The sequence below is a fragment of the Cyprinodon tularosa genome, unplaced genomic scaffold, assembly GCF_016077235.1.
Source record: "Cyprinodon tularosa strain WSP-4 unplaced genomic scaffold, ASM1607723v1 ctg551, whole genome shotgun sequence".
NCBI lineage: Eukaryota > Metazoa > Chordata > Actinopteri > Cyprinodontiformes > Cyprinodontidae > Cyprinodon > Cyprinodon tularosa.
The window spans coordinates 802,349-946,527 of record NW_024039287.1 but is presented as its reverse complement, the minus strand read 5'-3'; the positions used below and the strand labels follow the sequence as shown (position 1 = coordinate 946,527).

Genomic DNA, 144,179 nt, shown 5'->3' with positions numbered 1-144,179 from the left:
AAAATTGGTAACATTGTGTGCACTAAGGGCTTGTTCTCGATCAGAGCAGATTTTCAAAGAAGGTGGAAACATTTGCATCAGAAAGGGAGTAAAACCTTTTTTTTACATGTTTGGCTACATTAATATGTAATAACATTCCCAAGAACAAACCCTACAAATTCGAGAATGGAAGATATGTAAATGTGAATATTTACTATGTGCAAACTCAACTGCAGCTGCAGTTTTTTTTTTTTTTTTTTTTTACAGTTTTGATACTTCTGAATGTCATGTGGCAACTACAAATAAAAATATTTTGGTATTAGTATAGAGATACTGCGATGGACTGGCGACCTGTCCAGAGTCGCCCATTGACTGCTGGAGATACAGTAGGCACCAGCACCCCTCGCGACCCCAATTGGGACAAGCGTGTCAGATAATGAATGGATGGATGGATGGATAGTATAGAGATATTAGTATAAAGCCAGAAGATATTTGTAGCACAACATATTTGGACTGTCAAAAATAACAGTAGTATAATGTTAATAAAATAAAACACTTTTAAGCGTCAGTGTTACACCGTATTCTATGACCAATTATATAGCCTAACTCACCAGCCATCACCAGTCTGCTATCTACAAACCATAATGTCACAGGATTCATAATTAAACCTAACATGTAGTGCAACCATATGTGATGGGTCCCAGAATATGGTGGAAAAGATGCGGGAGGATGGCACAACATGTTAACAGTTAAACCAAATCTAAAAATAATGAATAAGCCTAAATATTCAGGCATGTTTATTAAAAAAATAGACTTTGAAAGGGCCTGCAGAGATACAGGTTCTGTTGCACATCTCTTCAAAACAGGGATGTTTCTTCACCCTCTAATTAATAAAACATAACTCTAAGTGCTTCACATAATCATTTTGCATGTCATTGACTTAAACCACATGATCTTTCAATAATTGGGTTTGTGACTCAAACGATTTCACTGTAAATTTTCAGAGTAAATCTGTCTACAGTCGCACCTTGTATAAAAGGCTCTGACATTCCTGTATTTTATTTTGTAATATTGGTTTAGTTTACTCTAGGAAGTGACGTAAGCCTCAGTTTAGTGCTGCGCCACCGCTCAGGAAAGTAGTTTTAATATACTTTCAGTTTCAGTTTGCTCGACATGTGAGACCGCATTCTTGGTGAAGTTCTGATAAGTGATGCTCCGAGTGTTAAGTTGATGACAGAACGTAAGTTATCGCACCTAGCTTGCTGTTTGTTTATTCTAGATTCAGTTGTTATATGTGTAAGCTAGGACGGGTATTTGATATTGCGGGGGTCTGAGCGCTGGAAGTAAGTTGAATCAGCTTGGCCCTCATAGGTTTACTATACTTTGGCGCCATCATGTGGCTGAATAAAATCCCTGCATAATGGTGGCAGCTGACAGCGCATGCTCTTAATAATGCTGCAATAACTCAATGAAAATAAAACAGATACAACCGAAATGCAGTTAAATAGTGTTTAAGTACATTTTATGTTCAACTGAGTCGAAGGGCTGTTTGTGTTCGTGTTTTATCATAGAGGCTGCGCCTAATAATGTAACCTTTATGTGAATTGAGTTACTTATATTTCGTGGATTTACATGCAAGTGGATGGTTAAGTTTATTCCTTATTGGATATTTAATTAAGTGTATTAGTTAAACCTCTGGTCTTGTAATATGTTAGCCTCAAGGCAATTTATTTGTTATAACAGACTGCTGGCAACACTGAGCATCACGACAAATAAACCAGCTCACATCCAAAGTGGAGTTTGATCTCGTGTCCTCTTTCCTGTATCCTGACCGATACACCATCCGGTTGGCTACAAAATACCTGAGAACCTATCCTAATTAACATTGGTCCTTCGAGCCGGATAGAAGCTATCAGGATGGAGCCAGACAGAGCGACATTCCCTGATGTGAGACCTAAACGGCAGTCACGCCGACCAAGCCGATTTGATGACTTTGAAGTTGAGTATGCACATCATTCCATCCGGGAAACGCCACGTTGGGAAATTCCCCCGCCTATCCCAAGACACGTGGAACACCAACCTGAGTATAGCAACGCACCACCTTTCTACGGTGATAGTGATGTAACCTGCCCTCCTACTTCTCCTTGGCTGGAGAGAAGTGAACAAGGGAGGAACTATGGGAATCTCACACCTGAACTTTCCCCCTACAACCTGTGGGAGTTCCCCATCCAACCCCCTCACACAAGATTTAGAGCTTTGCAGGCAGAAAAAGAGAAGCTACTTCAATCACAGGAAGTTCTACAGGAGGGCCTGAGAGAACTTAATGAAGCGAGGAGTGATATCAAAGCGCTGATTGAAGCTGCCCACTCACTGAGAAATGATATGGCTCAGCTGGCTGCTTCAAAATATACCATGTATCAGCCCCCTCTGAGTAGCTCAGAAAGGGTGTACACCACCACCACTAACACAGGGCCAATTAAAGATGAAGATGAGGAGGAGTGGCCTGATCCACCTCCATGGCCTGAACCTGGAGAGGAGCTGCTCACAGGATTCTCCAAACTAAAAGTTGAAGAACAGTATTCAGGTTATGGCTTACAGTACTACCCTCCGCCTGATACAGCCTCTTCGCCCCTTAGATCCTTTCTGCCGACACGCATGCCTCAGACTCAGGAGCGTAGAGGAAACGCGTTCTACGCTCCTCCACAAAATCCTGAGCCATCCTCAAAGTGGACACCAAGAAATGCAGGTCTGCTGCAACCAAACCCTGTTCAGGCTAAACCCCCTACATAAGTCACAGGGGCAGCACGTGAGATGCCGAACTGGCATGATTCAGCCCCACCTCTTTCATCTGAGATGGTATATAGGGGGCCTAAACCCACGATCCCCAAGTTTATCCATCCAGATCCTACTGAGTTTGCCAGGCTCCGAATGGCCCTGGAGAACCTACTCCCTCCTAACGCAACCGAACTCTTTAAGTATCAAATCCTTGTGGATCATCTTAAGTTTGATGAAGCTCGACTAATTGCGGACGCTTATCTAAATTCACCAAAGCCTTATACTGATACCATGGCTGCCCTCCATGATAAATTTGGACAACCTCATCAGCTTGCTTTAAGGAAAATTGCAAGTGTCCTAGATGGCCCAGAAATAAGGAGAGGTGATATAGTAGCTTTCCAGAGGTTCTCTCTCCAGGTGCAGTCACTAGTTGGTCTGTTGCAAACATTGGGACCTGAGGGAGAAGTGGAACTGAATTGCGGCTCTCACGTTGCCCGCCTGATAAGCAAGCTCCCTCCAGAGCAAAGAGCTGACTTTCGTCGACATCAGTTCAAACAGCCTGGCACCACCTACACCCTCCATGACTTATCTGAATGGCTTCGTCTAGAGTCATGGTGTCAAGGGTTTGATAGCCAAGCTGGTGGGAAGGGTAACAGAGAGCAGACCTGCAGAAAGGCGGATGCCTACCCCTTCAAACAGACTGTAACGGTCCTGCATTATGTGAAAGGATCCTCAGAACAGACTTCCTTGCTAACAAAGGAGAGTCGAGCTAAAGGGACAACTAAGAGCAAAGCTTATTGTGCCTATTGTGAGAGCACAGAACACTATTTCAGTCAATGTGATGGTGTGGCTAAGCTCTCCAAAGACGAAATAAAGAACTGGATTCAAGTCAACAAACGATGCTGGCGTTGTGCCCGAAATCATCTAGCTGCTCAATGTACACTAAAGAAACCCTGCAGCATTTGCCAGGGAAAACACCTGCTGGCTCTTCATGAGGTAAATGTCAGAACCGAAAGATACGACATGGGCGTCTCTGCAAAGGAAGAAAGTTGCCTTACCAATTCAGCGTCAGGTTCCCTCTACTTAGATCGACATGGGGTCGGCCATCGTGTTCTACTCAAGATTGTACCTGTGGTTCTACGTCATGGACAACACACCCTAAATACCTTTGCAATCCTGGATGACGGTTCCGAGCGAACCATGTTGCTCCCGGCCGCTGCAAAAATCCTTGGTCTTACAGGCATTCCTGAAGATCTTCCATTACGCACTGTCCGTTACGATATCCAGATGTTACATGGACGTAATGTATCTTTCAGTGTCTCTGCAGCGACCAATCCTGGGTTGCAACACAAGATTGAGGGAGCCTTTACAGCTGACAGCCTCAACTTAGCCCATCATACATATCCTGTTGATCAGCTGCAGAGGAAGTATAAACACCTGCAAGGGATCCCAGTGCCGGCGCTGAAGCGAGTCGAACCACTGCTCCTTATTGGTTCAGACCAGCCACACCTGATTACTCCCATAGAACCGGTTCGGCTTGGCCCACCTGGCAGTCCAGCAGCTGTCCATACTCAGTTGGGGTGGACCCTTCAGGGACCAGGTCTTTTGATGGGGCGGCCAACCCAGCCTGTCCTAAGTTTATACACATCCTCCCAATCGGATGAGCTTTTCAAGCATGTAGAGCGACTCTGGAAGATGGATGCAGTGCCTTACACATCTGAAAAGGAAGTGACCAGGTCAAAGCAGGATCTTCAAGCTGTAGCTCTGCTCGAAGCTAAAACAGTTCGCATAATGGTGGATGGTGTGCTGAGGTATGCCACACCTCTCCTCCGACATGCACAGATGCCACAACTGAATGCACCAAAGGAATCTGTCATGGCTATGCTTCGAAGCACAGAGAGACGCTTATTAAAGGATCCCCATCGGGCTGATGCCTACAAAGTAGAAATGGAGAAGCTGATTCATTCTGGAGTAGTAAAGGAAGTAAAACCAAACACCTCATCCAAGGAGAGCTGGTACATTCCCCATCATCTCGTCAGTCATAATGGGAAGAATCGCCTGGTTTTCAACTGCTCTCATAAATACCTTGGACAGTCCCTGAATCAGTTTCTGCTGCCTGGCCCCACTCTTGGAGCCCCTCTACTCGGAGTCCTAGTTAGGTTCCGTGAATACCCAATAGCTGTGAGTGGCGATATCAAGGGTATGTTCCATCAAGTACTTCTCCTCCCAGAGGATCGCCCCCTGTTGAAGTTCCTTTGGCGGGATTTGAAGGTGGATGAACCACCTAAAACCTTTGAGTGGCAGGTCCTGCCCTTTGGGACAACCTCAAGCCCCTGCTGTGCAACCTTCGCCCTACAGCGTCATGTGACAGAACATACACAGCCTGATGACCCCCTGAGATTCTCAATTGAGAAGTGTTTCTATGTAGACAACTGTCTACAGAGTGTTGGTTCACCTCAAGAGGCCAGAATCCTGGTAGACCGACTGAGAGAACTGCTAAAATCAGCCGGCTTCGAGTTACGTCAGTGGGCCTGCAATGATCCGAGTGTTGTGAGTCATTTGCCCCCTGAAGCGGGGTCTCAAAGCCTGGATCTGTGGCTGGCAGAAGACAAATCCAACTCTTCAGAGACAACACTTGGGCTCAGTTGGGACTGGAATACAGACTCCTTGGGCTATAAGCACAGACCTGTGTCCTATGAGACTCCAACTCTTCGAAACATCTATAGAGTTCTGGCGTCACAGTATGACCCTTTAGGCTATTTGCTACCTTTCACTACTCGGGCCAAGCTCCTCCTTAGGCAGTTGTGGGATAAGAAGCATGATTGGGATGACTCAAACCTTCCATCCTCACTCCTTCGAGCTTGGAACGACTGGGAGGAGGAGCTTAAGTTTCTGCCTCAGCTTACATTCCCACGTGCTTACGCTCCTGCTCAAACAAACTTAGAAAAGGACATCCGTGAAGTGCACATCTTCGCAGATGCATCTGAGAAAGCCTATGATGCCGTAGCTTACATGAGGACTGAAGAGTCCAGCGGTCAGGTTCACCTCACCTTCATCCTAGCTCGTTCCCGTGTAGCTCCAAAACGCACCCTCTCTATCCCGCGCCTAGAGCTTTGTGGAGCCTTGGTGGCAGCACAGTTGAGCAGTATCCTGAGGAAAGAACTCACCTCAACTATTACAAGGATAATCCTGTGGTCAGATTCGACTACTGTCCTCAACTGGTTGAGCTCGCAGTCCTGTCACTATAAAATCTTTGTAGGAGCCAGGATAGCTGAGATACAGGAGTTGACAGAAAACTGCACCTGGCGCTATGTAGACTCCGGAAGCAATCCAGCGGATGACCTGACAACGGGGAAGGCCCTGGCAGAACTCAAAGTGCCAAACAGGTGGTCAGATGGACCCTCCTTTCTGCTCCTCAGTCCCGACACATGGCCAGAAAGCCTAACTCTGAACCCTTTAATGAAGAATCAGAGCTCCGGAAGGCTGTCTTCTGTGGAACAGCAACCACCTCCGCACCTATCTGTCAGGGTGAAATGGAGTACAAGACATGGCAGGAGCTCTTGGATGCTTCTGTTAAGGAACTTCCAGGGCAAACGCTCTCAACTTCTCCGCCTAGTGCTGAGGAATATCAGGCAGCAGAACAAGCCATTCTTAGGCGAGCTCAACAGGAGTCATTTCCAGAAGAATGTCGTTTACTTGCTGAAGCAAAATCTGTTTCATCCAGAAGTCGCTTACTCACCTTGGCACCTGAACTGGATACCTCAGTAGGCCTTATTAGAGTAGGAGGTCGATTACGACGTCTAGGAAGTCTTGATGAATCGACACTGCATCCTATTGTCCTGGATTCTTCTCACCCCTTCACACGTCTTCTCATCCAGAAATATGACACTGACCTCCATCATCCAGGCCCTGAACGGGTCTTCGCAGAGCTGCGGAGATCTTACTGGATACTGCGTGGAAGAGAAGCGATACGCAAATACCAGCGTACCTGTCCGGAGTGCCAGCGGTGGAGGGCTCAACCCTCTATTCCGAGAATGGCTGATCTGCCGCCCGCTCGGCTTAGGTTATACAAGCCGGCCTTTTACTCCACTGGGGTGGACTGTTTTGGGCCCATGACTGTTAAAATAGGAAGACGGCTGGAGAAGCGCTGGGGTATCATTTTCAAGTGTCTGACAACAAGGGCAGTACACTTGGATCTCCTAAGCAGCCTGGATGCAGATGCTTTCCTTATGGCCCTGAGACGATTTATTGCCAGAAGAGGAAAGCCTGCAGAGCTATGGTCTGACTGTGGGACCAATTTTAAGGGAGGAGAACGAGAACTCAGAGAAGCCTTTGCCAATATGTCAGAAACGCTACAGGGGCAGCTAGCCTCCCAGAAGATTAAGTTTCAGTTCAACCCCCCTGCAGCCCCACATTTTGGCGGAGCGTGGGAGCGAGAGGTTCGTTCAGCGATGGCAGCTCTCCGAAGCTGTGTGGGTTCCCAACCTCTTCAGGAGGAAGTACTCCTCACAGTTCTTCTGGAGGTGGAATCCATACTGAACTCAAAGCCCTTGGGCTATGTATCAACTGACGTGGCTGACCTTGACCCTGTGACCCCTAATAGTCTCCTTATGGGGCGGCCCGATGGATCCCTACCCCAGGTGGTCTACCCAGAGATAGAAAACCTCAGTCGAAGACGTTGGCGGCATTCACAGATTCTTGCTGATCACTTCTGGGCGAGGTTCATCAGAGAATACCTTCCTGGATTACAGACAAGACACAAATGGCAATCAAACCCTCCTGGACTTCTGCAGAATGCAATCGTTATGATTGTGGATCCCCAGCTGCCTCGTGCCTTATGGCCGATAGGTCATGTGGTCAAGATTCATCGTAGCGATGATGGACTCATCAGATCAGCGGACGTGAAAGTTAATGGACATGTCTACACTAGGCCAGTTGCTCGGTTGGTTGTTTTACCAGCTGTGCCAGCTGAAGGAAAGGACACTGAGAAGATCAGCCCGTCACCCCCCAAAACTTAGTAAAGCCTTTTATGTTTAGCAAATGTGTAACCACATTTGGGGGCGGCTGTATAAAAGGCTCTGACATTCCTGTATTTTATTTTGTAATATTGGTTTAGTTTACTCTAGGAAGTGACGTAAGCCTCAGTTTAGTGCTGGCCACCGCTCAGGCAAGTAGTTTTAATATACTTTCAGTTTCAGTTTGCTCGACATGTGAGACCGCATTCTTGGTGAAGTTCTGATAAGTGATGCTCCGAGTGTTAAGTTGATGACAGAACGTAAGTTATCGCACCTAGCTTGCTGTTTGTTTATTCTAGATTCAGTTGTTATATGTGTAAGCTACGAGAGGACGGGTATTTGATATTGCGGGGGGTCTGAGCGCTGGAAGTAAGTTGAATCAGCTTGGCCCTCATAGGTTTACTATACTTTGGCGCCATCATGTGGCTGAATAAAATCCCTGCATAATGGTGGCAGCTGACAGCGCATGCTCTTAATAATGCTGCAATAACTCAATGAAAATAAAACAGATACAACCGAAATGCAGTTAAATAGTGTTTAAGTACATTTTATGTTCAACTGAGTCGAAGGGCTGTTTGTGTTCGTGTTTTATCATAGAGGCTGCGCCTAATAATGTAACCTTTATGTGAATTGAGTTACTTATATTTCGTGGATTTACATGCAAGTGGATGGTTAAGTTTATTCCTTATTGGATATTCAATTGAGTGTATTAGTTAAACCTCTGGTCTTGTAATATGTTAGCCTCATGGCAATTTATTTGTTATTACAGACTGCTGGCAACACTGAGCATCACGACAAATAAACCAGCTCACATCCAAAGTGGAGTTTGATCTCGTGTCCTCTTTCCTGTATCCTGACCGATACACCATCCGGTTGGCTACAAAATACCTGAGAACCTATCCTAATTAACACACCTTATCGGTCATATCCAACATGCTCACATAAAAAATCAAATCCCAATTTAATCTTTGTATTTTGTTTTGAAATGTCCTGGGAAATACCCCCTTTCTCTGGACATAAATAATAGTTATTTTCCTACCACCTAGGAAGATAATTCTGTGGTACATATTTCCAAAGCATGGTTCTCCCTGACTAGAAGTGAATCAACTAAATTTTATCTATCTTGATTTTGTGTATTTGCATTATTTAAAAAATATTTTTCATAACAGTTGTAGTCATTATATATATATATATATATATATATATATATATATATATATATATATATATATATATATATATATATATATATATATATATATATATATATATATATATATATATATATATATATATATATATATATATATATATATATATGCTTTAACTGTCATCTGGCTTTAAATTATGGTTAAAGAAAAGTTGTGTTGCAGATCTTGTTTCACCAATTCAACACGGGTTTAGACCCTGAAGCCAATTAGAGTATATTCTATGCAGATATAGACAGGAGCTCTAGGTTACAGAAAACTAAATTGTAAAAAAGTTAAGTTTAGTTATTCATCTTTATACACACAGATCTATGGAGCCTAAAATAATCCTCATCTTCCCTGAAAAGAAAATTTTATTAATAAGTCAGAGAAGTCATCTTAACTCACCTCAGTTTTGTTGATAGACAGCTCAATGTCAAATCCATCCCTCTTATTAATCCTCTTAGCATTGCTTTTGCGGAGAAATTGTTTACATTTCGGACAATTCAGTTCAGCAGATGCAGGCTAAGGAATAAAAAAATGTATTGGCATTCAAAATCATGACATTTGCTTTTTTTTTTTATTACCCAAAGAGCTATCTCTCACATTTGTGGAAAAAAAATAATTATTTGTTTAAATTCAGATCATTTTAGTTTCAATTTAAATTTACATAAAAAATCAGTTTGATGATCTTAAAGATTTAATTAGTATAAAAAGGCTAAAACAGCATAGGTGACAATTACGCTCTCATGTAACTCTACAAATAGCTATAATACCCAAGGTTAAACATCACCTTGTTTCCGAGGGTTAACTCATGTGAGGTCAATACAGTGTTGTCACTCCCATTGTACAGACAAATATTGAATTTACATGGGCCGTTTTTCTCCATTGAAAAATTAACAGATGTACCAACATCATTTTTACAGGTTGTACACTTCAATAGGGAATCTTCGGTTTCAACCTCCTTCTTTGATTGTCCTTTGGTATCATTAGCCTGAAAAAAGAAACGTAGTTTGTGTCAGAAACTAAAGATGACAAGCTGGTTTCCTTAAACAAGAGGATAGAAGTTTCTGAATTTCATGCAGCTAGAGAGATAAACGTAAAGACATTTAATCAACTAAATTAAATAAAATCTACTAAAATTACTAGAAATAAAAACAAAAAAAGTTGTGCTAACATCCAAAAAGTTAATTTCTATAAATGTGCAAAATGTTGCTGAAAGACAGAGTTCTAAAATTATTTGACTAACTTGGTTGTTTATCCATTTAATTGTATTGCTTTATTGATTTCTTCTTTCAGACTTGGACATGTTGCAAACAGAAATGTTAGCAAACATAGCTCACAGACAGAAGCTACTGTATGTTGGTTACAGAAGAATAAACTGTGTAAATTTGAGTTTTTTTTTTACAATTCTATATACACAGATCTAACAATTTTTTGAGTTAAACTAGATCTGCTTATCACTAAATAACTCTGACCAAACAAGGCTGAAAAGTCATCATAACTTACACCAGGGGTTTCGATTGAAAACTCAATGTCAAATCCATCTGTCTTAATATTTTTTTTAGCAATCGCTTTGTAAAGAAAACTGTGTTCACAGTTTGGACATTTCACTTCAATATCTGCTGACTGAGGAGAAAACAGAGAAAGCTTGTGTTAAACATTTTTTATGATGAGATTAGAGTAAAACCTACTTTGTTAAAACTATACAAATTAGTCAGTCAAACAAAATAGTAGTGAAATCTAATTTCTAGCTGTGGTCCAGATAAACAAAACAGTTTTGCTCTAAAACAGCTGTTTTTCTGGCGAGGTGGGAGTAAGGATGCCCTGTCATGTACTTCAACAGGCCATTCATGCTTGAATGCTGAAGGGCCATTTCTCAATTCACAAGAACGTGAGTACAGACTCGTGTCCTTGCCGTCCTTGACGTATGGACTTGGGGAAAATGGGAGCACGCAGCATAAATATGTGTCAACTGGAACAGAAGCATACTCGTGCGGTCACCAGATGCTCGGCTTGTCTGTAGCAGCTTTTTACCTCCTGTTATAAATAGCATCTAGATAAAAAGTAATTCTTCTTTTTTTATTTATTGAAGGAATAATAGTTAACTAAGTCAGATAAACATAAGTCAGATGAACATTTTGCTAAATAAAACAAAAAACTCGCCATCGTAGCCAGTGGTCCTTCACACACGGCTATGGCGAGAGAGGGCTGCTACAGACAGGCTAGGATTAGCCCTGGCTGCCATTACCCTCGGAGGTCCGCTGGTTGCTGTGGTCCTCTCAGCTTCTGAAATATTTTCTAAAATTACGCATCAAATCAGTAAATGGGCCATATAGAGATGCTTAAAAGTATAAGGTTCTCGCCTCAAATGATCTTAAAATGTACCTTCACTGAACAACGGCAACAGAAAGGAGAACTTTTAAATTAATACTCTGAGCTTTTAGCGCACCATTGGAAGCTGCTGCTGCCACAGTGCATGATGGTACAGCTATCAATCTCAAGAACAGACAAGTCTGCTCTGATGCATGTCACTACCCGATCCAAACCCGAAAGCATGATCCGACCTGCGCATTCGCCATCAGCTCATTTTCACATGCGCATCCAGATATATATCTAGGTCATCTTTGATTTTATTTTGTTAAAAAGAAATAAATGCTTTTCCCCTCCCCAAAAATAGTAAGCGTACTAAAATATAATGTGTTAAAGGTTCATAATGTATTTCCTGAGAAAATAAATGCCTTAAAATCCTTTCTGTTTTATCATTCGTCTCTGTCCAATCTGCACCGCAAATAAGATCCTTTGAATTTATACTATTAATATATTATTAATATAGTCTTTTTGAGTTTTATGTTCATGTTAACATTATAGTATATAGTAGGGGTGGGTATTGGCAAAGAAGTCATTATTCAATTCGAATCGGGATTCACATGCCATGATGCGATTCTATCACGATGCATCACGATACTTGAAATACTGCGATGCATCTCGATGCATCACAATAGTTCTGAACTCTGTCAGAAAAAGATACAGCCCTTACCAGTGGCTGACTGGCTTGGTATGATCTGGATAGTGTCTTCAATTGATACATAACTGAAAGCAACTGAATTCATACATAGCTGTATTTATTGAAACGACTTTTGGAGGTGTTGCCATGAAAACAAATACTGGACACAAATATTACTATTACTGGCGTGGACATACTGACAAAAAGATCTTAGGATTCATCAAACTTAAAATAACAAAATAAGGATAATCAGAACCGTTTACATGGTCTCAGTGGTCCTTTTGCAAATTACGTGAATCATATCGATTTCATTTTTACCTTCTTTGTTTTTAAAGCCAGAATGCATCCAAGCGTCTGACTTGAAATGTGATGGAGCCGGGGGGCGAATTTTCTCAGTCTCAGTCTCTTAAACCAAATCTAAAAACAATGAATAAGCCTAAATATTCAGGCATGTTTATTAAAAAAATAGACTTTGAAAGGGCCTGCAGAGATACAGGTTCTGTTGCACATCTCTTCAAAACAGTGATGTTTCTTCACCCTCTAATTAATAAAACATAACTCTAAGTGCTTCACATAATCATTTTGCACGTCATTGATTTAAACCGCGTGATCTTTTAATAATTGGGTTTGTGACTCAAACGATTTCACTGTAAATTTTCAGAGTACTTCTGTCTACAGTCGCACCTTATCGGTCATATCCAACATGCTCACATAAACAATCAAATCCCAATTTAATCTTTGTATTTTGTTTTGAAATGTCCTGGGAAATACCCCCTTTCTCTGGACATAAATAATAGTTATTTTCCTACCACCTAGAAAGATAATTCTGTGGTACATATTTCCAAAGCATGGTTCTCCCTGACTAGAAGTGAATCAACTAAATTTTATCTATCTTGATTTTGTGTATTTGCATTATTTAAAAAATATTTTTCATAACAGTTGTAGTCATTATATATATATATATATATATATATATATATATATATATATATATATATATATATATATATATACCTGTCATCTGGCTTTAACCTGGACTAAAATATGGTTAAAGAAAAGTTGTGTTGCAGATCTTGTTTCACCAATTCAACACGGGTTTAGACCCTGAAGCCAATTAGAGTATATTCTATGCAGATACAGACAGGAGCTCTAGGTTACAGAAAACTAAATTGTAAAAAAGTTCGCCGGGGGGCGAATTTTCTCAGTCTCCTCCATATTTTGTTTACGAATGACTCGTCTCAGTATCCCACAGCCGGACATGCTTGTGACACAAAGCAGCGGGCGTCAACACATCTGCTGGACTGGAAGTTGTATTCCACTTGATTTGGCTGATGTGCGCAAACCAACCATGTATTTTATTTGTTCATTTTTTTTTTTTTTTAGAATCGATTCTTGCCTTCAAGAATCGATGCAGTAGATCACAAAAATTAGAATCGCGATTCATCGTCATGACGATTATTTTGCACACCCTTAGTATATAGTGCATAATCTAAAGAAAGAAAAAACTTAAATGCAGATAAACATAGTTTAATCATATTTCCGGGGTGCTCTGAACATGTCCCATGATGACGTCAGAAAAGAAAATGTAAAAAGCATCAAAATTGTCTCACAAATGTCATAAAACATTTTTTAAAGATGTCTTTTAGCATTCTTTAGAGAATTAAGGAAAGAAATACATAATTTTAGTAGCATATTTACATTATTTATAGGTACCCGATTCGCGCATGCGCAGAACGGATCGTGCTTCCGGGAGGGATCAGGTAGTGACAGCATACTCTGTAAATAGGGAGTGACTAGAACAACATCCGGGCATTTTGTCTGTTCTCGGTCTGCTGTTCTTGTGAATTAGGACAGTACTACGGCTTAGGCTGATGACGTTTCACGAGCCCATGAGAACGCACAAATACACATATTGAGAAACAGCCAACTGCCCTGTGCTGTCTTTAGTATTGTGTTTTTCTGTACAGTGTGCCCTTGGGTGTTTTTAAAGGCTTTTAACATAAAATGTATTATCATTATTAATTAAAGCAGTTCTTCCAATATTATTGGCCCTAAATTCCTCCATAATGAAGAGATATGAAAAAAGGATTTGATGATATTAAAAACCATGTTAAGATATCACAAATGGGTGATGGCAGTTGTGTCTGTCAGTTGCAGGAAATTAAACAGTATAAAAAAAAAAAAAACATATTTTCTTTTACTCTGATTTTCTTTGGATGATATTGCAAGTGAGTTTAATCTGAAACATTTCAAAGTAAAACAGAGAAAGACAAATCAGTTATGGTGTAATTGTAGAGAGATCTTTGAACCCTAAGGTTTGACCTCACCTGATTTTTTAATTCTAACTTCTCGTTGGTGCAGTCAGTGTTGTCATTTTTGCTCTCTTTCTGGAGATCAATATTAAATTCACAATGTCTGCCTTTTTCCATAGTGAATTGAAAAGATGGAGAAAAGTTAAGATTACAACTTGGACACTTTATTCGGTAGTTGTCCATTTCTTTGACCTGAGAAAAATAACACAGAAAATAAAACTTAACAATCAATGACAATAAAGAGGTTTTCTTTAAGACTAGAAGAAAAGGTGTTGATTTTCCTGCAATTAGACATATGTGATAAAACCAGGAAGAACTGCAGGTGTATTGACATTTAAAAGGTTTTACAGCTTTTCCATCAAAGTCCTGATTTTGCTGACAAAGACATTCACCTTTATCATTTTATGTATTCATTTTGTTACGTTGTAATTTTTAGGAATTCCTTTCATAATACGTTGCAGAGCGAAACATTTCACATAGAGAAACATTACCAAATTCAGATCTTCATTGTTTTCTTATATATCTCTCTAATCACAAGAACATAAGTAATGGTGTCTCACCTTTGAATTCAGGCGATCTCCTGGTTGATCTTGCTTCTGGTTTTTTTCACCTCCTGGGTGTTCATCTGTATCCATGGCCTCGTCGCTAGCTATGGAGACAGGTGATTGTTAGGTTTAAACTAACACATGTTTTTATTTTTTTGTTGCAGGTGTTATCTTAAATCAAGGAGAAATGTAAAGGCTTGGGATATTTGTCCTAGAGGTAATCGATTTGGATTCAGACCTATAGTTTTTAGAGAGGGTAAGTAGGCAAGGTTTTTGAAAGCATCACATCAAGGCCTTTAGACAGGATTCTTCTAACTAAGTCTCAGAAACTGGTGTCCTGAGATATTTAGATGTATCTATGCTACTTGAATATTTGTTTTTTAGCTTTAAAACTTAAATGGCTGCTGAGCAGGTAACCCACCCATGTATTTAAGGGTTTGCCGACTAAGTTGCAGAAGATAAGGCTTCAAGCACTGAAGTTTGTAACCTTAACTTAAAAGTAGAAATAGTAAAATCTGCTCTAGAAAACAAGACATTCATACAATGGTCAGGAGGTGGGTCTAAAGCAGGTTCTGCTGCCTGGTTTCCTGCTCCTTCATCCATGACATCACCATTAATCATAGTTGAAGCTGTCCAAGGAGTACTGCAGTGAAGAACATAGTAAAAGAGGAGTTATTAGCTCAGGGATTCAGTTTTCGTATGCTGACTTAGAAAGGACTACCTTTTCAGGAAAATCTAAAATAAAATTTATAGAATATAAAAAAAAAAGTTTGGTATAATTTAACAAAAGTGAAACTCATAAAGATTAATAGTGAAATATTTTAAGCCTGGATTTCTTGAATTGCAATACATGTCAGCTTTCTCAAAATAAAACCAAAGATTGCATTTCAGAAAATTTTTATTTTTCATAACGTCATTAAAGAGGTTATTTTTAACAACAGTTTCACTTCTCTGAGAAATAAGTTTATTTTTTTTTATATTCCATACTTGTTTGGCCTTCCTTTTACATATATCACAACATCAGGGTGACATAAAAATGATTAGCCTGTGGTTTTGCTAAGATATAACTGAAGCCCATGTTGCTTTAATAGTGATCTGCAGGTTTACTGCATCGTTGGAGATATCTTATACATATCAGGAACACTAACACCTGGTCAGTGAACTAAAATTTGGTCATTTGGCTGTTTGTGCATGTGTCAACTCCTACTGGAAAATAAATCAGCATCCCCAAAAAGGTTCTCAACAGAAAGAAATAAAGTAAAAGTAATGAAGCTTTTTAGTAGTAGTTGACTGATGATGTCAGAAAACATCACGTCAAGTGACATGGAACCCCATACTAACCATAGAAACTTCAAGGAATTATAAAAAGCTTACTTTGGTTATAAGGAGCTAAAAGGACAATCGGTTGACAATACATTTGTAATATAGAATGTAGCTGGCACAGAAAAAATTTGTTTTATGCTTATTTATTCATGCACTTTTATGATTACTTAAACAAATGTTTCCAAACCTTTATTGACTTGTGTGCCCCTTTGGGCATTTCGTCTTAGCATGAGTCGCCCTCTATGCCAAAAGTATTGATGATTGTCCAAAAGTGGAACGTACAATAACTGATTATAAAATAAAAACAATTTTACTTAATCTTTGAGCATTAAATTCTTCAGCATTTTTTTCTGTCCATCTCAAGTAAAAAAAAAAAAAAAACATAAATATGTTGCCTGGAAGTTAGTAACAAATCAAAATAAATACAAAATAATATCATATTATAAACCTGTATTTATAAAACTGGGGCTCCTCTGAGTAACTCCCCTATAATCATGATCATCATTTAAACTCAATGATTTGGAAACAAATTACAGATCAGAAATTATAATTAGACTGACTTAATTGGTTTTATTTTGTTTTCAACAAGACACATGATCTGCTTTGTTTATTTTATTTTTGTTATAAATGTTATTTAGCTAACACGTGTTTATAATGTTCATTCATTATAGTTTTTCACAGTGTTTGCTGGCAAAAAAAAAGAAGATTTTTCTGCATGACAAAGAAAATAGAAGCTGATTAAGCATCAGTTGGAGCGTGGCTTTATTCTGAACCAGACAATAAGCCTTTGGGAGTAGTTACATAGAACAAACCAGACAGGTAGATAGATATATGCTATAGCATGCACTCTAGGCTTGTTCACTCTTCCTTCAGACTCTGGGACTTTGATTCCGGAAAGAAAACCAAACTTTACTGTCATCTAAAAAGAGGACTATGGACGTGCCGCTCCCCTTCTATTTTGTAGCCCGTATATAGAATTCATTCACTTTCTTCAGGTAGCATATTCTCAGCAGTAAATCAATGTTCAACTAATAAAGCTTTTCTGTTTCAAATGTAAAGTAATCAAGCTTTTTTGCTCCTCTAATTAATTTCCTGATTTTTCAAGATTTACTGACTTCAGTTAAGGAAAGAAAAAAAAAACTTAAGTAAATAAGCTGTGGCTTTTATAGATCATGTTTGTACATTGAGGGATTTTTCTTTATAAAACACTTATGATGATTAAATCTTGGATATTTAATCTTGATGTAGCAGAAGAAATATCAGGTCAAGGATGTCAACTGAGTTAAGTTACACACATAGAGACACAACAAAGACCAGAAAGCTGATGAATATAAGCAAAAGAAGATTACCTGAAGAGCTGACAGTCTTCTGATCACTCTGTCTGTGGTGCTGTGCAGACTGACAGAGGCTGTGTTTTTTTTTTTTTTTTATAAATACCTCATCACGCCCATTGACCATGTGACTTACAGTAAACTCTGCAGTTCTGCTGAACAAGACCAGTTACTTTCACTTTTTTTACTTTCAGTTTCAATATTGCAGTTTGAAAATAAAGAGATAAGAAAAAGTGGTTTCAAAGACGATGTTATTGTTGCAACTTCAAGGTGTTTAATATTTAATAAAATATATTTCAAACACACATGTTCTGCTTTGTAAATATACACCCAACTGGCTTTGTTTTAGAACAAGAATTGAAAGATAATTCAGATTTCATTAATTGTTAAACAGTTAAATCTGTACAAATATGGAATCAATTCACGAAAACCTACTCCAGGTCAAACATATTTAGGTCACAAAACCTTAACAAAGTAGTAAAAAGCTAATAAACTAATCAGCCACTATCTACACATAGGAAGAGACAAATTAAGTTCAGAATGGATTTTATATTTGAAAACAAAAGTTTATCTGGAAGATTTTTTTTTCGAATTGGGTCAATAAAATTAAATTTTGGCAAAATAATATTTGATTAAAAGGTTTGCCTAATCAAAATATTAAGATTTTTGTGATTCTATTGAGTGTTTATGTAGATTTTATATAGTAATTTCTTTTATAATGTTAACTAAGAGTAAGAAAATTATATGAGAAAACAAATATTGGTAAGATAAGGCATTTTTAAATAGTTCTTGGTTTAAAATGTTATTTTTTATCTTCTGTGTATTTTATTTAATATTTTGAAGAAACAGCTGCTTGAGACTGGTTAGTGCAGACAATATTTAACATTTACTATATAGCCGCCTTTACTGGTTAAAATCTTTAGAGTAGACAAGGCAAAAGCATCTGACAAAACAACCCCCTTGAGTGAGCTCCCTATCTGCAGCAAAGATGTCAGCTCTCCTATATTGTCATGAGGATTGGGATACAGCCACAGAACTCCAATCCACTGTGTTGGTGATCCAGATGTCCACTATGCAAGTTGTATTGCCATCATTCTACAAGCACAATCTGGGAATGAATGAGAATTAAAAGAAGGCTGAGTAAGAGTAGTATTCTGTGTTGAGAGACATCGTAGACGATCAAGGAGGCAGAGATCAAAAGAAAGATCCCATCGTTATCAAATCTACTCTGAAAGACAACTGTGAAGTTTAATTCCCACAGTTCATGAAGAAGCTTGGAAGTTATCTTAATAAAGTCATGTTGGTAGCAGAGAAGGATTCAAGGGACGAGCAAAGGTGGCAAACCCACATAAATAACTGAAGAATAAAAGACAAGTTAGCAGAAAGATTCGGGGAGGTGGTCTATAATTTAGTCCACACCAGTGGTAATTTCATCAACCAGGACGGTGATGAAAATATTGTTAACGCCCCTTTTTCCCCTGACGATGATGAGACGATGAAGCTCAAAAATTGTTTGCAGAAAATAAATGACGAGAATAAAAATTTAATGAGACTAAGACCGGACGAAACTTACAAGCAAATGGACAAATGGACATTACAAACTGTAATGGTTTATAATTAATTTGTAATTGTTAATATTAGTGTTTCTTGAGCTCCATAGAGGTACAGCGTTTTTGCCCTGTTTGTCCAGCTGACACTGTGGCCAGTCCCACAGTGTCTCTCGCGCCGGTCAGTCAATAGTAGCACAGGGCTTATACTGGTCACTGGTAGTAGTTAACCGTGGCTAGCTCAACTTCGCAGTCATAGCGTTGGGCTGCAATACCGATGTACGGTTTTTTGGAGGAGTTGGGCGAAAAAACAGCGCCTGGATGTATGGAGCCATTTCATTTACAACACGAAGGACAACAAAACAACCTAAATGATAATGACTGACACCACAGCCCAATCAGACGTTGGGGAAGGAAGGGAAGTCTGTTGACTAAGACTAAAATTGATTTTCCTCATTTAGACTGAGACTAAGACTAAATTGGGAAGGCAATGACTAAATATGACTAAGGCTAAAATTTATTTTGGTCATTGTGACTAAGGCTAAGACTAAATTAAGGAAAGCTGATGAAATTAGCACTGGTCGAATACAAAGGTGAATCCAGCTGTTCTGCAGCAGTTAGATTTGCACAGCTCCCCTGAGAGTTTGTAGAGTAAAATTTAAGTCTTAAGCTGTATTCACACTGAACATGTTTTGGGGTTCAAAGCTTCTGATTTACATGCAAAGTCTAAGGGAACTAAGTTCAGAAAATGTAACTTTTGCCTCAGCAGCTTCAACCAATCAGACACACTGATCCACGAGTATCTTTTGGGACATAGAAACTACATGCAAGCTGTTATCGCTTCTGCACAGCTATCTGCATTTGAACAATAAATATCCAGGGGACAAAGTCTTTGCTGCACTTTGCTTGCATTTTGCTGCACTAAAACATTTTATTATTAACTATGACAAAACACAATGTCGTCATGTTGTCCCGTTGGCCTCATCAACCAGGACCTTCAGTGTGCACTGGGGTGGTTTGCAGCCGAGTGTGAAGTGGCCGGGATGAGGATCAGCACCCCCAAATCCTAGGCCATGGTTCTCCACTGGAGAAAGGTGGACTCCCCTCTTCAGGTGACTGGAGAGTTCTTATCTCAAGTGGAGGAGTTCAAGTATCTCCAAGACTTGTTCACGAGTGAGGGGTGGATGGAGGGTGAAATCGAAAGAGAGATCGGTGCACATCGGCAGTGATGTGGTCACTGTATCGGACTGTCATGGTGAAGAGGGAGCTGAGTAACAGCAGACAGCCGGGCAGCAGCAGACAGTAGGGATTCTCAGCAGGTTATGCTGGAGGTCTGGCGCTTGGAACAACAACTCAAGTAGGATCATAATCCTGATGAACTGACTGCACAGATGATGTTTGGAGCTGGAGCTTAAAAATGTGACAAAACTATTTTTTCCAACTCATCAAAGGACATAAAGCCAAGCTGCTCTCTAGCCTTTAGCTACAGAACAGTGCAGATAAGCAACCAGAGCATCGAGCATCCAGAGCGTCAAAGCAACTTGACTAGCGTTTGACCCTGTATCTAAATTTCAGCGTTTAAGTGTTTTTGACGCCCAAAACACGCTCGGTGTGAATGCAGCTTTTGTTTGTCATTCATTCAAAGTGTTGCGTATGATATACCAAAGGACTAATTCGGCATTTTAGAAATTATATTAAGTATGCTTTACTAATAGGCATTACATTTACACATGGAATTTCTAATTAATTAGAAATTAACTATTTCTAATAAACCTTTGCTCTCTTTGAACTACTTTGTTGCCCGAAAAAACAATATGAATGAGAATGGGGAAAGAAATGAAGGAAGAAAGAAAACAAAAGTACAGCTGATTTATAAAAAGACGTGTGATTAAAGCTTATGGAGGCTATATAAGCAGAGGGAAGGATGCTTTTGGTTTCATTTTGCAGCACAGATATAAGCAGTAGAAGGTTTTAAGAAACCACAGGCAGCTTAGTTGATCATAGTTCAACATCAATATCTTCTTTTCTGTTCTGCTGAGTAAAACATTTTGTAGAGCTGCACTGCCCCGATCATCTTGGTAAGTACAGACTCAAATCTCTGATATTAATTCAGCACCTGCTAAAATTGCATGTCTCTGCCCTAAAAACAGCAAACTGGCTATTTTGAATATTTATTTTCCTGTTATGAATGTGTTAAAATACAAAACGTTTGTTTTGACAATTAGCCTTCCAGCAGTTTGTTAAAGCTATGTTTGAAGAAAATGTTTGATAATTATTTTAATTAAACCCTGAACATATTTCATCTCTATCTTTTTAGATAAGTGAATAATGTCAGCCTCTACACGTAAGTTATTACCTTTTATTTCTAGTTGTCCTTCAGGTTTTCTTTTTTTTTAAATTAAATTTATATGTTTCCATGTAGTTCTGGATAAACCATGGAGGGAGCTACGCTGGGAGTAAGTCTACTTTAAAACATTTATATTTGCTCATTAAGCAGTCTGTTTACACCTGCTGGTTCTTACTCTGCTCCAGTAACTGATGAATTCCTGCACACATACACACACACACACACACACACACACACACACACACACACACACACACACACACACACACATATATATATATATATATATATATATATATATATATATATAGACCATTTACTTGAAAAAGCAGATTTTCCTAACTGCACAAACCTGAATTATAGGTTGATTCACTCCTTTGCACTGCAGCAACACCCATAGCTTCTCAGGTGTTGTGGTTGGTTGTGTCATTACTATAAATTAGAAAGGAAGCTCTTCAATCAACAATCACACTTCAATCAACAAGAAACAGACAGATTTGGAGAAGAGCATAAAACGGCTCAGAAAAAAAAAAAGCATAATGATATGCTCTCAAAATGAAACAGAAAGTAGCACAATGTATGATAAAATCAGCAATCTGATCCAGCTCTAAACGAGAGTCTGCAGTTATACTCATATGAAGAAGAAGTCTGCATTTTGATATGGATTCACCATTAGATAACAATGAAAAGAATAGAATAGAATAGAATAATGCATTTGGCTCACCCATCTGCTCGTTGGGTTAGATAGGAAATTCTCAGGTTAACCCATACACTGCTTATGTGGTGCAGAGTTTTAAAATAAGAATTTCCAAGCCAACCAGTGTCTGGACTCATCCTTGTAGAACGGGCGAGAAGCTCCATTATATAATATTACGGATGAATGGATGAATATAATTCTAAGATAATTTTAGTCTCTTTCACAGCTTAGTTAAGCCTCTCCTCAGTTTCTAAACAATTGGCGGTTTTAAGTTTAAAAAAACATTTAACACATTTTTATTTTGCCTGAGTTTCGCAGAAGCTTTGTTATGGTGGGTTTAGATCTTGTTAGACTTTAGTTTTTGTTATGTTTATTTTACAACAAAGGAGGAGTAACAAACTTCATGATTTACTTTCTATTTCTGTTCTCAGACAGAGACAGAAGGACCTTGTTTATGTGCAGGAGTACCAACCTCTAAAAGAAGACATCAAGTATCTGCGTGTCCTTTTGTATGGTCATGTTGGAGCCGGAAAATCCAGTTTCATTAACTCTGTCAGTAACGTTCTTCGAGGCCGAATGACAATTCCTGCTTTAACCAGTGCGATGACCTCCGACAGAAGCTTCACCATAAAAGTAAAAAAAATATATAAAGATTTTTTTCATCTCACAGTCACTCTCATTGTCAGTATTTTAATTTGAGAATGAACCTCACATATTCATGACACAAAGCTAGATATTAGAGCATTTTCCAAGTAATTCTGATTTTTCAAAGCTTAAAGCTTAAAACTGAGAAAAAAATAATAATAAAATGGTTCAGCTACTATTGCACTTGACAATATTGGCCTACTGGCTTATGATCTAAACTGATGTAAAAGTGCATGCACAGGTGTATAATGCAATCACTGCAGGGCAAACTGAATCCCTGACTTTAACCTACTGATCAGAAACATGGCTTCAATGTGAATTAACTATGCTCTCTGGAATAACATGTTTTTTTTTCTTTGCGTTTCAGTATGCAACTCATAAATTCAGTAAAGGACGGGGAAGTTCAAATAAATTTTACCCTGTGGTTTTCAACGACATCATGGGTCTAGAAGATGGGAACAACAGTGGGATTCATCCTGACGACATCAAGCTGGCTTTAAAAGGACATGTGAGGGAGGGTCACAAGGTAAAATTAGGACCAACTACCAGGACTAGTTAGGATAGTGTATAAGACATTTTGAGCTACAGTTGTTAAAGCTGAAAGAAAATTTAAATTGCCAGGTGGATTACTAAAAGGTTTTACAGGATTAAAGATATGATGTTGGTTCAAAAATGTAGAATTTAGTTCATGGTAACTGATTCTTGAAAGACATTAGCCGTTGTAGAAAAAAGGAACTCAATGAGAGGAAGCTTGGTGTTCAATAAAGTCCTTACACTTACAGGTAATAAAAATTGCACCCATCAACTTATCACTTTAAATCTAATGTGACTATGAATGGATGGTGTTGCTCCTATACGACAGTTATACAATTTAAACACGTATCAAATATATCCTGCCATACCCTACAGCCGTCTAACAAGAAGCAGACTGGAAAAGTCAAACTGAGAATTGGAAGAGGACCTCCTTTAATTCCCAAAGCACTGAAATCTGTGAGGACAAAAACAGTAAATCCTGGTTAGATATACATTTTAAAAGAAAGGTTTTTCCATTTGGCCTCTATGTACTACCTACATTTTTTAAAATTTTGATGGAGGTATGGACTGCTTACTCACACTGTTTGGAAGATAATAGGTGGTTTCTTTAGAAGGAAAGAGTTGCATTACCAACAAGTTCAAAGTTCTGATGGATCTTCAGACGAGAAGGAACACTGCACCATTGTCCTGTGAAATCCTTTACTTTAATGGCTTGAGCCAGGGCAGTTAATTGCTGCATCGACACACCCTGGTCAAAGTTTTTTCTTTATCAGTGATGATTACACACATGGCCATTTGAGCATCAAATGGTAAGACCAGGAAGCAAAATTGCAAAAAGCTAATCTTGTGTGTCTTCATTTCCAAAACTATACAACAGCAGTTTATGGACAGTGAGCCTTTTCAAAAGGTGGAAGTGGCTTTCCTCAATAATTAATGCACACACAGCCTTCTCTTCCTTGCTCCTCTTTTTCCTCTAACTAGCTGGGCTAATGACCAATCCAGTTTATGCAGCACTGACCAGCTTAACCCAGGAGCAAATAAGGGCCATAAGACTGACAAGTTGTTTTAGCTGACCCTGATCCTTTTGAATAATAAATCAGTAGGTCTCAGTAGGTTTACAAATATCCTGGCCTAATTAAACTTAGACTTGGTTTTACAAAAGCAGTAACTCATGAGTCACCATGGTGATTTATTCTTTGCAGCTAGCCTGTTCCAGACCAGGCTAACAGCCTGGCTTTGTTAATCCTGCTCTCTTATTTGCCCAATCAGTGGTAAGAAAAATCAGAAAAACATTAATTTTGTTGCTGATTCTGTTTCATTCTTTGTGCAGTTTCATATCTTTTTTGCAGACCACATAAAAATGCACCAATAAATATTTTTTCTATATAGACAAGCACTGTAATAATAACAGCATCATGGTAGGCTATTATTGACTCAGCAAAGTTAACATGGGTGATTGCCTGGGGACTGGGTTAAGAGACATTGAAGAAAAGGGAACTCTGTTGATTTTAGCTTGTTCATCTGCTGCTTTCTCATTAAGAGATAAAAGAAAAGCTCCCGTTGTCTTTTACTGGTCTTGATTTTCTTATTGCCTTGAAATTGTTAGATGTCTTATATCTCAATATCTGAGATGTTGCTTTATCCATAAACACTGAACAAGAGAAGCACTATTTTTGTTTTATTGTATCTTTGTCGCATGTACAAAAACAACAAATAATTTGTTAGTTATATGTTTAATAAACTGTTGGGGAAAATGTTTTGGATCTAGTGTAAAATGTGTGTAATTAAGTTAGAATTCAATGCTTCATCTTAATGGTTTTTTTTATAGTTCAACCCAGCAGGCAAACTGGAACGTGATGATTTTGGTTACAACCCCTCGCCCTCTACTGATGACAAAGTGCACGTTCTGGCCTGTGTTTTGTCAGCCAACACTCCACAAATTAATGCTTCAGTTCTGCAGAAGATGAAGAATGTCAGAGAAACAGCCAGTGAGCTGGGTAAGTTTAGACCACTGAAGAAAAACAAATCATAAAGAAGTCTGATCAGACTTAATCGAAATCTTTTCATAACTTTCCACCACTGATATCTGCTGGAATGTCCTTCTTTATTATTTTCTGTTTACCCCAAATCAGAAAGACAGTGTACACGTCCCAGTAGGGAATATTTCCCACCTCTAACACTGTGCCTATCCACAGGAATTCCCCAAATCGGCCTGATGACCCACATTGATTCTGCCTGTGGTGAAATTGAAAAAGACCTGAAGAATGTGTACAGGAGCAAACACCTGCAAAAAAAAGTGAGCTTTTTAAAAATCCTTTTCAGTTCTGAGATTTAACACATTTTCAAGTCTAATTGTTAATTGCTTTTACATTCAGATCAAAGACTTCAGTTCAGCAGTGGGACTTCCTCTGAACTGCATCTTTCCTATAAAGAACTACAGCGATGAAATTGACATGAAAGATGACGTTGATACTCTGATCCTGAGTGCCCTGACGAAAATTATTGACTTTGGAGATGACTTCATTGAGAAATGTTAAACTGAACCTGACAGGAAAAACAATGGTTTCTGTAATTTTTTTTGAAGCATGTATTTTAAAAAAAACTATATAATGAGGGATAGAGTTATTATAATATAATCATGGCGAAAACATATATGAAAATATTAAGAGGCAACTGCCAGCTACCTACAGTGGAGTATAAGGGCCATTATAGTGAGAGAAAATGTTAAAGAGTAATTTCACACATAAAGGAAAACATATTTTTTTTCCAAGAATAAAGATATACATTTTTAGTATATAATCATAAAACTCGGAATTTAATCATTGATAATTATGGTCTTCTTTATAGAATTTAAAACTAATAATTTATCAATTCCCTGATATTTTGGCATAAATGTACAGCTTGTTGACCATATGATTTTTTTTCTTGATCTATAGTAGACTTAATGCTCCACTGAGGTAACTCATTGTATAGGGGCTAAAAAGGACAATGTTAAATAAAAAAAAATGAAATAAAAGTGCAATGAAATTAATAAACAAACAATTTTAACGGAATACACAATTTATCTAATGGTTAATCAGATAATTGCCAAAATATGCCATAATATTTAAATGCATGTCATGAAAAAAAATTGTATTTATATATTTTAAGACGTTGGGTTTATCTGGTAATGTATTATTTTAGTGCTGATTTCATCAAAGGAAAGATTTTCTTAATTATTTATTTTTAGCGGCAGTTGTTAATTCCAAAGATATTTGTTGTACATTCTCTAGGTGTTCGGACATTTTCCTTTTGATTACTGTTCATAGGGATATGATCTGATCTGATCTTGGGCACTGAGCTATTCTGTTGGAATCTTACGTGCTGTATCTGTTTTTGATTGATAAATCTATTGTTGACGTGTGTGTTGGGGGGTGGGGGATGACAAATAACTTTCCTTGCTGGTTTAATATGGTATGCAATGCTTAACTGACAAATAAAGGACAATTTTACTTGATGGGTGGCAATCCTTTTCTGTAATAATCTACATTCAGGAAGGGTGCAAGTGTTAGCTTGCCTTGTTAATCCCAATTCAAATGTGAAAGTATAGAACAAATTCAGTATTCAATTAGAATAATGTGCAGGTGTGAGATTGGTTAGTAAAAAGCTCAAACTTAAAGATAAAAGAAGAGTGATGAACATTAATGGAAACTCTTAGTTACTATAGATTGGTGTGTACATAATTTTGTAAAGGTTTTGGTTGTGTGGGTTTTGGGTCATAATTGTATTAATGAAGATTGGTGTATGCAAAATGACTGTAAATGGACTGTGAATGGACTTTTGGAATAGCAGGGAATTGGGATAATTGTCTGTGTTTGGGGCTAGAGGAGGAAGGACTATTAGTGCAACTTTTCAGGCACAAGCACTAAATTATATGTAGAAAATGTATTTATGTATATACCTAATAATACCTAACCTACAAGTCAATTCATATTATTTTTACAGTGCCAATACATAACACATGACTTCTCACAACACGTTACAATTCAATCAGATCGTACTGTCAGATTAATTGAAATGTTATATCTAAGGAAACCCAGCTGATGTAACGTACAGGAACTGGACCCAGAATTCAAATCAGCACAGGTCAGTGATGTTTTAAAAACAAGCTTTATTGAGAAATAAAACTAGCGAGAGCAGATGGGGCATGCTGCTCGCTCCTAGACAGGAAACCTCCTGCGGCACAGACAACAAGTTAGCGATCAGCTGATAGTAACGGCTTGAGTGTGAGAAGCTGGATCACTAACCTTACTGTGGGTCTTTTGTGTCTGAATATCGGCAAACAGGTCTGGTGGTGGAATATTATTTTTGGCTGGGCCTTGGGGAGGAAACTGTTGGGCAGCCGATAGGCAGGCAGATACTCCGTTAGGGGTTTCTACAAGGGCGTTTTCCAGAGGGTTCCGGATCAGACTGCTGAGGGGCTGAATACTCCGTTTGGGGTTTTTCCAGGGGCATAATCCAAATGGGTCTGAGTCCGTTAACAGAGAGGCAAACCTTCCAGCGGCTGTACAGGTAGGGGGATCGTTCGGTCCAGAACTGGTAACAGGCAGGCTCAGATATATTTCATGGGTTAGGAAGAATCCAGTACTCATGGGCAGGCAAGGTCGGATAACCAGGGAGGCAACACTAGGCAGGTCCAAGGACAGATCGGGTCCGGTCTCCAGGCAGACAGGCTTATTCAGAAACTGGCAGGCTTGGTTACAGTCAGCAGAAACAGGTCAAGCAACAGATAGGCAGAATAAGGAATGCTGGAATGCTTGTGCAGGTTGCTTGAGACGATCTAGCACTGGCAGCTGATCGAGTTTTTATCTGAAATACAGTGGGGAGAACAAGTATTTGATACACTGTTGATTTTTCAGGTTTTCACACTTGCAAAGCTTGTAGAAGACTGTATTTTTTATCATAGGTACTCTTCAACTGTGAGTGATGGAATGTAAAACAAAAATCCAGAAAAATACAATGTATGATTTTTAAATAATTAATTCCCATTTTATTGTGTGAAATAAGTATTTGATCATCTATCAAGCAGTAAGAATTTTGGCTCTCAAAGACATGTTAGTTCTTCTTTAAGAGGCCCTCCTGTTCTCCACTCATTACCTGTATTAACTGCACCTGTTTGAACTCGTTACCTGTATAAAATACACCTGTCCACACACTCAATCAATCACACTCCAGCATCTCCACAATGCCCAATAACAGAGAGCTGTATGACCCCTTGCTCACACTGGCTCCGGTGCGGTTACCGAGCCGACAGAGACCGCAACTCCCGCACACCCCCTCTCACACCGCCCTTTTGACTACGGTGCGGTGCGGCTCTGCGGCTCCAGCAACAGGTCCGGAGATTTAACAGAGGTTCACTTGAGTTCACGTAACTTCACGCGATAACACGGCCCAAATAAAGGATTTTTGCGAGAGCTTGTTGCGGAGGGCTCCGGCACGCCGCAAGGATAGCTTTCTTGCGGAATTTTCTGCAGCGCCGGAGTGTCTCGGTAACCGCAGCCGGACAGCTCAGCAGCCGGTGAGAGAGGTTTACGTCTTTTTAATGACTTGGAATCACTGCGGCGCCGCACCCACCGCACCGCAAGGGTAAGACCGGAGTCGGTGTGAGCCTGGGGTGAGGACATCAGGGATAAAATTGTAGACCTGCACAAGGCCGGGATGGGCTACAGGACAATAGGCAAGCAGCTTGGTGAGAAGGCAACAACAGTTGGTGCAATTATTAGAAAATGGAAGAAATACAAAATAACGGAAAATCTCCCTCGGTCTGGGGCGCCATGCAAGATCTCACCTTGTGGAGCATCATTGATCTTGAGGAAGGTGAGGAATGAGCCCAGAACTACATGGCAGGACCTGGTCAATGACCTGAATAGAGCTGGGTCCACAGTCTCAAAGAAAACAATTAGTAACACTCTACGCCGTCAAGGATTAAAATCCTGCAATGCACGCAAGGTGCCCTTCCAAAAGCCAACGCATGTCAAAGCCCGTCTGATGTTTGCAATAGACCATCTGAATGATCCAGAGGAGGAATGGGAGAAGGTCATGTGGTCTGATGAGACAAAAATAGAACTTTTTGGTTTAAACTCCACTCGTCATGTTTGGAGGAAGAAGAATGATGAGTACAACCCCAAGAACACCATCCCAACCGTGAAGCATGGCGGTGGAAACATCATTCTTTGGGGATGCTTTTCTGCAAAGGGGACAGGACGACTGCACCATATTGTGGGAAGGATGGATGGGGCCATGTATCGTGAGATTTTGGCCAACAACCTCCTTCCCTCAGTAAGAGCACTTAAGATGGGTCGTGGCTGGGTCTTCCAGCATGATAACGACCCAAAACACACAGCCAGGGCAACTAAAGAGTGGCTCCGTAGGAAACATCTTAAGGTCCTGGAGTGGCCTAGCCAGTCTCCAGACCTGAATCCAATAGAAAATCTTTGGAGGGAGCTTAAAGTCCGTGTGGCCCAGCGACAGCCCCGAAACCTGAAGGCTCTGGAGGAGATCTGTATGGAGGAGTGGGCCAAAATCCCTGCTGCAATGTGTTTAAACCTGGTCAAGAACTACAGGAAACATCTGATCTCTGTAATTGCAAACAAAGGTTTCTGTACCAAATATTAAGTTTCATTGTTCTGGTGTATCAAATACTTATTTCACACAATATAATGGAAATTAATTATTTAAAAATCATACATTGTATTTTTGGCCAACTTTGAGTTTATTGCTTACGCTTCATTGGAATAATAAATTAATGAACTATGACCTCTGATTGCAGTTATTTTATAAACTCCTAATCAATAAAAATAAAAAAGTAAAATTGCACAACAGTATTTATGCTAAAGCAACACCGTGTCAGAGTGTTTCATGCATGTTTCTATGTTATCTATGTGCAACAGAAAACTGAACCTCAGAATCTTGTTCTAAATGCTCCTCTTTTTTTAAGTACACACACCCTTTAATGACAATCACATTATCACAGTACTGTAAGCTCTAAAGCTTCAAAGACTGATTGAGAAACTCAGCAATAAAAAAATTGGCTCAAGGACATAGACTGCAAAATTATCATCCCTTATCCCATAAACACACAATAGATCTTTCAAAGTTAAAAGTGAAAGTAGCTGCTGTTACTGCAGAGAAGGTGCTGAGTTTACTATAAGTCACGTGAGCGGGATAGGGTGTTGCATCATTTTATAAACCTGAGAGATAAGCAGGAAAAGGAGGGCAGAACGCCTAATTATTGAAAGACTGAGACCTTAAGGTAATATCATTCTGCTCAGCAAAAAAAGAAAACTACTGCTAATATATTGCTGTAAGTATATATATCTTGCAAGTGTTTCTACCGTATCTATGAAAAAAGTTTACAATGCAAAAATAGAAATCTAAATAAGTAATTTTTTTCTTAAAATAAGTGCATTTTTTCTTGAATTGAGGAGGTAAGTGAGACACTTTGCCAATGGAACAAGACAATTTACATTTAATATTGAAATAAAAATTGCTTTGTCTTATGTTGTGATATTTTACCTATAGATAATGAATGTATGTATAACTAACAAGAACTGGAGTTGCAGTTAATGGATAAATCCTTCAAAATCAAGGGTAAAACCGATTTAATTTTCTTGGTTGAATAATTCTAACTAAAGCCTGTTACTCACCAGGATTTTAGACCTCTCACACTCTGGGTGGCTTCTGGACTGGCTGTTAAAATCCACTTATTCCCTAGTTTAGTGACTTAGGCCAGGCTATCAGGAGTTATTAATGACCAACCAAAGAAATATTTGTCTCTGTTTATTCAAATGTCACGTAAAGGAGGGTGAATCTGGCCTAAGTGATAAGCCATTTGCTGTACGAAGCACCAACAACTGCAAGTTAAACAATTATGTCTTAATTTCTAACAATCCAGCATTACAGGAATCCAACACCTATGCAAACACTACACACTACTACAAAGTAAAACCCAAGGTAGACCAATTGAATAATTTGAAAGAGGGTAAAAGGGAGTCTAAGAGTCCATTGAGATGGCTTATAAAGGGAATCCAAGGGAGAACAAATGTCATTAATGTCCATTCAAAAACAGCAGCAGATTTATAAGCAGTAACAAATACCATTAAAACAATGTAACTTCATTCAGCTGATAATGGTTACTGTTAACAAATGCATTAACAATATAGCATTGTAGGACCTCAGTAAAACTACATTCAAATAACTTAATTAGATAAAGGAGAGGAGGGTGCTTTGATGCAGAGTCAACAAGGCAGGATCAAGATGGTCGGTCCCTACCATGTGGTCTGGAGTGGGGGAGCAACAGGCTGGATGTGGTATGAATCACAAAATGGTGGACCTTATCAGATGACCTGGAGGGGAGGGTTGGACCACAAAGGTGGACGTATATTAGCTTGTAGAACTTATAAAATGGCCGCTCCATTCCTATTACAAAGGGGGAGGTTGGACTACAAAACTCCAGACAATAGGTTTAAGGACTCATGGACTTTTATCAGACTGATTCTTCAGCAATGCTGAATCACAACACTCATTTCAAGTACATATGATCTAATTATTTTATTTTAGGAGTACAACTACTCATTCCATTGGTAAATCATTTTTGTACCTACTCAAATTAAAAGTAAATACATTTAAGACTTATTTATTTAGATTGTTTTTTGCAGTATATAAATCCTTTAAGTTTTTGAATAAATATTATTGGAAGAGTGATGACTGAAAGCTTTCAGTCATCATCACCATATGGAACTGTAGCATGCTTACTGTTTTGTCCTCCTAAACAGCATATTCTCTGTCTTCACAGGTATCGTCACCTTTATTTAATTAATTGAGCAATTAAGAGGTAAAACAAAAAAACATGCCCAAGCACCAATATAAAAAATCAGGTCCAGCTACACAGGTAAGTGAACTTTATTTCTAATCATATAATCAGTGCTATTTGGACATGATATTTGAATACAAGAACCAATTATTCCATTAATCAATCAAACACACTTTATCTGACTCTTTTTACTAAAGTCAAATGACACAACTGGGCTGACAATGCAAAGAAATATTCTAAATTCAATTATAGCAGTCACAGACAATTTACAGACAAACAAGATTTTTATTCTTGATCAAATACATAAAGCATAATCCCATTGCATTTATTCCATCCATCCATCCATCCATCCATCCATCCATCCATCCATCCATCCATCCATCCATCCATCCATCCATCCATCCATCCATCCATCCATCCATCCATCCATCTCTTCCGCTTATCCGGGGTCGGGTCTCGGGGGTAGCAGCTTCAGTAGGGAAGCCCAGACGTCCCTCTCCCCAGCCACTTGGGCCAGCTCCTCCGGGGGAATCCCAAGGCGCTCCCAGGCCAGCCGAGAAACATAGTCCCTCCAGTGTGTCCTGGGTCTCCACCTTGTCCTCCTCCCAGTGGGACGTGCCTGGAACACCTTACAAGGGAGACGTCCAGGAGGCATCCTAATCAGATGTCTGAGCCACCTCAACTGGCTCCTCTCGATGTGGAGTCCTCCCCGGATGGTTGAGCTCCTCACCCTATCTCTAAGGGAGAGCCCAGACACATTACGGTGAAAACTAATTTCAGCCGCTTGTATCCGGGACCTCATTCTTTTGGTCATGACCCAAAGCTCATGACCATAGATGAGGGTAAGTTATGCATTAAATCGGTAAATGGACCATATAGTGACGCTTAAATGTATAATGTTCTCGCCTCAAATTATCTTAAATTGTACTATTATTGAACAATAGCAACAGAAAAGATAACTTCTACCTTAGTACTTCATTGAAAGGAGATGGAGGAGACTCATCCACGATCTCTGACACAGAACTTTTCTCCTCTTGCATGTTTCCTCTGTCCATAGCGTTCCTTGACAGTGTGGTTTTTAAGTCACCAATTTAGTGCTGCTTGGTCCCACTGTAATTTCCCATTGGGAACCTACTAGCACTCAGGTTAGAAACGATTCTTCCAAGAAACCGTCCAAAATCAAACTTGCTTGCGAACCTACCACAACAACAATCCCACCCTCTTGATAAATGACCAATAAAATTCAGTTCCACTCTTGTAAAGTCATGTACCACTCGGGAGCCGTTTCCCTATGATTTTAAGGTGACATCAAATAAAAGACTGTCTGAAGTTGGTGTAATAATTAAGAAAATCAGAAGAGTGGTTTGGAAAAAAATTATTAATTCTTAAAAAAAATAAAATCAAAGATCAAAACACTGGTAGTCTAAGCAGAAACTGTTTTTTTGGTTTTTTTGTTGTGCTTGGTTCCTGGTCAGCTCGTGTCTCTGAACTTGAGAAAGAAAGAGATGTTCAAACTATATAATTTTCTTTAGAAAGTAAAATGCATGCTTGATATTTATTTTCTTTTTTTCCACTTACATAGATGTTTTTCCACTTGCAAAGTCATTATGTTGAACAAATTTTCAGAGTAAGAAGACTAGCTTAGCGGTTACTTTTAGAATTTGTTGTACTGTATTGTGTGTAAAAGTATGTTAGAGTAGTATGTCCTGCTCTTCCACATATGTGAAAAAGCAGCACAGCAGGTCTTACTTGCCAGATCAAAAAATCATCCTTCGAAAACATTTTTTGTAATCAATCTGTTTGATATATCATCGGGTTTCTTCTGTTTCGAGAGTAAAAGTTGTATGATCTAAAATATCTGAGTATGACACAGCAGCAAAACAGAAAAAATAAATAATTAAGAATTAGTTTGCAAAATTCTGATGTTCTCAACATTTAATTTCGTCATTTTTAGCTTAAGCCTTCATGTTAGAGTGCCCATGGTCATTTTCTCTATAATTTAACACAATCTGTTTCTCTGTTTTCAGGATCTAGACAGCAACTTAAGGTGTGAAATATGTCAATTCCTTTTTTTTTCTGCTTTAAAATTTGACATGAAGTCAAATGGCAATTGTGAATGCCATGTGTATCTGTTTAAAAAGAGGGATGATAAGACCTCCTACTGGAGCTCAAGCTTCACTTTCACAGGAGAGGTAAGGTCAAAATTCAGGGTTTTAATCAATCTATTTCCTTTTTTCAACATCTATCTTATCGTAAGATTAGTAAGAACGCCATCGTGGGTAGGAAAATAATTCCAGGCTGCTGTTTTAAATATCCAGATAGCCTTCAGTCAAAACCTAAATGCACACGGATAACGCTAGTCAGAGTGGGACTAAAGCTTTCCAAAAAAAAAACAATCTCAAAAAACAAATGTTATACAGATATAGCGAATGTCTCAAGCGCTTCATTATGTGACCCAATGCATATGAAGGAGTGTACATTTGCACAGGTCAAACATACTGCACATGAATTGATAATAACTTAATGAGCTAGACAATATACTGTACTGTCATGCAAAGGATTATGGGCATCAATATAGGTTTCATGTGGTAAATAGGAATGTCAGGAGGTCTACATGGTAAAAGAACTATCGATAGGCCATATCCTGCTTCCTTTTCCTACCTCCATCCAGAACTCTTCGGAATATTCCGAATGATTTTGTGACATAATCATATTAAAGAAAAAATCTGAATTTTGCATTACGACTTTCAGTGGGAATATACCCTATGCAGCTTTACAGCCATTGAAGTGGCTCCTTATCCTCTTCATTTTGTAGTTTTAGGTCTCATAACACATAACGTAGGATTCTGCAGAGTGCCAGAAAACGGGTAAAACATTTATCAGGAGATATCTAAATAAATCCACCATATTTAAAGTACAGCAGGTCATAGTGCTGAAGTTATGTTCAGTGTGCATAAAAAAAAAATCATCCTTTAAATCTGTTTATCTTTGATGTATCATCAGGTTTTTTGTGTAAACTGAAATAGTTGAGTATAACATAGAAGCAAATAGAAGAAATCTGTAAAAGAGAAATTGTTTTGTTAAACCACATAATGCTTCATTTGATTGTCCTTAAAACATTTTACTAAGTAGTCTATATTCTTAACTGTTTTGGTTATTTGTTTTTACGCTGGTGACTCAATGATTGCTTAGGAAAATATTATTTTGATAATTATTTGTCATGTCTTTCATATTCAAATACAAATCTTTTTTGTTGTTTCTGCAGGATGACTTGAAAGAGGAGAGTGCAGTGAAGTGCCCAAAATGTAAAAATACCCTTTGGTTAATCATTAACCTTTTAAAAGTTATTGATGGGACACAATTAAAAATTAAATTGTCCATCACAACTCATGGGATGAGTGGAGTGAGTGTTTCTGCACCTCACCATTAATTTTGGGATTAATGAACGGATGGATACACTGAGTTGGAGGGTTTCAGCACAGACAGTGTTGTCTGGGTTTCTTTCCTTCACATGTGTTATGCAAAAAGCCATGATATTAAATTTGGAAACTGAGGAACAATGTCCAGGCTAATTTTGTTTGAGCATTGGTTGAGCAAAAATGTTTGCCTTTCTTTCCAAACTGCTCCAAGATACCCTCATGCAATCCAGCCTCCTACTATACTTAAGGATGAAGGCATCACCTCCCAGACTTTCATCCTTTTTTGCCTGGACTGTCTCCTCCAGGAGATTTTTTTTAATAATGGCAGGCAAAAAATCTTCGCTTTTCGCTTTTCAACCTCAACACGTTAAGAGAGCCTGTTGTGAATTGGTTTATAAACAACCCAAATAATCTAAATTGTTTAAAAGTTAATTTCACCGCATTCCAAACTCTCAAATGAACTCTTTTTTTAAAACATAGAATTACATACATTCCTGGACTGTACCATTTTAATGTCTTCTTTTTTGTGTACATAGTAGCTGTGTTTAGTTGTGTTTCACTGGTCTAAATGGTTTTAACTGAAAGATGTTTGACATGGGGTTGAAAGATTTCTGCAAATAAACTTTTATTTTGAAAGAAACATTTTTTGAATTTACTCCATATTTGTGAAAAGTTGTTTTATCATGATTTGATTCACACTTTTGTTTGTTGTCCTAACACAGAGTCAGTAAGGCTTGTTTCACAGACAGTCTGAAAATGATTTTGAATGTCAATATATAACAGAAAAGGGCATTTGTGTATAAATGGCCACCGAGATGGGCATGTTTATGCAAAGTTATTGCATAACTCATATTCCCTCCGCAATCTAAGAAGACAATGAGTCAATGGATGTTGTTATCTATGCATCTAACTTATAACTTTATATAAAAAAAGTAAAACAGTCATTAAGTAATATTTGTGAATTAATTTGATTTGCTACATTCTAAAAATGTATAAAAATAAAATTGACATTTCTATAATTAAAACCAGCTTGGGTCGAATTCTTTTACCGTCTATTATTACGTAAGTTGATAATTTAACAAAAAAAAATCTTCTTTTTAACCTTGTCTTCAATTTTAGTGACTTTATTGAGTAGACCAGCCACCTTGGTTCTAATATATTATAGCAAAAACATCAGTTATCCAACTGCAGGAACGATCTGGTCCTAGATGTTTAAAAATGTTGCACTTCATTGTGATGGTCTATATAATGAGATTTAATCAGGATAGTCAAATGAAAACGCAAATTAAGAGGGTAAATGAACACAAAAGACATTATTTGGAGGTGTTTTGGCTTTAAACAACTAGTTTAGTATATTTATTGTTCACCTCAGTCAAGAAACGAAAAAGTGACTTATGTAGATTGAAGTTTATAAAGGCGTTTGAAGCCACTGAATGGATCACTCAACAATTAAACCACTTGAAATTGGTTAATGTTAATATTTTAGATTTTTTTTCATAAGACTGCATCCCTGTATGTATGTATGTTAATACATCCGTGGAAAGATAAGTTTTAAATCCCTTTGCCGGTTTTTAAAAAATATTTAGATAATCCAGATTACAGGATGCATTTTGACCATAAAAGATTAATGCTATCGCATCTCATATCCAGTGCAGCATATGAGATGCTATGATCAAGAAGAAAAATGCATTGTAAGTTGAATATAGACAAATTAAAATAGTGCAAAGTTGTATAGCAGTTCATGCGATGAAAATGTTAATAATTAGATTTTTTTGTTTTTACTTAAATAATCATAATTTAAATAATACCCAGTATAAAGTTGTGGAGTATTAATGATAAAATAAAAAAGGGGTAGAATACAGTGATGTGTTTTGTAAATATAATTTCAAAAAGTATGTTTGCCTTTGTGAGAAGATCCTTTTGAATCGTAATATTACAGAATTTAACATACGTGTATTTCTAAAAAATATGCAAACATTACAGTATATGTTTTACATATACTGTAATGTTTGCATTTTGTAAACATGCATTATTTATGCATTTCCTATCATAAGTAAAAAAAATAATGCTCTGGAATTTCAGGTTTTGTTTTTTTGTTCTTTTACATCAAATGTGCCAGACGAAGGAGAGGATGGATGGATGGATGGATGGATGGATGGATGGATGGATGGATGGATGGATGGATGGATGGATGGATGGATGGATGGATGGATGGATGGATGGATGGATGGACGCTTTAGAGTCTGTATATCCCATTTAAGGATTTGATTCAAAGTAGAAAAATTTATGGAGAACTAGTTTGCCAGATGATTAAGAACAATCAATTAATTATTTTTTTAGCCCTAATTCAGACCTTCACTAGACCTTAGAAGATTCTTCCCTTAAGCACACTTTACACATTACATCGTCAAGACAAGGAAAAGGTTTTATAAATACAGACTTATGAGAACATCATGTCATGGGAACAGAAAGGAAAAGTATTAACCCCCACCACTCAGACACAAAACTGCTCTGTCAGAGGTGAAAGTGAAACTAACTGCTGATATTTCAGAGAAGCTGCAAAGCTTATTGTAAGTCACATGACCAAGGTGGGGTTTGGTTTTATAAAGACGGAGAGATAAGAAGGAAGAGAGCAGCAAAACACTTCGCTGGAAGCATAAGACCTCAAGGTAATAATTTTTCTGTTTATCCTTCTATGCTACCTATTCTGTTCCTATATTTTTTTCCATCTGAAGCACTAAATGTAATTATGTGCTTTTAAGAATCTGCAAAAATGATCTAGAAATAAGAAAAACAATTCTTAAAATAAGAGTAATTACCCGTAATTTCAGTAGGTAAATAAAACGAGTTGATTTCAAAATAGATTTGCTTACTCTTAAAATAAGATAATCAGATAATTTGCTATTGAAATAAGACATTGCGATTGTTTTTTTCTTATTTTAAATGCAAATTGCCCTGGTCCATTCACAAAGTGTCCACTTGCTTCCTCAATTCAAGAATAAATGCACTTATTTTAAGAAAAAAATTGTGTATTATTTTATCATTTCATTGTAACATGCTGTTTTTTTTTCTGGAAACTGAATCAAAACTGAAAGTTTGCAGTCATCACCTGCAGGTGGCGCTATGGCCAGTTTCATCTGACCCTGAAAAATAAGACTAAGATATCAGTAATATAAATGGCTTTAACATTATTTTATATCTTACTAAACATATAAATGATATGCTAGGCTTAAAATAATTTAAAAAAATAAACACTGAACTGCTCTTCATCTGCCCCTATAGGTACTGTCCACCTTAATTGAAGAAACTAAATAAAAATGTCTAGAAACAATTCAACACAATCAAATCATATCTCCAAGGTAAGTTATTTTCATTTTTATTCATGTAATGAGAGTGTTTTGAGATTACAGTTTGTTTTCTACCTATGAAAACAAAACAAAAAATCAATAATTTAAACAAATTTATATAGCATTAAAAAAACAAAACATCACATCTAAGCTAATTTAATACAGATTATCAACTGAGCTACAAAGGCTATTGAAAAATCAAGATCGTAAGACAAATATATACATAATTACAAAATATGTCACATTTTAAAATAAATCAAATGAACATATTGCTAAAATCAAGGGCTAGGTATTGGTAATAATAATACTATTAACATTAAATAAATATGCAACAAAACAGACAAAAGATGAACATAACATTTTAAAGACAGACAAAAAAGATAAGACACAATATGAAAAATGTTGGCTATGCAAGGCTCAAAATATATTATGTTACTTGCTTTTAAAAACATAAATACTTAACTGCTCTTAGGGCTGTTCTATAGGTGAAGAAGTGAAGGTAAATTCCAATCCAATCCAATTTTATCTGTTAAGGACTAAAAACACAACCACAGCTGAGCAAAGGGCTGTACAGACTAAAAAATAAATAAATAAAACAGTGTAGATAAAAAAAAAAACAGCCAATACATGGGTAAAAATAACATTTGCACAATCAAATCAATAAAATTGGGTAAAAGATAAAAGGAATAAAAGATGCAAAATATAAAAAAAGATAAATTAAACTCCACTCTCTATGAAAGAGTTCTCATTGAGTTTTAGGATTTAAGAGAAGACATTGAATTTGTAACTAAAGCACATGAAATAGAGACTTTAAAGCAAATTAGAATATTAGTTGGATCACTAGCATTTACCCCTTTTCAGGGGTTTTCTACTTAAGTGTGGCACTAGATCATCCATGTCATCTGACCTAACAGGGCACAGTTTTACCTGTTTCATCACATTTCTTTTTCTTCAGCGGATCTTCTGTCTGTATAAAATCAGATATTAACAAATACCTGAGGCCTCATAAGGTCAGTTTTGTCCGTCTAAGCAGCTGTTAATCTGTCTCTATAGCTATCCTCAATTTAAAAAAGTGAGCAGCCAAGAGGTAAAAAAATAAAAATAAAAAAATAGAATATTCCACATACAATTCTAAACAATGAGACCAAACTTTCCAGGTAGATTACCTTCACCTGTATTTCTGTGATGAGTGAGTGAGCGTAGTATAGTGATATATTGTTATGATTTATTTATACCTAAAAGCACAAAAGTAAATCAGTATAACAAGAATTTAATAGTGTCTTTGGAAAAGCACATCACATCTAAACTTATCGCATCTAAAATTTTCTAAAGTTCTGAATGTTTTCATCTTCTCATCTTTTTGTTGGAATGGACATGGCCATGATTTTTATACAGTATATTAACACAACTTCCTTTCTTTTTTCAGGATACAGACAACTGTATATCCTGTCAAAGTTGTCAATTCAAGTTCTTCCCTTCGACTACATTTGACATTAAAGCAAATGGCATTTGTAACTTCGAAATGTCTGTGTTTAAAAATAAGGGGGACAAGACCCCCTTCTGGAGCACGAGCTTTACTCGCACAGAAGAGGTGAGATCAAATCTCAGGCTTTTAACTGATATGTTCTGTTTTATTTCCATAAATCTAGGTTCTTCTAAAGTATCTGTGCTGGTAATAGAATGTGTTAAAACAACTCAAGGAACTTCAAGACACTCAAGAAGAAGAAATAAATAAATTTCAGTAATAACAGTCAAATATGCACAAAATGTATACATTGATTTTTCTTAAACTTGTTTGCACAGCGGCCTTAAATCTTCTTAATTATTGATTTTGGGGAAAAGAAAGCTCATTATCATTGTTGTTGTTGTTACAATTATAGAAGATAAAATCTTCCATAACTTTTATATTTTAACACTAATCTTCTCTGTGGCTTTGGCAGAATGATATGAAGGAAAAATCTACAATGAAGTGTCCAAATTGCAAAAAAACGTTTTGGTTATTTATTAACCTTTGTGTGAATACTGACACAACACAACTCAAAATTAAGTTGTCCATCAAAACTGGTGAGGTGAGTGAAGGTTTCTCTAAGAGTTTCATCTTTACAAAGCTGTGAGTTTAAACCCAAATGTTGCTTAACATGTATGTATGAGGCTGTTGTTTGACTCAGTCAAAAGTTGGGGTAAAGTCAGTGAGAGGTTTTTCACTAGAGTAGATCCAGGTCTGACCCAGAGCTCCTGTTCAACCCTGTTCCTAATGTGTTAACAAAAAAAAAAGAAAAGCCTAAAACTAGTTTGATTTTTAACTGCCAAAGAGTTAGTGAAGTTATTTTGAAAACAAAACTTTATATCCAAGAAAATGTCTTATCCTTCTGTAAAAGTTTTTGTAAAGAATCAGTTAAGAGAGGTTTTTTATCAAGTGTGAACATTATGTCAAAATACAACTACAAACTCCAAATGTCTTAACAAGACCAACAGAAAATAGCAGATAGCATAAAATTAAGAGGAAATTAAAATTTTAATTACTAAAATTAAATTCCATATTATCCTCACTTCCTATTATTTAACACCCAATATCACAGAGATGTGCATTTAGATATGTTGGAAAGTGAACTAATGAATAAATCAAGTATATATCTTTAACTTGTTGAACCCTTTTTAAAAAAAAACATTAGTGAACAAATATCTTTCTTAAAAAAAAGGAAAGCAGCACTACAATAAGGATATTTTGAAGTTTAAAGCTCAACAAGGGTTTTTTTTTTTTTGCAGTTATTGAGACCTTAGTAAAGAATCCTATATCCAATTTATCAAACTTTATCGTTTTGCATTGCTATCAAAATATTAAAACATTGCTGTCCACCTAAACTGACTAACTGAGAAAAAGTAGCTGTATTGTAGCTTGTTATGACTGGTGTAGATGTTTTGGTCAAAAAAAAAAAAAAAAAAAAAAAAAAAAAAACTAGAACATAAAATTCCCTCCTTTTAACATGGTGGTGGAATCTGACTGTGGGGATGGTTTTGCTCAGTAAATAATCATCATATATGTATAACATTATTTCAATAATATTTTTTTGTGTTTTATTTAATTGGGTTTTATTAAAAAGTAGGGATGCCGGAAAGCTCTATAAGCTGAGACTGGATCCTGTGATGCCCCTGTTGAAGACTAAGGCCTTTTCTCTTGAGCCACAAACACATCCATAATTAAACTAATGCAGTTCACTGTAGTTATTTACATATTTACCTCCAGTGCACTCAGCACAGTTGTAAAAAATGTACTGTAATTCATAAAATTAAATTGCTAGACAGTATTTATAAACAGGTTAACCAACACTATTTACATCCTTACTCAAAAAACAGTCACTGCAAACAAAGCAGGCAGTGTACAGACATCTGTCACAAATCTGACTTCATTTCTTGGTCTTAAGTCAAATAAAACACATTTTTTTTTCTGTTTTGATTTTTGATGGAATTCTGTTAATTGTCTCATTTTTTCATTATATTTTTTAATTTTTGTTTGCAGAGTGAAAACCAGCAAGACAAACAAGAGGGTTTGTAAAGTTCTTTACTGTTGATCAGTTTAAAAATGACCAATGTGATTATGACATCTAATTCAAAGAGTGAGGATGATAGGCGGGATGTTGGTAAAAAAAGAGCAGTGCCATGGTCATCATATTTAAAGGAACCTTAAATTTATTGTTTTTATTAAGGATGCCATCAACCTGAAAAGAATGAGAACTTTCAAGTAATTCAAAAGCAAAGCCTTGATGCTGAAATACAGGGAGACCTTTTATGAAATCCTGAGGACTACTCACATCATCTCTCAAACACTCAACTTTCCTTTATGCATAAAGGAAAATGTTGCCTTTTATTTGCTTTAGCAGAGCAAATTCTATTTTAAAACTCCCCAAAATATATTTTGGGGAGTTTTAAGTAAGGTCACTCCACCTTACTTAGCCCTAAGTAGAAAAAAGCAAAAGAAAACTGTTAGTAAGGAATAGGAAGTCTGACCATGCTGGGTGCTGCAATTGTTAAATTAAATAGTTCTTTAAACCATGATGATAGAAGTAAGCAAGGTCCAGTTGAATCACTGAGGAGCATTTTTGAAAAGAACAGGACATTTTCCACAAAAAAAGATAAAAACATTTAAACTAAAAAGTAGAAAGAAATATTGTGAGTTACCTTATAGCCACCATTGTCCCCACAAGTGCAATATACATAAAGCAACGAGACCAAGAGCAACTGTATGACTTTCAGGCTTTAACTGTAGCTTGGTCAAAATGGAAGACAGATAGAAAAGGTAAACAATAATTTACTGAGAAAGATTGATGCAGTCTTTTCAACATGAAGTAAAGACTTTTTTTTTTTTTTTTTGCCAAAAAGTATTAGTTCATGTTGTTGATCTCAGAACGACCCAAAAGTGCGGTTTGGAAGTCTTTTAAAATCAAATTTTATGAAACCATTCTCCGGAAAATTATTACTTAACATTCAACATTCATTGTCTGAGTCCTTTTTTTAAGCTGGGCCCCTGCTCAAAATATTCCTAAAGTTATGAATATACACCTCACATATTTAGGAATACAACCTACAAACTTACTTTTGTCAGCTAAATATTCTTCCCCTGTCTTAAATGTAACATTTTTTTTCCTAGGCACTTCATCTGTAAAGAGGCAATGTCGCAGAGTGAAGGTTTTTTGCATGAGGACTGGTGAAACGTTTGGTGGTGATGATGAAGTAAAGGAACGACTGTTAAAGAACCGATCACCATCAGCACTTTTCCAGGAAACAGACCTGAACGAATGCTCTGTCATCATGGTCTTCTGTCCAATCATATCCCGCATTGGATCAGATGTAGACTCCTGCATGAGAGATCCAAGAGGTAATGCAGACTTCTTTTTTGTCAATACTGGAATCAAAATGGTGATGTGAGTCCAAAAGGTCTCACCCATAGAGATAAAATCAGGAGCTCCCTTATCCAAGGGGAAACTCAAACTAAAGCTGTTTCTTATAAGCAAAGGCGGTGTTAGTTGTTATGATGCCATAAAACCGCTGATTATTGGCCTATGAGACTTTAAAAAAATTTGACAAGAACATCTTGGGTTTCATGTGATTTGCCAAATAAAAAAACATGAAAAAGAGAAATATGAAAATTTCTTGAATTACAACCAGTTTCTGATTGATATTACTTTAATGTCTATTATTCATTAGCTTGATAATGAAACTGCAGAAGAAATTACTTTTTAAACAGGGTCTAATCTTGTTTGTCTCCTGTTTCAGTGTCTTCTTCTGGTAAACCAGTCATTTTGGTTCTGATGCATCACACCAGAGACACTCACTATTCGACTGCAGGTACAATCTGGACTGAGGAGTTTGACAATGTTGTGCTTGATGTTCATCTTTTATTTCATGAGACTAAACCAGGATTATTGAAATGTAGTGAAAACGAAACTGCTTTTAAGCGGATTCAGCAAAAGTTGGACCAGATTTAAAATGAAGGTGATAAAGCAACACAAAAGTCATAGTTCAGAAGGTCCTTAGGTTTAGAATCATTGTCTGTTATGTTGGTTCACCTTGACTCAGAGAAAGAAAATGGCTTCTATAAAGATATACAAGAATGCTATTATTTTTTTAATGGAAGATAAAAGTTGTAGCTATTTTTTAAAATATATTTATAAATTATGGTGGAAAATAAGTATTTGATCAATAAGTTTAAGTCAATGCATGAAGATACCTGCATGGAGGAACGGGCAAGAATACTTGCTATGGTGTATAGGTAAACCTGGTAAAGACTTAAAGGAAACGGTCGACCCTTGTCTTAGCCAATAAAGGTTATGCTACAGATTATTATGTATATATATCAGGAGACATAGTCAACATGTAAATAAAAAATTCCAGTAAAGAAGAAATAAATGGGGCAAGGCAAAACTAAAAGAACATTAAAAAATGAGCTATCTAAACATCTGTGATTTTAAATAATTGTTTACACTATGAGATGTTCAAAGCATTTAAACTTGTAACACAAATAAGAAAATGATGTTTTAATATTGTACTTTTGGGGGATTGTCCCAAACTGAATAAAGTTTTTACAATTCACTTTCTGTTTCCTTGATATATCATGACAGTGGTTCTCAAATAATGGGAGGCGCCAAAGAGGTCAGGGCTGCTCTTTAGATTTAGTATCTTCCTTTTTTAAATCCCATTGATGGAGGAAATGCATTGTGTTGACCAAAACAGGAAATGTTTAGTCTGAATTGGTCTTCTTCACCCAATTCAACATTTCGAATTGAGATTTTACAACATTGCACCATTTTTATTTTCCTATATGCAAATTACAATAGATTGATCAGATTTTTTTTAATCAGAAATATCATCCAGAAGTAGAAATATTTCAAAAGAAAATGTTAATGTTTTTTAAGGGTTGTACATATGTTGGTTTAAAATTAGACCTCAATGCACCATGGTGTTGACATGGTAAAAATAGTCAGCTCAACACACATGCAGTCACACCTTTGGGGCCCCAACTGTTTTAAATATATACTACGAAATCTGATAACATATGTTGTTTCAAAATAGGATTCCTGGACCGCTTTTGGGCCCTCTGCATTCAGAAACAGAAGTATGGAAATGCATTTAATTTCCTTTATTTTTCTATTTTGTATCAGTTTTATTAGTCATTGCCCTTTTCACATTAATTGGGTTTTTCTTTTTTTTTATCAAATAAATCTATTATAATAATTTAAGTATTATTTTTACAGAATGATGCAGACGTGTTTTGTTGGACATACTCTTTAAATAAAACAGCTTTTTCTCCAATTTAATTTAAAGACAGGATTACATTAGGTTTTACATAGGTTTTTTATTGTGGATCACAATAAATTACACATTTATAAATGATAAGGTAATGTTTTATTTTATTTGCTGAGTCTGTAAGCAAGTGCTCATGACTTACTTTTTGAACCCTTGAATAATGTAGCAGCTGAAAGGACTCATTCTGAGTTTAAAGACATTACAAGGCACTCAAAAAATTATAGACTTTAGAAATCAGACTTAGAATCCATACATATTAATTAACATAGAATGAATTAATTCTAATTGTCTGTCCTTTTATATCAGTTTTTTAAGTCAGGAGACTTGACCAAAGCGCTTTGCACTACATTCAGTCATTCACTCACAAACTGATGATGGCCAGCTACAGTACATAGTAGCCACAGCTGCCCTGGGACTCACTGACAGAAGCGAGGCTGCCGTACACTGGCATCATCGGGCCCGCTAACCACCATCTGTAGGCAATGCAGGTGAAGTGTCTTGCCCAAAGACACAACAACACAGAAAGCTGGAGCCAGGGCTTGAGTCGACTCATTCATCTTTATTTCTTAATGTTATTCTCTCAATTGTATCTTTCTGTTTCACATGTGAATAAAAGATTTGTAATGTTGATGAATAATATCTGACCTGTTTTGTCTAGAACAGTAATTCTCAAACCTGCTCCTCAAGTACTGCTGCCCTGCATGTTTTAGATGTCTTTCTGTTGCAACACCAGATTCAAAGGATTTTGTGACAACCTCAGCAGCCTCCAGGTGCTGCAGAAGTCTGTTAATCATCCTTTGATAAAACTCAGGTGTGTGGCTGCAAAGATAAACCTTAAACATGCAGGGCAATGATAACTGAGGACCAGAACAGAGAACTACTAGTCTAGAGTAGAACAGAAATGTCCTTGTTTTTTCCCACTGACCTCTAATTATTCATGGAATTGCTGATAGGCCGTTGGTGGTACACGGTGCTGTGAAGTCACCAGGCACCATATTGGTACTCCCTAGTTAGACTGGTCGGAAAGTCAACAATACGTGCGCTACAGCATTGAACAGCGACGATGTTCAAATTTTCAGGGGGGCTTAAGACTTTTAAAATAAAGATAAAGTCATCACTTTGACACATACTTGTTGTTTCATAGCATTATAGATTACTGTAATTTGTGGTAAAAAACAGGCACATCACATTGCATATTCAGTATGAAGTCTAGGAAGTCTTTAAATCATGTACCGTAATATAACATATTATACAAATTTATCACAACAAAATTTGTGTGTTAATGGAGCATAATAATACTGTACTTAGATTTTAACAATATTAAACACAATCTCGCACTATCTGATGATGTGCTAAAAGTACTAAATTGATGATATACATGTAAAATACATGTATTGATTAGAATTTTATGGTAATTACTTTAAAGTACAGGCATTTTCTGGCATGAGATTGGGGAGTACCAAGATGGCGGCAGGTGACGTCAGCTTTTTTGATCTATCAGCAATCCAGTAAGTAAATAGAGAACATTGTTTTTTCCTTAGTGAGAAAATTCAGATGTACCAGCTGCAACATGAAAGTCAAAGAGTTACAAGCGGATTGTAAAGGCAAATTACCACATATGAAAAATCGTATGTTTTTAAAAAGTAGCATAATGAGTTTAGAACAAATAACAAACTAGTTAAAAAAGCACAAAGGTAAAGAAGCATTTAATTCAACTGTGCTTTAAGATGGTAGTGTCTGACCATTACATGGCCCTTGTGATGCCCTGGTAGCTCAGTTCCTCGTAGTCTTTTTTTTATGCACTGTACATATAAAAGATGTGAGTGAAATGCTGTAAAGTTAAATCTTGCAAAGTGCTCTCTGACTCTTCCTGCATGTCAGCACAGGTAACGACTTTCTGTTACAGAAAACTTTTGCAGTCCTTTATTATTACGGCTACTGATGCACGCCAAACTTCATCAATGACCTAATCATTTTTTGGCTTTTTACAATAAATCTTCTTTGTTACAGTGAATAAAAGAAATAAAACCATTTAAGCTTTTTCGAATTTCCTTTTTTGTTGCCAATCAGGAACCAAACTGGTAACAGTTTTCTGAATGGGAAAAATTGCATTCATTAATATTTGCACTCAAGCCAATTTTTTGTCATTTAGGTGTAGTTTTGCCCAATGGTTTAACTTTATGATGAAAGTTGGTGGGGACACTCTAGAGTGGTGGCTGATGGACCTACAGTTATGCGACACAAACACTTTCAATAGGGTTTGTATTTTTATTGAATGCTTTCCTATAATTGAGAACACAATAAAACCAAAATAAACTGATATATTTATGGGTCGTTAGACATTAATTTATATAAAAAAAAGGATAAATAACAGCCAATTCTGATGTCTACAGCAATATATCGTGCCTCCCTAGTATACACACAATTTCAGTTTCATTCATTCATCCATCAATCCATCCAGAAAAATGTGGATAGATCGATTGGATGTTTTTCCTTTCAGCTGCATCAGTGATTATCCTCTTTCAAGAGCAGCAAAATCAAATTTAGAAATTTGTCCCACATATTGCTGAGAATGAGATCCAAAGTCTATTACAACTAGAAAAATAGCTGTTCCTGCAAAACACCTGTGAGAATGCAGTATGCTAAACTGTAAGCTCAAAATGGCAGAAACCACTGAAATGACATTTTATTTTATTTTATTTTATTTTTTTTACAACAAAAACATAAAAACAGAATAATGTTTCACTAAAAAAAGAAAATGTAATGGACAACTGCCGAAAAACTTAGGGGCTTAATGAGTGGCATTCTCCATAAAAACAAATATATTTCACCATTTTAGACATTTCAAAAACAACATTTCCTTGTATAAAACAATTTAGAATATAATTTAGACCACAAATCTATATGGAAAATTCAGACAATTTAGTAGCAGCAATTTTACTCTTCGCTTATATTGTTCTTTAGAAAGATCTGTCAGTGATGTGGGAAGACTGTTCCATATCCTTGATCCTCTGTATATCACACTAAACTGTGTTTGAGTTGTACGAGAGTAAGGAGGCCTGATAAGACAACTACTACGAGTTGGATACTGGTTAAATTCATTATTAAAAGTAAAAATGTTACAAAAGTGCTGGGGAAGTATATTTTTTAAAGAGCTATGAACGAATGAAGCTATTTGAAGTTGATTCACTTGATAAACACTAAGAATACTTGCCTGAGTATTAAAGCTCGCTTTTGAAGTCAAAAAACAGATTCAAGTTTAGTTGGGTAGGTGCTAGCCCAAGCAACATTACAGTAATTAATATATGGATATAACATTGAATAATATATCATAATTGCAACTTTTTCTAATCAGGTGCAGAGTTTTTCCTAGTATACCGACCACTTTGGCTATTTTTGTACTTAGGGCACTAATGTGAGGTTTTCAGCATAAAGAATTATCTAGAATAACACAGAGGAAATGAGCAGATCTAACATTATTAATAAAAGTATTATCAATTTGAATTTTCATTTGAGATTTAAATGTATCAAACTTATAACCAAAAAATATATAACTTGTTTTTTTTATGTTAAGTGACAATTTGTTGGACTTGAACCAAGAGGATAACTTGTCAAGTTCTTCATTAACTACCTTTATTAAAATTTCAGGGTTTTTATGGGAGTAAAACATACTTGTATCATCTGCAAATAAGATTTTAGAAAGTTTATCTGAAACATTAGGGAGGGCATTAACATAAATTTTAAAAATAAAAGGGGACCCAAGAAATGAAATAGAAGAAGAGATAAATGCTTAATTTCTTTGTTGAAAAAAAGCAGAAGCAAGCTGAAGCCAACAGCAGAAACATGTCTGGCATGTTATGAATTAGTAGCAAACAGAAAAGTGTATTGCTTGACCAGAAAGAATGCTAAATTAACCCAGTTTTGAAAATGTAGGCTGAAATGTTTTAAATTAGCAAGACCAGAAAATAAAATTGCAAGAAAAACTTGAATCTTATCTGGTCGAAGAAATAAAGTTTTAGTTAAAATGTTGAAGAATGTGGTACTGAATGAGCACCTTAGTGCTACATAAGAAACTTGATTAAAGTGGTGAAAAGTTGAAGTAATGTTAAATATGGACAGAAAGTTAATACAGAAATAAGCTAAACTTGGAAGCAAAAAAAGGGCACAGTAGATTAACTTTTAGTGGAATTTTTGAAGTTTTCCATTCATTTCTCTGGGCCAGAAAAAGCTTAATATTTCAAAAATTGTAATAATTGAAATTACCAAAAGACATAGCATAACCCCCGAGAAGAAGCTGACGGTTTTAATACCAAAATTGTTGGAATCGGCTGAAGTATGCGGGACTACGTAGAGACGGAAAAACAAAACAGAAAAACAATTCATTAATGCATTCTCACTTGATTATTGGAGGGGACTGTCCCCACCAGTCCTTCAGAAAGTTGTGTGGTTTTGCCCAATTATGGTAACCATAAGGACACTTGAAATAACTTGTCCAAACTACTTAGTAGATAGAATAAGAATGTTTGTTTAAAAATATGAACTTCAGTTTTGTCCTTTTTTTTTTATAAATTTGACAAAAAAGATTTCGTTTTTTTCTGTGAAGATGGGGTGCTGAATGTATATTAATGAGAAATAAAATGAACTTCATTGATTTTAGCAAATGGCTGCAAAGACACAGAGTAAAAAATTTAAATGGGTCTGAATACTTCCATACCCACTTTAGGCCCATGATACTAACATCCAGTTATAATCCCAAGGGCCAGATATAAAATTCCAGAGGATCAATAGGGTTAGAACCTTAGGTTCTAGGATGTTCTTTGAAGCTCCTGTTCTGGCATTGAATCTTTGACGGTCACATACTGTGAGCAGTGCACGTGTCGGCTCTCATTGAGTTTGCCTATTCTACAGTATCTTTCCCACACTTCCTTGGCATCATTGGACAAGTTTGCCTTTTAGCTATACAAAAACAAAAGAAAAGTATAGGTGAGCACTTTGCACAATTTCTTTTCTCGCCACACATCTGTCAGTCAGGTGTAAAGAGCAGCCATGATGCAACAGGTCATTGCAATTGACTCTTTGAATACTTGCTCCTAGCATGCAGTGAGTAAATGGTAATACTACTCCTCTTAAAAGCAGAGCTCATGATGGGATTAGATCCAACTGTATGAGATCACCCAGGTAGGACACAGCAGCCGGCCAAAACGCAGTGTCAGGACGTTCCCTATTGGCCCCATGGAGGAACCACAACAACCAACCAAGAATCAAACAGAACCAAACCCTGAAAGTTATGTTGTTTGGCTATTGTCCTGCGGAACAGAAAAAAACGAGAAAAAAAGAATAGTGAGTTGCAAGAATAGGCTTTTTAGAAGATTTATTAAAATCTGGGTTAAGGTGTGCTGCATAGTTCTTTTATATCACAGGTGCACCATATGTAGATGCTAAGTACTTGACAGAGAGTACTGCTTGGTTCCAGTTATTGCACGTCTTTCCCATATCTCTCTATACTACTGAAACATTGCAGCTAAAGTCACAAAAACTTAATTTGAAACTGTTAGTCAATAGCTTTTCTACTTGTCAGAAGCAATAATTACTGATCAGCTGGTCATTTCTTGATGTTTTTCTTAAACCATAAGCAGATGAAAAAAAAAGTTAAAATGCTACACAACAGTCTGCAGATAACATATGACCTACTCTTATCAAATACACACATCCTGGCTGCAAAAAGTGTATGTATTTTTCTTTTTTAGACAAATTACTCATGGAGAAATCCTATCATTTTTCAGCACTGATTACTTTTCTTTAAAATTTAATGAAATGTATCAACCTCTCTTTTAATACACCCATAATTGATGAATTCACATGACTTCTGAGTAACGACCATGTTTTCTCTTGTTGTTCTTACTTTCACTTTTTGATAAGTCAGGACACCGATTTGCTCGGTGTTGGCACTGTTTGTAGCAATGTTGCCTGCAGCCGGATGTGTCCAGTTTCAATTCTTTTGTCGGAACATTTTTATTTCTCTTCTATTATATATTAATTTATCCCATTTACTCACTATAAAAGTCTCTTTCACTTTCAAGGCCATACCATGCTCTGCAGGATGATTTTTGTAGTTGGTTATGTGACTCTGGCTTCCTGCACGGTGCATGCAGCATGCACCATGCACCATCTTTGTTTTCTTTCACAATACTTTTCAAGGTGCATTGTGGGGAATTTTGAGTCCACTATTTTTTTTATCCACTAGACCTTTGGACACTCATTTAAAATGGCGTAAGCACTATGTAGTATACTCCTAGCACATTTAAGTCTACAATAGTAGACATGAGTAAATATTTTAGTTTCTGATAAGAAAAAATAAAAAAAAAAGTGAAATGAGATTTTCCTATATTTGTTCTTATTTATATTTTATTAAATATTGTACTGGGGATTGGTTTCACCTTTCTCTGATGTCAATGTAGAAAACCTAACTTCTTTTTCAGATATCAAACTTTGATTGTTGCCGATTATTTTTCTGCTCTTACCCATTGGTACTCTAATTAATTGTCTTTGTTGATAGACTCCAGATCTGAGTTGAGGCTGGAATACCTCCTTGCTATCAGCACATGTTAATAAATCTAAAAGCTTTAAATATTTTTACGGTTATGAATATTTTTTAGTTTTAAGAACTATAATTCAAACAGTGAGTTCAGCAAACCACTGTACTGAACCCTTCTGGGATTAATCCCCAGATCCCTAAAATGCCTTTTAAAAGTGAGCTTAGTCATGTTTTTGAGGGTAAACCAATCACACACTAAAGCGCATCTGCAAGATAGGATGGAAAGTGAAAGTAAAGTGAAGTGAAAGTAGTTGCTGTTGTTTTCAAGAAGCTGCAGACCTTATTGTAAGTCACATGATCATGGGGTGTTGGGAGGTATTTATACAGACTCCATTTCAGTCACTCTGTAGAACACTTTAACAGAAGATCAGAACAACATGAGCTCTGATGGTAAGCTTTGCTTGTTTATTGTTTCCATCTGTCTCTTTGCTGAATATTTCCTTTTTTATGTTGATAGAATATATACGTGCGACATGAAAACAATTTCTCTTCAGATAAGTTTACAATTGAAATAACAGATAAGTCTAAATCATACACCCAGAGTGATTATAGAGTCCGTCTTTCTTAGAATTGAATTCTTGAATTTAATCTGTGTTTGTATAAGAATATTGTTTTTATGCTGTTTGAGAAGGAGAAAATGAAAATAGCAGAAAATAACAGTTTTTAAAATGCGAAAAAACTGGTGACCATACCAGACCAGAAAGATAATGCTACTGAAAGCACAGAATTTTTCAGGCCAATCCTTAAAATAAAGGGAGCTGACTGGAAGCATAAGATAAACCTCATGATTTAGGTGAATGTCCTCTACAATCCCACTTAAAATTAAATAAAAGGTGGGTTTATGCTTCACTTATGAACTGTAGTTATATGTATCTGTAGTTGAATGCTTAATTGATATTCATATTTTTGTGTTCATCTTCAATCAGTAGCTAAAGGCCAAAAAACATTAAGTAACATTTATCGTTCTCATCTCTGCAGGGATTTCTGCAGTGAGAATAAATATCAGATGATCTTTGATCTTTAGTTTAGTTGTTTCTGCTACCAAAACATTTTTTAAAACTTGTGTTGTTTACTAATATTTTTTGTAGGGATGTCTTTGATTGGCTTTTTGGAAATAACTTGGTCATTATATTGTCAATTGAAAAGCTGTGGTCTTTTTTCCTCATTTTCTTCTCATCAAAATGGGATTTTAAAGATTCATTTCATTTATAACCTTTTAAAACTCTTTACATTTTAGATCAGAAATGCCTTCCCAGCAGTTTCTACTCAATGGAAAGGAATTAAGCCAGTGCCTGTTTTAGGTATTCTACGTTGTGTCAAACCTACTTGCATATCATACAAGGTTTTTCTGTCTGGTTAATAAAAGTAAAAAGACAAGACAATACTCGTGTTCCATTGTTGCTCAAACTGGAAGACCTACCTGTTCAATAGTCGTAACATTATCACCCAATTATTCCTTTGACTTCAAAGCAAGCACTTACCCTTTCACTGTTTGTGCTTTAAAACCCAGGTGCATCCAATGAGGACAATGTCTGCAAAGCTCCTGGTACAGATCAACATAACCAGGAGGAAACAAAGGCGGATGAATCTAACAGTGAGTACTTGGTTTCATTAGCCAATTTTTACTGGTTATCTTTTTTGTTCTTTTCTTCATAACAGGTGGTCTTTCAATCATCAGAGAGTGCAGTTTAATCAAACTGGAGGTGTTAAAACTACAGCATTTTACCAATACATCAAACTCTGAACCACTCCATCTCAAAGCCATCCTTAAAAAGGAATCCATAAGGCGCCAACCCTCAGACACCAGCTCATCTGTAGAAGGGGCAAAACAGATATAAAGTCATCCATATGTTTTCCTGCAACTACATTTTGAATAGAAGAAAAAGAATAATCAAACTGACATAAAGATGTTTTAGATCTCCCCATTTGGGTCTCTGAGTTTTTAGTTTTCAAATATCAGTTGTTTTGTTTTGTTGATCTTTGGTTTATTTTCCATTATATTCAAGCATACTTTAGTTGCTCTCTGTTGCCCCCTTGTGCTTTTTTCCTTTCTTCTTGGCTTCCTTCTAAACAGATAAGTCTAAATGATACACCCAAAGTATTTATAGAGTTCTTTTTTCTAGACTTCTGCCATTTATGATCACCAACATGTGTGCAAGTGGACGGTCTCTACATCAAATTACAGAGATGTGCTTTCAATATTTTTTTTAAATATAGCATGTTGTACAAAATCAGATTATAGTTCTAACTCAACAATTATTGTTGAATTTAACCTGTGTTTGTATTAGAGTATAGTTTTTATGCTGTTTGAGAAGGAGAAAATAAAAAAGCAGAAAATAACAGTTTTTATTATGTGAAAAAACTATTGACCTGACCAGTCATGTTTTGTTCCATTTCTTTTTCTTAAGGTATACAATTTAAGGTTTCAAATGAAAAAAAAAAACAAAAACAAAAAAACACAAGGGTGGTACAATTTTTGTTTTACTTTTTTCCCCTTTAGAATAAAATACATATCTAATTTACTAAATTTAAAAATGTATCCCCAAATGTTGGTCACCCTTAACTGCCATTCCGTTATGCATATGCTGCTTAGACGATCTGTGTTGATTAGATCTGCAGAGCTACAGGGCAGCAAGATAATGCTTTTTTAAAAGCACTGATTTTTTCAGGCCAATCCTTAAAATAAATGGAGCTGACTGTGGAAGCATAAGATAAACTTAATGCTTTAGGTGGATGTCCACTACAATCCCGCTTAAAATTAAATAAAAGGTGGGTTTATGCTTCCCTTATGAACTGTAGTTATATGTATCTGTAGTTGAATGCTTAATTGATATTCATATTTTTGTGTGCATCTAGAATCAGTAGCTAAAGGCCACAAATCATTAAGTAACACTTAGCATTCTCATTCCAGCTCTGTGGGGATTTCTGCAGTGAGAAAAAATATCAGATGATCTTTGTTCTTTGATTTTTGGTGTAGTTGGTTCTGTGCCTCCTGTTTGTGCTATGTAGTATGTTTTAAAAAAAGAGAGACAGAGAGAACCCCAAAATAGAAAAAAAAAACCTGCTTAAATTTTTGTTGTTTACTTATATTTTTTGTAGGAATGTCTTTGATTGGCCTTTTGGAAATAACTTGGTCATTATATTGTCAATTGAAAAGCTGATGTCTTTTTTCCTCATTTTCTTCTCATCGAAATAGGATTTTAAAGCTTGATTTGATTCATAACCTTTAAAAATGTTTTACATTTTAGATAAGAAATGCCTTCCCAGCAGTTTCTACTCAGTTGAAAATATTTTAGCCAGTGCCTGTTTTAGGTATTCAAGTGTCTACCTGCATATCATACAAGGTTTTCTCTCTGGTTAACAAAAGTAAAAAGACAAGACAATACTCGTGTTCCATTGTTGCTCAAACTGGAAGACCTACCTGTTCAATAGTTGTAACATTATCACCCAATTATTCCTTTGACATCAAAGCGAGCACTTATCCGTTCACTGTTTGTGCTTTAATATTCAGGTGCATCCAATGAGGGTAATGCCTGCGAAGCTCCTGGTACTGATCAACATAACCAGGAGGAAACAAAGGCAGATGAATCTAGCAGTGAGTATCTGGTTACATTAGCCAATTTTTACTGCTTATCTTTTTTCTTCTTTTCGTAATAACAGGTGGTGTTTTGATCATCAGAGAGTGCAGTTTAATCAAACTGGAGGTGTTAAAACTACAGCATTTTACCAATACATCAAACTCTGAACCACTCCATCTCAAAGCCATCTTTTAAAAAGAATCCATAAGCCGCCAACCCTCAGACACCAGCTCATCTGTAGAAGGGGCAAAACATATATAAAGTCAGCCATATGTTTTCATGCAACTACTTTGTGAATAGGAGAAAAAGAATAATCAAACTGACATAAAGATACATTAGCAGGAAAAGCAGTGCCATGCTCTAAAGTATCTGGTCAACATCTTTGTTATTCAGTGTAGCGTATTCATTTTGTTTTCCCTTATTTTTTTATAATAGTCTTGTAACGAAGGAGCAAAACTTCCTTCCTTACACTCAACTATCCATCCATCCATGGTTTTATCCTTGTGATGAGTGGTGTCTAGATTTCTCCAATTCTGAAGCCTGGCCTTCTGACTATCAAGTTCAATGTTTGTGTGAAGACCAGATAATTTTGTTCCTAATGGTCTTAGATGTCAGAAGGGTGCTATAAAGTGGTCACAACCTTCATCCGAAAACTGTTTATACATCTTGAGTCTGTCTTTCCATCTAACAACCTAAACCCTGTTTCTTCAGGTGAAAACAAGGCAAAGGAAAATAACACATCACAAAGCACTGCAGGAACATCAAGTGAATTATCACCAGTAAGAAAAAATGCCATTTATTCTTGGAGTGTCCATGAGGTCAAATACAGTATATAAATATAAAGCAGACATATGTGATTGATATGTCGGTACAGAAATTTTACATATTCAGGTTGTTTGAGAGAAAAACTGTTTTCCCTTTAACTTTTAATATTAAATTTTTCTGGTATTTCCTCAGGCTAAAGGGGTGAACAATCTGTCCTCGAAGTGCCCAGACTGTTCCAGAAATATTGTATCCATAACGAAAGTTGACCAGGATACATTCAACATTCAAATCCAACTCAAAGTGTCTCAAGTGTCCAGTGAGGCAAATCCAAATCCAGTAAGTCTAATGATAATTGAATCAATGTATAAAGCAATAGGAAGATAAACCTACAGGGTTTAATGGTATATGATTTTTTTTAAAGACAACTCTGCAATATGCATATAACATGTCAAAGATGAATCTCTGCACCAATGTTGATATGTTCTTTTCCCCTTGTATCTCCTTAGGATAATGTGGCAATTAAACCATGTCTACGCTGTTCTTCCTTAAATGCATCCATTACAGGGATTGGGCAAGACATATTTTATTTTCAAATATCACGTAAACCTGAAAATGAAGAAGTGTCCAGTGAGGAAAATTCAAGCCTGGTAAGTTTAATGATTTTTGAAAGAAGGTTTAAATCTGTTATATGAAACTGTCCAGGGTTCAATTGTATATGAATATTCAACATTTAATGTTCAATTTAGAAATTTCTTTCCATGATATCTTTTCAGGATAAAGTAACAGCGGAACAATGTCCACACTGTTTCAAAATTACTGCATCGATTACAGGGATTGGCGAGGAAGTACTTAACTGTCAAATATCACTCAAATCTGAGAAGGTCATGTCCACTAAGACAAAGCCAAATCCAGTAAGTTTGATTATTATTGAACCTTTGTGTGAAATTGTTATGTGAAAACTTCCCAGGTTTATAGTTATTTGATTTATTTAGGTAAATTCAGCAATACGCATTCACACACTGCTTTATATAGTTGAACTGAGGACATAAATACAATTTATCTACAAACATAAATGGATTGGTCTCATTACATTTGCAAAGCCTGTTTCCAACCCATGTTTCCAACCAGCAATCTGTTGTTACATTTACAGTATGATGGACTATCTGGTTCTTAAAGTTTTTTTTTTGGAGTATTTAAATCTAAACTGAGGTCACATGAAGCCACACTGGGATTTTCTTAAGAAAAAACATGACGTAGTGGTTCAGCTCAGGTCATAGAAAAGTACTATATGTAAATCATATCAAATATCTTTAGCAAAATAAAAGGTGGATTTATTCTTTATGGATCCCAAAGTAAGACATAAAATTAGCCCTAAATGTATTTTTTTTATGTCACCTGCTTTTAACTAGTAGGTATTTATTGTCAGAAAAAGGTTTTACTTTAAGTAATTACCATCTTAAGTCCTCTATATGAAGAAAAATAAATGATAGCATTGATTAATCAGAATTAATGTTTACAGTTTTAGGGAATAAAGTAGAGTAACTGATAATAGTCGCCAAGCATCACTTGGCTCACTGAGCACAAGGTCCCTTTCTGCTTAAATAACTGAGAAGTGTATAGTTTTAACAAATTCAACTCATTTACCCTTTTTATAACAAACAACTAATCTGAAATTTGGGAGCTTAAACCCCTCTCTCCCTGTGCACAGGGGGCAATGAAAATGGCAAAGGTAACAAGGTCATCTGTGGGAATTGTCATGTAATTTCTCTTAGGAAATACATTAAAAGCTAACTATACAAGATTCTTCTCTGCAGGTGAAACTGTAAAATCACAAAATCCTGCATATACTTCCCATATAATGTAATAGTTGAGAAAGTATATATAAAAAAATAATTTTAGACTTTTAGAAAACATTTAGGGAAAATACAATTAAGTTGAAGTGGATGTGTTCCACGCATGTCCCACTAGGATGAGGGCAAGGAGACAACCAAGGACACACTGGAGGGACAATGTCTCCACCTTTTCTGGCTTGGAAGCCTGAGACACTCCCAGGTCAGCAGAGCTGGAGGAGTTGTCTAGGGAGAGGGCAGTTTAGTCTCTGTTGAGACTCCTACCCCTGCGACCCAGTCCTGAATAAAACTGAAGATGACAAATATGAGTATGAAAAACCAAAAGAAATGGTAGAACAGAGTAGACATAAGTAGGCCAAACAAATCCCTTCAACTTTAATTTCCCTTTGGGATTAATAAAGTATTTAATAAAGCATTAATTGAAGTTCATTGATTCATTAATTGGAAAAGCAGAGTGTTGTTTTCTCATTATAACATTTTATTATAAAGTAAGTTTCTTTAAGAGAATTTTAAACTGTGTACTGCCTTCTTTCAAAAGCCAGTTTCAAGTGGTAAGTCTCAGTATATTAGCACTGAAACAGACTGTCTAAATATAACCTGCTTACTGAAAAGTTGTTTGTTTATTAAAAACCTATTTAGTACTACCCTCAGGCCCCTTAAACTAACCTTTTTGTATGTGTTTCCCTTTCTTAAGCTTTGATCTAGGCCTACATTTATAAAGTACATTTGGGGAGAAACTGTTTCTCTCAAACTTTTATAATGAATGTTTGTTTTTTTTGGTATTTTCTCAGGATGGAGAGGCTATGCATCTTCCCATTAAGTGTCCATACTGCTCCAGAGAAATTGTATCCCTAATGGAAATTAACCTGGATACATTCAATTTGCAAATCTCACTCAAACCAGAAAGTGAAAATGTTCCCTTTAAGGAAAATCCTACTCCGGTAAGGTTAATAATTATAAAATCCATATATAAAGATACTGTATGATATTTCTCAGGGTTTAAGCATTCAGTTATTCATGAAAGTTTGCATATCCTCCCATTAAAGAAATTCATAAATTCACAGTAGTAATTCAAATAACACAAAACTGGAAAAAGTAACAGATAAATAAAAAAAATAATAAATAAGAATTTTGTGTAATAAAATACTGATATTTGAATTTTTATAAAAGAAATAAAAAAAGAAACTTTCCCACACAAATTAACAACATCACTATAACAGTAAAACAATGAGGATTCAAATCAATGCAGGTTAGTTTGATTTGTCAAAATATGATGTAAGAATAGTACACTATTATTATAGCATTGAGTAATTTGAGAAAGTATAACAACTGGCTTATACCTTGGGAAAAAATAAAGAAGGTAGCTTTTAAGATTTGGTTTGTCTTTGTTTCTCTTTATCTGAATCTTTTATTTCTGTGTTCAGGGACAGGAACCGGAAAAGGATGTATCGTGGTATAACACTTTCACATGGGGTTAGTACAGTTATATTCTGTTAAAGCAATTTTTAGTGTTAGTTTTTCAATCAAGCTTAACTTATCTTTTCTGGTTAAAATTACAACAGTTTTCTTTGTAGATATTCTATCTGTGCTGATGGTTAAATCATCTATCTATCTATCTATCTATCTATCTATCTATCTATCTATCTATCTATCTATCTATCTATCTATCTATCTATCTATCTATCTATCTATCTATCTATCTATCTATCTATCTATCTATCTATCTATCTATCTATCTATCTATCTATCTATCTATCTATCTATCTATCTATCCCTATATACATACGCATATATATCTACATACATACACAAATATACATCCATCCATATATACATATACCTTTAAATCTTACAATATAATCCTGTATTGTTAAGATATTTAATAACTGCTTTCTGCATTTCCTTTATCTCCTCTCCTGTTGTTCCTATTAATCCTTTCAAATTCCATTCCCTTCCTATTTGTCTTGTTTTTTGTTTTAATCTTATCCTTTCTTCATCCTATTTCCTACAATATAATAAAATATGTTCTACATTTTCTATTACTTTACATTCTATACATTCATCAGTTTCACTTTTATCTATCTATATTCTATCTATCTATGTAACATATATATATATATATGAAGCAACATAATCCACTGAATAGTTTAAAGACTGCTTTACTTGTAATCTCAAAGTTTTTATTCTTATTATCTAATGTAATATAATTCATTTATACACTTGTGCTAAAAACTCTCAATATACCTTCTCAAATAAAAGGTTTTGATAAAAACAAACAAACAAAAAAAAAACACTGAGAATTATATGGTGGACTGGAGATGCTAGGAATATTTCTTGTACACCACAAAGGTACTGCAGAAGATCACTTCCGGATCCACCTGGACTATGGTCACACTGGAGGTCTTTATGCTCAGATCTGTGTTCTGTTTTTGTTTTTTCTGAAGTCTGATTTTTTTTCCACGTTAAATCACACAGCTTTTCATATGCAACTGAACCATAGGTGTAGTTTTGCATAGGGACCATAGGGACATGTCCCTACCAAAATTTTGGACCGACCTACTTGTCGCTTCCAACAATAACATGTTTATAATTTACAATACAGCTTTGTTGCAGCAGTAGAAGGGACTGAGAATACTGAGAGACGAAAACATTTTTGTTTATATATTTTTTTACAATGGTATTGTAATGGAATTGGTATAATTCCTACTCTAAGTGGGTCGCTCTGTGAGCTAAAGACATGTTTTAGAGTCTCTATATACCAGTTAACGATTTATTGATTACTAAATTCGTTGACATTTCAATAATTGATTATTCCGATGAATTGTTTCAGCCCAAGATAAAATACATGATATGGGTGAAATAGAGTAACTATACAATAAATGTATTTGGTTTCCCTTAGAATCTATTATTTTGCTTTGTTTCATGATACAGAGAGAATATTTAAAAGATAAGTGTGGGTTTTACCCCTGCACAATCGTATATCTTCAAAAGAAAAAACAGGATAAATCCACATATTTAGACTGTATTTTTGTTAAATAGGCACAGATTTTCTTTCTGTCTTAGTCGCTGGTAATTTCAAATGCAAACCTTTTCAAAGTGGATAAAAGTAATAATTCCTCATTCATCAGAGCCGATGATGCTTCAAACATTGATAAACATCATATAGTGTGTGTAGTGCTTATAAAATTTTTACAAATGCTGCTTTTCTCTTTAAACAAAATACACCCTGATTTTCACGTTAAGCATAAAAAACAGAGCATGCATAATTTTGCATAGGACCAATTACATCAGAACAATAGTGTCCCTACCAAAGTTGAAATCAACTCTACACCCTTGGACTGAACACCAGAGCATTCTGAAAGGTCTATTAACCTAAAGCAACAGGCATGTGTAGAAGGAAAATGTTGACATCACACAGCAGTGCACTGTTTATGGAAGTAATGATCAATGTGACCATCACTAGAAGTTTTCAATAAAGCTTTGTTGTACCTAAAGTTTTCAGCAATGGGAGCTAACAGTATCATGAGCACACCAGTCAAAAAGGAGAATATAAGAAAAAAACAGAAGCGCTTTTAACCTCTTACACCCTCAGGGGGTATAAATAAGTTTCTGCCTGACAAAAACACACAAAAGTAAATCACCCATAGCCTCACAGCTATTAGATTTAAGAAGAAACTTTTGGTACGTCTGTAAAGGTAAGATGTCATAGAATGGTTTTCTGGTGTCAGCACCATTGTAGCTTTGACCCTGCCTGGAATATTAGGGACAAAATACAAAATATTTTGCATTTTTTGAACCTCGCCAACATTTTCTTTGAAATAAACATTGCAAAACACTACCAAAATATTATTTATAGCACAAAAAAGTAGTACAGACTTTTAAATCTAAATGTTGTGTAAAAATATACCAAATTTGGACTCAATCAGATGAATCATATTTATTTTAGGATGGTATTAGTGAGAAATTTCTTGGGCGGAGAGGCCATTTTGGCACATTTATCCAAAAATGTCACCAAACTGTGCCAAATATGTTTTTTTACATCAATACTGGGGGTTTGTTAAAATTACGAGGTCACGTATCAGCTGGACCCACCGGTGGGTCCGTAGGGTTATAGGGGTTAACAATGGCCGCAGCGACTGCTGCTGCCAAAACATCTCTGAGGATGTGCACTGGGAGCCTGGCAATGTCGTTAAGGTCAAAACACATGACCTTTCAGACTGCAGGCGATTTGAAAATCTGAAATTCCTATCTGATTTGAAAACTGAAATGAAAATGGCTCCATTTTTTTAGATGATGAAAAAATTATAATTGGGCCATTTAGATTTTCATGAAAAAGTTTGATAGGAGTCGCATATGGGCAAAAAAAATGTGGTTGTGGTCCTTATTTGCCCTCTGTGTGACCGTAGGATCATTATTTCAGTGAGATGATAGAACACTGGTGTACAGGGGCTACAGCTTGGCTTCTGTTGCGTAAATCAAGGTGAACGATGACCTTGTTTGATGTTTTGTTGTATTTATTATGTAAATGTTGAACTTTTAATCGCTCTTGAACTTACAAATCTTTTATAGGGTTGTACAAAGTAAAGGTCTACTGCTTCTGCCGTGGAGGGACATTTGGTACCGATGAGACAATTATGAAAAAACTGAAGGAGAGCAAAAAACACGGCCTGTGGTCAGAAACAGTAATTGAGGAGACAAAAAGTCTAGAGGATTCTTCTGTCAACATCGTCTTCTGCCCAATTATTTCCCGGGTTGGATCAGATGTGAAATCGGCTATGGGAGATCCACGAGGTAATGAAAATCCTTTTCTTTGTCAGTGCTGTAACTTTAAAACTCTATATATTTGTGAGCAGATCAGTGCTATTTTGATGTATTCTTCTGTTCTTCACAGTTTTTAGCCATATCCTAATCCAAAAAGATTTTCTAAATTTTTTAACTTTTTAATTTTAAAATTTCAGATGCCAAATAAGGGTTTCTACTGAAATTCCTGTCTTGAGTTATGACTTAAAGCAACTTTAGTTTAGGGAAACAGCCTGGTTGTTGAAATGTTTATACTTGAAAAAGAAAATATGAACTACAGATGTATTCAACATTTATAAAACTCTAACATCAATCACCAGATTGACTGCTCTTTTTATAGAAATTCTATTTAGAGATAGCAATTAATTCGTTATTCGGGGCTGCAGAGTTATAGAAAACCATCTGACAGAACATACTTAAAATTGGTTCTATGTAATTAATTCCTTACATAATTGAATAGGCCGAGTTAAAAAGGGACCTTTGTTTAGTTCAGTTAGTCAGGTTGCTCATTCCCTAAAAAAGCAGATATTAAATCAGTGTTTTTTTTTTTTGTTTTTTTTTATCAAAGGAAAAGATCAGGTAAGGTTTTAAAACTGGTTGTAAAAAATCTAAAAATATACATATTTTTTAGAAGTCCCACTGATGAGCATAATTTTATCACATAGTTGACTGGAAGGATAAAGTCAGAAAAAGATAAACTGTTGTTCTAAAATGACCCTAAAATATGTAAGGTCTCATATGATTTTTTTCAAAGCCTTTCAAATTAATTTAGCATATATTGGATATATTTAAGAATCTTTAATTAAACACAATTTTCACATCTTACAATATGATAATTTTTTGTAGATACTATTTTTGAAGAAAAAAGCAACATGCATCACTTGGATTTATATAAGAATATTCATTCTATATAATAATTCAACATTATTGGTTCATGTAGTTAGAGACCATAATAATGTTTTATAAATAATGTATAAGTCTAAAAAATGTGCAAATAAACATGTTCAATATAATTAAACTTTAAATGAATAAAACATTTTTTAATTTTACTTGTGATAGCGGGAATCCTAAAAAATTGAAAATGAAGCATTAGGTTACATGTTTTTTTTTTTTTTAAGAAAGACACCATAATCATGTTATCTTTTGTACTGGTTGTGTCATGGTTTTCCAAAGTATTTTTATGCACATACAGAACTCTCAGGAAAGAAGAAACAAGAAAGTTAAAGGGTTTATTTACACAGAATGTGCATATAGCAAATTGACTTTGGGGACCAGGAATGGCAGGCAGAAGATGGTCAGGAAAGTTAGATGTTTTGAACTGAGTTGAAGGAAATCTTATCCACCAGGGGGGAGGTAGTTGGGTCCAGGAAATTCTCTGAAATTTTGCCCATTTTACAAAAGAAATAGAGCGAATTCTAGCTCAAACCAGTGCAGCCATCTTTGTTTTGCTTCAGCCTTACTCCTCTGGTGGACATATTGACATCTTGCTTGCAAGGTAAACCTGTACAGGGACTACAGATGGAAATAAGCCAATATCTACAAGCTAGCTTATTTACATATGATATGTATGTTCATTAATATGTACTGTACCCCTTAAAATAAATAGGTAAATAGATTTTGTTTATCTTAGTAGTCCTCTCCTTGTTAGGGAGGTTTAGCTGATATACAGCTTTTAATTGACTGATATACAGGTGCATTGCAAGTTTAAGGACATATTATTCTCTTGGACTCTACTGTTATGTAATTTTGTACATTTGTTCAGCAATTCCCAAAACATTGAATTCAAGCTGTAGTACTGTAGTACACTGCACTATGTGGACATTTCTCATTATTGGGTGTTTTAAACAGTATATTTATATATATTTTTTTCAATATATTGATTCGGAGGTGAATCTAATATGTAAAGTTCAGCCATCCTGGGATTAAATTAGCCTGGGTGCCATTCCGAACTTAGTCCTGCCCACAAAGTTTGAGGTCGGGGAAGTTCAGTCTGGCTCTGCTCCATAGTAGCGCGAGTATTACTGTATCGCCCACTGTCAGGCGATCCAATCAAATTGTCAGGGCGAGCTTTATACGATGATGGACAGATGACAAACAGTAACGTAATCAACCAAGTGACCAATGCGTGCTTGGGTGACAACAATAATGGCTGCCGCTGGAGAGTTGAGGTGAGTAGATTCTGCTATTAGGTCTGTTCTAGAAGATATCGACAGCAAATTAATTTTAAAAGAGGAACAGAGAAACGCGATCAAGTCTCATCTTCTTATTCTAGGCGTGCAACTGCACGCTTTGATTTTTGTGGACAACAACTATGCCTCGCTTAACATACGTCACGCACTCCGTTGCTCTTATTGGTTGTAGGTCTATCCAATTGAGTGCAGAGGCATTTTTTTTCCTGGTTCGTTCGAAACACGCCCCATAATCACAGCTCTATGGAGCAGTATCAGACTCATATTCTGACTAGAATTGAGTTGGACTACGTCAGGCTAGGATTAAATACCATGCATTTGCCAGGGGATGGAAAACTCCATCCAGCACTTGTGTGATTTTTGTCTTGTGGAAACAAATTTTTTTTTTTTCAGGAAAGCTAAACGTTCAACATTCTAAGTCTTAGGTTTACTGTTAATGATGTTAGTCTTGAGGTCAAATGTTGGCATGGTCAGCTTTAAAGAGTTTAATGTTTTTATCTTTATTTTCCATAGATTAAACAAATGCAGCATAGGTTTTATATTGGGATACAACATGTAGTATTCCGATTTAATTTAAGCTTGAAAAAAAAAACTATTAGAATTTTTAGATTACTTTAATGTAAAATACTCTACTACAATTTCTCCTTTATTTCAAAACATTATAATTTTACCCTTGGTTGATCAGTGTTTTCAGGAGATCTCATGTGTTTAAATGCCTGTCAATGTGTACCAATTACTGATTAATCTGAACAAAAAGAGGATTGTCTCTACATGTAAAGAAAATCCCAAATCTTCATTATATACATTTTCTTCTCTCTTTTAGTCTCAGCATCAAATAAACCAGTGATTCTGGTTCTTATGCATCATACCAGAGATGCTGACTACTCAACTGGAGGAAAAGGATGGATTGAAGACTATAAAAATGTTAAGCTGGATGTTGTTCATGTTCTCTTCCATGAGACTGTACCAGGATTACTGGAGTGTAAACAGAATGAAGAGGCAATCAACTCAATTCTGCAAAAGTTATATAGTTTATAGAAAATGAGCACTTCATATCATGCTTTGGTGTTTCATCTTATATCAACAAGACTAGTTGTAGACAATGCTAGCTTGTATAACATTGACTAAAGTTTATGACTATAAACAGATGTGTTTCTTCATATTAATTTCAGTTAGAGTGTAATGAAAAAAAAAGAAATTTGTCAAAAACATTATTATTGTTTGTTTGCTTTTTCTTGACTGTGAAAAACAAAACATAGCTGATGATGTACTATACCATGTACCTTGTAACTAAAGCCTCAAAATGATTAGTGGCATTATAATATAAGGGAGAAGACCTTACCTTTGCATTACTCATTCTGCACCTCTCCAGGGTGTTGTTGAACAAAAAAAGAAAATATTTTTATCCTGCATTTCAGTTAATATTTTACCCCTGTAATAAGGTATGAAGGCAAATAATTGTATACCACAAATTGCATGGTTTTACTAATTTTTCAACATGTTATTGAGATAATTGAGGATAGCAGTTAGTTACCCCTTTTCCCAGCATGTAGTATGCCTGCTTTTAGAATATATTTATAACTGTGAATAACCCATTAATGATAAATTCAATTACATTAAAGCTTTAAACTGCTATTGTATTACAGTGATTTTTTTTCATACGGAAATTATAGATTCTCCAAGGGTTGTGAATATATATGGGTTTTTTTTTCCGTTTCCCATTCTTTTTCATTTCAAGGAGGAATCAGGATCTAAAAGGTTACAATCAATATATTATAAGCACCTGAGTTCAGAATTATATTAACCATGGTACCTAACTGAGTGTATTAAACCAATAATAAATAATCTTGTTAACATGGAAGGAACACTGCAAGTGGTCCTGGTGGTATGGAGAAAAAGGAATGCGTTAACAACTATAGTTACTATAGAGTTGCTATTGTAAATATGATGTCACAAAGTCTAGGCTATGTGATAGAGAGTGCCTCTGTAAAAAAACGACAACCCTTGATGTAAATGTCTGGTCTATGGTTGGTCTTCATCCTGTTTTCATCAGAAGATAAGCCAATGTCTCTTTCAGCCCTTACACTACCACTGTGATGAATCTATAGATTTCCATGCTTTCTGCTATCAACCGGATATCTTTGACGACCACACGATAAATAATAATGATAAATGTTTCCATTAAACAAATAAAAAAAATGTCATACTAAGAAATACAGTACATTGTGGCTTTTTTTGGTCATCTTGCCTAATTATATAGATGGGATATTTATATAGATATTGCCTAATTATATAGATATAGGTATATATTTATATAGATATTTGCCTATTTATATAGATATCTTACCAGTTATAATATAAACTTTATCTATTTTCAGATATTCTGATGGGAAAAATATTACATCCCCCCGCTTCTTTTATGCCTCTACTTAATAACCTGAATGTGACCTTATTTGTTTCATTTACTGCACAAAAGTATTCACCCAAGCATAAGACCTGCTAAACAAGGCTAGACGTTAGCCTTACCTTATCGCCTGAGAAGCTGTTTTTCAGTGTTACTGTAGATGTTTTGATAAGGTCTGAGACTCCTTTAATTCAAGGCTATTTCAACAAACTAATGTTTGTGGAAAGCTGACTACTTTTTTTTTATTAAGATGTGTGTGAACAACCATCAGTCTAAGTTCAAATACCGGTTGTAAACCTGACATAGTGGAAAAATTACAAATCTTCTTTTGGAAACTTAGCTTGTAAGTTCAATGTGAACAGCAGCATTTATACAGAGTGTGCATGAGGAGAAATGGGCTCATGCACACTCTCACACGCATTTAATAGGCGTTCCCTCTCAGGAACGGGTACAGGGTTGTGCATGTACATTTTTTTTTTTAAGTAGACCTGCAAACTGATGGCGAGATGGAGCGGGGACCCCCTAATTGGTATGAAATTGTGTTATATCAAACTGGTCTTCACTCTTTTACAGATGGAGTAATGTAACGAAAGTAATTTCGCCCTGGGATTATTATGCTGCGTCAGACAGACAGCATCAGACAGTGTTTGGCTATTGCTTTAAAATTGGTATACGTATATACAGGGGCATGATGTTACATTAGGTCAGAATCAAAACCCACAACTCCTAAACAAAAGTCACAACACAACAAACACCACAATGGAAGTTGACAGAATTTGTCTTCAAAAGGAAGTCAGTTAGAACTTGAAAGGCAAAGCATGTATAGTTATGTATATGGCATATTTCAATGGCAAGGCAACTCAACTGTTAAAGAAACATTATCAATATTATTAATGGTGTCACTTTTTTCCTCTACTGTACATACCTAATATCAGTCTTCAATTGAGGTCTTACTGCTCCCAGCATCGTGTTTAGATCAAATTCCCAGAAGAGGGCTAATTCTCTACTTTGTTAAATGTTTAAGTAGGCCTACATGCAGACTGACTGTGCTCAGATGGATCCATTATTACAATTATACACAGTCCTATGGTTTTTCTTTGTATAAAAAAATGCCAATTCTTGCAGGACAAAAAATTTTTATTTTTCACAGGGTTAAATTAGCACATTTCATCACAACTCGGCAATTATTTTTTTCCCCTTAAAGTATTGTTGCTGGGAAATGACATAATTCTGTAGGAGTATGGGTAGGATCTTGAGTTAAAATCATCTAGGCCTAACATAACATAACTAGAAAATTGAATTTTCCCCTATGGTATGCATAAGTATTCATAAAGGGAACTCAAACCTCTCAGTTTATTTGTAGATGTAGGCCAGTTATAATTTTATTCAAGCGTTATGATCAGAGTCAGGCCTTATCGATTAGGTCATCCTGAGGACTCCGTTTCCCAGAATGCTCTGCGGCTCGGCGCTCCTGAATGGACCTGTAGGAGGTGGGATGTTCAGCAGCATCCAGATGGAGAGACACTGATCGGAACTCCAAGGTTCATCATCATCAGTCTGATCTGCCGAACCGAGCCGCAAATCCCAGCAGGTCCAGCGGGGATCTGTTTCTTTTCTCTCTGTTATTGTCTTTGCTGCTGCGGGCTGTGCGGGGATGGAGGCTGCAGAGTGCGGGGTGTGTGGAGTGAAGGTGATGTGCCGCTTCAGGCCGCTCAGTGACTCGGAGCGGAGCCGCGGGGATAAATTCATCCCTAAATTCAACGGAGAGGACACGGTGGTGTTGGCGGTGAGTTCTGATCGACCGGAACCAGGCAGAAAACAACAGAACCTGTTTACCGCACTGACACGCCCTCCTACTGAGTCCGAGCGCCTGGAGGAGCGCCTGTTTGTGCAGCAACAATAGAAACACAAACAGCTGAGCGTCCTAATGTGCATTAGTGAGGCAATTAGTTCAATTTCTTTTTGTTGCAATCTACTATAACAAAAACTAAATATCCAAGGCTATCTTTTTATTTCCCCTATGTACTTAAATAAATCTAATCAGCTGTAAAGTCATTTATTTATTCAGCTTATATAGCAGGGGCGTCAGCTGACCCAACACTATACAGGGGCACAATAGGGCAGCAAAAAAAAAAAAAAAAAAAAAGCAAGCAAAATTTTTTTTCTGGTAATTACTTATTTTAAAAAAGCATGAGCACAGAAAATGAATGCAAGCATGCGAGCAAATATTTTATAGCCCCTATTAAGTATTATAAATCATAACAAATGAATCATACAATCCGATTGCTATTTGAATATCTACCTGAACTAAACTGAATTCAATTGGCCCACTTGTTAACTGAACTGTATATCTTTAATCCACTACTGATGAAGGCACAATTTATCTCCATTAAATATCTGTCAGCAAACATGAACTTGAAAATGGAAAAACTTGAAATGTGCAACTGTAAACAGAAAAACAAAAAAACACCTCTGTATACATACATTTCTGTGTTTATCATTTCTATTTGGGCCCATCCTATGATGGTGTGATAGTGATGATCCTATGAGGTGTGTATATCATGGCCAGAAAAATAGGAGAGCTGGATGTTAATTTTTTTAACAGTAAACGGTAGCGTCCTGGGCTGGCTTCACTTTTGTGAGTCCGTCGATCAATTGTGACTGGCTTGTTTTAGAGAGTTCTCCTCTTTTAATTCCGCTGTGACAGCAAAGCTGTGAAAACTTAATTAAAAAATCAGTGCCCCAGGCATACCCATGCACCGCCAATGCACAATGGGCCCCTGTGAAAAGGGTCTGCCGATGCCGATGTCTAATACTGATCATTTCTGTAAAATCAGTAACAATAAGCTACTGATTAACTAGATGCTAACAGTTTAATGTTTTTCAAAAATCAAACAGAATAAAGATGAAAGCAACATTTCAGAGTCATTCATGTTGGTGTCTACTTTAAGTGATAAAGTGTGAATTATAAAAGCAGTTTCAGTCTGAGACGTGGAAAACATTAAGAAAAGACAAACAAATAAACAGGAACTATTGGGTTACTTACTACAGTAATTATGAATCTGCTGCTTTTTTGCGAAACAGAATGAATTAGATCTGAGAGTCTACAGAAATGTTATTGTTGAAAAGGATGACCGTCCCAGTTAGTCAGGCCTTAAGGAAAAATAGGCAGACGATAATAAGGCAGATATGAAATAGTTATAATGACCTGGCTTAAGAACAGAACATTTCAGTGATTTTAATGACAGTTGGAAAGTTTTATTCAGTTTGTTTGTAAACTTTTGCACACAAAAAACGGCTTTGCTGAAGATGCCCTGTATTGATACTGTATGTTGTGCCATGTACAGTATTTTTATGATGTACTCTGTGTGGTGGTGTTATGTTGTGCTTTACTGAAAGGATTTCCAGGGCCTCCAATTCCCTTTGAGGGAATAAGTCTAAATCCATATGTTTGAAAAAAAAAAAAAAAAAAAAAAAAATTGTTTCAAATAAACATAATTCTGGAGGAATATAGGTGATTGGTGCAGGTTATTATTCTTAACATTTTCTTCGCTCTTGAGAACATTTAGGGTTTACCCCACATGCCCATGATAAAAACAATCATCCCTCACAGGTTTCATTCAGACAAAAGGAGGAATGGTGTCCCTGAAACCCCTCATGGGAAATACCCTGTTACCATGACAGCAGGTGAAGGCTAACAAAGGTCATGTGATCAGCAGCAGTAAATTAACAGAAAAATCATTGCCAATAGATTCAGTCAAAATGACAGAACAGACTGAGCTGACTGAGTGTGTGGGTGCATGTGAGTGTTTGTGGTCAGTATTTGTTACCATGTGCAGACAATGTAAGGCACATTTTCCAGTAGTATTCTAATTTTGGGGACTTCCATGTCTGGTTCACATTAGGAAACGTTCCTTTACTGCAGTGGTTCTCAAACTTTTTCTGTCATTCCCCACTTTGGACAAGGGGGAATTTTCAAGCCCCGCCTGTCCCCATCGCCCCAACACAATGCTAATGAAATATGCAACAATCTTAAAATTTTCCAATTTTATTGAAGTAACAAGTAGTATCTAAATACAAACTATCTACATCAAATAACAGCAAGCTCAAATATAAAGAAAATAAAAATGCAGCTGTGTCAAAATTTGTATCAAGCTCAAAGATAGAAAAAATTAAAGTGCCACTCTGCAATCTGTTAATAAAAGAAAAGAAGTGAAATCCATCTGGCAATACAGGTCTATTTATCCCTGCATTAGTGGCTGCAATGAGCCTGTTTTGCATTGCACAGTTTCTCAAAACGGGGTTGCAGGCTTGATACTGCCACTCTCAAGTCATGCTCAATGTTCAGCTGAGATCTGTATTTTGTTTTCAGTGAAGCAACAGTTGAAAAGCCCATCTCACAGAGATATGATGTGGCAAAGGGAAGAAGAATGCACACAGCTCTCTGCCCGATGAGTGGATACTCCCTCTCCACTCCAAACCAGAATTCACTATTAGTCTGAGCATTAAACCTGAGCCTTAGGGTGGAGTCAGACGTCATTTCAATAAACTGGTCCTATTTATTTAAGAAAAAATATTTCAAATTCAGTTACTTATGATCAACCTGCGCCGTCAATCCCGGCGCATGTGCGCTTTATTTGCAGTCTGGACGCTGAGGGTAAACATGCTGTGTCTCTGCAGCGCTGAGAGGGACTCCTGCGATAGCGGGGGAGAACGGGGTTGGGACGGAGGAGGCGCCCCACGGCAGCACCTGCCGCTGGAGGACAAGAAAAGGAACGATACGTGCTTTCACGTAAGAGTCTCCAAAAGTCGCTAATTTTTCGCTAGTCCCTTTTTAAAAAAAGAGTCGCTGGAGGGGTCTAAAATATAGCGACAAAGTCGCTGAGTTGGCAACACTGGGGCGCGAAAGTTTATTCCGTTACAAATAATATGCCGACGTCACGTCAATCATTATTTTGGCACTTCAGTTCCAGGTGAAATTTTTCTCATATCTAATGTTCTTTTAATTAGACTGCATGTAGGCTATTAATGATTACTTTGTGGGTTTGATTGGTCTAAAAAGCGGCAACATGCAGCTATAAGGACAGTTTGCTCTCACACGTTCTACATTTATAGTCACACAACACACACACACACACACCGGAACTTGGCGCGCCCCACCTGTCACGTCTCAATTCCCCACCAGTGGGTCGCGCCACACACTTTGAGAACCGCGGCTTTACTGGGTTGGAGTTTTAGGTTTAGGACTGAGGTGAGAATTGAATTAAAGTTAGGTAATGGGGAGTGTCCGGGTAATGGTCTGTTTTAGGCCATACAAATAAATGCAAAAAGAAGGAATGTCCATGCAAAATCCTCATAAGGATTTTGGGACATGACATGTCTGTGTGTTTAGCTGAATATGTATATCTAAGCTCTATGTGCCTGGAATCGTTTAGCAGCAATCATTTTTCTTCCGTCTCATTGGTCCAGTCATCTCAGTCGTCTCCCTGGGGATGCAGAAATACAGTCACCATGGTGACAGGCCTTTTATTGAAGCAGACAGACCTGCAGCAAGACACTGACTCAAGATTACTGAATATAAAAGATTGATGGATGGATGGATGGATGGATGGATGGATGGATGGATGGATGGATGGATGGATGGATGGATGGATGGAATTCAGACTAATCTTTATTGAAATTTTGCATTTCCATCAAAAGATAAGTAAAAAAATCTGGAGGACTGAAGTTTATTTTAACTTACCAACAAACACTGCTGGCTTTGAATTAGAATATGAATTCAATCAAACTGATCTATACTGCAGGAAAACAGCAAACCTAATAACAACCCAAGAGTATACCAGTGGAAAGAAAAGTGATTTGGACTATTCAGATCAGAAGCTTTAATAGAACATATGAGGGCTGTGCCTTTAAGTGAAAGCACCGTCCAGACGTCACAAACCAACTGTTTAAAAGGCAACACTGATGCACTGATCCAGTTTTTCTCCAATCCAATGAGATATTTGATACTAATGAGATTTAACTGTTGAATGGATGCCATGTGAGTGAAAGCTTAAACCTTGACATTAATATTGTTAAAACAAGGAAGCAAACTCAGATATAGATGTACTTTATAGTATTTATTAACAAATAAGCAGCAAAAAAAGAAAAAAAAATTACAGTTTCCTGTAAAGTGCAATGGATTGGATCTCTGATATCCAATATCAAATTGCCGATATCTGATCCAGCTAATTAGGCAATATCAGAGCTGATATCTGATCCAGGTATAGTTCGAATATCAGTCAGGTAAAACCTTTTAAACAGTAGTGATGGTATGGTGTCCTTGATCAACAATGGTGATGTTTTCTGAGTTTGTGAGTTGATGCCAAGTGACATGATGAAGCTTTCAGTGCTTCATTGTAATCAGCTGCTTCTGTTTCTTTTGGTTTTGTGATTCCAGCTGCATTTTTCTATGGAAAATGTAATCAAGTTTATCTAAAGACAAAAAACAGATCCTCAATGTTAATTCTGCTCCTTCATAAAAACTAACATGACTTCAGCTTGGTTTCTAATAAAAAAACTTTGGTAAAACCGAGCAAAAAAGATATTTAGTCATGCAGAAATCTAAGTGATCACAGTAAGTCTATTTCAAATCAGTAGGACTGAAACAATTCATCGGAGTAATCACAATGAACCAATTTTTAAAATAACCGTCAACCAAGTTAGGATATTGTAGAAACGGTAAAATATGCCTTTAGCTGATGGAGCAACCACTTAGAGCAGTAATTATGTCAAAATTGTAAAAAAAAAAAATCTAGAGAGATTAAGATTAAAAAATGTTTTCCTCTGTCATATGCTCTATCCAGAACTCCTCAGGTGGAAAAGTTTAGTTTCCCCTGGTTTATATTTGTAAAAAATCTTCTTAAACGAACTTTTGACTGTCCAATTATTAATCGATAAATCAAAAAAATAATCAAAAGATTAATGAATTTGTAAAATAATCGTTAGTTGCACCCTACATTCAATGCATATTGTCTAGCTTATCATTTCTATACATTACTAGCAGTTGTAGCTTTGTGGGTAAAAATCTACTGAGGATAAACTGTCCAATGTGTGTTAAAGGCAGGATCTGACACATCACTGGTCCTGGTGCGTTTCAGCCTTCTTTTGAGCAGCCAGATGGTCAAACCGTCTGTCTGCCATGGCTTCATTCCACCTTTGCATTATAGAGTCAGCTGACCTTTCATGAGCTTTTACGGTTATTTGTGGCTGAGAGGAGTACCAGCTGCAGGGTGAGTCCAGCACCCCATGCAAATGTTGGGGTTTTTAGAAAACAAATGAAACTGGCAGATTTCCCAACTTCAAGTGTTTATAGAAGAAAGTGCTGCATTATCCATTCATTATTTCTTTTAATGCTTGTTGGATTTTAACAATACCCGAAAAACAGTAACATTATCTGCAAACGCATACGCAAAGTGAATTCGGTCTTTATAGCAATCTTACAGATAGGAACAGTTTTTGTCATATCTGTATTTTGAGCCAAGTTAGTTATGGTATTAGTTACCTGTTACCGGTACTAAGAAGTTACTTATTTCCAAGTACAGTCTATAAAGCCATATTAGCTGTGTATCTTGAAGGTAGTTATTTATTAGCAGAATGGAACTTTGACTTAAAACAGGAAACACGCAAAAATATGCAGCTTCCCTTTTTTGCGTGCCTCGTCGAATGTTCGAGACATTAAGGCCATGATCAAGGTCAAAGTGCCAATATGTTAACAACAGTAGGTATATTTGCCTTGCAGATATTGGGGAAATAGGTTAAAAAAAAACAAAAAAACAATACCCATAAACGTGCTACAAAAATTTCTAATATTTTTAACACAAAACATGCACACCAATAACTTGATACTTTAAAGAAGGCTTTTTACAACCCAATTTTCTTAACAATAAAGAGATCTTAATATGCTCTAAACAACTCAATGTACAGTGCAAACTTGTGTGAGAGCAGGCCTCCTTTTTTAAAATAATCTTCAATCCCCCATATAAGAATAATAATAATTAAAAAAGTGTTCAAAAAGTCCTTCAATTTAACATGTGGTTGAGTTTTTGTAAAAGCAGAAGAGAAGTTGAACTAAAAGCCACACTGCAAAAAAAAAAACAAAAACAAAAAAACAAATACAGTATTTAAAGTAATATCTTCTTAAAATAAGAACATTACTTCTTTAAGTGAAGCGGTAAGTCAGACACTTGCCAATGGAACAAGATAATTTAAATTTAAAATAAGAAAAAAAATTGCATAGTCTTATTTTGAGTGCTTATTATCTAATTATCTTAATTATTCTTATTTTATGAGTAAACATATTTATTCCATTGGCAGATCATCTTATTTACCTGCTCAAATTAAGGAGAAATACACCTAATTTGAGAAATTGTTACTTATTTCTAGATTGCAGTGTGACCCTTCCACCTTTCCAGGTGTTTAAGAGTCAGATCTTGTCAATTTTAAAACCTCCATTTATTATTTAGGCTGGTGAGCAAACTGAATTCAATGTGAATGAATCACATAGTTTTCAAAATTTTTAGACATAATAGTTTTCAAAGTATATATAAATGAAAGATGCTAACACCTAAAATCTTTATCTGTATGGAGACATCAAAGAACTGGAACAAAAATAATCTGTTTTGAGGTTTTTGGGTCATGCTTTCTTTTAAAGAAGCAAATAGATATAGAATGCTGACTAGTTTATTATTTATGCATTTTGGGGGACTTCAGTAGAGACCACATAAAATATATTGTCACATATTCTGTCTGGTCCTTTTGTTAACCTTTCTTCAAAAAATGTTTTTCTGCCTCCCGCAGAGCCGCAGGTTAATGCTAACAGTCTCTCAGTTTACAACTCGGACCTTCTTATCTTAAACATTTAAAAGCTGACAAAAACAGTTGAGACCAACATTCGTATTTGAATAAGAGCCTTTGAAATGCAACTTACAACATTTGCAGGATTTTGGATGCAAGCTGTAGTGGATCCAGATTATTGATGTTAAATATTGCTTTTATTATTGCTGTACTGGATATCCATGTCCTGTAGTATACTGTGTCTGCTTCATGGTATTTCAAGTTGGCATTTGTGAATCTGTTGGCTGCTGATAAACCTTCAAAACTGCCCTCAGATCAGTTTAATGTCAGCAGCCTATAGTGGTTTCATAAGACTGACAGAAGAAGACACACAAACAATCAGACTTACAGTCTGGTTTTATTTTTCTAGTGGATCTCTGAGGGAGAATTGTGTTTAAAAAAGCACACATATTATACAGAGTGAACAAGTGTTTAATTTGGCAAAACAAAAAAAAAACAAAATGATTTCAGTTCAGGTGAGCATATCAGCTTTAACCAGGGCGGCATACTCATACTATGTTTTTACACTTTGATCTGCCTTACATTTAGGTCTAAAAAAAATAATTAAAAAAACTAACAAAATTTGAATTGAAATAATTAATCTTTTTTTTTCTCTGACTTGTACTATGGAGGAATCTAAAGATCAGGATGATGCAAAGAGGCTTTCCAACTTTAAGGACTTGCAGCTAATCGTTAAAGCTGAATAAACTAAATATCTCTAAAAATAGAAAACGGTGTAAATAAATTTCAACACGCCGTTTGCTAACAAACTGTGCAGTACAATATATATTTGAATATTTTACTAATATTTAGATTGTTTTATTGTTTTTGGAGAGATATCTCTCATCTTCCTTTAGAAACAAACTTCTTGGATAAATCAAAATACTTTTAAATCGAAATCTGCCAGTGGCATAAATAATTGTAGCCATAAATAATTCTAGCTGCTGCTGCTGCTGCTCTTCTATAAAGGCAACTTATTAATTTTAAGAAAAACTGAATTTATTTTTATTTTTTTGGTATGGGTTTGTTATTTGTCGTTTATTCCATTAGGGGTAGTATTTTATTTTGAAAAGAGACTTTCTCCAGAAAACTGGAGTCTTTTATTTTTTGACAGCATTTCCAGAGTGTTTCACGGAAAGCTATATATGTAGCGACTACAGCAGACTCAACACTTTAAAATCCTGGACACTCTAGAACCTAAAGATCCATGTAGAGCTCCTTCTGCAGCCAGCGTGTTTAAAACTCTTATTTTTACAATGTGTTTCCTGTATGTGAACAGCGCTGTTATGTCTTAGTTTTAAATAGCTTTCCTGTGTTTCAGGGAAAGCCGTATGTATTCGACAGAGTCTTTCCTCCGAGCACTGAACAGATTCAGGTGTATGACACCTGTGCCAAACAGATCGTCAAAGGTGAGGCTGATCCTAATCCTAATGATATTAAGATAATAATAAGATCAGATGAAATCAGAATTAGGAAAGCTTCAGATTGCCTTTATGCATTTTTGCATTATCTTCTATTAGTTTATATTTTTCTCTGGTTGTTTCAGACGTGTTGGGAGGATACAATGGAACCATCTTTGCTTACGGTCAGACATCATCAGGAAAGACTCACACCATGGAGGTAGGTGTGTTGGTGTTTAAGTGATAGATCATGTTTGTTTGGCTTTTCAAACATATTGTGTTTTTCAGGGGAACCTGCATGACCCCCATATGATGGGGATCATCCCACGCATCTCCAGAGACATCTTTGACCACATCTACTCCATGGATGAGAACCTAGAGTTCCACATCAAGGTGATTATACCATCAGTAACACCAAAGATGCTATTAGCTTCCAGCTGTGCAAACAGTATAGAATACTGTTAATTTCCTTAGTATAACTTTGTTGTTAGCTTCTCAGTATTATTTGCTCATGGGATCCTCTCTGTTTGCAGGTCTCCTATTTTGAAATCTACTTGGATAAAATCAGAGACTTGTTGGATGGTGAGATGTTTGAGATTTTTTTTCCCTGTTATTAAGATCCAAGAGTTGGTTGCCATTAATAACCATTGTTTTATATTTTAGTGTCAAAGACCAACCTGGCTGTTCATGAGGATAAAAACAGGGTCCCCTATGTTAAGGTAACATAATAACAGAACATTGTATTCAATTAGTATTAGTGTGATATTTATCACATGTGTCGTTTATCAGGACAACAGTTTGACACAGCTTTCATATAACTGTGCCATTTTAATATTAGAATATTATTATTAATAAAGCTTGTATGTATGAGAAAAAACAGGTTGATTTTCTACCAGTGATATTGAAGTGATGGAAAAAGTGAAAAACATGATCCCAAAGGTCGTATTATCAGCAATAAGAAACAATAAACTTTGGTAAGCAAGTTCAAAAACAGGCCGAAGCTCCATCCTTCCATCCCTGTGTTTGCAAGGATATGTTGTGCTTGGTTTTCTCCAAATCCAATGCTAGAGCAAGAATTAATTTCAACCATTTTTACTTTCTAAAGCTATAAAAGTACAATAGATTATACATTTTACTAACACACAGCTGTAGCGGTCACCAGTAAAAACCGCCAAAACTCCTGATTGCAATAATATTGTCATATTATGATGATGCATTTGACAAATGTGCCTGCCTACTATTCCCCTATGATTACCAATGGAGCAGCAAGATTTAAACTAGTAGTAGAAACTGTCTTTGTCTAATTAATTTGTATTTTTGCACATTTCCAAAGGGATATTAAAGCAGCATGTGTTTCATGTTTACTATATGTGTTGTCAGGGTTGCACTGAGCGTTTTGTTTCCAGTCCTGAGGAGGTGATGGATGTCATCGATGAAGGGAAAGCAAACAGACATGTTGCCGTTACCAGTAAGTGTTCTGCAGAATCGGCTATTACTGAAGTGATATTAACACTGTTCCTCAGAGTTAGAACAAAATAGCTTTTGGTGTTTCTGTCCAGTATTCGTTCAGCAGTAGTTCTTTAGATTGAATATGGAGAAAATGGCAACCATCTCCTTAAGAAATAAGCTTGCACCTGTGTTTTGAAAAAAAAACAAAAAAACAGATGCTTTGTTCGGCTGGTGTATTTCCAGCTGATGTACCTGCTCTTCATCTGTCTTCCTCCTGCAGACATGAACGAACACAGTTCTCGCAGTCACAGTATTTTCCTGATCAACATCAAGCAGGAAAACGTGGAGACAGAGATGAAACTGTCTGGAAAACTTTATCTGGTCGACCTAGCGGGGAGTGAGAAGGTGTAACCCATTTTCTTTAATCATCTGTGTTTTTCCAACAAATATGTTTTTTTTCTGTTCGACTACCTTTTGTTAGAATAGGTTAACAAAGTATAAATCCCATAAAATCTGTAGATCCCACTATCCATGAGGGCATCCAACATTCCTAATCTCTTACTCTCTTTCTCATCTCTTTTCTTTCATATATCTCTTCTGACCATTTGCTGCTGTTGATCAGGTAAGTAAAACTGGAGCTGAAGGATCTGTGTTGGATGAGGCGAAGAACATCAACAAGTCTCTTTCTGCTCTTGGAAACGTCATCGCTGCTCTGAGTGAAGGAACAGTAAGTAATCATCAGATGGCCAAGAGCTGAAAAGTAGTTTTATTTGTTAAAGGAAAGACCTGGAGCCTATGGGGGAACTTTAGGTTAAGTTCACTATTTTGTCTCATGTCACCAAGATGGACTTCAGATTAAGATCGACACCACGTAAACACACCTCTCTACCAAACAACCGCATGAGAAAACAATAAAACAGAAAGGGCCCGAATGAAACAAAATGTCATACTATACTCTAAAAACAAGTCTGTTTATATTTGTCCATATTTACATATTTGAAAAAGCTAACAACTTAAATTGGTTTTAGATACCATTACGGAGCTTAAATGACAGAAAACTTCATACAATACCTTCATCACTAAAGCAAATGGTTCCCATATTTAGCCCCTAAACACCAGAAATTATTTAGAGGTTGGTTTTTATGCTAAATATGGTTGGTTCATCATAGTCTGGTTTCGACCTGTTAAAAAATGAGATGTGTTTGGTTGGTCTTATTTTGTCCCACTTTAGATCAATAATAGATGCTGAAAAGATGTTAAAATGCTAGGTTTTCAATGTCTTTTCAACAACCTGAAAATTACAGCTTTTCAGGTTTCACTTTTCATCCAAATGTAGACGTTGTTTGGATTTAAATCTTGTCGTCTTTTTGATGTCTTGATCATGCCCGGCAAAGCAAAGCTACAGTATTGGTGATTGCATAAAGATCAAGACCGAAACTTTCTACGATCCATTAGAGCAGTGGTCCCCAACCTTTTTTGCACCACGGTGCGCTATATGTCAGACGGGGGGGGGGTTACGATCAAATGATGTATGTAAAATGATACGACTGGCATAACATCAAATACAAACAGCATAACAATAAAACAACAAGCCGGTCCCATCTAGGCATAATCGGACAGACGAATTTCCGTATTTGTTTTGGTCGCTGTAACCGCAGAACATCCCGCCTCACAAAGATAGGATGTTATAGATAGGATGAGACTTGAACTGAATTAAACTGTGTCAAAGGCACAGATGCACCGACTGATGTAATTGGGAAAGAATACCGCAATTTTTTATATTTTTCAAAATAAAACATTACTCAGACTCTGATCGTCGATCATATATATATATATATATATATACATATATATATATATATATATAATTTTTTATTTTATTTTTTTGACCCAGTACTGGTCCGCGGCCCGGTGGTTGGGGACCGCTGCAATAGAGGACACTCTCGGTTTTTAATATGGTAACATTTGTAATAAAAAATAAGATAATCTATAATGTCTGTAATTTATGCATGCACAAAATCTGTTATATACAAAGAGATGCAAATTTGAACTTTTTTTTTTTTTACCCCTTGCTTTGGCATCCACTGAAACAGTAGCACCTCTTTGCACCCTATACATCGTATAGGCAAACCCCCTTTATGCTCCACAGATTTGATTTTACAATAATACATAAAATTTGCAGAAGACTGCTAATATGCAAAGACCAAAAAAAAAAAGGAGACTTAACAGCTGCCATTGTAAATCCTGGGTTGATTCACTCATTTAGTAACCACCTATGTTTAACTACCAAGCATTACTTACAATGGCAATGTTATTTAAGGGAGATCTTTAAAATAAATTTGCTCAAATCTGTTTCATATCATTACAGAGTCTAAAACAGATTTATGGTGAAAACCATTTTACACCTTGACCCAACTCGTTAACCTTTTGGATATTTTCTAACAACATAGACATAATGTTTGTAAATTGGGTAACTCAACAAAACTACACTTTTACTTTTGCTTCCAATTTTCATAAAATGAATTCAAAGAGCTAAATCTTTTTCCACATACACAGTATCACCATTTCCCCCAAATATTGTTCACAAACCAGTCTAAATCTGTAAAAGTGAGCACTTCTCCTTTGCTAAGATAATCCATCCCACCTCACAGGTTGGCTGTATCAAGATGCAGATAAGACACCATGATTAGGCACAGGTGTGCCTTAGACTGCCCACAATAAAAGGACTCTCTGAAAGGTGGAGTTTTATCACAGTACAAAGCCACAGATGTCGCAATATTTGAGGAAGCGTGCAGTTGGCATATTGACAGCAGGAATGTCAACCAGAGCTGTTGTTCTTTTATTGAATGTTAATTTCTCTACCATAAGCCATCTCCAAAGGCATTTCAGAGAATTTGGCAGTACATTCAACAAGCCTCAGAACCATAGACCACATGTAACCACACCAGCCAAGGACCTCCACATCCAGCATGTTCACCTCCAAGTTCGACTGAGACCAGCCACTCAGACAGCTGCTGAAACAATCAGTTTACATAACCAAATAATTTCTGCACACAATATCAGAAACCATCTCAAGGAAGCTCAACTCCATGCTCGTCACCCTCATTGGGGTCTCCACTTTACTCCAGTTCGTCATCGTAACCGACTTAAGTGGGCATATGCTCATATTAGCTGGCATCTGGCACTTTGGAGAGGTGTTCTCTTCACTGATGAATTCCGGTTTACACTGTTCCAGGCGGATGGCAGTCAGCGTGTGTGGCATCGTGTGGTTGAGCGGTTTTCTGATGTCAATGTTGTGGATAGAGTGGGTAACGGTGGCGTTGTAGTTGGAGTTAAGGACGAAGAAGACGGGTGCATTTTATTGATGGAATTTTGAATGCACAGAGATACTGTGACAAGATCCTGAGGTCTATTATTCTGCCATACAACCAAGAGCATCACCTCATGTTGCAGCAGGATAATGCACTACCCCATATTGCAAGGATCTGTACACAAATCTTGAAATCTGAAAACATCCCAGTTATTGCATGGCTGGCATGGTCAACAGAGATATCCCTCATTGAGCATGTTTAGGATGCTCTGGATTGGTGTATACAACAGCGTGTACCAGTTCCTTCCAATATCCCACAACTTTGCACAACGATTGAAGAGGAGCGAACCAGCATTCCACAGACCACCTGATGAACTCAGGTGGTGAAATGGTGGTCACACTTGATACTGACTGGTTTTCTGAGCTTTGCTTTATCTGTTCTGAGGAGTTGGAAATTAGATAGTTTTAGCAGATTTTGCATTTTTTGTTTTGTTACTTGCTTTTTTAATCACAAATGAGGAAAAAAACACTTTAAAACCATATTTAGCCAAAACAGTACAGCCAGCAGCGGGAAATCCATGACAGCCTGGTCGGTTTAAGAGTGCTTTTACTTGGGAGTTCCAGCACTGTGTACCCCGATGGTATGCAGAGCTTTCTGCCGCTCAAACAACTAGAATATTTAAGTATGATCGTAATCATGATTAATTAAATGCACAGATGATGTTTTAAGGGGCACATAAAAACGAAACATTTTCTTCCAAACTCATTAAAACAAATAAAGCCAAGCTGCTCACTATTTTACAATAGGACAGGGCAGCTCAACATCCGGTGTTCAAGCCTCAAAGCATCTTGTCCAACGTTTGACCCAGTTTTGGTGTTAAAGTGTTTTGGACGCCCAAAAAGCATTTGGTCTGAACCCACTTTAGGTTTTTTTATTAACAAGAAATCAGAGTGGCGTTCTTCATTTAAGCAGCATTTAATAATAATTGCAGTCTAGTGCCAATGGTCTGTCCTGGTCACAGAGGATTTCTCTAAATACTTAAGAACCTCAGGAAGGGATTCTCACAAGTAGACACTTTTTAACAAACAGGATTGTTGAAATAACATTGCGACACTGAAAAACCGAAAAACCGGCTTCTGAGGCGTCAGTAAGATAAGACTCCCATCTAGTCTTGTCTAGCATTTGTTCTGCTTGAGAGAAAACTTTTGTGCAGTAAAGAAAAAAAAACAAGATAACAATAGTGTAAGATAATTTCTCATCATATTGAGGACAAACTTTCCTCATTACATCCTATGTACCATAGAGTGATCTAACAACATTCCTAGGCATTCTAGATGTAACCTTCTTCTTGCATTCCTCCATTTAGCAGCACATACCTTAAAATGATGAGTTCACCACAGCTACAGATGGCATGATTTCTCTAGATTTCTGCAAAAACCTTGTTCTGTCTGCCTACTTAAAAGCCAGCTGTGACTACTGATGACGTATGCAGTTGTTGAAGGGGTGTCCGAATTTTGAAGTGCAAGGGGTACGGGTCAAGAGGTGAAATGGGGTTTACTATTAGTGAGACAATACCTTCGACTATTGATGCAAGTTTGGGCGGAGACCAATAAAGCATCTTAAGAGCTTCAGTGTTGAGCTGAAGCAATGAAAACAAATGGGTGCTAGATGTTCCTGACATCAGTATGACAGAAAGGGTAAGATTGCACCTTATATAATGGATCTGTGTTCTTACAGTATATCACTGTATGTGTTCTATTGTAGAAAACCCATGTGCCGTACCGAGACAGTAAGATGACCAGGATTCTGCAGGATTCTCTAGGAGGAAACTGTCGAACCACCATCATCATCTGTTGCTCACCCTCTGTTTACAATGAAGCTGAAAGCAAGTCCACCCTCATGTTTGGACAGAGGTAGGGTTTACTTTAGTATTTGTGATAAGCAGTTAGTTAGAAACAAATGAAGTCTAACTGCTGCATTAACAACCAGAAAGGACTCTAAATACCCCGTATGGTTCTTTAGACTGGATTCCAAACTCAGGAGTTTTTTTACATTTAAATACAGAGGAATTTCAGTGGGGTCGATTTGCCAGCAATTTGCAGCTTAATTCAAAAGTCTGAAATGTGAGATGATCATCTGAAGATCTGAACCATTAGAGATAAAGTGTAAGTTTGTGTTCCTCCCTCTTAAATCTCCTCTGTCTAATTTCATGTTTCAGAGCTAAAACCATAAAGAACACGGTTTCTGTGAACCTTGAGCTGACTGCCGAGGAGTGGAAGAAGAAGTATGAGAAGGAGAAAGAAAAGAACAGAAGTCTGAGCATCATGATCCAGAAACTGGAGAATGAGCTGAAGCGATGGAGAAAAGGTTCGGAAAATTTACAATGGGAGATTCTTTCTTTAAAATCTGAACCAAGGTTCCTGTTCTGATTACTCTTAGTCATTGATTAATCATGATGCTTTGAGTGTATAACACCCTAAATCTATTCCTAAAATCCTTTAATATTCTCTTTACCTCAACACTGATTTTTTAATTGTATTTAATTGTAAACTCGGAAAAATTCTAATATTCAACTCCAGTGACATGGTTTAAAATTGTGTTTGCTAATGAAATACCGTTACTCATGTTGAATAGTTTAATATTATAAGTGAGTCACAGCTATTATGAAGTTTATAGGTAAAGCAGGCAGAAAACTAGGAACATACAACAAACCAGTAGGAAATACCAGGAACCCACAAAACTCCACTTATTAAAAGCATGTCTCATCAAAAATTTACTACATCTCTCAAGAAAAGTTTTCTGTTGTCAATTTTCTATCCTGGTGCTCTTAAATGATGGTCCTGCAGTGGAAAGGGGCTTTTAAATTAATTCCTGCACTGTGTTAGGACTCCACCTGCTGGATTTATTTCTTGTCTTCTATATCTTTTTTAATTTCAAAAGATGAGACGGATTACCATCATATCACTCACATGTTTTGAAGGATTAAGATCATGTTTACAACAATAATTCAGTTCAATTCAGTTTATTTATATAGAGCCAATTCACAACATGTCATCTCAAGGCACTTTACAGAGACAATCCAACCAGATCATACAGTCGGATTGGTTTAAAGTTTTCTATCTAAGGAAAACCAGCTGATTGCATCGACTCAATAACTCAAAGGCAATCCCTTAAGCCAAGCATGCCTATAGCGAAAGTGGAGAGGAATAATTCCCTTTTAACAAGAAGAAACCTCCAGCAGAAGCAAGCTCAATGTGAGCAGCCATCTGCCATGGCTGACTGGGGTTCAAGGATACAGAAGCCAGCTCTCAAGTCAGAGGGTGAAGAGAGCACATACAGGGAGTCAGAGAAACAGGACTACATTGAAAAATAGGCCGAACTCCACAGCTATAAACAAAGGTGTTGATTGTAGCAACACAGCTGATATTTCTCTCCAGGACGGTGTCACAACCAAGCAGGAAAAGACCAGATAAAGCTACTATGAGAAAAACAGAAAGAGCATAGCGTTAGAGATTGAACTAACAAATTCTAAAGAGTGGGAGAATAGAGGTAGGAGGCAGAAGGAGGAAAAGGGGGTCCCTATGTCCTCCAGCAGTCTAAGCCTATAGCAGCATGATTATAGAGATAGCTCTGGATAACCTGAGTCACTATGTCTGTAAGCTTTATCAAAAAGGAAGGTTTTAAGCCTACCCTTAAAAGTAGACAGGGTGTCTGCCTCATGGACAAAAATCTGGTAGTTGGTTCCACAGGAGAGGAGCCTGATAACTAAAAGATCTGCCTCCCATTCTACTTTTGGGAATTCTAGGAACCACTACACTGCAAAAAATAGAAACCTCAATAAGTTATTTTTTCTTAAAATAAGTGAATTTTTCCTTGAATTGGGGACGTAAGTAAGACACTTTGCCAATGGAACAAGACAATTTCCTTTTAAAATAAGAAAAAACAATTTTATCGTCTTATTTCAAGTAAATATTATCTAACTATCTTATTTTAAGAGTAAAAATACTCATTCCATTGGCAGATCATCTTATTTACCTGCTCAAATTAAGGGTAAATATACTTAATTTAAGAATTTTTTACTTATTTCTGGATTGTTTTTGCAGTGTAGTAAACCTGCAGATTGAGAACGAAGTGCTCTGTTAGGAACTTCAGGAACAATCACATCTCTGATGTAAGATGAAGCTTGTCCATTTAAGGCTTTATATGTGAGAAGGAGGATTTTAAATTATATTCTGGATTTAACAGGAAGCCAATGAAAAGAAGCTTGGATAGGAGCGATATGATCTCTCTTTTCATTTTCATCAGAACTCTGCCTTCACCATTTAGGATCAGATAGTCCAACTTTCAAATTAAGAACATTTTAATTTCAAAAATTGTTCAGTGATGATTTAATTTATTTATAACATCTTTACAGAGTTGAAAATTGGAGTTACCTATTTACCTTTTAAAATATTTACTGGTTCTAATGTTTGAAGGTTTACACTTGGTTCAAATTTAAAACCCTCAGTGTTTTTTGCAAGAAAAGAGGATATTTGGTGCCTTGATCCCTGGAAACATGTTTGTTGTTGTTATCACTTTAAACCTGTCCAGGTGAGTCTGTCCCTGTGGAGGAACAAATGAGTAACAGAAACAAGAAGAGCAGCACTGAAACGCCAGCAGTGATTGAAAGTTTGGCTCCGCCCACTGTGCCTCTGTGTGAGGAGGAGAAGGTGCAGTATGAGACACTCATTACCAACCTTTACCAACAACTGGATGACAAGGTGAGCTTCAGCTGTACTTGCAGCAGATTGAAACTGAGAGATTTAAAATTAAAAACCTTAAAACTGACGACATGCTTTCAGGACGACGAGATCAACCTCCACAGTCAGACATCCGAGAAGCTCAAACAGCAGCTGATAGAACAGGATGAGGTCAGTTTCACACCTGATGCCCCCGCTGCAGCTTCACAGCTCACCTGTCCTTCTAACTCCTGTGATGTTCTGCACTCATAGCTGCTGGTGTCCAGCCGTCAAGACTATGAGCGTCTGCAGGAGGAGCTAAACCGGCTTCAGAGGGACAGTGATTCAGCCAAAGAGGAGGTGAAGGAGGTGCTGCAGGCTCTGGAGGAGCTCGCAGTTAACTATGACCACAAGAGCCAGGAGGTGGAGAACAAGACCCGCTGCAATGAGCAGCTGAACGAGGAGCTGGCACACAAAACTGTGAGTCCTTAAACTCTAAGGATTTTACACCACTGTCAAAAATAAAAATCTAAGAGATTATATTGTTGTAGATTGAAACTTAGTTAATATCAATTATAAAATAACTTACATTATTACAGTGACTTTTATTGGACACATGATTTTTTGGATAGTAACAAATAAAACCAAACCACTGGAATGAGGGGAAGAATTATAAATGTTTATATTGAAATATATTTTTTCATGTAGGTTTTTTTCTTCAGAGTTCTGTATAGAATCAAAATTAATTTAAACTGATGATTTGTATGTTTGAAAAACAAAGAATAATAATATATAACCAGTATAATTTTGTATTAATACTAAAAAAGTTTTTATTTACAAATAAACTTTGTTTAAAGATAATGGAGGCTTATGCAATGTTAAAATTGGAATTTCTACATATAGTAAAACATGAACGATCACATTGCACCTGTTACTAAATTGGACCAATGTTAAAATAGATGTATATATTATTTCAGTTCAGAACATTTATAATTATTGGTAAAACAGCATTAACATCCATAAAAAAAAAATCTCCTGACTGTTTTTTTTTTTTGTTTGTTTGTTTGTTTTGCATGCTTGGAGATGTTTGGTCAGTGATCCACATTATTTTATGTTTCCAGGCCGGTCTGGAGGCAGCTCAGAGGGAGCTGTCCACCCTGCAGGAGCTCAGCTGTCACCATAAGAAGAGATCTGCAGAGATCCTCAATCTGCTGATCCGAGACCTCAGTGAGATCGGCAGTGTCCTCGGGACCACAGACCTCAAAGCTGTAAGACTCTTCTTCTGCTGTTCACATTTTGCTGTATAGAGACCCATCCTCAAAAAATCAGGTTCATAATGAACTACTTTTTGTGTAAAACACTTAAGAACTGTAAAATCCCGAATGTATCAGCAGATGTTTGCGGTCTGACCGACATATTTCCTGCATGTTTCCATTGATGCTCAGATGGCCGAGGTGAGCGGCGTGATGGAGGAAGAGTTCACCACGGCTCGTCTCTACATCAGCAAGATGAAGTCTGAGGTCAAATCTCTGGTGAACCGCAGCAAACAGCTGGAGGTCAGCCTGACGGAGAACACATGCAAGATGGAGGCCAACGAGAAAGAGCTGAGCACCTGCCAGCTCCTCGTCTCTCAGGTAAAAAACCTGACTAATGAAAGCTTGAGAATTCTTGTCACACCATCATGAATCTGCATTTATTTCTAATAACATGTTTCTCTAAAGCTACAATAATATTTAAAGTCCTCGTCAAGGAACAGAATTTCAACATTTTGTTCCAGCCCTCCCACCATTTTATGTAAATGCTGATTTTGTACATTTTGTAAATTCAGATCAGAGGGTAACATAAGATCTCATGTGAGGGACACAGTCGCCTATGGAAATTAGATTAATAACAAACTGTATAAAACAGCAACTTTCTTAGTAGAGTGGTGAGTTTCCTCTCCTTATATTATAAGGATTAGGTTTTGTTAAATTATATATTACAACTGATGTTCACAGAAAGGAAAGGAAATTGAATTTATTAAATTACACACCTGTTTTGTGTTATTCCCTTGTCAAAAACTCCAAAGATTAATAAAACAAAAATATGAAAGAATGGAAAGTGTCAGATGAAGCAATCATTCAGGTAGGTGAGTATAGAAATGTGCATTTTGAGGCTTCGTATTTCCTCCACCTGATCGATCATGATGAGGGCTTCTTATTACACTCATACCCTGAATTCTGAGTTGATTTAACTTAGAGTTGAATTTCCTCATTGATTTATTCTCTTCTAAAGCCAAAGAACCAGAAGACCACAAGTGGAAGAAGTTGACTCAGCATACCTGCTCTCTACTCTGAGATACTAACACCTGACTGACACCCGATTCTAGTCGCTGACAATAATACTGGTTTATTTTACTGATTTCATGTTAAACCACCCTCTTTGCGTTTGTTGTTGACCAGGTTGTTGTTGTTAATGCGATGTTTGTGCAGCTTAAGGCCAAGCTGGAATCCCTGACTGCCGACCTTCAAAGGATGGAGCAGAAGAAGAGGCAGCTGGAGGAGAGCCAGGATGCTCTGATGGAGGAGATTGCTAAACTTCATGCTCAGGGTCAGATGCATGAGCTGACGGTGATGGACAAAGAGAAAGAACATATGAGCAGACTGAAGGATGCAGTGGAGATGAAGGTAAAGACTTAGATACTTTCTTTGGGGTTCCTTAGGATCTACAGGGTAACATTGTTAAGAGGTCTTAAGCCCTGAAGTACGATCAGTTCCAAAGGAAATAATCTCTGTTTGATCTCAGTTATGTCTTTATTTTAATAAATCAGAAGCAAAGCCAGTTTAACCCTGATTAAATTGAACTGCACCTAATAATCTAGTTGTAGTAGAGCGCCATCCACTGTCCTGTGCAGGTAAAAGCATCAGCAGGGTCTCCTGTACCAGCTGTATGAAAGAACTTCCATCTCATCACATTAACTAAAATGAAAATCTTAGTTCTTGTTCTGTGTAAATTTCCCATTCCTATAGATAATAAAGTTCTGCTGCTTTCTGTTCAACAGAGGACGTTAGAGGAACAGATGGAGAACCACAGGGAGGTTCATCAGAAACAGCTGAGTCGACTCCGTGATGAGATTGAGCAAAAGCAGAGAGACAACGATCAGCTCAAAGAGTACATTTGATTTTTACAATTACTAGTGACGACTGTCACCTGGTTATATCTTGTCTGTCATAAAGTCTTTTCTAACAAAGGTTTGGTGTTTATCTCTCAGTGTGAATCAGGCTCTTCAGCTGGAGAACAGGAAACTTCTCTCAGACTTTGAAAAACTCAGAGCTGAGGACCAAATCAAAGAGCAAAGACTCCAGAAACTACAGTAAGTTTGTCCCTCTTTGCTTCCTATAGAACCTACAGGAGTCCTTTGGTATATGTTCTGAGTTAATGGTTCAACTTGATTCCACCCACTTGTGCACAATAAGGGACCTAAATGTCAGACTTTAATCCGACATTTAAGTATCAGACTTATATTATTTAATAATTTTCTTTTGTCTGGAAGCTCACATGCAAGGTGGGTTTTTTTTGTTTTTTTTTTTGTATATTTTCTTTTGCAGTGTCTTGTCGTCTCAATTCTGTGCTATATTTGTTGTGTGAACCTTTTTCTGGCTAAACCTTTAACTCTGCCCAGTGTGACCTATCAAACATCGATTAAAAAACAGCAGACATAACTTATCTTTTCTCCAGTCAGTGTTGTTTTTGCTCTGTTGAGTGCTATCCTACAGTCCTAATTATGCAGTCCTCTGATTTAAGATTCCTAAATGAGAAGAGGGAACAAGCCAAGGAGGACTTGAAGGGTTTGGAGGAAACTGTGGTATGTTTCTTATTGGTTAATCTTCATTCATCTAAATTTTTCAGCTGAATCTCAGATAATTTGGAAATTATTATTTTCTTTTTATTTCACAGACCAAAGAGCTGCAGACCCTTACTAACCTTCGGATCCAATTCATACAAGACATCACTTCTCGGGTCAAGAACGTAAGAACAAACAAAGCGTAGTCGTCAGCTTCTAACAGAAAGTGGAACATGTTCTGATAGAAAAACAGTACTAAGTAATAACCTGCCACCAGTAGATTGGTCAATGGTTTCTGTTCATACTGATTGGATATTTAAAGGCACACCATGTAACTTTTGGCTTCTAGGGGTGATAGACTTATTACGTCTAGGGCCCTTAGTGGCCACAAGTGCTACAGAACTGTTGCTAAAGTCATCAGCCGGCCAGTCTCCCATGTCGTTTGATTGGGGACTGCGCTAGGGATCTAAGTTCTGCTCGGAGGGCATGAGAATGGAGGATTGGTGTAGCTCCAGTGAAGAGCCACTGGGTGGGACGCGGTGTCTTGGTTAGCTTTAATGTGTAGGCTGCTAGCTTTTGCAGGTATTTTGCCTCTAGTAAACAGAAAAAATAAAGAAAAAAAATTATCTGAGTATACTAGGAGTAAAGTGTTAACTTGCAAGTTTAATAATAAATTTGAGAAAACAGAATTGGTTTTACATCCGGCTTGTTCTTTCAGCCTGCGCCAGCAAACAAACTCCTTTCCAAAACCGACTCTTGTTTTTCCTTGCGTAAGATCTCTTCCCTGTTTTCTTTTTTTAGCCTCCTGAGAAGGTTTATACTTTTTCCTTGTCTCAGCCCTCACCAGCCGGTAGAAAAATATTAGAGCAAGAGACTTAGCTACCTTACAATATAAGAGTCTTTTTACGCAAAGCAATAGGTTTTCCCAGGTCACATGATCTGGCCAATGACGGTGCATCTTCTCCCAAATTACATAGATGGTATTTCAAAAGGGGCTCCCTGTTAATAGCATTGATGGTATCAAGTGCTGTATATTGGCCTGAGGAATCATTTTAATCTGTTTTTCTATTTTAAACATTGATCAAACCTGCAGATGACATAATCTTCTGAGATACTTCTGGGATAACTCATCTCTAACAGCAACAGAGATTGTTTCAGGATATTTTAGGAAGATTCACTTATTTTACATTCTGCTCCAGTAACAACCAGATGCTACGCTGAGTATTAGTATTGAAAGGATTTGTATTTAACAAACAGCACATTGCCTTTTTTTTTTTTTTCTTTTTAAGGGTAGGAAAATGAATGTTTTGTTGTTTCTTGAACAGAGCTCAGAGAACGACAGCGATGAAGCTGGTGGCAGTTTGGCTCAGAGACAGAGGATCATCTTCTTAGAAAATAACCTGGAGCAGCTCAGCAGAGTCCACAAGCAGGTGAGATATAACATGAGTGGCCTGTACTGCAAAGGAGCTTCAGCATAGAGCCCGACCAGAGAATGAATAACAATCAGCATATTTTTTTTCTCTATATTAGAGGATTTTATTAACTATACCTCGGCAGCCTTAAATAAACCAACTTGTCTCAGTGCAACAACAGTCTTTTATATTTAAATATTTATTTGCTTTGAAAAAAAAGTTACAATTATTTTCAATCAACACATGAAAAAAATATAGAAACAGCCATATAAATATTCAGAAACACTAAGTAGCAGTTTTGTCATGGTTTTTGTGCTGTTTAAGCTTTCCTTTTGAGTTTTTATTTGTTTTATTTACATTTTGTGTCATTCTAGTTGGTTTTGGTTGTATTTGAGTTCTTATGTATTTCTTGTTTATCCTCCATTACCCCATTGTGTCAGTCTCCTTCCCCTAGCTCCCTTCTAGATGCTTCCATCCACACCTGTTCCTCGTTTGCTAATTACCCCAGTCTTTGTTCATTCTCCCATTTAAACTCCACCTGCTGTTTCTGTGTGTTTCCCTGATGCCTTCTAGCTTTTGGCTTTCTGTGTTATGTTTTTGGACTTGGCTTTTGTTGCCATATGGATCAGCATTAAATCAGAAAAAACTCATCTCTCCACAAAACCTGAAAGTTTAATGAATATTGTGAATATTATGAAAAAAATATATGCTAAGGATGAGATTGTAATGTCATACTTTTCACCTATGGCTAGTGATGGTGAGATGAGGCCTCATGAGGCATTGAAGCATTTGGCCAATTTGCTTCATCAATCCCCACAGTTCATGAGGCTCCATGTGAACATGTCACCACCTACTGGTGTAAAGCAGAATTACAATTAGTAATGAAATCTGTTTTTTTGCAAACGTTTTTTCCCCCCTTTTAAGTTCCTTTGAAATTGTTAATTGTTAGTGTGTATAAGAAAATCTTTTGTAATTTTTTTAAGTGTAAAATTTCTTAGAACAATCAATGAAGATTTTCTGCCATTTTAGTGAAATAAACTCAAGCAGACAGTGAAAGTGTTTGTGCAAATTGGGCAATGATGAGTAAAATGAAAGGTGTTAGTCATTTTTATTCAAACATAATAGTTTTTTCACATTTTTTTTGGTTTTATTCAGTCGGAAGTTGTGTTCAACCAATCTTTTTGCTAAATCGACCTAATTTGGCAGCATTTTTACCCATTTCATGATGTCTTCAGCCATAGGCTTTGGCTGAAGACATCATGAAATATTTCAATTGGACATTTTGTTTAAAACATATGAAAATATATTATTTTCTTTAGAAACATTTTTATTGCCTTTAGAACTTTATATGTTTGCTGTAACTGATTTATGACATTTTTCTCCTAGTTTTATTCTCTTTACCAACTTTAACTAAGTATCAACTGCCTTTAACATGAATTCCACGTAATGTCTTGGTACTAAATTCTTTTCATTTACCAAACATAAATTCAGCTTACAGAAAGTGCTAACAAGGAGGTAGGACTATGAATATCCATGTAAAATATTAGATCAACTTACCACGTCCTTTCACAAATTTCTGTCTAACGTTTTTTTTTTTTTTTTTTTTACATTATTGTGAAAGGAGACGTCCTGTAAAATGATTGATCCAAAATCAACTGGGGAGCACCGTTTTTGTCATTATTGATTTGAAAAGAATAAACACAGCAACTATCTAACACCTTTCAAGTAATATATATTTAACATCCGCATCAGGTATTGTACAGACTTATGTTAGCATATTATATGTTTAAGTGATTGTGTTTCTTTTCAGTTTCAGCCTGTAATATTTCACTTCTTGTTTTTACTGTAACTGCATATAAACCACAAACTTAGAGGTAATAACTGCTTTTCAAAATCTACAGACAAGAACTTTGTAAATAGTTTTTAATCCCTCCAAACTTAATATTTGTCATCTTTCACTGCAATTCCAGCTCTTAAATTACGTTTCTACCTTTTTTTTTTGGATGTAGAGACAAACTTGTTTTCTTTTTTACTTCCTAGTGATTTTTGGATGAACATCAGTATTTATGTCTCTCCACTGATTCTTAAGTGAATTTAGGTCCTGACATTGACTGGGATATTTCAACAGACAAATAATCTTTGCTTTAGCCTATCAAAGCTCTGGCTAAATGTTTAGAGTTCCTCTCCTCCTAGAATGTAACCCTAACCCTAAGCATTTTTAGCCTCTACCAGGTTTGCTTTAAGGTTTAGCTCTGTCCATGTTCCTAAAAACTTGCCAGCCTTCTGAATAAACTAATCCACATGTGCTGCTATCATCACCCAGTTTCATAATATTGCCTCATTTACTGGAATTAATACATGTCTCTGTGTTTCCAGCTCGTCCGGGATAATGCGGACCTGCGCTGTGAGCTGCCAAAACTGGACCGGCGGCTAAGAGCCACTGCAGAACGAGTGAAAGTTCTGGAAACGGCCCTAAAAAATGCCAAGGAGTCGGCTCTAAGGGACCGCAAACGGTACCAGCAGGAAGTAGACCGGATCAAAGAAGCAGTAAGGTCGAAGAACGTCTCCAGGCGAGGACACTCTGCTCAGATCGGTGAGATTCTTTCTTTCAAGTTAAGTAAACATCAGTTTGAAACCTGGAGAGTCTGGTATTTATTGAATGAGCCTGTTCTTGTGTTCATGCAGCTAAGCCAATCAGAGCAGGTCACCAGAACTATCATCCGTCCTCTTCCCAATCCATTAAACCAACTATTAGAGGAGGAGGAATGGCCTCCAGTCCTCGCCATCACTCCTCCAGACATCAAGCAGCTCAACAACAACAGCCACAATATCCACAGGGAAGCCACAAGTAACTCCAGGTCAGTAACAGCAGCAGCTTTACTTCAGTTGGACCCAGTCAGGACTGAGGTCTTGGCCTTTCATCACATGTAATAATATTTTTTTTTTATTAAGACTAAGATTAATTATATTACCAGAATTTGGTAAACACAATTTCTCCAAACCACAACATTAACTTACAGTAATTTTACTTTAACTTACTACAGGCATTTTATGATTTGAATTAGACTAGCAGACTGTGGAACACCACAAAATGTCCCAGAGCTTAGCAAAAACACGGACACAGCAGGGCAATAAAGTGTTTAGTTAGACACTGATTTTGAAACTTCGGCAACTTGAATTAACTAACATGAGAGAGGTCTGTAATTTTCATTATAGGTACACAAACTAAGAAAACATATCCAAGAAATCCCACTGTAGAATTTTAAAATGGTGTATTTATAGATTATGTTAGAATATAAGTATTTGGTCATTAAAAATTTGTTCTACTCAATAGTAGTATAACATTTGTTGTAAATCGAATCAATCAATCAATTGATTTTTTAATTGTCAACTACAATTTACATTGTAATCAAGATTTTAGGGGTGGGGTGGGGGGCTGACAGGGGGATTTTTTTGGGGGGAGCAGTTCTTGGGCCCTTCTGCCATAACATTCAGGGGGAAGTTTGATAAGGGGGAGGCTGAATCCAAAATAACACTTATTGTTTTGAGAGCAGGCTGCACAGGAATTTTTCGTCTTTGGTTACTGGCTCAACATGGCGGATCCAATGTTCCAAATTTCTTGGGCTTCTCTGCCTTGAAGCAAGCGTGCACATCCAAGATATTGTCCCATCTCACCTTTAAGTTCAACCACCGCAGCCAGCCTGCGTTCAATCGCACCCAGCATATGGCTCATCTCACGATCCTGCTCATCCAAAGACTTTTTGGGCGCCTCAACTGCTGCCGACAGCCTGATCAATGTCCAAATTGGAGCTGACATCCTCTGTAATTGTAGATACATCAGGTATCCTCCAAATCCAAACAGGAGAATCAGAGTCTTATAAATCCGAAAATCCATACATCTTCGATGTCCTCCACTGACAACATTGTAAAACACATCATCCGCCAAGCCTTCCAGGAATCCATGGTGTATCCCACAACGTTTGTCCCGGCAGGACAGGAAGGGTCCACTTTTCCCCGTCTATTAGTTGAGAAAATTTGATCAATTGCATTGAGAGACCAGCTGACCAGATCTATTGTTTGATGATGTGAGGAGAGGGCTCAGAAAAGACTAGACACAGCAAAGCAGGGACAGATCAGGGAGTTGCAGAGCAGCAGGAAAATGCGAGCGCATCAGAACAGAGGAGGGAGTCAATGACACCACTCAAATGTTTCTTATCAGTCTTCAACAGTTTTGCTTATAGCTGGTATTTTGGCTCATTCTTTCAAGCAGGTCTCCACAAGAGTAGCGATGTTTGGCTGCTGCTTGGTAACACGAAATTTCAACTTTCCCTACACAAATACTTTATGGGGTTTAAGGAGCCATGCAGAAAAACAGCCATCTTGCAGAAAAACAGCCCAAAAATGTGATGCTTCCAGTCCCATGCTTCATAACCAGTCTGGTGTTTTTGGGATGCATCTCAGCATTCTTCTTTTTCCAAACATTACAAGTTGAGTTTGTGCCAAAAAGTTATGATTTCTCTGGATCTTTTCTTTTCTCATTGTATCTCTCATAGTTGAAATATACCTTTAAAGACAATTTCAGACTTTTCTTAACTTTCTAAGTAGAAGAACTTGTATAATCAGAGGCTGAATACTCTTTTGTTTCACTGTAACACATGGAAAGTAAGAAATAAGCAAAAGATATTTATTGCAATTACACAAGCAAACTGCAAGAATACCATAACTATTTAATTAATTCCAATATATATTTTATTTCAATTTGTACTGCTCTATTTATTTTTTAGATAGATTACAGCTCTCTGCCTCTGTAAATTTGACTAATTTATACTTACTAAAATCATCTGCAAATTTTATTCTATCATGTATTTATTGATGAAGTTCACTCTATGTTAGGACATATCAACCCAGTATTTATTTAAGTGTGGATAAACTGTAAAGAAAACTGTCAGTTTAACGTCTCATCACTGTGATATGGCAGCTTTGTTTTGTCCCACCTTTGCTGCCTGCACTACCAATGCCGTCTTTGTTTCTTCCAGCAGGCTTTTCAGCCCTTTTTCCCGAAGCTTTCTTGCCTATAGTGGATTTTTTTTGACATTATTTTATTCTGACCCTGCCTCTCCCCAGTGTTTTTGGGTACCTCTGTCATCTTGACTGATGTACTGAACTTTGGACTGTCATTAAATAATAGAATTTTTGGAAACTGAGTTGTCATTATAGTCCTGCCTGCCCAGTTTTCTGTGCAAATCACATGCTGTCTAAAGTATAAGTAAAATAATGAAAATAAATACAACTGGACAATTGAATGTTTCTTTATAGATTAAGAAAATAAAAAGAAAAAAAAAATATATATATATATATATACACACACACATGCTTTTTACTTGCATTTAATGTAATAATTTACATTTACGACTTTCTGTCTTCACAGATATGAAGGGACTCTGGATCCTTTTTTGTTTTCTAAAGAAGTTTACTGACGTTTCTTGTCTTCACCGGTCTGCCTTTACTGGGAACATTCTCGTTATCCTCAACTTTTATCTTAAGCAAATTGTAAGATTTTGCCTTTGCCATTTCAGTATCTTATTCTCTTATAAAGCAAGCAAGATATTTTGTTTACTGTTGGTTTGATATACAGATGTTATTCAGCTTTCCCTTCTGCAGTGTTAAAACTAAAGAATGCAGCATCTAAAGCTTCTGCTGATGTTTTAGCCTAAGTATGACCAAAAAAAGCAAATTTATGCATTAAAGTAAAATGCTAAAAGCACTATCTTTAGAGAAATTTTAAACTGTTTGACACTTTCCTGATAAAATCAAGTTCAGACATTTTTTTTTCCTCAGGTCATATTTATATCGGTCTTTATTTAAATCAAAATTAAAAAATGTTCTTATGTTATTGTTTTTTTACCTGTCTTTGTCCATCCAACAACTGCCAATAATTATTAAAATATTTTTTTCTAGCTCCAATCAATGTGATTAAGTATGAATAAGCTTTTTATTTAGCTATCTGCTTTTAAACTATTTAATTGTACTTATATGTATCTTACTGGCAAAAGATAATGTACTTCAAATGACTGAAATTGTTTGCATATCATTGTTTTATTATTTTACTGTTAATATGGAGTTTGACATTTTAGTAGCTGCCATGTTCTAGTTTGTTATTTTTGTATTAATGCAAACTCACCAATAAAAGTGTTGCCTTTTCAACATTTTATATTTTATTACTTGATACTTTGATACTTTTTGTATTTTGTTTTTTATGTTTTTTGTTATTGCTGGAGAATTCCTCAACTTCTCCTGATAGTTTCTAACATTCCTTCAGTGAAAATGCAGTAAACGAAATCCACCTAAACGTCATAAAGTGTAAAGTATCTGTTGGAACTGTGGTGTTTTTATGTCTGTGGTATCTACCTGTTATGCAAGTGTTGTGTTGTAGTTGTTATTTTTGTAATTTATAATAACAATCACTGATCTTAAACTAAAATTGTTGTTCTATCCTTATTTTACTATATAATTACAATTATACGATTGTGCTTGAAAGTTTACATACAATAAAGACAGAAAAAAAGCAGCTGTTAGTAAAATTACTTGAAATTGGCAAAAGTAAAAATGATAAAACATGGAAATCATGACATTCATTTTGAATGTGTGTGTGTGTGTGTAAACACATATATGTATATAAATATATATATATATATATATATATATATATATATATATATATATATATATATATATATATATATATATATATATATATATATATATATATAAAATGTATATATATATATGTATATGTGTGTGTGTGTGTGTGTGTGTGTGTGTGTATACATATAAATGTAAAAATGTCTGATGGAGAACCGAACTGAAATTTTTGTTTGAGCAACACTGAAAACACACTGAAATCAGGTGTTTTCTATAATGTTCAGGAAATTTTCAGTCAGACTTCTGCACCTGTTGACTGGTATGTTGGTTCACTGTTCGTGAGATTTTTCGATATTTGTTTTTTAAAAATAAAATCCAAATCAATATTTTATTCTACTAAATTATCTTTTTGTTAATGTTTACCTTTACTACTTTTTTCAGTTTTACATTACTTGAATTACTAGTGTCTATCATTTTTTTTTAATGGGATTGTATGTAAACTTTTAAGCACAACTTTCATCATAATTACATGAGAATTTATGACCCTGTAATGTTTTACATCATTGATATGCTGTATGTTTATACTATTTCTGTTTACACTGTATATTTATACAATCTTTTCATATTATTTGCTGTATTTTTGCAATATTTAAGTAACTGTAGATAGCTATTTTTTTCTGTCATTTATTTATTTTTTATGTTTTTATTTTCACTATTTCATTTTAAACTGATACGAGATGTTTTATTATTGATGGCAGATCATAATTTTTAATTCAATATTTCAAGCACAACTTTCTGGTCTCAATGATAGAATAAAGTGTTACTGATGTCAGATTTCTTGCCTCTAATTTTATTTTTGCTCAGAATGAAACTATTTTTTGATCCAGTCAGACTTTAACATGCTGATATATTTTTGCTTCTATCTTTAAATAAAAAATAAGTTGTTAAACTTAAGAACTCCAAATGTTTTGCATACCAAAACAGAGTAATAATGTTTTTTTTTTTATCTGACTGCACATGAAGCAGCTCTGAATGGACTTAGAATGTTGAACTAGTTGTATTTTGCAATCGTTGTGTGCAGAAAAATTGACTATTATCTATTCTATGGTGCTCACAATGACCAGGCTTTCCTAATGACCTCTCCTTTTAGGAGTACTGTAAGGATTATTCCTAAGAAGTGAAAGTGATCAAAAGTAGATAGCGTGTTGCAAAGGACATAAAAGTGCCTAAAACAGTTCTGCATGCACCATTGGCACCAGTCTATTTGCAGTCTCATTGCTGTCCTGGATCAGACCACTAACAGCTGTGTCACCTTCAAATTTCACAGGGGAACCTGCAGAGGTGCAGTCATTTATGTGCAGGGAGAAAAGGAGTGGGGGCGGAATGCCACAAAGTAAATGCTGATGGTTATTGAGCTGGCAAATACGTTCCTCAGCCTAAACTGATGCTGCTGGTGCGTCAGTAACTGCGTGATCCTGGTCAGTTGGAGGCTGGCACTGTGAGCTGGGTGAGCTTCAGGGGGAGGTTGCCTGGGTTAATACTGTTAAAGCTGGGCTGTAGTCTATAAACAGGATCCATGCGTCTGGAGGTTGTAGAGTGATACAAGACAAAGTTGTCCCACATTGCTGCAACATCTGCTGATAAACATAGTGTCCAGCAGGGGGCATGTGACGTCCTTCAGATATTTTTGAACAAAAAGCTCAACTGATTCAATGATTTAAGGTGTTTGGGGGTCAGATTTGTAGTAATTTACCCCAGATTGGACCAGGAGTGTTGGAAGCAGGAGAGAATCTCACTCACATCCAGAGATTATTGAAAATCTGAGTACGATTAAGGCCAGCAGTCAGCACAGGCTTTCAGGCAGATGGAGGTCTATAATATCCTTTCACATACACCATTCAGTTCAATATATCCCAATATAACATTACTAATTTGAAAATAATCACTTCACAGTTTTACCTAAGTTATATACATTTAAAAAAAAAGCTGCAATGACAGTTATGTTGTAAGGTTAAAAGAAATAAAACATTGTGCTTTATTGTGTTAATTTCAGATGTTTGTGTTAAAAAAATCATCATATGAAATTTGATCAAACATTTTAATACATTCAATCCTTTTTACACTCCATGTAACTAACTCTGCATCAGCTAAATTATTTTATTTACTGGTGATATGTGAATATGAGTCCCTCAGTCTCATCCAACTTCCTGCTCTTCTTACTTCTTGTCAAGGTTAAAGATTTCTCGGCTTTCGATTAGGATGAACTCCACGATCTGGTTCTGGTAAACCATGTTAACAGCCATGTTTCCTGCGTCCAGCTCAGGCCACATCAGTGTCGGACCAAATACAATACCAATACCCTGAGTGGACATCAGATTCTTCTTTGAGAAAACCAGAACTCTGAGGAAAAACACAACACGTATAAAGTTAAAGGAAATATATTTACAAGAGGTAGATTCATTAGATTAAGAAAATCTCCTGAAACACTGTATCTGAATCTGGTTCTAATGACCGGTTCTGTTTTGGTTTGGTGTCTTTAATTGAGGTTCCGTTTAAATGTATTTCTGTTGTCATTTCATTTTTGTTTATAAAAGCTTCATGTTTGGGTCACATGTAGTTCTGGAGTATAAAAAGTAAAGCACATAAGTATGCACAAATACATTTAGATATGGGACTGATTAGATGCAATCTGGAAACATCATTTCCTTTGTACTTTGAAATCCACATTTAATTGAGCTGAAATTAGAGAATGATAAATTCTTTTAATGATACCCGCTCATTGTTATTCATATGCATAACAGACTCTTCTACTAAGATTAAAAAATTTTAAATGCATCATAGCAGAGACTGAGAGCCGGGCCTTCTGGTTCATCATCGGTGTGTGACCTCACAAATTCACTTCTGGAAGAAGGGTCAAAAAATCAGAAACACTCCTAATATATATGTATATGTGTAAACAGACATACTTTTGTAGGTGGCTGAAGAGCACCTTCATGGTGTCATGGTTGGGTTTTGGTAGCTGGTGAATCAGTTTCTTCACAGCTTGTATTTTCTGTTTTGATTCTTTGATCTCTGTTGGAAAGAACAATAAAACAAGCAGCAGTGCCAGTTTAACTCTAAGGAAGGACTACTATTAGAACATCTTCATCTAAGTATTTTGGGGAAAACAATATTCATATATCAAATTTTGAGGTTTATTTGATCTGATTTAAACATAACTGGTGCAACTTTTCATTGTTTAGCTATATCTGACAGAATCTAAATTCAATAACTCAGGAAGAAACACAAAACAAAGATAATATCTCTGGATTTACTCACTGACTGTCTCCACAAACTGCTCGAAGAACCTGAAGGGGAACAGCGGCTCTGGCAGCTCACGGAAATACATCTTTAAAGCTCCTGTGATGACATGGATGTCCTCCCATTGATTGTGATCCAGGTCCAGCTCTTCTTCTAGAAGAGGAAAGATGAAAAGATTTTATATTTTAGTCTAGTATATCTCACAGAAAACCATTTTACTTTTGCTGTTGTCTTCCTATTGCAAAGGAAGACTGTCGCAGGCTCAGATTTTCTCTTTATTTTCCCGTTTTAATTGTATTACCTAAGTATATTTAACCCATATAAATCTTAATCAACGGCCCAAACCATCCATCTGTGGATTTGTTTCTATTGTTACTCACCAATTACTTAGAATGAACTTAATACATACAAAGCAAGTCAAAGTAAGTAATTAATTAGTTAATAAAAAAAAAAAAAAAACACAGTCTAATTGAGCAAACAATACTACATCTGGTTTAATGCACAGGATCTTTTGTTGTTTTGTTTCGAAAGGAACATAGGTATAACAGAAAAATAGTTATGATATAAATGAAGCAATTCCTATATATCAGTTATATTCCATTTAAATATCTCAGTCACAAAAAATAACAGGTTTGCTTCACTATACTCTATCTACCTCTAGAATAGTAGAATTTGACCCAGCATAACCACAATATCCACAAAAGCAGAGACAAACCCACTGGTCATCTAACCAGACCCCTTCCGGACTTATGCTGCGCCTATAATCCAGTCCTTAAAAGTTTTGAACAGGACCAGTGACAGCGGGCCCCTAGTGGGGTCCAACATGCACCAGAAACAGGCCCTACTTAAAGCCAGCTATGTGAACCAGACTCCTGCTCTGCTTGCACAAGTTCGTTAGATTTCCAGTGTTGGTGTTGCATTTTGAAAGTACAGTGTTAATTCAAAGCCTGTTTAGTCTAACTCAATGATGCGAAACTTAGCTTCTCCAAAGACTAGTGTTGATCTGGTGAGGTAAATCTAAGCAACTCTGTTAAGCATTAATTTCAAATTTGGTTTTTAAAATACTAGAGTTTTTCCCTTTAATTCCAACTTATAAGTTATGTTTTTTCTTGAAGAGCGGGGCAACTCCTCAAATGGAACAGCATCAGATGATACTATTGGCCTAAAATCAATCAGAAACACTAACCTACTTACACATATACTTTCATTTTCTTCTTTCCAACTATATTCATTTATTCAAAAAAATCCATTGTCTTAATTTTGTAGGATTTCTCTTGGCTGCTACAGTTATGTTTTTGCTATATTTTTTGTCCAATCACATTTCAGCCTCTGTGTGTTGCTATGTCAATCAAATCTGCCCAGGGCCGTGATCTTACCTTAACAATACTCGTAAAGAACGTTTTCTGCAACCAATCAGATTTCAGATTTGCGCCTCTGTGCCAGAAGCGGCCCCACCTTTACGTCACCATTTTCTGTCCTCTGATTGGTCAGTTAGAGCAAAATATTTACAGCCAATTTAAGCCAGGGGCAATCTGCATTTTAGATTCGCTTTTCTTTAAAGTTTTTCTTGCCTCCATGGCTGATACTAAATGGAGATACTAAGACTTCCTGCACAAAGACAGAGGGATTGATTTTATTTATAAATAATCAGCATCTCTGGTGAGTGTGACGAATTTTATTTTCATGCTTTATGCTCTTTTTTATGTGGTAATTAGATGAATATTGAATCTGAATGGCTACTGATGATGTAAATATAGCAGAGCTGTGGTTAAAGATGAGAGGATTGTGGTTGTCTTAACTGGGCTTCTTGTTTAACTGACCTCTATTCATCCTCACACTGATCTTCCTCTTGGTTATACCTGCACTTGTTACATTTCCCATTTGAATACTATTGGGCGTTTCTCTTACTATAATGCAAAAGTGATGATATTAAGCCCTTGACACCCATCATTGCAAGGGAGAAGAAGTAAATTAAGTTGAGGTTACCCATTGAAGGCCTAGGTACCATATGCACCACCTGCCACTGGATGATTGACGTTATTGGCTTTACACAGTAAAATTCTAAGCTGCCGAGTACATAGCAAGGGTGGGGATCGATTTCTAGACATCTTACAAAAGCTGGATTAGCTCTCTGACCCAGTAGGGGTAAGTAAACCTCACCTCTGTCTTAAAATGTATATGGAAAAAAAAACAGAGATGGGGGATGGTTAACCTCTTACACCCTAAGGGGGTATAAATACATTTCTGCCTGACAAAAACACACAAAAGTAAATCACTTATAGCCTCACAGCTATTAGATTTAAGAAGAAACTTTTGGTACGTCTGTAAAGGTAAGATGTCATAGAATGGTTTTCTGGTGTCAGCACCATTGTAGCTTTGACCCTGCCTGAAATATTAGGGACAAAATACAAAATATTTTGCATTTTTTGAACCTCGCCAAAATTTTCTTTGAAATAAACATTGCAAAACACTACCAAAATATTATTTATAGCACAAAAAAGTAGTACAGACTTTTAAATCTAAATGTTGTGTAAAAATATACCAAATTTGGACTCAATCAGATGAATCATATTTATTTTAGAATGGTATTAGTGAGAAATTTCTTAGGCGGAGGGGCCATTTTGGCACATTTATCCATAAATGTCACCAAACTGTGCCAAATGTGTTTTTTACATCAATAATGGGGGTTTGTTAAAATTACGAGGTCACGTAGCAGCTGGACCCGTAGGGTTCTAGGGGTTAAACAAAAAGTCATCTGTATACCATTTATTAGTTTTGCCCATCCACTGACTTGACTTGCTTGACTTGTCCAAGTCCACAAAGCACATTTGGATCGGTTAAGCAAACTCCTGACTCCATAACCCTCGAACACTCTGCGGTCTACTATTCCACATTCAGGAGCCTCACTGCTCCTCCTGAAGCAAAGAATCAGCAATCCGCTGGACTCTCCTTGTCGAGGACCCTAACTGTGGTCTTCCCAGGAAGACTGAGAAGTGTGAGCCCCCTTTAGTAAAAGCACAACCTCTGGATCTTTTTTCATAAGAAGGGGAACCATGACTCTAGTCTGCCTTTCCAGAGACATTGTCCCTGATCACCCCAGAGACTTCTCACTTGGAGTTTACTAGGCACCTGCTACTTTATACCTCATACCTTTTTTAAAATTAGCTAATTTTATTGTGTGAAATAATTCAGTAGCTGGCCGACAGGAAGTATCTGTTTATTAGAGATGAACTGATGGTGGAAGACATTTTGCATAGAACTAAATTTACTATTTTGTCAAGTTCTTTATTATTTTATTTGATGTTGTTGAGTTCCTATTTATTTGCCTGTAGTTCAGACCTGTGTTATGAATCAAATAGATTTTTCTGAACCATCTGGAAAAGGCGTGAGAGTGCATGAGTTTTTTTTTGCAGTGATAATAATGTTCTTATAATCCCAAATATTTAAAAGGTTGTAAGATAGATTTTCATTCAGCTTTGGTTTCTCAAGTAAATTTTCACTTTTTTAATGTTTCATTTTGATACAGTTAAGAGACATTTAATTCCAACAGACCTTGATCGACAATGAAACGAAGCTTCTGGATTGTGGCCAGATTTCCGCTGACCCTGTAGATCCCATCTGCTTCTAGACCTGCAAACAGAAACATTTTATAGATGAAGAAATAATGGATTCTGTTTGTTCTGCTTCAGAGCATTTTATCAACTCAGTGTAAAAGGGTAGGGTCATCTTCCAGGGAACTTACCTCGTTTCTCTACAGCTTCTAAACAAAGCTTCACAAACTTTGGAACTGTGGTTCCTTCACGTTCACATAGCGTCAGAAGGTGGCAACCAAATACTCGGTCTAGACATACAGGAGGAAACTGTTATGTTAAAAGGTCTACATTCTTTGTAGATTCCTAATCTAAAAGTTATTATCTTTATCTCTTAGACTTTAAAATATTAAACAAAAAAAAAAGAAATAGTTTATGGTAGCTATTCAAAGCTTTTGATTAATTCCATCCATCCATCCATCATCCATCCATCCATCCATCCATCCATCCATCCATCCATCCATCCATCCATCCATCCATCCATCTTCTTTACACTCTTATCCAGCCAGGGTTGGAAGATACATTCCAAGTTTAACATACATAGATGCTTTAACTGCTCAAGATAGATTGATTGATGGATTGATTGATAAATGTTTTGATTGATTGATGTGAGGGATTGCTGAAGAGTCAATGAGTCGATGCGATCAACTGGTTTTCCTTAGATAGAAAACTTTGAATCAATTTGACTGTATGATCTGGTGAACTGTAAAGGGCCTTGAGATGACATGGGTTGTGAATTAGCGCTATATAAATAAACTGAATTAAATTGAATTGAATTGATTGATTGGTTGATTGATGGACTGATTGACTTATTTTATTTACAAGCAAATATTAACCTTTGATGAGGCCTTTTTCCTGCAGTGTCTTCATGGACGGCCTTCTGATGATGAACTTCTTCAGTCTGTTCTTCACTCCGTTCTTGTCTGCACTGTCTGAGGCGCTGTGTTTCAGCTTTGAGCTGGAAAACATATCTAGAAAATAATTGAATGTTTAATGATTATCACATATGCTGTTAAATTTGAACTCTTATTTATTGTAAGAAATGTTTTGGAGATAAAAACGTTCTGCTTGAATAGGAAAATTGTGTATTTTAAGTCAACATTTCTCCGCTCTTTAGGCAGCCGTTATGATGAGACACACTAATTTTCCTAAGAGTCCCATCAATTAATGAGTTGGTCTTTGTTTCTGCAGAAGTTTTATAATATTTAGTCCTAAAACATAGTGTTGAAACTCTTGAATTGGTAGAGTACAACCTATCACTGCCAAGCAAATAAGCATAGCTTATTTCTATTTTATTTCTATTTATCCAATAACTTAGACCTGCCTAGAGATTGTCTTATCATTACCCTAAATTAAAAATTATGTATACTTTGCAATAACTTCAGTTCAGTTTGACATAAAAAAACATTTTTCTGCATTTAATTTAAATATCCTTGTGGTGACTATTGACCATGGCCATCAAAACAGTTTGTTACCTTGTTGACAAAACCCTACCCATTTGGTAGTGACTAAATTTATACAATGTTAACAGTGTTAATTAATTCTGATAGTAACTTTAATATTTAACATTTGCCTTGCACCTAATTTCTAATAATATTAACAAAGTTTGTACTAACTGATGGACCGTCTGTGAACTGGGTTTCGTGGCTTTGTATTGGGTGAGACCGCTCCATGTCCAGGTAAGGAGCTGTGCCTGGGCAGGAACTCTGAGCTGTTGGACCTCCGCAGAGCAAAACCTCTGTCGTCTTTAGTCTAAAACAACAACACAATTCATAATATTTTTATATATTGCATGTCCCAAAAGGAAAAGATAATTCACTAGAATGCTGGTCTTACCAATGATTCAACGGTTTTCCTGATGCCGTCGTGCCATTTGCTGGCAGTGGAGTAATTCTCAGCCTGGATGAGGTACTCACTGCCTGTGTTAGTTGTGATCTAGGACAGGTGGAAAGGAGCTACATGTTGTCACTCAGCTTTAAATATTAACTAGTTGCCTTCATGACAAATAAAAGCTCAAGAGTAATAGTTACCTGGAAGACATTTTTCTTGCTTGACTTTTCCGTTGTCCATTCAATGACAGCCCCACAAAGCTGAACCACATCTGTTTTACCTCCTGCTTTCTAAACACAGCAAATCCCAAAACATGGAGGTTAACTCCCTGCTGCAAAAAATGAGTAACGTGCTGATACTAAACAGGTCAATAGTTTAGGGTTGACCTGGTGTAACTAAGTTTAAATATAAATGGCTTCATACCACGCCAGTTTCCTGTTTGTCTTTATAGAGCAGCAGTTCATCCGTGGTCAGCACAGTCCACATTGAAGTCCAGTTCTTCCTCTGCTTTTTGCCGTTTTCTGAGATCTTCGCCACATTCAAATGTTCACCTTTCAGGTCCCCCTGGGAACAATCAGAACCTTTTATACCACATGAACGTGTACAAAGCCACATTCCAGCCGTGTTTGTTAAAAGTCAAGAATACACCAGCTCTACATCACTGTGTTAGTTAAACCCTGAGTTGCCAAGTCTGTCAAATGGAGTGTGACGTAACAAACCAATTTGTTTGTTACTTTACTGCCAATAGGATTTTATCATCTGTGTACCTGCTTTTAGACTAGTTTTTATCTGCAAAAAAACCCAACAACACTAATGTAAGTCTATACCATTACTGGCTGGTGTTAAATTAATCAGGGCTCAGTTCACATAATTAATCAATCAAACACATTGGACAGCAACACACGGGACAGACACCCATTCACACACAAACTCGATCCTAAAGAGAATTTAGATAATCAAATTAACCTAACAGTCATGTTTTTGGACTGTGGGAGGAAGCTGGAGTACCTGGAGAGAACCCACGTATGCTCAGGGAGAACAGGCAAACTGCAGAAAGACCCCAGGCCAGGACTTAAACCCGGAACCTTCTTGCTGCAAGGCAGCAGTGCTTCCCACTGCTCCACTGAGAAGCCCTCATTAAATATCAATTTAATAAATATACATTTAACAAAAAAAATAATCACAAATAGCTATATCCGTACATTTTTATACATGTTTTTTTATACGTTTTAGAACCTTTAGAACTGGTTTAAGGATAAGCCTCTATGCAAAAACTATGTAAGTAGAGTAGCTGAACTTAAATGAAAACAAAAAAGGCTTCAGACAAAAACACTTACATAGGAATAGCCAACTCGAGAAAAAAATAGGACACCAAAAAAATTTAAAAAGTAAAGTTTCTGGGCCACTTATCTGATTTTCAGCTCATCAGGACCTGCTCTCTCTGTGAATATGCTGTTTATAACCCTTTCAGATGTTTTAAATATCATTATATTATGATGTGTCTTACTTCCTATTCTGGTTGACATGCTGCTATTCTCCTCTAAAATTGTTCATCTGTTATTTTTTATCTTGGCTTAACCCGGTACCCATCTCCCTTTGAGCTTCAGTACAAAGTTGGTAACTCTAAACATTATGCAATTTCAGAGTGACGTAAACGATTTTTGATTCTAACTTTTACAGAAAGATTTTGAACAGTATTTACAGTCTGTAGATGGGCAAAGCTGACAGTTACACATAAAAAGACTTGCTGCTGTAATATTATTGTATGAGTATTGACCCAGGCTCATTGATTTCTAGCACACCCTTCAGACTCTGATTTTAACAAGCTTTGAACCCACATATCATTTTCCATTCCCTCAACAACTATCCTCTGCTTTGATTTGGTCTGTATTATACAATCCCAGTAATAAAGGGGAAGTTATTGATAGTAACAAAATGTAAAAAAAAAAAAAAAAAAAAAAAAAAAAAAGATTAAGAGGCATATCATGTTGTTTTCTAATCATGAATATTCTACTTACAGGATTTAAATAAAAAAACATCCGAAATGAAGAAAGCAGTGTTACGTAAAATGAAAGGCAATTTGCCTGAATTAATTTAAAGCATTAAAAGTTAAGTTATTTTAAGGTAAAAGCACATCGGAAGTCTTAGACAATACCAGTGGTTCAAATGCTGTTGCTGCCGTCAGGATCACTCCGTGCTGAGATTGATTCCTGCGATGCCGAGACAGCTGAAAAAAGAATTAAAAATGATTTAAAACTGGAACACAAGGTTAGTGTCGGTTTGGTTCTGTTTGGTCTTCATACAGGTTTCTGAGGAAGGTCGGTGTCCTGGAGGACCATCGACTTGGACTGGCTCAGGCGGTCTGCAGAGCCCTGAGTGTTCTTTATCCTCATCTGAACAGCTCCCTGTGCTGCAGAACTGGTTTGAGGAGGCTGAATAAGCGGCACCTGTTTAACAGCATTCTGAAGGTTTGTGATTCTGGGGAGAAACAAAGAAAAAAGCCAGAGACAAAGATCTGTTAAAACCATCTCTGAAAATCTCTCTGTGGCCCATCTCTAAACCTAGTATAAAACATCAGGTTACTCCCAACCATGCATTCAGCTTAAAGTGAAATTATCCATTACTTTAAAATATTTTTCAGATATGTCAAATATGTAAAGGTTTCCCAACAATCAGGATATGTCACTGTTTGTATGTTATAACAATTTCTTGTTTTATTTTGCCCACATACATTGTACCTTAGGTCATGTACTTGTAACCTTTTGTTTCTTGATGCCCACACCTCACTGTATTAACCCACTCAGCTCTGTTTTAAGAACCTTTCCTCTTCAGTGTTCTAAAAGTAACTTTATCTAATCATTGCCTCAGGTATGCTCTGTTTCATTGCCTTTTTTGTGTATAGGATTATCATTAGCCTGATCTGTGAAATTACTCGTCATGAATACAGTTTTCTTGAATATTTTAATAACCTACATTTTGGGGTTTTTTTACCGTCTCCTGTGATTCACATAGCTCCCTCTCATGTCTACCTTATTTTTTTCCATTACAAAAATAGCTTTAGAAATTTACATACATTTGGCAGTAAATACATGGTTAGACCTACCTACCAGAGCTTCTGCTTTCTGGATGCTTAAATCCAAAATCTAATTTTTAATTAATCGATAGTGCCCTCAAAACAGTTTTCGGTCAAATATAAAGAGTAGATTTCAATGCTTTTCTTTTTTTTTTTATGTTCGTTCAGTAAGAATATACATTTATCTTACAATTTCAGCATTTTGTTTTGCAATTTTCTGTGAAAGCACCAAAATATTAACTAATACTGCCAGTACTTTCACTGATTGCTTGGGACTGAATTTTACTTTTGGTCTTCTTGTTATTTTGTATCTTCCCCTACCATAAAAAAAATGCTGTTGTTGACTGTTATGTCCTTTATATTTTACACTACATAGTGTACTTGATTATTCTCTGAGGTTTCAGCTTAGGGTGGGAATTTTTTTAAACCTGACCAAAGATTGCTCTGGTTGCAAATCTGTAAACAATGGATTTTGCTGTTTAATTTTGATGCTATCAACAGTTCTGCATACAAGCCAGGACCAATGTCTTTCTCACAATTTTATGGATGCAACTAAAAGAAGATGTTTACAAATCCCTAATCTTAATGAGATATCAGCCATTTTAGCTTCAATTGCATGTTACTTGCGTGTAATCCTATAGGATAAGAAAAGATCAAAAAATCTCCCAAAACTTTCTTCATATGCAACTGGGAGAACTGAAAAACACTGACCTACATGTAGGAAGACATTCAAACAGATAGTAATATTGCCTCAGCTAATCTCTGTTATGTTTCTCTCAAAAAACAGAAAAAAAACATGTTTCCATTAACTCTATGTACACAGCTTTCTTTTCCTTAAAAAGTTGTTCTAACCTAGCATATACAAGCCTCAGCTGTTTATGGAGAAGGTTGCAAAGACTGAGATTTTTTATTATTATTGGAGGTTTCTTTATATTAAAATGCAGCTCCCACTTTCTGAATCCACCAACTCTTCTAAACTAAAAAGATTTTCACAATTAAATTTTATTATGAACTGATTATGATTATGATACATAACTTGCATGTAATTGTACTGCTGATAGATGCAATTACTATATGGCTGCATGAGTGGTTTATATTGGATTGATAAGAACTTATTTCCCCACAGTTTACTACGCAAGAGTATGACCTTTCTGTCTCATAAATTGTTGCAAAATGCTCTGCACTGGTAAGATATGATAAAATAAACTTCTAATCAATTGATCATGCTGGAGAAGCTCAGTAAGTCCGGCTTTCTGTTAAGAAGGATATTGTCTCGATATCGGTCTCAATGAGTTGGGATGCTCTTATTTTTTCAGATAATTGATTACAAGGTCTTCTTTAGACTGGCTTTAAGCTCACATCATCCCAGATACATGGCAGCAGAAATTACGGTAACATTGATGTCCTGGAATAAAGGTCGAGAACGTCTGTGTTGGATCACTTTTATTTTATTTACTTACATCTTAGAAGCAAGAAAATAAAGGAAATTTCTATCACAGTACCATCAAAACAACTGAGAGGAATCTTGACATAAAAGGAGAGACGACAGCATATTGTATAACGTTGTGTTCTTTGTCTATAACACACCAAATGTAACTTTTTTCCTTTCTTCTTTTTGAATTCACTGTATGTATTGCGCTGACCAGATGTCCCCGTTTTGGGTCAGCTGTTCCGGCTATAGCCGTCCAAGGAAGTGTCTCAAATTTTATGAATGAGGGGGAATTGTTGTGAAAGACCATTTGAGCAAGTTGTGCTCAGATAGAGCTTTTAGCTGGTTGATTGGCAGATGTCAACGTATAGATGAGGAGCACAGCGCACCACTTTTAAAACAGACGAGGAAGGTGTTGTCACAACCGGTAACAGCTGATGGGGAGCAGCCCTGTGTTATGGTGAGTGTGTTAATCAGTCCATTTGATTTGAAATGGGCTGATCATTGTGATAAATGTTTGGTTTGTGCCTAGGTTAATAATAATAAAAAACAAAAAAAAAAGAGTAGTAAGAGAAGTGAATGAGACAGTCCATTGGCTGCAGCTGGCATGAGTAAAGAGTAAAATTAAACAGAATGAGCAAAACCTCTTTGTAATGTGCTAATCTGGTATGGTGGTTCTCCAGGGATCAACAAGGGTTCACCTAAAGATGTTTTTTGTCATGATCTTGGCACTGATGACTGGCTTAAGGGTTTATTCCATTCCTTTGTCTAAGAGGATGGAGTGATGTTTCTCATCATCGTTCATCTGTGCCACCTGCTCTAGTCTCTATTTGAACTGCTCGCTCCCGGTCATCAGTGCCAGATTATTCCAGCCTTTCATGAGAGTTCTCTAGCTTACCATTTTGTGTTCTGATTGCCTGATCCTGACCCTTTTTGTCTTTGGACCTTTGAGCCTGCCTGTTCCTGTTCTGATCTGTTTGCCTGACCTGTCTTCGGACTCCTGATGGATTCTGCCTGTGGACTGAACCTGGATCTGCCTCCTGATTTCGACCTGGATTTCCCTTCAGTAGTACACGTTGCTATGAAGTCACTAGCCGCAATATTGATAATCCCTAGTTAGACAAGTCGGAATGTAAACAATACTTGCGCTACAGCATTTAACAACAATACATTTCTCATTTTCAGGGTTAGGGTTAACACTTTTAAAATAAAGATAAATTCATCACTTTGACACACACTTACTCTTTCATAGCATCCAGCAGATTACTGTAATTTATGGTAAAAAAAAATAGGCACATCACATTGCATAGTCAGTATGACATCTATAAATCATATCATAATGTTATAAATCAAATATAACATTATACAAATCTATCACAACAAAATTATTGTATTAATGGAGAATAATAATAGTTCTGTTCTTAGATATTAAGAATATTTCAAATGCACACACTCTATCAGATGATGTGCCAAAAGTCCTAAATTGATGATATGCATGTAATATACATGTATTGATAACAGTGTTCTGGTAATTACATGTTACATATAATTTCAAGATTTTACATCACGACTGAATTCCAAGTACATGTATGTCAATGCTATAGTATTTCTCTATTTGCCAATTGTGCACGCATATATAAATATATATCTATTTATATATAATCTGTTTGAACTGTTTGACTGGCCCTTGTAAGTATGTAGCCTCAAATTTTACATTTTCTATGTTTGTTTTACTACTTTTTTATGTCGTCAATTGTTGTTGGCATTATGCACCTTGCCCAGGGACAACAGTTGAAAATTAGCTTTAAAGATAATACTGACACATTTAGAGAAATGTTCGTTAATGTGTACAGTCCAGGACAACTAAATGAAGCAAGTGACTTTAGGTTTTCGGCCAATCGAATATCCAGTGAATAAATAGAAATCAGTGGGTCAGACCCTTTCAACATGAACGTGCTTGAGGTCACATTCCGACCTGAAGTAAATTTAGGAAAAAAGGCAACAGGTTCATACGGTATATGCTTCGATGCTGAACTACTGAGGTGTCCGTCTGCCCATCATCTGACGTCTTAATCGCAAAGGGTAAAATAAAAAGTCAAATACAAAATGTCTCTGTACCAGGTTAAAATTCTGGTGTTGATTTACACCTGAAGTCTGACCAGTGTCTGTTAAAATGATATAAAACAGTCTGGTATTTTAAATAAAACAGTTACCATAAAAAATCCTACAAATGAAATCCCAGAAACATTCTGTTATTCTCTTATAGCAACAGACACATTGTTCTTCACAATTATGAGGAAAGTGTTGTGTTGTTCTAACAATGTTCAAGTTACAACATGTGTGTTTTTATCTTTTATTTTTAGAGAACCATCTGACACGGCACATAAAGGTTAAAAAAGTCCTGTGGGATAGGTTAACTGAAACACTGGGCTAATATTAGCAATCTTTTGTCATTTGCTTTGTGTTTGTACAAAACATATTGAAAGAGTAATTCTCCTGCCTTATAAGCGCTTTGCTTTTTACGCCCTAATTCGTAGTGACTAACTGTATAACACCATGCTGCCCTGCGTGAAGTTCTCCCTTTCACAGCTGTGGTTTTGGTCTTCAGTTGCATGGGCCATATCAGCCAGGCCACATCTATTCTGCTCTTTCACTGTGAATAAAAATAGGGCCGACAAACTGACATGAATTCTCGAAAAACCTCATTGTCTCAGTTTGATGCAGCACAAAAAGAAAATTCCATATTAAAGTCAGCATGTAACACAATTCTGGAATAAGAAAAATTTGAAAAAGGGTATGGTCAGTGTCTTAAATACCCTTTTGGAGTGATTGTTTAAACGCTCGTAAGCAGCCAGTTTGATTTTCTTCCATGTAACTTTTTTTATACTATGGTTCCTGCTTTTAGCTTGCCTAACACCACTTACACAACACGTCCTCCTGTCTGACAGCTGCAGTAAAGCTTCTGAAAACCTTTACCACAGAAGCACGTGTGTAAAAATAAGTCAAAAATAGACAATTAGAAAAATGGATAAAAAGTTAATTATATTTTCCTTGTACATTTTCCAACCAACAACAACTGATACAGCATATGTAACACGTATTAACCAATAAAACCAACTGAGAATAGCAACATACAAGAGTGTGAGATTTGATAGCATTTAACATCTCCACTCGTTTTTGAAGAGTGTCAAAAACTAAATGGCAGGAAGTAAAGAGCTAAAATGCATTGATAGAATGTCTTTGAATATGTAAAACTTAAACAAGGATTTGTTAACACTAAGAGTAAATTAGGAATTAAAGCACATTAGAAACCTGTTCAAAATAAAAAATCCCACATTATCACATGTGGATTAAAATATAAACATGAAAGTGTGTTGATAAAATAAGCTTAACTTTTTATCTATATATGAAGCAGAAATAAACAATGAAAGTTAGAGCAAGAGCTCAAAAGCTACAGATTTTTACTTTCTTTTTAAAGATGGTTGTTTTGACGGTAAAGTTTAAATTTGTTTTTCTCTTATTAGTTTCAGTTTGAACCGGAACTTTAAAATTTTTCATTTTAATCCTTTAAATAATAGTAGTTGTACATGTTATTCCCTTTTTTCCACCAGTATGTACGACTCCTTTTGATTTTGTTTTTAAAATTTGGGTCTACATTTCTATAAATAATGCACTGCTTCAGAGAATCGGCTGAATATTTGCATATGCCGTAAAAAAAGACATTTCCCTTTCACTGTCAGGCACTAAATTAGGCTGTATGCTTTCTGTAAATGTTAAAATGATGAAAAACATTTATTTTAGACCTTTTTTTTCACTTAGTTTACATATATTGAAGTATAATTCACATATCAGCTTCCGAAGTAAAAGGCAAAGATGCTGACTAGTAGCAGCATGTCATTATCTAGTATCAGCATGTCATTATATGGCAACAGCATGTCATCATCTAGAGTAAAACAAATCAATTACTGCCATGGGTTGAAAGACCAAAACCAAGCAAAACCAAGATTACAGGTACAATGCAAACAATAGATCACATTGCGAAGGAACTACATTATGTAAAAAATGTTTACAAATTCTTAAACACTATCAGTTTCATTGTTCTGGCATTAAGAAAATACAAGCTACTTTGGTAATCTTAAACGACTTACATTTGGAATATGTATCTAAATTTAGATTCAGTGTCTGACAGTGGGAAAAAAGGAATGCATTTTGTGTGAATGTCTGATTTTAAACATCTGTTTTGCCATTCTTAGCAGTGTTTTTAGTTTAGGGTTTTGTTCTTATACTCAGTTCCTGTCTTTGTCATCAGATGTCCTCAGTAAGATTTTTCATGTTTCATGTTGCAAGTTGATCATTATTACTAATTTTTCACCTGTGTTTATTCTCTAAAGAGGTTATTTGCACTTCTTCTTCTCCTGGTTGCTTTGCATTAAATAAAGCACAAGACACACTAGTGTGAAAACTGTAGTAGTTTATGCATCAGACAGAAACAACAGGGAAGCAATAAGTGATTTACAAACAGCAGCCCTGACTCACTCATAAGATATTTTATGGTGATGATAGAATTTTAGGATTTACCTTTTTGATCAGAAATGACTTCACTTTGAAGTAAAGGCATATATTGACAGTGCTATATACTCCATAGAATCAAGTAAAAATTCCAATATTCAGCTTCAAGCTAATCAATAATTTATAGACACTAGAAAAGCACTCATGATCATATCATGCAAATGGCCCCTGAACTAAAAGATAGAAGAGGCTTCATTAACCGGAAACTAACTGAAACCGTCCAAACAACGGAAGCTGGCACTTCAGTCATGCATGAGGTCTTTAATGAAACAAGATTCATATAAAAGAAACAAAATCTATAAACTTTCTCCTGTTTTTCCCCAACGGGAAATGGTAATTCAAAGATTTTTATTTAAATACAATCACCACAGAATATATCTTAGTCAATTAGGGAATCTCAAGCCTGTAAGCATATCAGACAAAAACGATTCAAATTTAATTTGATGCATCTATAGGTAACTTGAGATAGTAGAAAAAATAATTTTAAAACATATGTAAGCTTAAATAATCAATAGTTGAGTTCAGCAGTCTTACCTCGCACTAGCCATCCCCGTTATGGGCAAAATGTAAATGAAGAGACACAAATAGTTGAGGCCTAACTCTTAGAGGAAGTATGATTCATCACGTGGTTTTTTTAAACCAGCCATCTCTCAAACTGCTGCAACCTCCCCATTTCCTGCAAACAGAAAAACATTTAACCTCAGTCTCCAGAGACTCAAACTGAATTGTTTCCCTGCTTTTATGTGAGCTGATTGATCATCCGCTGCAGGCTGCATCAGCTTTATTTACTATACACACAAATTTCAATAAAGGCAGCAATGGAATTATTTCTAAATTGTTTGCAGATTTCATTGTGTATTTCCTCATCTCTGCAGGAAATACCCAACCTAACTTTGCCTCTTGAGAAATTGTAGATTTGTTGAATCTCAGTTGAATTCTATTGCCTTCCAACAGAACTGTTCAAAATAAATTGGAGATTAAATGGTATTACATTGCCCTCTGGTGGATATGTCTAGAAAGAAATCCCCTTTAAAATGACATTGGGGAATTTCAACAGCCTTTCTTTTAACAGGAAATGAAGTGTATGTGCTGTAATGGTTTTTTAAACTTTGCCAGTCACACTCTCCAGGCTCCATACAACCAGCAGTATTGTTTAGAAATTTTAGCAACCAAATAAAAGCTGCTCTGATAAAGTAATTTAGCTAACACCTATTTACCATGGCTTTCACATTAACAACCAAAGAAAACAACAGTGTTCTATGCAACTTAGAATAGAATAGAATAGAATAGAAAATCCCATTATTGTCCCACAATGGGGAAATACTGGTGTTTACAGCAGCAAAAAGATTATAGAAAAAATTGTCACACATTGGAACTTAGAAAAGTGTATAAGACTAACATAATAGTGAACAGTTAAAAAAATAAACAAATGAAATAATGTACTGTAAAGTGTTTTAACAATATAAATACCATGAACCTGGAAAATAAATAACTAATATACAGCTATGGACATGTTTACTGTAATGGATATTTGAAAGTAGTAACTTCAAGTGAAGTCTGTGAAGTTCCATAGCTCCTGTCAAGGTCTCTTCACTGTTTTCTTTTAAATACTATTAAAAAGCACAAATTCTATTGACTTTTTGAGAAAACCAATATATTAAAGCAGCAATTGAAATCCTTTGGTAAACGGAAAGCCTCTGAGCTAATGTCAGCCTCTGAGGTAATGTCGGCATACTAACTTTTACTCTGTAGGAAATTATGAATGTAAAATGTGGAAGAAAAAAGCAATTTCAGAAAGAAAAAAAAACGGAGATCAAGGGGGAAAGTGATAATTTAATAATAATAATACAAATAATTTAACTAATTTGCATTAGAAGCTATATTTTATTATGTCGAACTCCAGAGTGGTAAAAGACAGTAGTGAAAGAAAGCCTGTGTTTTACTAAGTACTACAGGAAAGTTTTTTTGTACAGCACTTACTCCAATGCAGATTTACTGGTTTTTGAAATATATGGAAGACATTCCTGGAAACATCAATGAAACTGAGGGAGATGGAATAGGACACTTGATTGGCATTCTATTAAGAATATTTTAATACAGGAGATCATTTTAATTTTCAAAAAGATTCTTTAGCGATAATTTTATAAAGCCTTTAAATCCTACTGCAGAGCTGAGCTGTCCTTTGAAAGTCCTAAAAAATGCAACTGTATTTATAATTTTCCTTAGTCTCAGATGTATTGAAGAGCAGTTGGTAATAACCTCCTCTATTTAGCTTTAGATTTTATTACTGGTAGTGAAAAAGCCTTAATAATATTTTCTCTGTTGTACCTTAATAACTGAGGTAGCTAATATTTTTCTTCTTTCTCGTTTGAACCAGAAGAGTTTGGCTAACTACTAATTACAGAAGCAGAAAAAGCAACAGATGCTCAATGAATTTTTTAAACCTTTGCTTTTAATGTTGCAAAGAACAAATGGTAGTCTATAGAGCAGCAAACCGTAGGGTTGTCCTCCATAGATGGCAGGGTTCAAAGCAGGTGGAAACATTACAGAAAAAGCTCAGTGTCATAAAGTTCATTTCAAATTTCACTTTAATATACATAAATGCTTTTCCTTAAAGACTTAAGAAGAGCTAAAATGGATTGCTCCATGGCTCTATATCTTAGTCATCTAAATTTACAGTAACTTTAGTTAAGTCAAATTTTAACAGTGCTGAATTTGCTGCTAAAGCTAATACAGGTGGATTACACTTTAGAAACCATTGAAATCACCTCAAGTCTGCAGCTATTGGGCCACAATCAATATATAAATTATTAACTGCGATCATAAGTGCAGGAGGATGCAGTTTTGCTCTGCTCTTAGGCTCTCCTCTCCAAAACATTCTTCTCTCCCAGATATATCTTTTCACTTCCAAGACAATCCTTCAAGAACATGTGATGCCAGGCAAATCAAAAAGACCCCACGAATCAAGGCCATGCAGGCCACAGGAACCTGAATCTGCACACCAATTAAAGGCTAGGTGGACCTGCAGGCTAAGTATTGAACCAAATTGCTGGAACAATTGCAATATTTCTCTCTGAGTTTACAGGAAACTTTGAGATGCCAAAAATTGGAAGAGTTGAGCATCTGAAAACAAAGAAAACCTGCTTTAGGCCTGACATGTCAATCCAGATATTTGTGATAATGGTGCTTTAAAAAATACCAGCCAGGTGGTAAATGTTAATAAGAAGCAGATGTAAACATTACATCAGTTATACATTTAAAATATATCAATACATTCATTGGAGTGTAAAGTGAAAGATTACTAATGGCATTTAATAAAAGATTTATTACTTAAAAAATGTAAGTGTAAATTGTTGATACATTAATGCTGTCAGACATTATGTTTACAAGATGAACATTTAATATCAGTTTATTACTCTTGTAAAAAAGCTATTTAATAAACAGATTGGTCCCCAAAAAAGCCAACAACCATCAGTGAAAACGGGCCCACTAAAATAGCTTTTAGACATTTCAAATTACATTTCAAATTTGACACATTTCAAATTACATTTAATCAAATAGACAAGTATTTACATTTTTCAGGATAAGATGATACTCTCAAATTGTATGTTCACAAGATAAACATTGGATATGAGTTTATTAATGTTGTAAAAAAGCCAATTATTAAATTATTCCAAGCAAAATCCAACAACTATCAATGAAAATTAAGAGAACAGTTTTTAAACATAAAGTTAAGTGTTTACATTTCTGTATGCAAGTGTGGTTATGGTTAGAATTTCCTCTCCAACTCTATATTGTCAACATTCTTTTTTTTTAAACTTCTTTTGGTCAAAAAGAAGCCAATGGTCAAACAAATGGCCCCTATTGATAGAATGATGAGCAAAGCAAATGTAGCATTAAGTCCAGTTTCAGCTTCATCAGCAGAGAGCTTCATGCCCAGGAAGTTCACAGAACTGTCATTTAATGGAGCACTTGTTGCTAGAAAAGGGGAGAAAAAAAGATGATTAAAGGAATTCTTATAATTTCTCTATTTATGTAGAATAAATAAAGGATACCTGCACAGCTGACCAGAAACCTTATAATTTGCAATCGAAAAAAAATGTGAATTTAACTCCAAAAGTGTCTGGTTTGGATGAGCAGTTTATTTATACACTGGAAATATATATTTTTATTTGTCCCACCCAAAAAAGCATTATTTGTTACAAAACAAACAAACAAACAAAAAGTAACCATGGATCCGTACAGCAACTTAAAGTAAAAAAAAAGAAAAGAAAAGAAAAAAAAAAAAAAAGGGGTGGGGTGGGGTAAATAAAACAGTTTCTAGAGGATTTTATAAAAATTTCCTAAGATCGTCCAAAAATATATTCTTTGCTTGAAAACTCTTTTGGACAGGCTGTACAGAAACACAAATTTCACCCCCTTCGTCTTTGTGTCAGATAAAGTGATCACTGAACCACTGAATGAGAGTATACTGTAATTTTCGGACTATAAGCCACACCTGCATATAGGCCACAGAAGCTAAATTGCATGGTTTGTACATACACAAGCCACACTATAAGCCGCAGGTTTTTTATGTTTAATTACCATATGGTTCGTGCACAGACAGGATTGTCGGGAAGAGGCAACTGTTTGGGGAAGCTCCTATTTATTAACATTTCAACAAATTGAATTGAGACAATTCTTACTGCTGGCGTCTCCAACGTCTCACCATTGACTCAATGATTCCAAGGTTACATGCAGCGGTTCTATTTCCTTCGTTTACTGGCAAATTGACTGCCTTTAACTTAAAAGCTGCATCATATGCATTTCAACATTTGTTTTCCATAATGAGGGTGTCACACAAACTGTCTTGGGCTCGCAATGTCCGTATTTCTTGGAGTCTGCTTCTGGAGGATGTCCGCATTCCCGCACGCGCAGCTACTTGTGTGTTGAAGCAAATGTGACGTCAACATGGTGGATGGTAAAATCCATAGATTTAGGTACCGTATTACCCTAGTGGCCGTTAGCTGTAAAAGTCCATAGATACAGTAAGCCGCGTTGTTATATAAGCCGCAAGGTCGAAAAATGGTAAAAAAATGGGGGAAAAGTTGCGGCTTATAGTCCGAAAATTACGGTAATTAGGTAATATTACACAGCAAGCTGTTCTGTAATCATAATGTTTGCAATGTTATTGCAAGAAATTATCAAGCTATTGGTTTTTAGATACTTTTACCATGATTCTGCAATACAATGTATATGCTTAATAGAGTTTTATTTTTTATTCAAAACTTTGACTAAGAACTGGAACAGATAGATTTACTCATTTGGAATAAGGAGCATAACCCTTTTTACCTGTTAACATCTATGCCTATCTATCGTCTTCTACCCAGAGTATGAATGGAGCAGCAAGTTGGTATGGTAAATGGCCTGTACTTATATTGTGCTTTTTTTTTTCTGGTTGCAGGGCAAACTCCTTCATCTGACGCCGCTGTCCCCCATGTTATCTCCAAATAGGAGCAATCCAATGAATAGTATGTTAAAGTAAAGAAACTCCACTCTCATGAGAGAGGTGGAAAATGGTCTGCATCCAGATTTTGCTGCAGAAAAACTGCAAATAACAGCTCCATATAAACCTGCCTAAAACCATACCAAATCTGCCTAGTTTGAGTTTAAGTAGTTTGATTTTGACACAACACTTTTGTGATTACTAAGTCGCCAAAGTATTTTGAAAACATCTGATTACCTTCTTGTCCAGGCTTCAGACAGTCATGAGGTCCTAATGCAGGGTCGGGAAACCCGTTGCAGTTAATTATGGTGGCGTAGGAAGACACAGATTCTTTTGCCACTCGAGGCAGATTGGGATCAGAACGATTTACATAAAAAAGTCCAAATCTCTCTGAGAAGCCAGTGGCCCATTCCAGGTTATCCATGAGTGACCAAGCTGTGTAGCCCCGAATGTCCACCTTATCAAGTAGATAAGCTGTAAGAAAAAGATTTTTTTTTTTAAATATACAAACATTTTCTTTAACTTCAATTTAAATATAAGTTTTTTTTTAATTAACATGTTTTCTATCCATCCATCTATCTTCTTCTGGTTATACATGGCCGGGTCGCCTGGTAGCAGCTTCAATGGTGAGGCCCAAAAGTCCTTCCCAGCAACTTGGGCCAGCTGCTCCGGGGGAAACCCAAGGCGCTCCCAGGCCAGTTGAGAAACCTCAAGGGTGTCCTGGGTGTCCCCCTGGGCCTCCTCCCGGTGGGACGAGCCTGGAACACCTCACTAGGGAGACAGATGCCCGAGCCACCTCAACTGGCTCCTCTCGATGTGGAGGAGCAGTGGTTCTACTCTGAGTCCTCCCCAGATGACTGAGCTCCTCACCCTATCACTAGGAGAAAGCCCAGACTACGGGGAAAACTCATTTCAGCCACTTGTATCCGGGATCTCATTCATTCATACTACAGATGAGAGTAGGAATGTAGATCAACCGGTAAATCAAGAGCATTGTTTTTTGGCTCAGCTCTCTCTACACCACAACAGGCTGGTACAGCGTACACTTCACAGCAGACGCCGCACCAATGCCACTCCATCTTTCCCTCATTCGTGAAGAATACCCCAAGATACTTAAACCCCTCCACTAAGGGCAGTACATCCTTCCCAACCTGGAGAAGGCACTCTACCCTTTCACTTTCTCAGCTTTCTTTTGTCAAGAAATAACATGTTTTATTAAATCAATATTTTTATAATCCTTTCATTATTTTACTCATCATTTATAATTTGGTATATTCAGATAATTTGCTTAAATACCTTTCAATACTTGGTTGATATATTTGTCATAGAAGTAACTCCTGTGAGAATCTTTAAGATCCACCTCCCCCTTTTCTGAGACACCATTCTCAGTGATAATAATGGTAGGATTTCCGTATTCCTCCTTAATAAAATTCAATATTCTGCGCATTCCAAATGGTGTGACCTTCAGCCAGCCAGAACCAGAGTCTAGCCAACTATGATCAGAAAGTGTGCCTGCACCCCTGTGGATAGTTCAGAGTTTAGATTTTGACTTAAATGAATGTACATTTATTACAAAAATAAAATTGCTTATCAAAACTTTAAATGTATTTCATGTGAAAGTTCTTACTCACCTGTCTGCATCATAATGTTGAAGGTTTCCATACTCTACAGGGAATGCCATGACAGTGGTGTAATGGTTAAATCCAAAATAGTCATGTGTCCCCTTAATTCTCTTTATTTCTTCTGGTGTAAACTCAGGCAACCTAAAAATTTAAAGTAGAATTTAACTAAAGCGGGAAATAGTTAATCTCTAGTTTTAGGTTCAGCTTAAACCCAAAAATGGGAAAGAACTTAATGGGAAAGTTGGGAATCCCTATACGGATACAAAGCAAACCAGTTTGTATATGCAGGCCCTTGAACAAATTCAATAAAGGTATGGTAACAACTAAACCCGAAGTGTCCATTAAAGAATGGATATAACTAACAGAGCTTATAATGGTAGAGGTTTTTTGGTACCGTGATTTAGCCAAGCCAGCAGCAAGACTGCGTTCCCGAATGATTGTCTTCATCATTTCACTGTAGTCACCATTAAATATGGGATGGGCAAACCAGCCAATATAGAACTGCATAGAGAGACACTAGTTAATGCCTCAGAATAGAACCTTTTTTTTTTTTTTTTAAACATCACAGAGCTTGACTCACCTGTATTACACGCCTTGCAGCATCAATATCCTCTTGTTTATAGGGGTTCCTTGGCTCTGACCAGTCAGAGTTAATAGTAATGGATATCTTTCCATTTTGTGTAGCCCGATATTTGTCATTGTATAGATGCCACACTTCGGCATGAGCTTTGATAAGATTGTGACCAACAATGTAAGGAAGAGTACCAGGACGGAAACTAATACCTGAAAACACAATCCATGTTAGAAATGGTTATGGTACATGCCCTTAATTTGTTTTTTTCAGCATCACACATCGATAACACAAAGCTGAATCTCTATGATGACCTTATTTTTTGGAGGTGATTAGGGGGTTCAGAGCTGACATAAAAGGCTACAAGCAAAGCATACCTGGGGCAGCTACTCCATATCCATGGCCAACCATTGCTATATTATATGGCTCATTGATGGTAATCCAAAGTTTCACCCTGTCACCAAGACGACTGAAGATAATGTCAGCATAATCCCTAAATCTTTCAACAATTGTATCATTTTCCCAGCCTCCAGCGTTCTGCAGGGCTTGTGGAAGATCCCAGTGGTACAAAGTAATCTGAAGAAAAAGAAATATACAGTTTACTTTTTCAGTCTTAAGAATTTTTGTTTATGAAAAATAAATGTTGAATTGCTAAAACAAGTTAAACTCACATGAGGTTTGATGTTTGCATTAAGTAGTGCATTCACCAGTCTGTCATAGTAGCTAAATCCAGCCTCATTAATATAATTTGTAGTGCCATCAGGAAGTATCCGTGCCCAAGAAATGGAGAACCGATAATGGTTTACCCTAAGTTGCTTCAGTATTGTAATGTCTTCATCTATTTTATTGTAACTGTCACATGCGATGTCTCCATTGTCATCATCAAAAACTCTGAGAGGAGTGTGGGCAAACTTATCCCAAATACTGAGTCCTTTTCCATCAGCTCTCCAACCCCCCTCAATCTGAAAGTAGTAATGGTAACAGTAATACAGGGAATTTTCTTAACAGTAGTCCTCAAGGCACACTGCCCTATATTTCCCTGCTTAAGCAAACCTGATTTCAATTGATGACAGATTACCAGGTTTATGCTGAGCTGCAATTATCTGTTCAGGTGTGTTAAAGCAGGGAAATGTCTAACCAAGCAGGACAGCATACCTTTAGGACTAGGGTTGAAAAATAAAGGACTAAGCTTAAAATACAATATACAGTTGCAGAACAGATCAATTGTGGCTACTTCACCTGGTAAGACGCAGTCGCAGTACTCCAGAGAAAGGGTTGGGGGAATTCTCCGAACAACATTTTCTCATCATCTGGCATGGTGAAACCATTGTTTTTCATGACTTGGAAGTAGAAATGAGCTGAAAACTTGGGTGTTCTTGGTCTATTTTCATTAGTGAAGTCCACATGGTAGAGCCCAAAACCAACTGTATTGCCATTTAACCACTCAAAAGAGTCCATGAGGGAGGCTGCTGTGTAGCCTTTTACCCTTACTCCATCAAGTTCATTGGCTGTTTATTATGAGAAATACAAATATAAATCAAACATCAAGAATTCAATCCCATAAGGTGTGCAATATCTAGCCAAAAGCATTTTATTTTACCTTTAAAAGCCTCGTTGATATATGTCTTGTAAAAATACACTCTATCATAATCATTCCATGCAGTTTTTGACTTTGTAGCAACACCATTCTCAGTTATGTATATCTCTGGGTTTCCATACTCTTCTTTGATCCAGTTGAGGACTCTTCTTAAACCCCAAGATACAGCTCTTTGGTTTTTTATGTCTGTAGGTTTTGAATCTTTTACCTCTTCTTTTGTAAAGTCCCAGTCATTTTCATAGGAGTCTGGGGTAATTGGACCTGTAATATGGGTAACTATTCTGGTAGTGTAGTGATTAACACAAAACATGTCTGCAGTTCCTTTAATAAAGTTCTTCTCCTCCTCTGTGAAAAAAGGAAGTCTTGACTCTGACAGACCCTGGAGTTCGCTTTTCACTAAAACTTGAGCTTTCATGGCTTCTGGATAGTCACCATTTTTGAAAATTGGGTGGGCAAACCAGCCCAACTGGAACTGCATTGCCCGGTCAGCAGCAGCAATTTCACGAGGGACATTGATATCTTTAGGTTCAACCCATTCTGCATTGAGGGCAATTGATACTACTCCCTTTTGTGAAGAACGGTGTTTTTCATCGTATGTGTGGTATGCTGTGGCATGAGCTTTTATCAGGTTGTGTGCAACTTGGTATGGTGCTGTTCCTGGCTTCACAATGTTTGGGGGGATTTTTCCAGAACCATATCCTAGCCATGCAATCCCTTGAGGATCATTCATTGTCATCCAGAATTTCACTCTATCACCAAAGGTGGTGAAGCAAAAGTCACAATAATCATTAAAGATATTAATCATCTCCTCGTTCTCCCATCCACCCTCATCTTGTAAAGCTTGTGGGAGGTCCCAGTGATAAATTGTGACCATTGGGGTGATTTTAAGAGCCAAGAGGCCATCAATAAGTCTGTTATAATAGTCAACACCCTTCTGGTTCACGGATGCACGCCTACCATTGGGAAAGATTCTGGACCATGACAAAGAAAGTCTGTATGATTTTACATTCATAGCTCGCAGCATGTATAGGTCTTCATCAAGTCTGTCATAACTGTCACATGCTTTGTTACCATTTGCATTGTCAGGAATACCACTACCTGGCTTTTGAGTAAATGTATCCCATACACTAGGGCCTTTGCCATCAACATTCCATCCACCCTCAATTTGGTATGCAGAAGATGAAACACCCCAGTAAAAGTTTTCTGGGAAAGTGCCATAGTGATACATTTGTCTATCAATTTTTTTCTGTGGTGTAAATTTTTCCCAGACAATCTTTGATGTCGATGGAACTTCTGAAGGAGGCAGTGGAGTAGAACGGTAGGCTTGTGGTATTTTCAAGCCTTCAAAATTAGGTTGTTCACGTGCAACAAAACCATTTTGTTCAATGATCTGAGCATAGAAGTATGCTGATTGTTTTGGTGATCTCGGCCTGTAACTATCTTCAAAGTTAACATGGAGAAGTCCAAATCTTTCACTGTACCCTTGTTTTCCCTCAAATCCATCCATGAGCGATTGCACTGTGAATCGCTGTACATCCACTCCATCTTCTGTAATTGCTGTAAAATATCAGCAGAAAACACATAGCACATTTATATATCTTTTAAATCTGCTGAAAAGATGCCACACATTGCGACAAAAACAATGACACTAACCTTTTAGGGCTTCATTGATGTAACCACTCAAGTACTCTATTCTACTGGTGTCATTGAGGGGGTCTCCACTGTATTCTGTTGGCATGCCATTCCCAGTTATGTAAATGGGCACATTATGAGATGTCAGATATTGATTTTTAATGTATGTTAAAAGTGATCGTAATCCTGATGGCAATGAGACGATCCAGTCAGATGCTGTAGTGGGCCATGAGGGGTCTACGTATGCCTGGAAGTCTCCAACTCCCTGAGGACCAGGGACGCATCCACCTACGCTGCTGTTAACCAAACGTGAAGTGTAGTGGTTTAAACCGAAAAAGTCAGAGGTTCCCTTTATCCTCGCCTTCTCTTCAGCAGTAAAAGTTGGAAGTACTGCTGGCACAGATCCAGCACACTCACTTCTTTTCTTTTCAATCTGAGTTTTAAGAACTTGAGAATAATCCCCATCTATGAATATGGGATGGGCAAACCAGCCTAGCATAAACTCAAGGTAGCGCTCTGCAGCTGCCACGTCTTCAGGTTTTGTGGGGTCACCTGGTCTAGCCCAGTCTGAGTTTAATGCATTGCCCACTTTCCCTCCCTGTGTTCCTCTGTATTTGTCATTGTAGACATGCCAGGCTTCTGCATGGGATTTTAGTATATTATGAGTAACCTGGAACAGTAAGACAAAATAAAGTGGTATTAGGTAATATTCATTTCATTCAAAGCTTAAAAATGTTGTATTATATTGTTACATCTAGATTTACCTGATAAGAGGCATTAACATAGTCTTTAACTCCAGGAGCATGCTCACCAGTGCCATACCCTGCATGGCTGACCACCCAGGGGCTGCTGAATGTGTTCCAGTCCTTGACCCTGTCTCCAAATCGGCTGAAGCAGAAGTCAGCATAGTCCTTAAAAGCTTCAACAATGGAATCTGTGGTCCATCCTCCCTTGTCTTGCATAGCTTGAGGAAGATCCCAATGGTAGAGAGTGGCAACAGGCCGAATGCCAGACTCCACAAGAGCGTTGATCAAATTGTTATAGTAGAGAACCCCTTCATTTGACTCGCTGGCTCTATAACCAGAGGGAAAAACACGGGCCCATGATATAGAAAATTGGTAGGTGTTGACTCCAAGGCCTCGCAGGAGGAAGACATCTATATCGACCTTGTTGTAACTGTCACAAGCGAGGTCAGCAGTCTGATTTTCATATGCTTGGCCTTCATGACCAAAACGATCCCAGATGGTCTCTCCTTTCCCCCCTTCTAACCAGCCTCCTTCAACTTTGAAAGATTCTGATGATGTGGCCCATTGAAAGTCTGGAGGAAATGCTTTAGTGGGCAACAGACCTTTATCATCACGAGTGTTGTTCCCAAATGTTCCCAAACTGGACCTGCTGATGAAATCCTTGTTAATAACAAACTTTGAGCAACAATGATAAAAGCTGAGCAAATTCTAAGAGAAAACACATATGGCAAACTATTTAAAACAATGTGTCTCACCTAACTGGAACATCTTGTATGTCAAGCTTGTTTAACACTTCATTCGTGTCCAATCCAACAAAATCCACGCTATTGCTAGATAAAACTGCCACAGGATGGAAAAGCAAGAGAACAGATTTCATTTTTGACTGAAAGAGGAATAGTACAGCCCTCCTTTTGAATGAAAAATGTAAGAATAATCATTATGAAGTTCACCAATGTGTTATTTATACAACATTAGCCTAAGCTTTAAAATACAATACTTTCACATTGATTTTTATCTATTCAGCTTTGATCATACAGTACTCCAGCTGTAAATACTGTTTAACAATTATAAACATGCAGCTCAAAGGTCTGTCTCCACTTTGCATGTTGCTTTTCCTGAAGATATTATCCGACTGATAAAAAGACTGATTAGTGGTTTACCGATTAGTGCTATAATATAATGAGTAGGGATATAAAGGGCCACTCCTTTAAAGTCATAAATTTTAATTGTACTGTGAAACATTATTGGAGAGATTTAGAAGTCATTATGCTTGCTTTATGGAAGAGTTGCCATTTTCTTTCAAATATCACATGAATAAATGTTAGAAAAATCCTTTTTATTTTCATCAAATAACCGTTTGGAATCTATAATAATATTGCACTATTTGTACTGTTTTGAAAAAACAATGCTTAAAGTATTCTACAGTAGTTCTTGGATTTCTCATCTCATTGATTTTGAAACAACAAAAAATGTGTGTTTGCTACAATGACACATACCTTGTAAAAAATCCCCAAGAAGCTGGTGTTCACTCAAGATGCAGTCATGAACTGTCAGTTTATAGAGTAAGATTGGCAAATTCCCACTGGATATCTAGAACACAGCATTGTGTTATAACAAAGAAACTCAAGAGTGAAAGAATACTTTTTGTTCTTAAAACACTAAAAGTTGTGAGTACCTGCAAGTTTCTCAGCTGTTGTCCAAAGGTTTCTGAGGAGGCACAGTTATATTCCAAGTTCACTGACAAGAAATCCACCTACAGTAAGGAAAACATGAGATAACCGTCTGTGAAGTGTCTTGTGATTCTTAGAGAAATGTACTTTTTGAAAAACCACTATGGCTTATTCTGTAACCATAACAGATGTAAAAATTGAATATAAATAAATTTTCCTTCTAACGCAAAACTCTGTGGGCACATCAAAGTTGAATCTTCACAAGGAACAGTTCTTCACAATTGGGGACAATTCCCACTAATAGTTATTTATTCAATTTGCTTCCTTTCTTTCAGTGTTAATTTTACCAAAAAAACAATATCATTTGGTAATTGCTATGGGCTTAAGTCACTTTAGGTCTGCTTTTTTGTTACCAACAATTAAATCCACATGATATGTTAGGAGTTTGTTGTTGTTGTTTTTTTATCTGTTAATGTTTTGCATAGCAAGTCTAAAGGTCAACACATCCTTCCAGTGTTGTACCACTTCCATTTTGTCCTTTCCTACTTTCATATCTCATCTGTACACAAACAATGTTGTACCCATGTACTTAAACTGTGGCCGAGCAGTCAATTTCTCTCTGGTTCCATGTATTTACAAAAAAAAGGAGATAAATTGTCATAAAAGTTCTCCAGTCTCACATGCAATTTAATTAAGTTTTATGTTGTACCTAAAACTTAATTTATGTTCTATTTCTGTTTGTTTGGCAATCTCAATGGCCTGTATTCACAAAGACTCTCTGACCACTACAGGGAGGAGATCATCAACACTCATGTAACACCCATCGAAATTACAACGAACGGACCTGGGGTCTATTTAACAAAACAGGTTTTACAAACTCAGACTCAAAACCTCATCTCTGATTTGATCTAGGGTTGGAAACTTGAGTTTTCAGCTTCAAAAAAGCTGCTGTGAGTTAGTTTAATCAACTCTAAGTAGGTCCACTCAGAGTTGAGCATGCGCGTAAAATGTATGAAAACCCATTATTACTGGATCCCCAATTCAACGAGACTTTGAGAGATTCGAAGTGCCAATTTCACCCCAGTGGAACTAGAGATTTTACTGAGAAAAATAAAGAAATAAATGGAGTAAGTGTTTAAAATACAGAAAAACAGCACTACAACTGCAAAAGAGAGGAGAATGGCAAAGGAGAAGATTGCTGCTCAAGCTAAGGCATAAGTTTATATGTAGTCTGTTATAGTAGACCATTTTTACGTTTATTAAAAGCATTTTTCTTTCTGTTGTTCCACTTGTAATATTGTATAAATGAATTTCAGAAAGTGGAAAAACAACATTGTACCAGTGAGAATGAAGTTTTACATAGCCAGAAATGTTTACACATTTAAAGTGACCATTTTGACATTTATCAGCTTAGAGTGAATATGTACAGTATTTATGTATCTGAGATACATTCCTTGATCGAATAATACAAATGCTGAACAGTAATAATAGGACTATGGAGATCTGAAATTCCTTTCTAGACATCCAAAATGCTTATTTTAGGTGTAAAGAATGTAATTTTGTTTGAAATGGTAATTTTGACATGAGAGCTATTTATTTTCAGATATCAGAAATATATGTTCAAACAAGTTCATATGAAAACAGCCTGCCATAGTTAGCTGTAACCACGATAACACTAGTTTATTGCTTGAATTGTAGAGGATCAATGTATCTATTTAGTTGAAAATTCAGGTGAAATCATCTGTCTGCATGTGAAAGTAAAATATAAACAGGTTGCTCTAACAGGTGGGACCTGTTCATCACCACATTGGGTTCCTCCTCATTTTGATTCTGTCTTCCATCACACAGTAAATACTGAGTGTTTCCAGCTGCTTCGAATGTTATCATCCCATTAAATGGCCATTATTAGCGGTTATCAGTCAGATAGAATGTGTTAAGATTGTGCCTCCTACCTACCAGTAGGCTCAGTAGGTTATCAAGGAATGAATCCTAATCCTAACCCTGAAATAATTAATTTTTCTATTTTTTTTAATTAATCTATTTATGTGTAATCTGAAAATAATTTCAGTAGTTCATGTATTGTAAAAAAAAAAAAATAAGGAAATAAAACAAAAAGATCTGCATGTTGCTCATATCAAACAAACCAAATACAAATAAATCTTGTATCCTGTCAAATGAGTTCTCTGTGAATTAATGCTAGCCATTCTTCAATAGGATCCGCATAAAATGACATGCAATGTTTGTTTTCAAAACCTAATATCTGTGACGGACCTTTTGTATGATTTTTATTTCTAATTGTTTGCATGAAACTACAAGAAACATCTCCTGACTAAATCTGGAAATAAAACAACAAGGAGAGCGGAGACAGAGGAAACTACGGCAACAGAAATAGAGGTTGAGTAAACTCTCTTTGTAAAATGGAAAACTCAGTTTCTGTCATGATGGGTCAGAGAGGCCCAAGGATGCAGAACACCACGGAGGCAGAAACAGGGGTAAAAGTTATAACAGAGTTTATTGAAGATTGTCACAAATATAATGACTGGTACTGGATCACTTCTGGGGCTCTGGTACTCAGGTAACTGGAAGGGAGACAGTTCAGTTAGCCACGTAGCTGAAGAGTGTTGGGATGTAATTGTTCAGAGATCTACCTTGTAGAATCCGGGTTTGGTCTTTGAGAGAGGCACTGTTGGGTCCAGAGACTGTTTGGATCGACAGAGTTCGGTTTACAGCTTCAGCGTCTTGCATCTAGTCTAGGACAGACCTTGGTTCTCCAGCTCTTAGCCAGAGCTGCGTTGATATCCAGGAGGAGTCTTCAGGTTTGGCTCAGAGGGCAGTTAAGACAGGTTAAGCTCATCCAGAGCTTACAGGACAAAAACAGGTTTCCTGTAGGCAGAGACAAAAAGGGGAATTAGAATCCACTAGGAGACAAGAAGCAATCAAAGTAATCACAGAGGTAGAGAGGCTCAGGTGCTAACCAAACTGGATAAACACTGCGGCGTTGATGCAAGGTCTGAGAGCAGCTTATATAGTGGAGGATCCTCCTGATGACGAGATGGGCTTCAGGTGTGTCGAAGGCTCAGCTCAGGAGGATCCACAGCGAACTCTGCTGGAGACAGGTGGTACAGCTCCAGATCCCAACAGTACCCCCCCCTCAACGACCGCCTCTTAGCGGTCGAGAAGATGTCGATGGAAGGGATCGCTTGTACTCCTCGATGAGGGACGGGTCGAGAATGTAGGAACCAGGAACCCACTGGCGATCCTCCGGACCGTAGCCCTCCCAGTCGACGAGGTACTGCCATCCACGACCTCGCCGACGGGAGTCCACGATCCGAAGGACGGTGAAAGCCGGATGTCCATCGACTTCCAGGGCGGGTGGAGGGGAGTCGGACGGAGGGCACAAGGGGCTGTAGATCACAGGCTTGATCTGAGAGACTTGGAATGTCGGATGAATACGGAGAGTCGGAGGGAGTTGTAGTCGGACGGCTGATGGGTTAATGACTTGGGAAATCCTGTAGGGTCCAATGAATCTGGGAGAGAGCTTGCGGGACATCCCCTTGAGGGGAATGTCCCGAGTAGAGAGCCATACCTCCTGACCGACGGAGTAAGCTGGAGCAGGGCGTCTTCTAGAGTCGGCAAAATGTTTTGTGGTCTCCATGGTACGGTTGAGGGTGGCTATGGTGTCTCTCCAGATGCGATGACTGCGGCGGATGTGGTGGTTGACTGACTTGACCGAAATCTCTCTCTCGTCTGCGGGAAAAAGTGGAGGTTGATAACCGAGACTGACCTGGAATGGAGATTGGCCGGTGGAAGCTGATTTCAGGGAGTTGTGAGCGTATTCTATCCAAGGGAGGTGTTGGCTCCAGTCGGTGGGATGACTGGAGGTTAGACAGCGAAGGGAGGATTCGAGCTGTTGATTCATACGCTCTGTCTGACCATTGGACTGGGGGTGGTAACCTGAGGTGAGAGATGGCTTGCAGTTGAGAGCAGAACAGAAGGCTTTCCATACCTGGGAGATGAATTGTGGACCACGATCGGAAAGGATCTCTTGGGGGATACCATGTAAGCGGAAGACATGTTTGATTAGAAGCTGGGCGGTCTGAAAAGCTGTGGGAAGCTTCCTAAGGGGAACAAGATGGCAGGACTTGGAAAAACGGTCAACGATCGTGAGAATAGTGGACATACCTCGAGACACAGGGAGACCAGTGACAAAGTCAATTGCGATATGGGACCAGGGACGAGATGGTATAGGAAGTGGATGCAACCAAGGAGGTTGGTGTGTGGATTTGTTTCTGGCGCAGGTAGGACAGGCCAACACATATTCCTTAACGTCCCTGTGAAGGGTGGGCCACCAGAAACACCTAGAGATGAGGTTGATGGTTCTGCTCACCCCTGGATGAGCGGCAAACTTGGCATTGTGCATCCACTGAATGAGACGAGACCTGACGGATGAAGGAACATAAGACTTGTTAGGTGGACCGTTACCTGGGTCAGGTTCAGAGGCCAGAGCAGAGTTTATTAGATCGGTAATCTCCCAGGTAACCACCCCAATGGTGCAGGAAGCGGGTAGAACAGGTTCAGGCATCTCGGATTGATCGGAGGAGTATAGACGAGAGAGAGAATTGGGTTTGATGTTTTTTGATCCTGGTCTGTAAGAGATGATGAGGTTAAATCTGGAGAAGAAAAGTGACCACCTTGACTGCCGAGGGTTGACCTGTTTGGCGGATTGGATATAAGCGAGGTTCTTATGATCAGTCCAAACGAGAACCGGGTGTTCCGCCCCCTCCAGCCAGTGTCTCCACTCCTCCAAAGCCAATTTTATGGCTAGTAGTTCACGGTCACCAACGTCGTAATTCTGTTCGGCAGAAGAGAGTCTACGGGAGAAAAAGGCACATGGGTGAACTTTTTGATCAGAATCCAGTCTTTGGGATAGAACGGCACCAACTCCTGAGTCGGAAGCGTCGACTTCAAGGATGAACTGCTTTGTAGGATCAGGCTGGATTAATACTGGAGCTCTGGAAAACAACATCTTCAATTTTTCAAAAGCGGATTGTGCCTCAGGGGACCATTGAAAAGTTCTCTTGACTGAAGTGAGTGAGGTTAGTGGCAGGGCTGTCTGGCTATAGTTCCTGATAAATCGCTGATAAAAATGTGCAAAACCCAGGAATCTCTGCAGCTGTTTGCGGTTTTCCGGGACTGGTCACTCCAGGACTGCCTTTATCTTATCCTGGGATGGCTTAACCTGTCCACCCTCGAGCTCAAACCCCAAAAAGGTGACTGAAGGTTGGTGAAACTCGCATTTCTCTGCCTTGACGAAAAGCTTATTTTCTAGGAGTCTCTGTAAAACCAGGCGAACATGTTTCTTGTGTTCAGAAAGATCCTTGGAATAAATGAGAATATCATCGATGTAGACAAAAACAAAAACGTTCAAAAAATCTCTGAGGACGTCGTTGACTAAAGCTTGAAAACATGCAGGGGCGTTCGTTAGACCAAAAGGCATGACTAAATACTCGAATTGACCAAGAGGGGTCTTAAAGGCTGTCTTCCATTCATCGCCCTCTCTGATTCTGTAAAGGTGATAGGCGTTCCTTAAGTCGAGCTTAGTAAAAACGGTTGCACCCTGAACTGGTTCGAAAGCTGAAGCGAGTAGAGGAAGTGGGTACTTATTTTTAACTGTGATCTGGTTTAAACCTCTGTAGTCGATACATGGTCTAAGAGATCCGTCCTTTTTACCCACAAAAAAGAAGCCTGCCCCCAAAGGAGAAGATGAAGGACGAATTATTCCAGCAGCTAGAGATTCATTAATGTACCTTTCCATCGTCTCTCGTTCAGGCTTGGAGATATTGTATAGCCTACTGCCGGGTAGAGGGGCCCCAGGTAATAATTCAATGGCACAGTCGTATGGTCTGTGAGGTGGAAGGGACGTAGCACTGACCTTACTGAAGACAGGGGCTAGATCATGGTACTCTGGAGGAACAGAAGAAAGGTCAGGGGCGTCCATCTCCCCCCCACCCCTAGGAGATCTTACAGTGGGGGCCGCTGAACGAAGACAAGTTTCGTGGCATGAGGTTGACCATGACTCGATGTGGTGATCGGTCCAATTTATGTGGGGGTTATGTCGTTCCAGCCATTCAAAACCCAGAACCAAAGGAGAACATGCGGAGGGAAACACAAAAAAAGATAAGGTTTCACGATGGTTACCTGAGACCAACAGCTCGAGGGGTTGAGTTTGGTGGGTTACTTGATGAAGTTCCTTTCCATCGATCGCGGAGACACAGAGAGGCTGGGTTAGGGGAACAGTTTAAATCCTTAATTGTTCCACCAGATTGGAATCAATTAGGTTTCTCTCACAACCTGAGTCGATGAAAGCAGATAAGGTGAGGTTTTGGTCGGCAAAAAACAACGTAGCAGGAAGTAATAGGCGAGGAGATTTTTTTGAAATGACATGGCCCGTCAGACTCCTCAGATCCTCTGACGGGCCCCGGCTTTTGATTTAGCTGGGCATGAGGTAATGAAATGTCCACTCTCACCACAGTAGATGCACAGCTTGCTCCTGACACGCCTTAACCTCTCCTCTGGGGTTAGCCTTGTATGCCCAACCTGCATGGGCTCGGTCTCCATTTCTACCGTATGGGAGGCCAGAACAGGCAACGGGAGAGATTGGGTTTTAGGTCTCGGCTTAGAAAAATTCTCTGTGGAGGAGGAGAAGGCAGGCACACCATTAGTAATAGAAACAGAATTAACAGAACCATGATTCTTTGGCTTGGAGCTAATTCTAGCTCGAATCCTATTATCCAACCTAATGGTCTGACGGATTAATTCCTCCAAAGTGGCGGGTTCGTCGAGGGTAGCAAGCTCATCCTTAATGTTTTCGTTGAGAGCCTCAAAAAATGCAGTCTTTAGAGCACATTGGTTCCAACCGGAAGCAGCGGCTTTTACCCGGAAGTGAATTGAAAATTCGGCAACAGAAGAATTTCCTTGTTTTAACTTCAAAAGAGCCCGAGAGTCAACAGTTTGATCTGTCTCCTGGTTAAATACTTGAGAAAACTCTGAAATAAAATCAGAGTACGAGCAATTAAGGCTATCGTCAGAAGAGAACCTGGCCTGCGCCCATTCTAGAGCTCTGCCAGTCAATTGGGACAAAATGAAAGAAATTTTCTTGTAGTCTGTAGGAAAACTACCAGGAGAGTTTTTGAATATCAGGCGACATTGAAATAGGAATCCTTTACATTCACTAATATTACCTGAAAACTTTTCAGGGAGACTGGGTCGAAACTCAGACGATGACGTCACCGCCGGTGACCTCGGAGGAGGAACAGGACCCGGAAATGGTTGTGCTAGCGGCGTGGCGTTAGCATAGCTCAATCTGTTAGCGAGGCTTTGAATCATTTGATTTTGTCTTTCAATGTAGGAGTTTAACTCACATAGAGCTTGAGCGTTCCCATAAATCTGAGCGTCTCGTTCCTCCAAATGGCGCTGGAGATGGTCTGCTGGGCCTTGTGTTTGGCCGCAGTGTTCTGTCATGATGGGTCAGAGAGGCCCAAGGATGCAGAACACCACGGAGGCAGAAACAGGGGTAAAAGTTATAACAGAGTTTATTGAAGATTGTCACAAATATAATGACTGGTACTGGATCACTTCTGGGGCTCTGGTACTCAGGTAACTGGAAGGGAGACAGTTCAGTTAGCCACGTAGCTGAAGAGTGTTGGGATGTAATTGTTCAGAGATCTACCTTGTAGAATCCGGGTTTGGTCTTTGAGAGAGGCACTGTTGGGTCCAGAGATTGTTTGGATCGACAGAGTTCGGTTTACAGCTTCAGCGTCTTGCATCTAGTCTAGGACAGACCTTGGTTCTCCAGCTCTTAGCCAGAGCTGCGTTGATATCCAGGAGGAGTCTTCAGGTTTGGCTCAGAGGGTAGTTAAGACAGGTTAAGCTCATCCAGAGCTTACAGGACAAAAACAGGTTTCCTGTAGGCAGAGACAAAAAGGGGAATTAGAATCCACAAGGAGACAAGAAGCAATCAAAGTAATCACAGAGGTAGAGAGGCTCAGGTGCTAACCAAACTGGATAAACACTGCGGCGTTGATGCAAGGTCTGAGAGCAGCTTATATAGTGGAGGATCCTCCTGATGACGAGATGGGCTTCAGGTGTGTCGAAGGCTCAGCTCAGGAGGATCCACAGCGAACTCTGCTGGAGACAGGTGGTACAGCTCCAGATCCCAACAGTTTCCCTGATTTAGTAGGTTTAGTAAACCTGCTGGAACCTCTCAAGAGCCAAAAAGCATGATAAAGGCTCATAAAGTAGAGTTTGTTCTTTAAAAGTATACAGCGGGGCTAAAATACTAAATAGATGGGAGTAAATACAAGAGTAGTATGCTCTGAATTATGATTTCACATCCCTGACTTAATCTCTCTGAGCATCAAGGTTTTGCCTTTACTAAGAGTCTGCCCAAATATGAGCTGATGGTTGTCTCCTTTTGTGATTCTTATGTAGACATAGTTTGCAGCTTTTCTGAATTGCAGTTCCTTTTGCTAGTTGCAGCATTTTCCTTTGTATGTGTTCAGCGTGTGTACTTTAGTTAAACATCAGGCTTTGTATATAGCAGAGAGAAAAAAAAAACTATAGAAAGCAATTATACATTATTTTTCTTGGCCTTTAATTAATTAATTGCCAAGCCCCAAAAAGTATATTTCTAGATAGCCATTATGTCTAAGGATACATACATTATCAGATAGCTACAATACAAAAATACTTTATCACCTTTTTTTTTACATCCTCCTCCTGTGCATATACAGTAGAGTGTATGTTATTGTACTTTATTATGTCTAGAGTGAGTGTATAAATATATATTTCCTTTAATTGTTCCAGTTCTATTACATGTTTATTATTGATAGAATTCTTAAATAAATAAAAAAATTGCAATTAATATTTATACTCAAGAAATTAATGTCACTAGAGGTTTAACATTAACCCAAAATTATTACATTTTCACTTATGGGGATTATAAAGTTAATCTTATCTATATCAATAATTGTGTGAATTGTTATAGATGGCGATGTGCTAATTTATTCCACTATCTGTTATTTACTTGATGCAGTCTTAGAGTCAGTGAAAGTCATACTCCCTACAATTTTTCACTTTAGTAACTTCATAAAACATGCAGCCTGGTAACTGATATGGGGAAAAATGTGATATATTCTAATACTAATTCATACACCAATTACTAATTTGTTCCCACAAAGTATTTTTGTACAATGTTGGTATTTATAGCCCACGAAATACTAAAACATCATCCTTTATAGAGAGCACCTTCTGAAACAGTTAGAGGAGGCATTTAAATAGAATATTGACCACATCACCACATTACCTGATGTGTGCAGGACTGCAGTAAATTTTTTAACTCTGCTCCTTTGTCCCAAATAGTATATAATGTACTGCATTTGATTGGGTCAAACTAAAAAAAAGGGGAAAATGCATAGATGTTTCTGACGTGCATCTGCAGGAGCTATTCTGTATTTTTTTTTCCTTTGCCAGTCTCTTGTGTACAATGACATGCAATAAAGGAGGTGGCTTAGCTTTATTTGCTGTGATGAGTTGGGGGTAAAATCATTTTAACAGGTTTTTATGCAAAAGAGTAAAACTCAAAACAAAATATTTGCAGTGAGTTCATCAGTATAATCCAAGTTTTAAATATGTGGCAGGCCCCCTTTATTTGGATGGAAGACCAGCCTTTCAGATATTTCCTGCTGTAACACCAACTACTTGGAGATCGTAGCGTCTAAGTGTATATAAAGCTTTTTTTAGGTTTGTGGTAAAAACTGAAAATTCCCAAATATAAAGTAGAAGTAAAAACTGTTTTTCCACAGTTTAATAGGAAAGTATTTTAGTAGATTACTGATCAGAGTACTCCTGGTTTTACTTTAAAAGAATACATTCTGGCTTCTTATGTAAAATTACTGGAGTTTAACCATTTTATATATGTGTAATTTTTTTCCTAGTTTTTTTGACAGCTTCACAAGTGGAGAGATCATGGTTTCAATTAAGTATATGTCTCCCAGACAACTCCTGAATCAGCTCCTCTGATTAGCAGAAACTGCATCAAACTGTAAAAAGTAAGAGTTGGTGTTGGCAACTTTGGACGTGCTTGACACTTGAACTCTCCAAGGGCCGGATCTATCAAAGGTTTGCGTGTATAAAAACGTGAGCTATTTCACTGCGCGCGCTAAAAAATGTACAAACTGATCTATCAACAGCGTGCAAAAAGGATTTGGTCTTTAAAACGTGCTAAATAGCGCCTCCACGTTTCAAAAGAAGGTGCAAATGGTCTGTATGCGTAATTGCGCACACATGGCAGTGGTTATTGTCGCAAGAAGGAGACATCGAAATAAAGCAAGGAGACGTAGAGAATGCATTTTTTCACTCCGTGTGAATATTTTTGGAATGAACGAGGAAACGATCATCAAAACATGTCGTTTATCCAGCATTGCCATTTTGGAGCTGTTGGGGGAACTCCGAATGGATTTGGAGCCAGCCACAAGGAGGACCCACGCAATACCAGATATCACAAAACTCCTTGCAACATTGCACTTTTTTGCATCTGGGTCATTCCAGCGTACGGTTGCAGCGAGAGCTGGGATCTCCCAATCTCGTTTTTCAGAAGTGCTGTCCGAAGTGCTGTCCGACGGGGTCGGGGTTCTCCACCTGCGCCTGTGGAGCGACATGCCAATGCTGCGGGGATGTGTAATCTCATCCACAGTCACTTCTTGTGAGCCATTTGGTATGTGCATTTTTCTACAGGCCAATACAAAACACCTGTTTTTTTTTTGTTTTTTTTTTTTGTTTTTTTTACTGCAGTGAAGTAGAAATTCAGCCACATACCACCTTAGGGAATAAAGGTTGCCAAAGTTTTTTCTTTATATCACTGTAAGATTTAAATTTCTTAATGCACTAGTTTGTAGAAACTACAAACTACTTTGCCGCAAACCACAAAACGCGCAAAACCATCATTTAAATAGGGCGTCTCCAACAGTTTTGCACCTGCCACCAGTTACTCAATCGCTCTTGTTAAATCACCCGCAAACCATGGTCCAGCCCCTCGCGCAAAATTCCAGTTTGCGAGCGCAAATTACTGCACGCAAAATTGGATCTTGATAAATCCGGCCCCAAGTGCGCTGCTACCAATGCTCAAAACGCACCAGAGGACCTCTTCACACCATTTGATGCCCTTCCACCTGAGACTTTGCATGTAAACTGGATGCCCCAATCCTCTATACACATTAGCATTTGTGGACTCACCATTTTATGTCCATCATACGCTGCTTTTTTAGAGATGTATAACTTGTATTTAAAAAAACTTAGAGAATAAAACGTGCGCTTTTGCTTTAGGGTGTAGTCAGTGATCTGCCACCCATTTGTAAAAAAACAAGGACATAGAATTTATCATTTTTCCTGACAAGTTGATCTAGCCTCTTCTACCTTCCATGAACCCAGTGTCATCACTTCTTCTGAAATGATTATGGTTTTTTTACACCCCCAATAGCTATGCTTTTTTTATTTCAAATTATCTTTTCATGGGTTTATACCTTCAGTTAAGACACTTTCATTGACAAAGATTAAATCTATTGGCATCCTGATAATTCTACAACCTCCATTTGATATTATTAAATATTATTTAAAGGCAGTTTTTAATTTTTAGAATAAACTAAAAAAGATACAAACCAAGTACGGCAACAATTTTATCTCGGACTAATGTCCGAGATATTATCATGTTTTCACTGAAATTTATCATTATTTGATTGTGCTTTGCTGTTTGGGATTCAATTTGGGATTCAGCAAAAAAGCCTTTAGCGTTGGTGTGAACTGTATATACAGAAGAAAACCCTTACAGCTGTTAAAGCTCCAAGATGTGAAATTTGATCCACATTTCTTGCTTTCAACCCAAAGGACACGCGGTTCTCTGCAAAACACAAAAGAAAAAAGATTCTCTATTAATAGTCAAGCCAAAATCTCTTATTAGCTAGTGGCATGTTTTACTCTACTCAACTCTACTTTTGGCAAAACTGAACAATCCGATGCTTCGGAGATAACTTAATCAACCTCACAGGGGCTGATTAATGGAATTATATAGAATATTAGAATATTTTGCAAAATCTGCAAAGAAGCAAAGTATGACAGTGTATAGTCAATATGAGCTGGGGATGAGATTTTCTATTTCTTTTTTTATGGTCATAGAAAAACAACAACAATTTCCCAAATGTGTAGTTGATTAATACTCAAAATAACTTAAAATTACAATTTTGTCTACTATTAATGATTTTTTTTAGATAGGAAAAGTTCACTTACTCTTATCAGGGAAGTTCTGATGGTAAAACTGGTGAATCTTCTTGTTGAGCTGAATGAAGTTTTGCAGAAGACTATGATCATCTGCAGACTGGCCTTCAAAAAATACCTCCTCCAGGTCACTAACTGTCACCCATGAATGGGCCAGTGGACCAAACTCTTTCAAGGCAAACTCTGCATAGTGCTGAAACATCTGTAACAGCTTCTGACTTTCCCAACCTCCATACCTGGACCTCAAAGAATCTGGAACTGATGATCCATGAAGAATGACGACGGGTTGCAGGTCTTCCTCCAGTAGTTGCTTTAGCAGGGTCTGGTAACATCTTACCACAGCCTGTTGAGGCTTGCTTGCAAGGCCATTTGGCAAAAGTTTGGTCCATGAGAGAGGAACTTTGAAGTGTGTCACTCCTCTGGTCTTGAGGTACTCAAAATATTGTTTAGAAACAGCTGGTATGGGATGACTGCAGTCAAATACAACCTTTTCCTCACCACTGGATGCTCTTATCTGCTTGTCGGTCAGAGGGCCAGCAAGAAGCATAAAGTCGTCTTCACTCTTCACCTCACTGCTCCATCCACCAATCACAAATAAAAGATAGAGACACACAAGCCACAGCAACCTGCTCATTGTGACTTGTGAAGATCAGACTGACACAAAACTGATTGCAAAGCTATTTAAAGAAAACATTTTGCACACATATCATAGTTGCACAATTAGGGTTTGATAAGTGCTTTATTGCAGTGATATACTGTACTTGTGAAGACTCTGGACTCATATAATTGATTACAGCATCCTGGTGTAGTCTAAGGAGCCTGAAATGTGCTGCTGCAAGATGCTAATAAAAAAAAAGAAAATAAAACTAACTGTAATGTATTTCTCCTGTTTTGAAGTGTCAGACATAATTACATAGATTAGAAAGATTGAATGAAATCAGGACTACAAATTCTAGTGATAACTTTTCAATAAGAGACCCTCCTTAGTGCCTGAACATGTAGTAAACAAGAAACAAAGCAGATGTCCAGAGGCAATCCCTCTGTTGAACATGCAGGCCTTGTGTTACAGCAAATTAAACCCTTGCAATTGCTCACATCCAAATATCCCCAAACTGCAGCCTTGATCATTTGAAATCTACTTTATGTTTAAGGACAATTTAAGGTGACAAACAATGCATAAAAGATCCAGGGGGAAAATTATTATATGTATCAGAAGCAAATGTCAGTGATCATGTTGGACATATGTCCCATAGAGGCTTCTAACAA

At 36.9% G+C, this 144,179-nt stretch overlaps 7 protein-coding genes and 1 long non-coding RNA gene across 9 annotated transcripts in view; 5 read left to right on the top strand and 3 right to left on the bottom strand.

Moving 5' to 3' along the window:
• Positions 1 to 17,552, bottom strand: part of LOC119796535 — an 18,417-nt gene extending 865 nt beyond the window's left edge. The window contains exons 1-7 of the mRNA XM_038305133.1: positions 17,493 to 17,552; positions 15,363 to 15,463; positions 14,836 to 14,924; positions 14,291 to 14,467; positions 10,466 to 10,585; positions 9,750 to 9,950; positions 9,365 to 9,481 (exon numbers count right to left, since the gene is read on the bottom strand). Of these exons, the coding sequence (XP_038161061.1) occupies positions 9,365 to 9,481; positions 9,750 to 9,950; positions 10,466 to 10,585; positions 14,291 to 14,467; positions 14,836 to 14,924; positions 15,363 to 15,441 (783 nt within the window). The 5' untranslated portion in view covers positions 15,442 to 15,463; positions 17,493 to 17,552. The remainder of the gene's footprint in view (positions 1 to 9,364; positions 9,482 to 9,749; positions 9,951 to 10,465; positions 10,586 to 14,290; positions 14,468 to 14,835; positions 14,925 to 15,362; positions 15,464 to 17,492) is intronic.
• Positions 17,553 to 20,974: 3,422 nt separating this feature from the next.
• Positions 20,975 to 21,477, top strand: LOC119796518. Its single transcript, XR_005282484.1, has 3 exons — positions 20,975 to 21,099; positions 21,339 to 21,365; positions 21,444 to 21,477. It is a non-coding gene; the product is annotated as an uncharacterized LOC119796518 (long non-coding RNA).
• Positions 21,478 to 21,907: 430 nt separating this feature from the next.
• LOC119796534 (interferon-induced protein 44-like) lies at positions 21,908 to 26,740 on the top strand. The gene is made up of 6 exons (XM_038305132.1): positions 21,908 to 21,945; positions 22,497 to 22,698; positions 23,078 to 23,236; positions 25,073 to 25,241; positions 25,440 to 25,540; positions 25,620 to 26,740. The coding sequence occupies exons 1-6, from the start codon at positions 21,908 to 21,910 to the stop codon at positions 25,779 to 25,781; spliced, it is 831 nt and encodes a 276-aa protein (XP_038161060.1). The 3' UTR covers positions 25,782 to 26,740.
• An 11,367-nt stretch (positions 26,741 to 38,107) lies between these two features.
• Positions 38,108 to 44,948, top strand: LOC119796545. The gene is made up of 7 exons (XM_038305147.1): positions 38,108 to 38,183; positions 38,797 to 38,873; positions 40,288 to 40,452; positions 40,802 to 40,930; positions 42,379 to 42,406; positions 43,507 to 43,734; positions 44,133 to 44,948. The coding sequence occupies exons 2-7, from the start codon at positions 38,832 to 38,834 to the stop codon at positions 44,342 to 44,344; spliced, it is 804 nt and encodes a 267-aa protein (XP_038161075.1). The 5' UTR covers positions 38,108 to 38,183; positions 38,797 to 38,831; the 3' UTR covers positions 44,345 to 44,948.
• Positions 44,949 to 52,548: 7,600 nt separating this feature from the next.
• LOC119796512 lies at positions 52,549 to 67,650 on the top strand. 2 transcript variants are annotated; one of them, XM_038305108.1, is made up of 11 exons: positions 52,617 to 52,647; positions 53,495 to 53,558; positions 55,769 to 55,852; positions 56,547 to 56,614; positions 56,793 to 56,936; positions 57,107 to 57,247; positions 57,374 to 57,511; positions 59,242 to 59,391; positions 59,881 to 59,923; positions 63,020 to 63,241; positions 66,263 to 67,650. In XM_038305108.1, the coding sequence occupies exons 1-11, from the start codon at positions 52,645 to 52,647 to the stop codon at positions 66,475 to 66,477; spliced, it is 1,272 nt and encodes a 423-aa protein (XP_038161036.1). In that variant the 5' UTR covers positions 52,617 to 52,644; the 3' UTR covers positions 66,478 to 67,650. The 2 variants fall into 2 exon arrangements, with proteins under 2 accessions (XP_038161037.1, XP_038161036.1); XM_038305109.1 differs by lacking the exon at positions 53,495 to 53,558 and having other exon boundaries at positions 52,549 to 52,647; positions 59,875 to 59,923.
• A 1,651-nt stretch (positions 67,651 to 69,301) lies between these two features.
• On the top strand, positions 69,302 to 99,311 carry LOC119796546 (kinesin heavy chain-like). The gene is made up of 25 exons (XM_038305148.1): positions 69,302 to 69,629; positions 78,039 to 78,126; positions 78,264 to 78,337; positions 78,406 to 78,510; positions 78,651 to 78,699; positions 78,781 to 78,836; positions 79,498 to 79,585; positions 79,847 to 79,971; positions 80,189 to 80,293; positions 84,642 to 84,790; positions 85,096 to 85,244; positions 87,468 to 87,637; positions 87,719 to 87,787; positions 87,869 to 88,075; positions 88,717 to 88,863; positions 89,041 to 89,229; positions 90,067 to 90,261; positions 90,636 to 90,745; positions 90,846 to 90,947; positions 91,379 to 91,439; positions 91,532 to 91,603; positions 92,744 to 92,848; positions 95,207 to 95,423; positions 95,516 to 95,688; positions 98,259 to 99,311. Exons 1-24 carry the CDS (start codon positions 69,498 to 69,500, stop codon positions 95,680 to 95,682), a joined length of 2,931 nt encoding a protein of 976 aa, XP_038161076.1. The 5' UTR covers positions 69,302 to 69,497; the 3' UTR covers positions 95,683 to 95,688; positions 98,259 to 99,311.
• A 2,167-nt stretch (positions 99,312 to 101,478) lies between these two features.
• arhgap15 (Rho GTPase activating protein 15) lies at positions 101,479 to 117,923 on the bottom strand. Its single transcript, XM_038305102.1, has 13 exons — positions 117,798 to 117,923; positions 110,496 to 110,670; positions 110,348 to 110,419; positions 108,616 to 108,756; positions 108,393 to 108,482; positions 108,199 to 108,297; positions 107,979 to 108,114; positions 107,199 to 107,333; positions 106,515 to 106,613; positions 106,325 to 106,402; positions 102,791 to 102,925; positions 102,439 to 102,544; positions 101,479 to 101,872 (listed from the first exon to the last, which is right to left on the bottom strand). The coding sequence occupies exons 1-13, from the start codon at positions 117,809 to 117,811 to the stop codon at positions 101,689 to 101,691; spliced, it is 1,464 nt and encodes a 487-aa protein (XP_038161030.1). The 5' UTR covers positions 117,812 to 117,923; the 3' UTR covers positions 101,479 to 101,688.
• Positions 117,924 to 119,708: 1,785 nt separating this feature from the next.
• On the bottom strand, positions 119,709 to 143,582 carry LOC119796496 (lactase-phlorizin hydrolase-like). Its single transcript, XM_038305078.1, has 17 exons — positions 142,926 to 143,582; positions 142,469 to 142,539; positions 130,592 to 130,669; positions 130,413 to 130,506; positions 129,672 to 129,756; positions 128,935 to 129,565; positions 128,192 to 128,840; positions 126,542 to 128,095; positions 126,181 to 126,449; positions 125,613 to 125,903; positions 125,319 to 125,517; positions 124,951 to 125,153; positions 124,765 to 124,871; positions 124,380 to 124,511; positions 124,045 to 124,268; positions 122,986 to 123,222; positions 119,709 to 121,241 (listed from the first exon to the last, which is right to left on the bottom strand). The coding sequence occupies exons 1-17, from the start codon at positions 143,545 to 143,547 to the stop codon at positions 121,033 to 121,035; spliced, it is 5,655 nt and encodes a 1,884-aa protein (XP_038161006.1). The 5' UTR covers positions 143,548 to 143,582; the 3' UTR covers positions 119,709 to 121,032.
• Positions 143,583 to 144,179: the final 597 nt, after the last annotated feature.

What these genes read in the sequence shown, in the direction of transcription:
- arhgap15 (XM_038305102.1), bottom strand. An exon ending in CCGACCTTCCTCAGAAACCT is followed by an intron (nt 110,420 to 110,495) that starts GTATGAAGACCA and finishes TTCTTTTTTCAG; the next exon opens with CTGTCTCGGCATCGCAGGAA. An exon ending in CAACAGCATTTGAACCACTG is followed by an intron (nt 108,757 to 110,347) that starts GTATTGTCTAAG and finishes GATTGTTCCCAG; the next exon opens with GGGGACCTGAAAGGTGAACA.
- LOC119796496 (XM_038305078.1), bottom strand. Translation starts at nt 143,547, where the DNA reads ATGAGCAGGTTGCTGTGGCTTGTGTGTCTCTATCTTTTATTTGTGATT. An exon ending in ATGTTAATGCCTCTTATCAG is followed by an intron (nt 128,841 to 128,934) that starts GTAAATCTAGAT and finishes TTACTGTTCCAG; the next exon opens with GTTACTCATAATATACTAAA. An exon ending in CAACATTATGATGCAGACAG is followed by an intron (nt 124,269 to 124,379) that starts GTGAGTAAGAAC and finishes AACTATCCACAG; the next exon opens with GGGTGCAGGCACACTTTCTG.
- LOC119796545 (XM_038305147.1), top strand. Translation starts at nt 38,832, where the DNA reads ATGTCTAGAAACAATTCAACACAATCAAATCATATCTCCAAG. An exon ending in GCTTTACTCGCACAGAAGAG is followed by an intron (nt 40,453 to 40,801) that starts GTGAGATCAAAT and finishes TGGCTTTGGCAG; the next exon opens with AATGATATGAAGGAAAAATC. An exon ending in TGTCCATCAAAACTGGTGAG is followed by an intron (nt 40,931 to 42,378) that starts GTGAGTGAAGGT and finishes TTTTGTTTGCAG; the next exon opens with AGTGAAAACCAGCAAGACAA.
- LOC119796546 (XM_038305148.1), top strand. Translation starts at nt 69,498, where the DNA reads ATGGAGGCTGCAGAGTGCGGGGTGTGTGGAGTGAAGGTGATGTGCCGC. An exon ending in AGCTGATAGAACAGGATGAG is followed by an intron (nt 87,788 to 87,868) that starts GTCAGTTTCACA and finishes CTGCACTCATAG; the next exon opens with CTGCTGGTGTCCAGCCGTCA. An exon ending in AGGAGCTGGCACACAAAACT is followed by an intron (nt 88,076 to 88,716) that starts GTGAGTCCTTAA and finishes TTATGTTTCCAG; the next exon opens with GCCGGTCTGGAGGCAGCTCA.
- LOC119796534 (XM_038305132.1), top strand. Translation starts at nt 21,908, where the DNA reads ATGATATGCTCTCAAAATGAAACAGAAAGTAGCACAAT. An exon ending in GAAACAGAAAGTAGCACAAT is followed by an intron (nt 21,946 to 22,496) that starts GTATGATAAAAT and finishes TTCTGTTCTCAG; the next exon opens with ACAGAGACAGAAGGACCTTG. An exon ending in ATGTGAGGGAGGGTCACAAG is followed by an intron (nt 23,237 to 25,072) that starts GTAAAATTAGGA and finishes TTTTTTTTATAG; the next exon opens with TTCAACCCAGCAGGCAAACT.
- LOC119796512 (XM_038305108.1), top strand. An exon ending in TAAGCCAGTGCCTGTTTTAG is followed by an intron (nt 53,559 to 55,768) that starts GTATTCTACGTT and finishes TTTAATATTCAG; the next exon opens with GTGCATCCAATGAGGGTAAT. An exon ending in CATCAAGTGAATTATCACCA is followed by an intron (nt 56,615 to 56,792) that starts GTAAGAAAAAAT and finishes GTATTTCCTCAG; the next exon opens with GCTAAAGGGGTGAACAATCT.